Genomic DNA, 144,179 nt, shown 5'->3' with positions numbered 1-144,179 from the left:
AGGTCACGTGGCGACTTGCGGCGCCACTCTGTTCTCTGTGCTCTTGGCACAGTGATACAGCTTGTAACTCGCTTTAATGACTGCGTCTCCATCCGAGTTCAGCTCTTCATTCTTTGTATCCTTATTTGACCCATTCTAAGTTCTTGTTAGGTGTACTATTGCGTCTTCTTCTGTGTCTGTTGCATTTATAGTTGCTTTTGTTGGTGTATCAATAGCCTTTATACACCTTTTAATTACTTTGGGTGGATAGGATACTAAATGTAACGGTTATTTTAACATACATGATATTCTACATATACAGGTTGTGTACACGAATAACACGAAATCCGCGGCCTCTAGCGAAAACTTGTCGCAGTACTGAAGGACTTTTAGGTTACGTGAAGAGAACGAGGGAATGTGGAAATTCTTGCACATCGCCCATGCATTGAGGTGTAGGTAAGCCAGTTTGAGGTACTTTGGTTCAAATGGCTCTGAGCACTATGGGACTTAACATCTGAGGTCATAAGTCCCCTAGAACTTAGAACTACTTAGACCTAACTAACCTAAGGACATCACACACATCCATGCCCGAGGCAGGATTCGAACCTGCGACTGTAGCAGTCGCGCGGTTCCAGACTGAAGCACCTAGAACCGCTCGGCCACACCGGCCGGCTTGAGGTACTTTCTCGACTTAATAGACCACTTGTCCTATATCAAATTATTCGTCTCGAATTCGTCTACAGTACTATGGTACATTGTAAACAACGATAGTGTACTGAATAATAAAGAAAATAAGCAATGATGAACATTAAATATGTTCTATCTCGGAAACCATTCAGAAGAGTGCATATGTCCACATGAAGTTTTTTGCATCAAGTGATCGTTTCTGTCACATCCCTGCATATTGATTATTTGCCCTGGGAAAACCTGTGTATTATGTTTAATTTTTTATTTATTCATTTAACCTGAACATATGGATGCCCTCAGTACTCCTCTTACGTCAGAGCAGAGTTTTATATGTAATTACAAAACTTAAAAAATCATAATGTTTTTAATATGATATCTCTTCTCCTTCTCTCTCCATGTAGTAGGCATTTGCCAGTTACGCTCTCTTGGCTGAAATTGTTGATTTCCCTCGGGTTTCGTAAATATCTTCTGCCCACTGGGTAATAATTATCACCAGTTTTGGTAATCTGGCGTCTTCCATTCTTTTTATATAATCCTTCCAATTGTTTCTGTAATTTTTAATCTGCTCATTTACGTTTTTCACTCTCAGTTCTTTTCTGAAGTGTACATTCACTCTCCCCTCAGACAGAATCTACCCAGCTATCTTCTGAGCAATCGAATCTGTTGTGCTTGTATTCTGACGGGAACGAGTGTTTCTATTGTGATGTCCAAGAAAGAGCTTCAAGGTCTTGTGAACAGTAGTTAATATGAGTAGTAGTGGAGCAACAGTAAGCTTGAGTATTTGCACTGCAACGCCGTCTTGTACAGTAAATGCTGAACTGAAGGATTTTTCGACCACGTTGTCAGCTCAAGAAAGACTTTTTCGGAACTACCATCATTTACCTCTGCAGAATAATCAGTAAGTCTATGTTTTGTTTATGGTTCAATGAAGGTTATCGCTAAAGTCAAGGACTGGTTTAGTTCCTTGGTTGGGACAATTGGATCAGCTGCACCTTCTACTTTGCCTACGCTTCGCTAGGTCACACAAGTTTTTCCATAGGGCATCTGGTCCTTACCTGGTATGTTTTAGATTAATATATTGGGTTGTCTTAGTTATCGTTTCTCTCAGTTTGCTTGATTCTGTTTGCTTTCTGCATGTAATCTGTTTTATTTTCAAGGGTAGGAGGTCGTTTGTGAGTCCAATGTGCAGTGTCACGGACATTCATGGACTGTTTTAGCTCTTCCGTTAGCCGAGGTGTAGGTTTTCCCTCCAGGTTTTCAGTCTTTTGGGGAGAGTATTTATTACGTAACAGAGTTAATTTGGTAATGATGTTGTGAGCTGATTTTCCAGGTACCAATTTCTTTGCTTGTGTATTTCGTGCCTAACTATTGGCTGCATTACGGGTAGGTGCAAGCTGAAATACTGTTGCATCTGAAGAAGAACCTACACACTTGAATTTCACAGTGAAGGGGCAGAATATTTATGTTAGTGATCCTCGTATTTTTGTATGATCCTAAGTCGAATCGTATTTCGAAACGTCAGTTTTGAAACAGGCTATACCGCCTACTTTCGGAGGTCTGTAGACGACGTACATTAGGCAATTTTTTTAAAGGTATTTGATATTTACGAACATGTATTTGTCTTGTTTGTCTTCATTAGTATTGGATGTGGGTAACAAGGTCGTTAGTAAGTCAGTGTGTTTGTATGCCACTACTCCACCTCCTCATCTATTACTTCTGTGATGTCTTAGGACAGTGGAGTCTATATCTAGGGAAATGGAGAGCGCTTGGCTTAAGCGAGGTGTCCACGCTCGTCAGAAGAAAGACGTGGATGTCGATATTCCGAAATATGTGTCGGAGTTCGTCGAGATGAGTTGAAAGTGGTGGCCATCTATGTTCTACACTGACAATACAAACACGTTGGTAGAAATAGTGGCTGCATGGGTAGACAAGTCCGTAGCTCCTAAAGCACGGACTTTTAGAGTTCATTTGCACTGTTTTCTTCCAGTCTTTATCGGCACCATTATCCTGTCATCTCTTGTTCACATGCTACGTAGCCCAAATTCGGATATCACATTACTGAAAATTTTTATCTTTCAGCAGTGAAATCCTCGCATATTGTCATGCTTTTTTTCGCGAGTTCCTTAATCGCTATGACTGTTTCAGATCTTTCCGTATATGATACAGACTTCTCATTTGTGGCTCTAGGTTTCACAGATCACAAGTTCCTACATCCTATTCCATGACTTTTGATTATAGAATGTGCTGTCTGTATATCTGTTCTCATTTTAAGCTTGTACAATGAAAATGGCTGTGTTAATAGCAAATATTTTAACTTTACCAGTGTACTTTCATTGCTGGAAAACAGTATGTTATCCACACTGCCTTCGTCTAGAGGAATTACGAACGATGTACGGTACCATTTTACCAAAATGAAAGATAAAGAAAAATGCCGCTACCGTCAGCAGATGATTGTCATGGCTTCTAGCTCATCATCACACCTAGAGACATCTAAAATCGAAGCATCCTACGGTAAATCTGGAACAATGTGGGTCAGGAAGCCGATCAAGACTGCCATCAATCGATGCAGAAATTCGAGAAATCGTTTCTCGTCACCTGTCCTCACAGACGTCTGCTTCCACCCCGGGTGAAGGTGTCCTCCCAAAAAGGCAAACTGAGTCTCAAGCACTATGCAGTTCCTCAGTGTCGTCAGGCTCTGGACCAAGGCCTGATTTATCTCTTTTGAGGTGCCCTCACCCTCCACTGCTTTTCATTTACAGCAACCAATAAGTAATTTTTTAGTATTATAAAGCCCTTCACATTAAGTAAATGTATGACATTAGATGTAAATCTTTTAAAAAGTGATTTGCAGTAAAAATTAAAAAATTTTCGGCCACCGAAAAGGCAGTCTGCCATACGTCTGATGCGTGGACGAGTGTAAGTAACATTAGTCTGAGAAGAGTGAACCAAAGTCATGCCTCTTAGAGTGCGCACAATTCGAAGACAGACAGATTGCAGAAAACATCTCAAACTGGGTAAAGTCTGTTATCCCAAATACAACATCAATTTTAAAATCACTTCCATAATAACAGAAAATGCATCAAATACGAAATTAACTGCCATGCTTTTAAAACTTCCACATATCCCATGCTTTGCACATTATAAACCCCCCTGCGCAACAGACAGTTCAGAAGTCGATGCAGAAAACCGTCGATGAGTTCAACTGAGTTGTTGTGTTTCTTAAGGAGAAACCCTTTGCTTTCAGCAAACTTGCTGAAATGCAAGAAAATTTAAAAAAAGATTGCCTGAAATTGAAACAAGATGTCCCAAGCAGATGGAACTGCTTACGAAATGTTTAAAAGATTTACTTTAAATAAAGGACCCATAATTTCTTACTTCGCTATTTTAGCTGGAAAATCGTTCACCTTAAACTTGGAGGATACAGACTGGGACATAATGCAACAGGCTTTACATACTTTGAAAGCTTTTGATAACAGAAAAGGTGCCCTCACAGAAAACAGTCTGAATTTCGATAATGAAAAATCTTGCCAAGATTAATGGATTAGTTTCCTCAGAATTGATTGAGAAGTATTATATAGTTTAGAAAACAAATAAGAGGGAAGTGGTTTTTAATTTTTTAAAGCGAAAGGATAAGCTAGACCTAACAGTAAATTTAGGAACTGATGTGGCTTTGTTTCATTTACATACAGTATCGCTGCCGATCTGAAGATGGCATTGTAGCCGAAATGGATCCATCACAACAAATACATAATTAAACTCTATAGCAGCAATATGATTTTTTGTACATAAATAGGTTTATTATTCGGACTTGTATTTCCACTTGTAGTAGTAGTAGTAGCAGTAGAAAAAATTAAAATTTGAGTTCCATGTGGTACCAGATTACACGTAAATCGAAAAATCTGAAACTGTTGTTTTCCGTTATTGATCAAATATTTACATGTTTACTATTGCGACAAGTACAGCGTGTATCAGTTGATGTGTTAGAAATCCGTTTATGACGTAACTCTTAGAGGCGGCAACACTTCACTGATTGCTGAATTCTTATAAAATTCGTAAGACGTATCTCCAGGCCTGCACGCAGGGGGGAGGAGGACTGGGGAGTCCATACCCCCTCCTCCCCCCCACCCCCTCATGTTTGGGTGTATTCTACGTACAACGGAAATTTACTAGTACCAAAATGCTTACTCAATATTGTTCATTCTTGATTATAACTGAAAGTCAACTGAAAAGAGTTAGGGATGTAAAGAAGTTGATGAAAAACAGCAGAAAAAGATTTGAGAAACTATATGAAGCTTAATCTCTTGTAAAGCAGAGTAGATGGTGAACAGTTTCATAACATTACTAAATCTGTATTTGGGTAAAAATTTCCTTGTAGTTGAAAATGTCTTCACTATACTGGCTGGGAGAAAGCAAAATGCTATTGGTGAATTTCACCAGCTATTTCTACAACCTCTGTGAAGACCTTGATGTAGACGTCCGATTATCAATCTGGGTGGGAGACAACTATACCATGAGAACACTTTTCACTCAACACCTGAGGAATACTTCTGCATTCTTCTTTACATCCCTTACATTGAGATAAAGTATTCATTGCAGAAAAGCGTGTAATCAGAATAATAGCTGGAGCCCACCCAAGATTACCTTGCATACATTTATTTAAGGAACTCGGGATATTCACAGTACCTTCGCAATACATATATTCTCCCATGAAATTTGTCATTAACAATCCATCCCAGTTTGAAAATAAGAGCGAAGTGCCTAGCTACAACACTAGAAGAAAGGATGATCTCCACTATTCTGGAATAAATCTCAATGGGCACAGAAAGAGGTGAATTATGCTGCCACGAAAATCTTTGGTCATTTGCCAAATAGTATTAAAAGTCTGACAGATAGCCAACCAACATTTAAAAGCAAATTAAAAGAATTTCTGAGTGACAACTCCTTCTACTCAATAGATGAATTCTTAAATATGAAGCAACTGTAAAAAATTAATTAATTAATTAATTATTTTGTGTAAAGAAAACTTATCTTAAAGTGATAAGTCCACGTCATTACGAAATGTCGTATTCATGATCTATGTAACCAGGATTAATGTATGTATGTATGTATGTATGTACACATTGGATTGTCAGAACTTTCATCCAGACATCAGAACGAGTGTCTTCCTTGTCCCGAAATTCATTAGTAAGCCAACTTTCCAGATCTTCAATCCGCTATTCCCGCCTATAGTAGTGACCTGCCAAATTCAGAAAGTGTTCTAAAAATGAATTCGAGAGATGGAAGAAGAAATGGTAAAAGGTTGACTAGAGTGACAAATCTAAGAACGCAGTCGAGACATCAGGGAAGTGCTCGCAGATATTCTTTCCAAAGACTCGAACACTACTTCAAATATATGCTGTTCTTCCTGTATCAGCCCGCAGCTGCGAACAAAGTTTTAGCTGCCTGCGTCGACTGAAAAAGTACTTGCGCTCGACAATGAAAGAAGAGAGGACGAATGGGGTGCCACACCTGTCCGTTAACAGACATACTAATGTGAACCCCGACGTTGTAACTGACATTTTCAGCGATCCCCTCAAGGACTTTACTTTGTAACCTTCTGTCAGCTTCTTTGAATTTTCGAGTTATTTGTTTATCTACTGCATACTATGTGAGACTGATATTCCAATAACACTGCTGTAAATTAAATAAGTATTTATCTAGTAGTTTTGCAGAAATTTGAGCTTTTAACACGTTTGTGGATCATTTAAGGCGAATGAAAACAGCAAATCAACTCTTGTCCCCGTGTCTCATCTATTAAAAGGTTTAATCGAGTCTATGTTTATATTATAATATAAAAAGTCACACTAGCTAAAATTATCTTATAGATTTGCCGCCACACCCCACACTCGAAAAAATAATCGTTTGTGCTGGTCTGCGTGTTTTTATTGTCTTAGGTAAGTCAACAGAAAGCGAGAAATAATTTTTGAGTGGAGGCCAAGAAAAATTCAGTGTGACGGTGCAGAAAACTCATGTAATTTGCTGATTTAAAAATCGGAAGAGTAACTGAAACCAGGATATTATAAGAGAGCACCTATTTCAGTGTCTATTTCAGTGACACAATCACTCATAATGAGTAAGATAAGTCTAGCAGAACAGCTAGAAGCCAAAGAAAGGGAACTTCAGAGAACGATCTCGGATCTAGTTAAAGACAATGGAGAGAACAGACGAGGAGACAAGCGTGAGATACATCCAAACGTGAAGAAATTTCGGACGCAGCAAGGAGAACGGGGAATTCTATAGTCACCAGACAATAGTTTCAGTACGTATGTCCAATGGAATTATCAATTATCTTTTCTTCTTTAGTAAAAATAATGCAACATGGTTCAGAAAAGTTGAAAAACTGAAAGAGCTAGGGATTTCATTTGAGAGTATGAAGCGCGAGCCCTAAAGAAGAAAAGTGATACACAAAAAATTTCCTAACCAAAATATAAGAAGACATACACAATGCTAACGGAAAAAAGACACCCACGAAAAGAAAAAAATACAGGAATACTGGACTAACATTAAAGTTGAAAAAATTGGACTAATAACTGACAGAAATATAATAATAATGCGACCTCATTTCCTCTCCGATACAGAACTGAATATGTCTTCAATATTTCACAGTAAACTGCGGTAATCGTTCATAGATGTTGGCCACCAGTTTCTTCGATTGTTCCATTCAGATATCAGTTACATAAATATCACACAGCTAACTCTGAAGATTTATAGTTCTCCTTTCTTGGTCATCGGAGACATTTTTATGTGTAAACGCATGCTATAGAATGCGAGTATTACTCAACGACATGTTACCCGCGAACAAGCATTGTAAGGAATGATATACCGCGGAAGACCAGACGCCGAGTATTGGCTTCGATGCTGTTATTATGAAAGCTATTCAAAAACTTGATAATGCTATTCGTTACGATATTTTCTAGTAACGTGTCAAATTTTGATAGCTTGCGTAGTCAATAACAATTTAAAAGGAAACAGTTCTATGTAAGTAAATATATTTTTGTCTTATCTTTAATTTCAAGAATATATCATTTAGAAAAAAAGAGACTGAAAAGGGGTGTAGTTGTTAAGAAGTGAAGGTGAACAGAAATTGTGTATAGTACAAGAACAAAAGAATTTGGTGAGGAGGGTGAGCATTTCAACTAATTTGGAAGCAAAAAGAAAGAGTATTGAACAGTAATGGTGAAAAAAAAACTAAGACAGAACAAGGTGCGTTTCGTTCTAAGCAAGCAATAGAAACACTTTCTCAGAATCACTCATGAATTAAAAAGTTTGAAAAAATATTGCATTAGTTTGCCAGTATTTTGCGTTTAAAGTGTTTTATTGTATCTTTCAGTTTCGCTGTCTCAGGGTGTCATTGAAGAAACTGACTGGCTGATCAAGACGTTGTTACCGAACGAATTAGACAGTTTTTCCAAAAAACAAAACTGTTACAATTTCACCACTTTCCGTAATGCTCAGTGGACAGTGGGTGCCGAACAGCCAATCAGCTTCGCCATTCCTAGGTGCTCGCCTCCACCAGGTGCCGGGCCAGAACAGCCTGCCATGTATTAGTAGCTGTCTGTTCAGTTAATGAAAACAGCTCCAGTCGCTGTCGAGAACTTTATTAATTCCACTACCTGTTTTGGCCTTTACATTAAGCCATTTTCAAGTGGTCCTGAAAACTGTCAAGAACATTAAGGATGTATTGTATATAATGAAAAAAATAAGAATTATATATGTACATATAAGTACATTGTGCTTTAGAGAAACAATGTGGAATCATAGAGAAGTACTAGTCAGGTCGTTAAAAAAAGTTGTGTTCCAAATTACGTTGTGAGAAAATTTGCTATCAAGATTATAAAAACTGTACAGTAAAAGTATTGGCATGCTTTATGTTTAGGAGGATTTACATCCAGACATAATTTTCAATATCTGCATTCTGATGAAAAAGTACTGGAAGTGTTGTTAGAATCTAAAAAATCCATATGATAATAGTACTTCAAAGGAGAAGATTTGGGAACACCTAAGGAGAAGGAAAGTACCTGAAGGATTGGTAAGAATGTTGTACCATGGCTGCACTAGCTGTGTACAAGTTGGAGAGGGATGATTTCATGGTCTCATACCAAGAGAGAAGTTCAGCAAGGCAGTGCACGGGCACCTCTACAGTTATCACTGTTACTGATGATATGAGTAGCATAGTGAGGAGACCTGGAGTGCACTATGTGTCACCGATGACGTCATCGATAACGCAAGAGACTACCCACGCCACCCTCACACCCACCATTCTCCTCCTCCACCCAACGATTCTTCTAACAGAGACCTATTGCCCTATTTATAAAGTGGAGAGAAGTTCAAAGTTTGACAGGAAACTCAAAATTGGCGGGAATTTCAGAAAATAGCCCAATTGCACTAGTGTGGAAGTAGGGTTGCTGTTGTCCTAAGTATAAATTGGTGGGATATTCAAAATGGTGCATTGTCATGCTGGTTGACTTGGAATACGAGAGGGAATCTGAGACTTGGAATACTGGTGCAGGCTTGCTTTGACGTCAGAATAAAAGATGGCGCTGTAAGATGGTCGACCTATTTGACAACACAAGATTGTCGGCCTGGATTTGACATCACAACCCAAGGGATGGAATACTGCCGCAATCTTGCTATGACGTCAGAATACAAGACGACGATGCTAGATGGCGAATCTGAATAAAACATAGCCAACACAAGATGGCTGAGCTGGATAAAACAGGGCCGACCTAGAATTCTATTACAGCCTTAGTATTCCAACTGAACTTGGAATACTGACAGAGTCTTGTTAAGATATCAGAATACAAAATAGCGATGCAAGATGTCCAATGTGGAATACTGGGAGAGGAAATTCAGGACTGTGAATACTGCGACAGGATCTATTATGTCAGAGTTTTCTGTGGAGGTCCCAGCCCGTCTGCTGAAATGTTTTGCCTGGCTACTATTCACTCAGAGGTGTGTCATCACTGCTTCTTCTAACTCTAATTGTAAGTTACACACCAGGAGCGAACAGCTCTCACGCAGAGGGGTATGGCTTCTTATAGAATTCCTGCGTACTGATTCTCTTAACTCCAATTCCTCTAACTCGTCCTGGAGTCGCAACTGAGACAGTTCCATGCACAATGACATCACTGGATACTGATAATTCAGCTACTTCATGCGAGGTGAAAGATTTCGCGTCAGCCACCACCCTTGTCCTAAGTTTAACTCTGCATTTGCTCCACTTAAAAACAAGTGCAGGGAGTAGGTGAGCAACAATTCATCTTTGTTTAAACAAACAAATGCCAAGCCGGTGCCAGCCGGTGTGGTCGAGCGGTTCTAGGCGCTACAGTCTGGATCCGCGCGACCGCTACGGTCGCAGGTTCGAATCCTGCCTCGGGCATGGAAGTGTGTGATGTCCTTCGGTTAGTTAGGTTTAAGTAGTTCTCAGTTCTAGGGGACTGATGACCTCAGAAGTTAAGTCCCATAGCGCTCAGAGCCATTTCAACCATTTAAACCAAGCCGGTGAGAAGTCCCCTTTGAGCAGTCGGAAATTTGTGATCGAGAAGTCCGCTCATGGCTGCTGAGAGCATGTCACCACACACCACTGCCGAAATCGGAAGACAGGGCTGCAGGGCTCACCGTGCCGCATAAGCCATGAAACTCCCGAATTAAAATGATGAAAACATGAAAACATTTGTACTTTAACCCAGGTGACAGGTAAGGGACAACAGCAGTGGGGAAGAAAGGAATGCTGGTATTGAGAAGTACTAGCGTCTTGCTCTAGCTAATTTACTCTGTAGGTGATAAGAAAGGATAAGCACCAATAAGGAATGATGAGCACCAATAATCTATAAGCCACATACACATACATACAAACACTCTGGATGGCAATTAAAAGTCAAGAGATGCACATTCATCCTCCTGATGGCGGACAGTGGTCCATAGGCTGGGAAGTGAAGAGGAAATTCGGGTATTATACTTGTAAAATTCCCCAAAAAATATATTGTGTGTTGAATGGTCTGTGGCTATTTACCGATAATAACGTGAACACGATCACAGGACCATATTTTCCCCTTTATTATAATTTCATTTCCATACCCCATGGGGGCAGGGGTGGGTTGGCCATGGCACAATTCGCCGGTCTTCAGCCAAGAGATTGCATAAAATATCACAGGAGAGCAGTACATATATAAAATACAGGGATAAAAGTTGAAATTTACGCATTAGAAGGGGAATAAACTGGAGTTAAAATATACAAAAAAAAGGGGGCGGTTTGATGATGCACGTTCACATAAAATCCACATACAGTTAAAATGGCACTCGATGAAGACATAGCACATAAACACTAGCGGCACAAACCGCACAATTAAAAACGGTGTTTACTGTATGGGACGATGGCACTGAACATACACTGGACTTACGTTAAATACACGGCAAGCACCAAAACACGACGGAGTAACTGCATTAAAATTTAAAGGACCTGCCAAGGGAGAAGAGGTGAGGAGAGAGAGAGAGGAAAGAGAGATGGGGGGTTGATGGAAGAGTGGGAGCAAGATGGGGGTGAAGGGGTGGAGTCGGTAGCACACCAAGGGACAGAAGATGGGGAGGGAGTGCAAGGACTGGGAAAAAACAGGGGGGCGAGGGAGGAAACAGCAGAGGGAGGAGGAGAATGAGAGGGAGCCCAAGGTAGGAGGGGAGGGGAAGAGGAGAGTCAGAGTTGGAAGGAAGGATTAATATTGGGGTGAAGCACATCATCCATGATGGGGAGACATTGGAAGTTCGTTTAGGAGAGGAGGTGGAGTGTATGGAGATGGAGAGTGGCTGGGACACATCAGTAAAGGTGCGGCACCAGATGGGGAGTGAAGAGGAAGTCAAAGTGCCATCTTCTTTTTTCTTTTCTCCCCATATGGGCTGGGGAGGGCCGGCATTTGCACAATCCACCGATCTTCAACCGAGTGGCATTACGAAAAATAAAAAGAGGAAACCATACATAATAAAAATGGCGGAAAAGGGGGATATTAAAACATAAAAAATGGAGACAATGGTAGTTACAATATAAACTGACATGGGGACGGTCATTGCTGGACAGTTAAAAAAAGTCGACATAAAGTTAAAAGAACACAGTTGGCGATTTGTGGGGCACTTAAAATACACTGGAGTCACACACACAAGTTAAAAGTTGGCTACAGTATAAAAACACACAGAAGGAGTGACGCTTTAAAAACCACTATAAGCCACAGAGCACACATGAGGGATAAAAACTGTTGGGAGGGAGTTGTCAAGGGACGGGAGGCCTGAGAGGAGTGAAATGGGGGGAGAGGAAGGTGCAGTGGGGTGGGGGGGAGGGAGGCTGGAGGAGGTGGGCACACCAAGAGGCAGGAGGAAGGTGGGGCAGGAGTTGGAAAGCAAGTCAGGAGGGAGTGCATAGACACAGAAGGGAGAGGGTGCAGGAGGGAGGAAAACCGCTCTGGAGAAGGGAAGAGGAGGGGAGTAGGAGGGGAAGGTGGGATTAGAGTTGGTAAGAGGGGAAGGGATCAGGGTGAAGCTCACCATCTGGGAGGGGTAGGCGCTGGAAGTTGCGATAGGAGGTTGAGGGTGTGGATATGGAGGGAGGGCGGGATAGAACGGCAAAGGCACGGCAATGGACTGGGGGTAGAGAGGATAGAAGACAGCAGGGGGTGAGGGGCAGTGAGTCGGCAGATGATGTACAGGGTGCAGATGTGTTTGAGGAAAAGGAATAGATGTGGAAGTGGATGCGGTCATAGAGGATCTGCATGGGGGATAGAAGGTGGATACAGAATGTGAGGTGCAGGGCATGGTGTTCTAGGATATTTAATAGCAACCATACTCAACAGAAGTATAAAGAAAGTGATGAAAATGGTGAAGCCATTGGAAATCGAGCAGGAGACAATAACATATATTTGGTGTTTGATGCAAAGGATAAAGTAACATTCGTGTAAGCAGCTTCGAGACAGCAATATAATCCCGACTTACATTTTGTAACAACTAATGAAAACATATTACCTCTCCAAAGTTTGCAGTTCATAAATTAAGACTTCCAGCACAACCAACAACGTCCAATTTTGATTGAAATAGCGTCAAATATCCCAATCTTATCATCCTTTCCACAGCCTAGATAGAAATTTAGACAAGCAAAGTGGGATATATTTGCTAAATTCTGGACAGATGTCTTGGTTGGATCCCCCCCCCCCCCCACACACACACAAAAAAAAAACTATGGAAAGCTTGTTGTAGCTAAGATAAGTACAGCAAAGATGGTAATTCCTTGTGGCTACCGGAATCATTATATTCCAGGTTGGAGCAACACTAAGAAAAAACAATACTACGAATTTACAAAAAACGGGGACCCGGAAATGACGGGTAATCTACTTCGTAATTTCGATGCAACCAGGCAGATTCAGTGGACAGAGACTGTTGACTCAGTTTTCAAACATCAAGTAGAGAAGCGTGGTCATTACTAAGAAAGTTGGATGGAAAAAAAAATTAAAATAAGAGACAACACTTACTCAGCAGCTAATAGGATAGTCCAGTGATCTTCCTGAACTTTCCTATTGAACAAGCTGGATTCCGACCAGGACAGAGCTGTGCTGATGAAGCCTTATCTTTAACAACATTTACTGAAGCAGGATACCAAATGAAGCAGAAAACATCAGTTACTTTTGTTGATCTAACAGCAGCATATAGCTCCGTTCGGAGAGATGGACTGCTTTATCAATTACTGCAACCCATCCCATGCAAACGGAAAATAGAAGTAATTGACAACAAATTAACTGGAAGGACATTTACAGCAACTACAGGAAAAGACACTAGCCGCCCAAAAATATTGAATAATGGCTTCCAACAGGGATCCCTCCTTGCTCCTGTCCTGTTTAATTTATATGCATCTGATATTCCTCCAACACAATCCAGAAAGTTTGGCTATGAGCAAGACTGGGGAGTAGCTACCCTACACAAAACCTTTCAAACAACTGAAGAAATTCTACCTTCTTATCTAGACATCTTAAGCCAATATTTCCGTAAATAAAGGTTACAACCAAACTCAAATAAAACAGATGTTTCATGTTTTCATCTGTACAATAGACTGGCATACAGAGCCCTTGATGTCTACTTTGAGGGAGACAAACTTCGTCATAACAGAGATAGGAAACATTTTTAAGGATCACTTGACACGAGCATCTGCTAAGCTTAAAAGCAGAAACAGCGTTCTCCATAAACTCTGTGGCACTTGTTGGTGATCTTCCGCAGACACTCCTCGGGTATCACCACTTGGATTAGTCAACCCAGCAGCAGAATATTGTGTGTCTGTCTGGCTTAACAGACAGGTAGCGTAACTTAACAAGATCATGCGCATTGTTAGTGGGTCAATACGATCTATCTTGAGCCACATTTCACACCCTGATATCAGATGGAAAAGCGCACTACTACGTGAATACTAAAATAGTGGTGATGACACAGATTCCAATATTTAAAGGCGTATTCCCTGCAAAGAGACATCCAACTTTCATCACAACCAGTGTACTCCTTGTCTTCTGGAGCAGACACTCGTGCGATAAACGTTCGTGAAAGTGAACTTTATTCACCACGAAAACTTTGTTACGTGTTATTAAGTGCTAAAAACTTATAAAGACGTACTTTCTTTACAAAAATATTACGAAAAATATTAATTAAATGTGTCATCATCTACAAAGAACTGTTATACGGAACAATAATAACTATCATCATTGTCATTCTTAGGACAAACGCTCTGATGATTTTTTTGTTCTCACTTCTTCTACTTCCATTTCTGATGTTGTATTTGAGCCTCCGGGAGGGCAGACGTTATTGCAGTAAGTGTAATTTGGTAATTTCAAGCAATAGATGAAATTTTACTCAATTTTGTACTCCCTTATTGTAGTATTTGCTAACCCCACTAGCCTACATCTACATCTACATCCATACTCCGCAAGCCACCTGACTGTGTGTGGCGGAGGGTACCTTGAGTACCTTTATCGGTTCTCCCTTCTATTCCAGTCTCGTATTGTTCGTGGAAAGAAGGATTGTCGGTATGCCACTGTGTGGGCTCTAATCTCTCTGATTTTATCCTCACGGTCTCTTCGCGAGATATACGTAGGAGGGAGCAATATACTGCTTGACTCTTCGGTGAAGGTATGTTCTCGAAACTTCAACAAAAGCCCGTACCGAGCTACTGAGCGTCTCTCCTGCAGAGTCTTCCACTGGAGTTTGTCTATCATCTTCGTAACGCTTTCGCGATTACTAAATTATCCTGTAACGAAGCGCGCTGCTCTCCGTTGGATCTTCTCTATCTCTTCTATCAACCCTATCTGGTATGGATCCCACACTGCTGAGCACTATTCAAGCAGTGGGTGAACAAGCGTACTGTAACCTATTTTGTTTTCGGACTGCATTTCCTTAGGATTCTTTCAATGAATTTCAGTGTGGCATGTGCTTTACCGACGATCAACTTTATATGATCATTCCATTTTAAATCACTGCTAATGCGTACTCCCAGATAATTTATGGCATTAACTGCTTCCAGTTGCTGACCTGCTATATTGTAGCTAAATGATAAGGGAACTGTCTTTCTATGTATTCGCAGTACATTACACTTGTCTACATTGAGATTCAATTGCCGCCGGCCGCGGTGGCCGTGCGGTTCGAGGCGCTCCAGTCCGGATCCGCGCTGCTGCTACGGTCGCAGGTTCGAATCCTGTCTCGGGCGTGGATGTGTGTGATGTCTTTGGGTTAGTTAGGTTCTAGGGGACTGATGACCACAGCAGTTGAGTCCCATAAGTGCTCAGAGCCATTTGAACCATTTTGAGGTTCAATTGCCATTCCCTGTACCATGCGTCAATTCGCTGCAGATCCTCCTGCATTTCAGTACAGTTTTCCATTGTTACAACCTCTAGATGTACCACAGCATCATCAGCAAAAAGCCTCAGTGCACTTCCGATGTCATCCACAAGGTCATTTATGTATTTTGTGAATAGCAACCGTCCTACGACACTCCCCTGCGGCACACCTGAAATCACTCTTACTTCGGAAGACTTCTCTCCATTGAGAATGACATGCTGCGTTCTGTTATCTAGGAACTCTTCAATCCAATCACACAATTGGTCTGATAGTCCATATGCTCTTACTTTGTTCATTAAACGGTTGTGGGGAACTGTATCGAAAGCCTTACGGAAGTCAAGAAACACGACATCTACCTGTGAACCCGTGTCTATGGCCCTCTCAGTCTCGTGGACGAATAGCGCGAGCTGGGTTTCACACGATCGTCTTTTTCGAAACCCATGCTGATTCCTACAGAGTAGATTTCTAGTCTCCAGAAAAGTCATTATACTCGAACATAATACGTGTTCCAAAATTCTACAACTGATATACGTTAGAGATATAGGTCTATAGTTCTGCACACCTGTTCGACGTCCCTTCTTGAAAACTGGGATGACCTGTGCCATTTTCCAATCCTTTGGGACGCTACGCTCTTCTAGAGACCTACGGTACACCGCTACAAGAAGGGGGGCAAGTTCCTTCGCGTACTCTGTGTAAAATCGAACTGGTATCCCATCAGGTCCAGCGGCCTTTCCTCTTTTGAGCGATTTTAATTGTTTCTCTATCCCTCTGTCATCTATTTCGATATCTACCATTTTGTCATCTGTGCGAAAATCTAAAGAAGGAACTACAGTGCAGTCTTCCTCTGAGAAACAGCTTTGGAAAAAGACATTTAGTATTTCGGCCTTTAGTCTGTCATCCTCTGTTTCAGTACCATTTTGGTCACAGACTGTCTGGACATTTTGTTTTGATCCACCTACCGCTTTGACATAAGACCAAAATTTCTTAGGATTTTCTGCCAAGTCAGTACATAGAACTTTACTTTCGAATTCATTGAACGCCTCTCGCATAGCCCTCCTCACACTACATTTCGCTTCGCGTAATTTTTGTTTGTCTGCAAGGCTTTGGCTATGTTTATGTTTGCTGTGAAGTTCCCTTTGCTTCCGCAGCAGTTTTCTAACTCGGTTGTTGTACCACGGTGGCTCTTTTCCATCTCTTACGATCTTGCTTGGCACATACTCATCTAACGCATATTGTACGATGGTTTTGAACTTTATCCACTGATCCTCAACACTATCCGTACTTGAGACAAAACTTTTGTGTTGAGCCGTCAAGTACTCTGAAATCTGCTTTTTGTCACTTTTGCTAAACAGAAAAATCTTCCTACCTTTTTTAATATTTCTATTTACGGCTGAAATCATCAATGCAGTAACCGCTTTATGATCGCTGATTCCCTGTTCTGCGTTAACTGTTTCAAATAGTTCGGGTCTGTTTGTCACCAGAAGGTCTAATATGTTATCGCCACGAGTCGGTTCTCTGTTTAACTGCTCAAGGTAGTTTTCAGATAAAGCACTTCAGGAAGTTTCTGTGAATATTTTAAATAACACGCGAGAGGCGCAGATGCTATTCATATTGTCGTCGGCGGTCTTAAGACCGGTAACGTTATTTCACTATATTTCTGAACTGATTAATAATATACAACTCAGACTTGTAAAAAAAATACTAATAATACTCCTTCAGAGTGGATAGGTATTTTGCTTAATTTCAAGGAAGTTTACCTAAAAACATAGTGATTGTGTGTGCTGATAGAATCTGTATCAAAGACGATGTTTTATCAATAAAAAACAATTAAATATTTATCGAGAGAAGTTTCAAATATAACGAGATGGTACATACAGATGTTCATGATAGGACATAACTCGTGATAGCTAGATATTTTCTTAAAGAACTGTGTTTGGTATTTAATAAAAAGATAGCCCTGAGAGCTTACTAGCCGGAACTTGCAGCTCTACCCACCAAAGACAGTTTAATACGGTGTGTTTGTAATTTGTGTAGGTGAGATGTACTTTCTGATAAAGCGGATGAACAATTAATAGAAACTTGCACCAAAGAGAACTGCTATTACGTATGTGCATGCTGCTTGAATTTAAAGGATGTTTCAGAGGTGAAACTGGCTACGTGCATTTTAATACGTTCAAGATGCTTGCAGATTGTTTTCAGTGTATATTTTGGAAGGTTCACGTAACATATTACGCAAACAATGTTAAACTAGGCCCACACACAAAGCTTTACTGTATAGAAACAAGCTTTGTCAGATTCGTACGATACATTTCACAGCGTGTACATGTCTTTCTAGTACATTAATACACTAACTCGATCCATATAGCCAGACATTCTACACGCCACGACACGGTACACACCACATTTGGCGCCCCAATGTACGGTACACTTGTATGCACCACAATACAATATTTGTATTTACTACTAATGTATATTGTAATTTTCTTTCATGTATATAACAACCAATACGGTAACGACGAGCGAGCATACGTACATTGCTGCATAAAGGAGAGATGTACATAGAAGGAATCTGAGAATTGAACCTGACCTTTAAACTGCAAACCTGTCTGCTAACTGTCAAGGTAAGAACACGAGCGTGTGCTACTAAAATTCTGCTAGTGAAGCTTTAGTAAATTGGGGGCATGCATTTCAGTGTTTCAGCGTAGACAGCTTACCATATTTAAAGCATCTTACTGCACTTCATGCAGATTAGGCGTTGTATTTTCTGGGGAATTTTTTTTAAAGTGATTGTAATTCTTGGTTATTCAGTGAATTGAGATTTTATTATATAAAGGGCGAGTCAGAAGGAAAGGTACATGCTTTGAGGGGTGATAGTATTAGTGATTCTGAACAAAAAACTTCGTATTGACGTATGCCCTATTCCGAATGGTTTCCGAGGTAGAACACATTTAATACCACTTTTGTACGTTTTTCTTGAATAACACGAAAACCACAACCCGCAGAGAAAACGTGTCGCAGTACTAAATTAAATTTCCTACAGAAAAGGTCCTATTCATTTTATTTCTCTAGAACTAATGGTTTGTGGGAAGAGAGCGTATAAATGTTGAAAAAGTCACTCGACGCGCATGCGCTGTAGTTTACGTAGTTTTTGTAGGCCAATTTGAGGTAGTTTCCCTACTTGATAGGCCACAAGTGTCCCGTATCAGACTGTTCGTCTCAACTTGCTCTACACCACTGTGGTACATACTAAACCTCAAATTGGCCTACAAAAACTACGTAAGCTACAGTGCACGCGTGTCGAGCTAGTTTTTCAACATTCTCGCGCTCTCTTCCCACAATCCATTAGTTCTAGAGAAAAAAAATGATAGGACCACCTTTTTGCTGGAGGGTGCGCTTTTCGAGTTGTTCAAGAAAAACTTACAGAAGCGATATTAGAAGTGTGCTACCTCGGAAACCATTCGGAATGGGGCATACGTCAATATGAAGTATTTTGTTCAGAATCACTAATACTACCACCCCTCAAAGCATGTACCTTTCCTCCTGACTCACCCTATATATATATATATATATATATATATATATATATATATATATATATATATATATATACTCCTGGAAATTGAAATAAGAACACCGTGAATTCATTGTCCTAGGAAGGGGAAACTTTATTGACACATTCCTGGGGTCAGATACATCACATGATCACACTGACAGAACCACAGGCACATAGACACTGGCAACAGAGCATGCACAATGTCGGCACTAGTACAGTGTATATCCACCTTTCGCAGCAATGCAGGCTGCTATTCTCCCATGGAGACGATCGTAGAGATGCTGGATGTAGTCCTGTGGAACGGCTTGCCATGCCATTTCCACATGGCGCCTCAGTTGGACCAGCGTTCGTGCTGGACGTGCAGACCGCGTGAGACGACGCTTCATCCAGTCCCAAACATGCTCAATGGGGGACAGATCCGGAGATCTTGCTGGCCAGGGTAGTTGACTTACACCTTCTAGAGCACGTTGGGTGGCACGGGATACATGCGGACGTGCATTGTCCTGTTGGAACAGCAAGTTCCCTTGCCGGTCTAGGAATGGTAGAACGATGGGTTCGATGACGGTTTGGATGTACCGTGCACTATTCAGTGTCCCCTCGACGATCACCAGTGGTGTACGGCCAGTGTAGGAGATCGCTCCCCACACCATGATGCCGGGTGTTGGCCCTGTGTGCCTCGGTCGTATGCAGTCCTGATTGTGGCGCTCACCTGCACGGCGCCAAACACGCATACGACCATCATTGGCACCAAGGCAGAAGCGACTCTCATCGCTGAAGACGACACGTCTCCATTCGTCCCTCCATTCACGCCTGTCGCGACACCACTGGAGGCGGGCTGCACGATGTTGGGGCGTGAGCGGAAGACGGCCTAACGGTGTGCGGGACCGTAGCCCAGCTTCATGGAGACGGTTGCGAATGGTCCTCGCCGATACCCCAGGAGCAACAGTGTCCCTAATTTGCTGGGAAGTGGCGGTGCGGTCCCCTACGGCACTGCGTAGGATCCTACGGTCTTGGCGTGCATCCGTGCGTCGCTGCGGTCCGGTCCCAGGTCGACGGGCACGTGCACCTTCCGCCGACCACTGGCGACAACATCGATGTACTGTGGAGACCTCACGCCCCACGTGTTGAGCAATTCGGCGGTACGTCCACCCGGCCTCCCGCATGCCCACTATACGCCCTCGCTCAAAGTCCGTCAACTGCACATACGGTTCACGTCCACGCTGTCGCGGCATGCTACCAGTGTTAAAAGACTGCGATGGAGCTCCGTATGCCACGGCAAACTGGCTGACACTGACGGCGGCGGTGCACAAATGCTGCGCAGCTAGCGCCATTCGACGGCCAACACCGCGGTTCCTGGTGTGTCCGCTGTGCCGTGCGTGTGATCATTGCTTGTACAGCCCTCTCGCAGTGTCCGGAGCAAGTATGGTGGGTCTGACACACAGGTGTCAATGTGTTCTTTTTTCCATTTCCAGGAGTATATATACTCCAAATTGAAATAAGAACACCGTGAATTCATTGTCCCAGGAAGGGGAAACTTTATTGACACATTCCTGGGGTCAGATACATCACATGATCGCACTGACAGAACCACAGGCACATAGACACAGGCAACAGAGCATGCACAATGTCGGCACTAGTACAGTGTATATCCACCTTTCGCAGCAATGCAGGCTGCTATTCTCCCATGGAGACGATCGTAGAGATGCTGGATGTAGTCCTGTGGAACGGCTTGCCATGTCATTTCCACCTGGCGCCTCAGTTGGACCAGCGTTCGTGCTGGACGTGCAGACCGCGTGAGACGACGCTTCATCCAGTCCCAAACATGCTCAATGGGGGACAGATCCGGAGATCTTGCTGGCCAGGGTAGTTGACTTACACCTTCTAGAGCACGTTGGGTGGCACGGGATACATGCGGACGTGCATTGTCCTGTTGGAACAGCAAGTTCCCTTGCCGGTCTAGGAATGGTAGAACGATGGGTTCGATGACGGTTTGGATGTACCGTGCACTATTCAGTGTCCCCTCGACGATCACCAGTGGTGTACGGCCAGTGTAGGAGATCGCTCCCCACACCATGATGCCGGGTGTTGGCCCTGTGTGCCTCGGTCGTATGCAGTCCTGATTGTGGCGCTCACCTGCACGGCGCCAAACACGCATACGACCATCATTGGCACCAAGGCAGAAGCGACTCTCATCGCTGAAGACGACACGTCTCCATTCGTCCCTCCATTCACGCCTGTCGCGACACCACTGGAGGCGGGCTGCACGATGTTGGGGCGTGAGCGGAAGACGGCCTAACGGTGTGCGGGACCGTAGCCCAGCTTCATGGAGACGGTTGCGAATGGTCCTCGCCGATACCCCAGGAGCAACAGTGTCCCTAATTTGCTGGGAAGTGGCGGTGCGGTCCCCTACGGCACTGCGTAGGATCCTACGGTCTTGGCGTGCATCCGTGCGTCGCTGCGGTCCGGTCCCAGGTCGACGGGCACGTGCACCTTCCGCCGACCACTGGCGACAACATCGATGTACTGTGGAGACCTCACGCCCCACGTGTTGAGCAATTCGGCGGTACGTCCACCCGGCCTCCCGCATGCCCACTATACGCCCTCGCTCAAAGTCCGTCAATTGCACATACGGTTCACGTCCACGCTGTCGCGGCATGCTACCAGTGTTAAAGACTGCGATGGAGCTCCGTATGCCACGGCAAACTGGCTGACACTGACGGCGGCGGTGCACAAATGCTGCGCAGCTAGCGCCATTCGACGGCCAACACCGCGGTTCCTGGTGTGTCCGCTGTGCCGTGCGTGTGATCATTGCTTGTACAGCCCTCTCGCAGTGTCCGGAGCAAGTATGGTGGGTCTGACACACCGGTGTCAATGTGTTCTTTTTTCCATTTCCAGGAGTGTATATATATAATTTCAGTGAATTGAGATTCTATTTGTCAAACTGATTTATCGTGTGTAACGTGTAGATTTGGGACGCCCTAAGAAGGTCGTACGTGTGGAAGGAGGCGAAATAGGAAATGTTGAGGATACAAGTAATATCCGCGAGATACTATTTTACGAAAATGATGAAGTTGTTTCTCATGTCCATAATTTGGAGCCAGAACAGAGGTGTAGATCATTTTCTAACTTCCTCAGATATGAATTCTGCTCCGCTGTATTATTCAATATAGCTTGTACCCGCTGACCTAATACAGGAAAAACATTTTACAATTTGATGTTTAAATTATTGCACAAGATTGCTTGAGAGAATGTTTAATTTAGATACTTCAATGAATTCTACGACTGGGGTAATCCAGAACTCGATATTCGTCTGAAGTGATTTGGTTGTATCTGGGAACTAGGTGCACACACGTTCGTGATACTTTATCTGTTATGACCGAATCGCACTGGCAGCTACTTCAGACGTTATCTGGCCATTGATGAAACTTGCTATGAATGTATCTTATGACAAAACTTGGGTAGATTTCTTGAAGGTATCAGCTCGTCAATAATCATCTCAGATAACACTCACCCACGGACATGAGCGTGCACATGCAAAAAAAGAAAAAAAAAGAGAAATAATAATTACACCAGAGGAGCGCAAGCACACGTCTCTGGTGCGTTATGGCCGCAACATACCACTCATGTTATGCACTGAAATGTCTAATTTTGTGACTATGCATAGTCGTTCTTGGGTAATGTATTGTTAAGCCATAACGGAAATGAACTGTTGACTGGGAGACCACCTTGGGGTTTGTTCGGCCACGTGGTGCAAGTCTTTCTAATACACGTCGTTTCGGCGACTTCCACGTCTGATGGAGATGACGGGAGGTGATTAGGAAACACGAACACTCAGAACCGAGGGTAGAAAATCTCCGAGCCGACTGGGAATCGAACTCGGGACGCCGCGGCTTAGAGGCAGCAACACTAAACATTGGACGGCAGACTTGTGACATTAAGCCACAAACACGAGAGAAAGGTGGTACCTCTGCTAGTGCGACACAAGTTTTCAATCGTTTTAACGAAAGTTTTTCGATACGAGAAACAAGAAGGAAGCCTTGCTCGCAGAAGCTCCTTTGTGAAGTCAGCGAAAACTTTTCCAGAGACAAGACAAACTGTTTGGTTCAGCGTAAACATTTCTTCGTCCATTTCAGAAAAATTAATATCACGGGAAACTCTGCATCAATCGCCACCCTCGGATTTAGTGGTAAGGTGACCCAGTGGCCAGCCCGTCAAAATCTGAACACACGTCAAGCACAAAACCAGTAAGAAGTTGTACTGAACTGTGGAAAAAAAAGCAAAATGAAAACAGTGAACGGTCCAGGAACATGAAGTGCAATGTAGAGCAGCCTGACACAGCAATGGCGGGCGAGTCGTGTTCAGAATTCTCTCCAGCCATTTATTTTCATTTCATTTTTTCACAACATTGCCAACTGTCCTTCCGGCCATTGAAATGTCTGTTCTCTTTCTGTAGTCTTGCCAGTTCTCTTACTATTCACTGGTTACAGAATATGAGTCATGCGTTAAGTATACGTTACCGTCGCAGGTAAATGTGATGAATCGCGAGAGCAGGCGATATACCACACAGATGTCTCACAGAGATGAAAACAACAAATGAACGGGTGTGAACTACGTTACAACAAAGAAATTCAAGAGTAGAAACTTCCAAAAACGGAACGCGACTTCAAAAACGTTAAAAACATACGTTTTGACAGAGCACAGAGAAATTGTATGATTGTGAAACTATTGCCTTCATTTGTTGCAGTTATGTGATAAACTGTTATGTTTTCATCATATCCTTGGGAGTGATCATATTCACATTCACACGAACACCTAAATCGGGGAACTTGTCGTATGTCGCTAATGCCTTGTATGACACACCAGACGCGTTTTCCAATGGAGGATTCTGTTGACTTGTTGCCTTGTCATCAAACGTTTGCGGTTCTCATTCGAAAGCCACTTCGTTTCGGCTGCTAATAGAGTAGTTGCGCAGAATCAACTTTCCTAGTCATACGTTACACCTCGCCGTTGCACATGAGCGTTACACCACGAGACAGACAGAAATTTGAATACAGCGAAAAAAAAAATGGCGCTAGGGAGGTTTGAAAACGGCTTCCCGGCTTGGCAGTCCTACTCTGTGCCCACTTATTTTTGTGTTGTTTAAGCCTGAGAAGAGGGTCGGGACCAAAGAGGGCAGAGGTCTCTCAGCCACGACGCCTTGCTGTGTCAGGCTGCCCTATATTGGACCGTTCACTGATTCTCTTTTGCTGTTCAGTTCACCTTTTTTCTGTTTTCATGCTTGATCTGTGTCCAATTTTTGACGGGCTGCCCACTGGGCAGACTCTAAATCTGAGGGAAGGAGGGGGGGGGGGGGGGCTATGGGGAGTTTCCCTTGTAAGAGGTGTAAGTGACCTATATTTCGCAGAATAATCGCAGAGTATTTCTGGTTTAGATACAGAAGATATGTAAGGTACTTTTTTATCCTCGGAAAACTTTCTGGTGTTGAACAAATTATCCTCAAAGTCACTGAGTTACCTGTGGATGCTAGTCCCAGGGTTTTAGTAAACTTCTGCCACTTTTTAAAAGTTGGAAGAAGAGTCGCCTCCTAAAAGGGGAAAATAAATAAAAAGAGAGCTTTAGTGTGGCACAGCCAAGTTAAGGAGCTTCAAAGTGAGATTCAGTATTTTACCTCTAGCAACATTTAAGTAAACATTGCTGAGGAAGCCTTTATGTCTAGTTCTACATCCAGCAATTTCTCCATGTCTGAACTTCGTACTGTGCTGGGCTGGGTTGAGGTACCATAGAGTGACAAATCCCCCCACCCTTACCCCCTTTCCTTACTTTTCCGCTACATTCGTCATTTTTCTCAATATGTACGAATTTCTCTCATTTTATCTTCTTAGTCAATAAGAAAGATTTACGTTGGTGGTGGTAACATCACCCCAGATAAAGCATAGGGTCTCGTGAGTTCCGAGAACGTAATTCTCCGCATTTCGCAATGCCTACCATGCGGTGTCTCCCATCGGGATTTATTCGGCAGTTCTGTGGCGATGTCGCTGTGCATTAACGAACGCATCAAAAATCATGGAACACTTCTTTGAATCTTCTCTATGTTAACCTAAGTTAAATACGGTGTCATGACATCTTATATATATCGAGGCTCAGCTACCAATTTTTGCACCAACGTCTCATCTCTTGCATGCCTCTCTACATTTCGCAAAATTTTGTAATGGCGTGACCTCCCTGTATGCAGATACACCAGATGGTCAGAGGTATCCGAACACTCCTGTGCTACGCGGAGTTGGCTACTAGATGACACGAGATGCGCAGCCGCCAGTGTAAATGGGGCACGGAGTACTGTGTTGTCGGCAGAGAAACGATAACGGCAGAATGAGTCGATCAGCAAACCTCAGGGACTTCAAACGTGAACTAGTCATTGGACCTGAGCAACAAATCCATCAGGGACGTTTCAACCTTTGTGAAGTAACCCAAGTCGACTATTGGTGACGTGATTGCGAAATTGAAGTCGCGAAGGAACAATTACAGCTGGACCGAGACCAGGCAGTCTCATGTAGTTACGGGCACGGACCATCAAGCATTGCGGAGGGTGGCTGAAAAAAGTAGCATGTAATCAGAGGAAGGAATCACTTAAGAGTTCCAAAGTGCTACCAACAGTCGAAAAATCACATCACTTGGGCAGGGAGTTAAAAAGAATGTAGTACAATATACGTGCCACTCCTCATAAGCCACACGTTTCTGCACTTGGAGATAACCGCTGCTTGAAAAGCTCTAAGGAGCGACTCCACTCAATAGTGGGTAACTGGAAACGAGTGATTTGGAGAGATGAATCACACTACACCCTCCGGCAATCTGAAGGAAGGATTTGGCTTTTGGAGACAGTTACCTGCCGCCATGATTAATGGAGGATATGACGTTGCGGTATGTGGGTGTTTTTCGTGGTTACGGTGTGGTCCCCTTGTTGCTCTTAACAAAACGCTCTTTGGAGGAAGATATGAACATATTTTCCAGCATTTTGTGGTGCTTACAGTAGAGGAAGTGTTCAGAGGCGATTGTTTGTATCAACATGACAGTGCACTGTGTCCTAAAGCTGCTTGTTCAAATGGTTCAAATGGCTCTGAGTACTATGGGACTTAACTACTGTGGTCATCAGTCCCCTAGAACTTAGAACTACTTAAACCTAACTAACCTAAGGACATCACACACATCCATGCGCGAGGCAGGATTCGAACCTGCGACCGTAGCGGTCACGCGGTTCCAGACTGTAGCGCCTATAACCGAACGGCCACTCCGGCCGGCAAAGCTGCTTATGTAAGGCAATAGTTTGTGGGCAATAACGTTCTTGAAATGGACTGGTCTGCCCACAGTCCTCACTTGAACTCACTGGCACATCTTTGAGAAGAGCTATGACGTTTTCTTCACTCCAGGCACCAGCGTCCAACATTATTATGTTGACTGGTTTCGGCTCTTGAGAGAGAATGGGTTGCCATTCTTCCACAAACATTCAGATACATCATCGAAAGTGTCCCCAGTAGAATTCAAGCCACCATAAACCCGAAGTGTGGACACTCTCCATATTAATGTCCACTAATGGATGACCAGACAGTTGTGATCAGATAGTGCACAGTGTAGGTTAACAGATGCAGACATTGTATGCCGTCCGTTTATCCACGTTCTTATCATGTATTACGCAAGCATGTATTATACAGAGCGTTTCCAGGACGACTGCACAAACTTTCAAGGATGATGGAAACCGCCAGATGTATCAGTTTGAGATAAAAAATAATCTGGTCTGGAAACGAATGAATTGAAAGTTACTAAACCAAACATGTGGCATATTTCAGGCAGTGGATTCCGTGAAAATAATGCGGAATGTCAAAGAGTTACATAGGAGCATATTTCACCCCTTTCTGTGCCAAAGTTAGATTCATGAAAGGGAAATCTTTTTCCTCCTGATGTTGTACTTGTGATCATCTCTGTTACGCCCTAAGTCAGCTAGACTATGGATAACAGTCCGCAGCTCGTGGTCTTGCGGTAGCGTTCTCGCTTCCCGCGCACGGGGTCCCAGGTTTGATTCCCGGCGGGGTCAGGGATTTTCTCTGCCTTGTGATGACTGGGTGTTGTGTGTTCTTCATCATCATTGACGCACGCAAGTCGCCGAAGTGGCGTCAAATAAAAAGAATTTACAATACGGCGGCCGAATTTCCCCGCTTGGGTCCTCCCGGCCAACAATGCCATACGATCATTCATTTTGTGAATAACAAATTTCATGAGTAAATAAATTTACTCTTGTTAATATCCTTAGCTGCTTACAAAGGTGCCTGCAAGATGCACGTGTGGAAACCCTGCAGATAATCTAATTACTTTCTTTTTGTGAAATGAATACTTTTGTGAAATTTAGGATTTATCAGGGAATATTACACCAGATGGCATCAGTGAATGAAATTATTAAAAATATGTTAACTTACAGACTTTTATTATTCTTACAGAAAAAGCAGCCAACCTTACACGGTTTATCACGCCCGGTCTACGGTTATCTCAGTTCAAATTTTCATCGATTTGCACGCAGCATAGAAATTTCTATCCTCTTTATCATTTCCAGTCTGTATACTAGGTTAATAAGACATGCTATGTATCTCACAGTACAAAAACGGACGAGCAGTGTTTATTGAAATTTCAAAGGTAGCCCATTTGTGCAAAAGCAAAAAGTCACTTTCACAAAAAAAAAAAATCTTTTACTGCTTTTGGTGTTTATGTTTCTTTTGTCAGCTTTTCAACAGTGCTAGTTTTATCTGCTAATAGGAATAATTCGGCCTCCTGCCGCTTGCAGGCTGTAATGTAACAAACAGAGAAGCAGATAGTATAGGATGCGATACGTATGTTTAATGTATTACACGATACAAGGACGCAAGTATTTTAATGTCTTGTAACTACAGTTCCCATTTTGTCATTTGTGGTACACGTATAAGGGAAGTTCAAAAAGTTTCCGTTCGAAGGCCACACTCTCCTTGCCTTCATGTCGGTGCTTATACACCCGCAGGAGGGTCGCGCTAGGTTGCATATCCACTGCAGAAATGGTTCAAATGGCTCTGAGCACTATGGGACTTAACATCTGAGGTCATCAGTCCCCTAGAACTTAGAACTACTTAAACCTAACTGACCTAAGCACATTACAAACATCCATTCCCGAGGCAGGATTCGAACTTGCGGCCGTAGCGGTTGCGCGGTTACAGATTGAAGCGCCTAGAGCCGCTCGGCCACAGCGGCCGGCCATATCCACTGCAGCAACGCACTCAAACGAAAATTATTTGATTACTCTCAGTATATAAATGGCATCAGACTTAAAATTATATTGATACGTGGGTAGCGGCAAGTGGTTGCTTGAGGGCGTGGAAGAACCAGACTGTCGGGAGGCAAATCTGCAGAACCAAGGAGCGAGGCATGAGCTGTAGATCCTCACGGCACGGCTCAGTATTATTTCGGTGCTGCAGTGCCGCCAATTTTGTGTAAAATTACTGCTTAAAACTCTGTCAAACGACATAACATTATCTTTGATAATGAACAGAGGTCGAAGCAATGAATTGACATTTGCACCAAAGCCGGGATTCCACCCACGTCGCCTGCTAATTAGGCAATTGCCTTATCTAGTACGCTACCGTGCAGCTTACTCTGAGACAACAGTGGTTAGCACATCTGCTACAAGAAACTCCTTGAGTGTGCGGCCACAAGACCAGTCTTTAGTAAGGATAATTTGGGAAAAATATTAGCTGCTAATGACTCACCACATACCACAGTAGCGCTACAGAAAATCAGTGTCCGGAAGGTGCAGAGTTCCACGAACTGTGCACAAAGTACAGCTTCTATATACATATAAGAATGTATAATACTCCTTTCAGTACTGCCAGTATCCTCCTCCGTACTTGAGTTCACTAACACACGTCTGTGCGGTTGCGCTTGACTCGAAGCTGGTGATGCCTGAAATTTTCAATCATCGTATTTAGTCGGCAAGGGAAGGAGAGGCTGTGGCGTGAACTTCCTGATCACCAGACTGCGCGCCAGTGCCCTGGGTTAAATTAGAAACGTCTCCACATTGTCTCACGAGCTGAGAGCACATGACGCTGATGATGGCGATCTGCCCGAGTGACAGGAATGTTGAGCTCGACGGCCTCTTGGTGCTGTTCGAGAGGAGTAGACTATTTGCGGTCCCCGATTTGCACCCTCTCGCTTCTGTTATCACCATCGCTTCATCATCATCATCTTCATCATTATACAGCGCAAACACAACTGCACACCATTTACCCACGTCTACACTCCACAAATAAACACAAGACGCAACTCTCACATGTCCGCAAGGAAAGGATCCATTACGAGCGGCGGAATGGATGAATCTCTTCCCGACTTCATGGTTGGAACTACCCGTTGCGACCTCGCAGCCAACAGTGACACAAGACTTTATTTACTGTTAGTGCCGTCAGTTAACGCTAATGTTTATTCACCAGTTCAAGGCGAGACTTAAACTTCTTTCGATATCGCTGTTTGTCAAATATATGCATGCCCATGTCGCATGTGAATTTCACGATGCAGAAACATCCTAACCCATCTGCTGACACTGGCACACTTTAAAATAAAAGATATTGAAGCATTAAATCGTTGACTTTTTCGCGCACTATCTAATCAATCGTAGCCCGTGACATCCAGTCAGTTGTCAGGTCTGACAATGCGCCTGCAGTCGAAAACAATAATGAGAATAGCGTGTCTGGTAGTTGTGGTGGCTGGCCACTTCGGGTGTGGGTCGCTGCGGTGCGCCCTTCTGGGTGTGCAGTCATCAGGTGAGCGTACACACAGCTGTGGCAACTCGTCTTCGATTGGTTGGCGCGGTGAGGGGCGGCAACATGGCACAGCCCATCTCTGTGCGTCGGGAACCGCACAGACTCGTTACCGAACGGCTTACGGAAGTGCACGGATGCTCGGTTGGGGTATCCGTACCGCTCAGCGCCCTCGTCTACTACCGAACGATCGGCAGAGCGACCGAACGATACAGAAGAGAGCTGCAGAAGCAGGCAGAGCCATTTAAACCTGCTGGAATGTTCCGTATGAAGAAAGCCACAGACATTTGACCTCGCCGCCTGTGGCATTCTGCTCGTCGCTGCCAGCCCCTCTTCCTCCCACAGCTGCATGGACCTCCAACTCACCAGCGAAATGACAGAATGCAGGGCAATGGCACACTGTCTAACGTCATGTTCCCTGCACCCCTCCTTGGTGATTTTGTCTGCCTGTTCATTTCCACAAATTTCCACGTGGCCTAGTACCCAGCAAAAGGATACCTGTTTCATCCGCAACTTTAGGACTTAGAGCCATCGAGGCACTTCAAAAGCTAGGTTTATACCTGTGTGTGTGTGTGTGTGTTTGTGTGTGAATTCATGAGGGACCATGTAGTGTTGGCAGAAGAGCCAACACCGTGTTGCTAGAGGAGGCCGAAATGCACGCGTTTAAGCTCACGCAGACTGGCGTGAGGTCTGGAACAATTAAAGGAGTTGAGTCTAATAAATAAAGAACGTAGTGGCTTGAATACTTAACTTTAATCCATAATTGTAGAACATCGCTCTTGATGATACATGCTTCACAATATAAATATCAATTGAATACGGCGCCTTGCTAGGTCGTAGCAAATGAAGTAGCTGAAGGCTATGCTAACTATCGTCTCGGCAAATGAGAGCGTAATTTGTCAGTGAACCACTGCTATGAACGTCGGCTGTACAACTGGGGCGAGTGATAGTAAGTCTCTCTAGACCTGCCGTGTGGCGGCGCTCGGTCTGCGATCACTGACAGTAGCGACACGCGGGTCCGACGTATACTAATGGACCGCGGCCGATTTAAAGGCTACCACCTAGCAAGTGTGGTGTCTGGCGGTGACACCACAGACCAAACTGCGAGGTCATCAGTCCCTAGACTTACACACTACTTAGACTAACTTACATGAAGAACAACACACACACCCATGCCCAAGGGAGGACTCCAACCTCCAGTGGGAGGCGCCACACAATGAGTGACATGGCGCCTCTAACTGCGCGGCCACATTGCACGGCCTTATACCTGTCTTCCCACGCTAAAACCGTTGTGCAGCAATGGTGGTGCACGTCATATGTTTTTGAAGACAAAATTATGCTGCAGTACTGATAACACATGCATCACAGTGTGCGAGTGAAATGTCGCTGAAACTGGAAACGTACTCCAAAGCTGAAATACGTGGATCAGTGTGATTCTTGTCGAGAAAGATCTTAATTGCATGCAAATTTACCGTGAATTTCTGGCGGTCTATGGCGTAAACGTAATGTCACGTCAAGTTGTAGTGAAATGGTAACAACAATTTGGGCAAAGCGACACAGACATGGACGATGCTGATTGGGATGGAAGACCATTGACAGCAGTCACAGATGACAATGATGAGGAAACTGGCAAACTGAAGGAACATCTGAGGAAAAAGATTTTCCAACGATGAGGATGTAAACACATTGGTTCTGGAAGGGTACCATGACTAAGGAGTGGACTTCTATCGTTGACGAATTCAAGGAATAGTAGACTATTGTTTACAGAGACATGGTAACTATGTTGGCAAATGGTGTCGTGTGGCTCTGTCACTTTGAAATGTAGTGCAAGTTCAGTAAAAGTTACTTCACCTGCCATAGTAATGTGTAACTTACTTTTTGAAGTTCCCTCGTACATTCCGAATGAGAACATACTGACGGAAAGCAAACGATTGATATTAACAAGTATTTAACGATGCCTTAAGCCATTATTTTTCCACGATGACATGTACAGAGTGTTTCACAATTCATGTTACACACTTCTGGAGGTTGTGGAGGGGACCTGATCTACTAAGTTTTACATAGGAACCTATGTCCGGAAACGTCATTCAACGATGCTACATGTAGCAAAGTTATAGGCGCTGGCGTCTATATATATATATATATATATATATATATATATATATATATATATATATATATATAGGGTAATTCCGTGATGACGTTAAAACCTTTATAGGGTGATGGAGAGTGATATATGCGTGAATTTGAGGTAAGGGTCCCTCTACTGGAAACGAACGAGTCGAAAGTTTTAAGCGAAAATCGTTTTGATACCACTGACACTAAAATGCATGTACCGGTGCTGTTCTTGCTAAGATTATAGGGTACCCAACTTTCAGAGGTCTAGTATGAATCAAAACAAGAAAAAATGCATATTAAACATGGCTCTAAAATACATACCTTAAGAGCTATGAGCACTTGTTGAAAAGAGGGGATGTTTGCAGAGCAGCGAAGATGAGCAAGCGCTCACTGCTCCTGAGGTACGCTTTTTAAAGTCCATGTTTACCGGACTCGCTTCCTTGTTTTGTCGATACTGCCACCTCTTAAAGCTGCCTACGCTACAGTCTTAGCAACAACAATACCAGTACATGTACTCCACTGTCAGTGGTGTCAAAAGGATTTTCGTTTATAGCTTTCCATTCGTTCATTTCCGGTGAAGAGAGCCCTTACCTCAATTTCACACATTTATCCTAGTCTATCATCGCAGAAAGTCTGCAACATACTCACAGAATCATCCTCCATGTACATACATTTACAGAGGCTGGCGACTATAACTCTGTAGCGAAGTTGGATGACGTTTCCGGTCATGGGTTCCTACGTAAAACGTGATCTGCTGAGTCCCCTCTACAACCTCTAGAAGAGCGTAACATGAGCTGTACACAAAAAACTACGAAAAATCACAATGCTAATAAAGCAACGCAGAAATATTCAATAAACTATACAGTATGTTAATCTGTGCAACTAAAAGAATTTGTAGCAAAATTCGAACAGTATCAACACAGTCAAATCATCGCATTCTCAGACTGCAACGGGTAGATGCATTCAGTGTGCGAAGAGTGGTAACCGTTCCAGAGCCAGCGAGACCAAAAGTCTTGTACCGTGTGTTTCAGAAACACGAGCGAGGTGTCTCTGCGATGGCAGGAGGGGGAGGGGGGGGGGGGGGAGACGGCAGCACCTGCGGGAAAAGCGTGCTGTTTTACGTCAGGGATGAGACATCTGCCTGTGGTGAACAACTCGGAATGGACACCGCACGCACTCTTTGCTGTACTGCTGAAGCCTCCATTTTCCTGTTTTCAGTGCGACTGGGTCTCGTGGGTGTGCTTCTATGTCCCTCTAGCAGAGAGTCTGGGGCAGCAGCGCTCTTTTATGGACCACACCTTGTTCCGTAGGCAATGGCATTGCGATCCCTTCAGCATTTCCATTTTACAGCCCCCAGCTCGATTAGTTTTTAAATGCACCTGATACAATGGTTCTGAAGATGTTTAAAAATCGAATGAAACCGGTGTTCATTATAAACACAAATGCGATCGTACACTACCATAAAAGTATTGCAATAACAGTTTTCGCTGATGTATAGCTTCACTTGACATTATGTAATGCTTTTACGAATATAATTACATCATTTTCTTGCTTTGCTTTTCACAAAATTTTTAACCGTCTCATCACAGCTGATAACTTGAAGGAAACTGGACCTCCAAAGAGAACTTGTAAAGTCTGTGTTGGTGGAAGTCCCCAGGAGCCGCAGTCTGCCGCCAGATCCACCGCTGTGTGAATCCTTCTCTTTGGCATAATTCCTTGACACTGCATATTACGTAGAGAAAGGAAGTGCTACAGTTGTTAAATGACTTAGGTGTAATTACTTTTCTTTCATCTAATCTACTACGCACACCTTTCTTACTTATTATCTACACTTACACACAGTCGCGGCTCGTGAGTATACCTTCTGGGTGTTCACAATTTCAGATACATTTGAGAGTGTGAAATCTGCTGTATAATAGTTATGCTTATTAACAGGTTTATACACTACAGCCACTGCCAATAATAATAATAACAATAATAATGATAATATGTTACGTAACTTTTCTGACAAAAAAAAATGAATTTTTTGTTTTGTATGTAATTAAGTACAGCTTAGGGCAAGATCGAAATAATATGTAAGCTTTTGCAACTCTCCGTTTCGCATTTTTGTGTAAGTAAGAGTTTTCATGCTTTTCCTTTTCAGACAAATGTACAAGATCCGTAACAGATGCATTAAATGACGAATCTACTCCCGGGATGAAAATCAGATATTGTTACATTGCACCCAACAAAAACTTACGCTAATTGTAAACTTCCTTGTTAACTGTTCACTTGTAGTCACGCGTATTTAATTTCGTCTCTCTCTCAATCAATGGAGCTGGTTTTGCAGTCCATAGTTCAGCCGGCAGTAGTGGCCGAGCGGTTCTAGGCGCTACAGTCTGGAACCGCTACGGTCGCAAGTTCGAATCCTGCTTCGGGCATGGATGTGTGTGATGTCCTTAGGTTAGTTAAGTTTAAGTACTTCTAAGTTTTAGGGGACTTATGACCTCAGAAGTTGACTCTCATAGTACTTAGAGACATTTGAGCCAAGTCCATAGTTACTTTGCGGTTGACTTTTCCTGGTAATTTACTTTTCTGTTACCAGAATGAGATTTTCACTGCGCACCTGAGTACGCATTGATATGAAACTTTCTGGCAGATTAAAACTGTATGCCGAACTTAGACTCGAGCTTGGGACCCTTCGCGGAGAAGTACTCTACCGACTGAGCTACCCAAGCAAAACTGAAGACCGGCCCTCATATCTTTATTTTTCTGTTTGCATGTAATATAGAATCAACACAGTTCTTCTTTACGATGCACACGAAAGCCGATCCCTTCACAGTAAACAACCAGCTCCAAACACAAACTGCCATATACGGCAATTTCCAAAAATTTGGAAATTTGTGGTAAGGTCTTATGGGACCAAACTGCAGAGGTCATCGGCCCTAAGCCTACACACTACTTAATCTAACTTAAACTAACTTACGCCATGGACAACACACACACCCTTGTAGGAGGGAGGCCTCGAAACTCCGACGGGGGGCAGGGGGGTGGCCTCACGGACCGTGACAAGGCGCCCCAGACCGTGCGGCTACCGCGCGCGGCGCCATTTATGGAGATGATTCAACTCGAGTAGTAACGTCTACCAACATGGTCACTTGACTAGAATACAAACGAGGCGCTGACGGCCATAAGGGCCTAAAGCACACAAGCACATTTGAGTGAATATCAGGGAAACTAGTGATACAGCTTTTCGTGAATTTTCATACAAAAAATGTGGGTCTTTAGCACAGATTAACCTGACTCACTATAAGATCAGATTTCAGAAGCATGAATAAATGTTACAACCTCGCAATGGGTGTGCTTTAGGCCCTTATGACCCTCAGAGCTCAACTGGATTACTATACGATAAACTTCAAAACTTTATATACTATAACTCATTCAGAAACCCACAAAATAGGTTTTTCTGTCAGAATAACTATAACATATTCTGATATCAGATGTAATTTTACTATATAGTGAGTGAATTGGCATGTCTGAGGAGTACGCTATCATCTAGTGGGAATTATGCGGTGGAACTGACGTAAACCAGCAGTTGTGCACGTTGTTTATGATATCCGTGTCTATTCGGCCCGTACGCAGTTACGTCACCCCAATTGCGCAGGTGCAAAAGCTCCGTAAAATGTGCACAACTACAGGTATGCTCGCGACCCTGATGCCAAATTTCATGGAGTCTAGGGGAGCTGTAGTGCCGTAGATCAAGTGCTCCACTGTTCAGATTGCGGCATCTATGTTACATTTAACAGCATTAAAGAAAAATAACCATTAAATCCGAAAGATGTCGAAAGTTAGGGTGTTCACGTGCTCTTGTCTCTTACACATCAGCCGTCACTGCTTACACACTAGTCTATATTATTCTTGCTTTCTACATGTTTACACAACTGGTTGTGAGATATTATCTGTTTTCTTTTTCATTATACTCTTGTGCGACTGACTAGTAATTTTAAAGTAAAACTTTTATTCTCATCTAGCACCTAGGATCAACGCTTTATGTACGTGTAGGAATAACTTTTAACTTGGATGAAGGACCATTAATAGTATCTTTGCTTTAGTTTGTTCTTCATAGCAAACATCTATGATTGAATACTTAATGATACATCTGTAGTCAGCTGACGATAAATTCTAACTCTGATTCCAAATTGGACACACCACCTTTTGTACAAGGACATCTGTTTGGTTCTGGAGATGTTTAGCAGTTCAAATGGACCAGTAATTACTTAGATTGCCATATTGATGTGATATGCTGTGAAATTTGACTAATATATGATCTTTTATAAGTATTAAGGGGAGATGTAATGGATTTTGGTCCAAAAAAATCGATTTTTCAAAAATATTGTTATCTTTATCTACACAGTTTAATGTTGTGTGTGAATTTTGTTGTGATAACAGCGTTAGAAATGCGTTTAAATTGTTAAACTGATTAACTATGTACTGGCAGCCACTCCTACGTTTCCCGACATTTGAGAAACTGCTTGCTCCAGCGGATATCTTTCGATATCTTTGGCTGACATCTATATCTTTGCCTGAAAACTTTCTTGAATGTGGTTTATTTACGTTTTGAGAATACCAACACATATTAGTAGGTGGAAGGTTGAATTCGCAAACCTTTACGCGGAAGTCAAGATTTATGCATAATGGGTGGTGGAAAAACTGTATTTAGGAAACGGAGGTTTCATGAAAATCGGTTTACCAACAAAAAAAGAGGAAGCAGCTCGAAATGAAGAACATAAGCTCTCAGCTTCAGCACAGAAACTTAGGACACGAGAAATGTATAGGTGCGTGAATGATGTTGATGTGGATTCCACTGGATTCGGACTTATTGAATTAGAGCTCCTCTTCAAGGCTATAAAGTTTTACATGTTCATGTGTTACCTGTAAAAACATGGAATGCATGATTGTTGTTGAAGAAAGAAGAGTGGGAATAGCTTGTGATTTTAAATTAATTTGTAAATCGTATGGCTATGAATTTTCGTTTTTCTCCTCCAAAAAACTGACATTGGTACCTATGAAAGCAATTTTACGTTAACATATGCCCCGAGATGCCTTGGGCAGGGCAGGGAAGGAGGTAATTTATTGTCTGTTTTTTCTGAACATGCCTCTACCTTGTGAAAGGTTTGAAAAACTGTACGCGATACTGCCAAAGTTTCTATGAAGAAAACAGTGGAGGAATTGTGGAAATAGGCCAAAAAGAAATAGATCGTGAGGTAGATATTTATGACAGTGAATCTCCTACAAATGCTACTGACCTGTGTTTCTCTGTAGATGAGACCTAGATGAAAAGGGTTCACACATCTAATCCATTGACCAAACACCAGTGCGCAATCTTTTATTGGTATTGACTCAGGTAAAGTTTTAGATGTAGAAATTACGTCTAAATACTGCCACCAGCGTGCAACAAGGAAAATGTCCAACAATGAAGACAATGAGAAACTGTGGCATAAAAAGCATGCAATAGTATGCTCTAAAAATTATAGTAGCTCAGGTTGGGGCATGGAGGCTGCTGCAGTTGTGAGGATGTTCTCCAGACCTGAGGACCAGTATCGTGTTAGATATACTAAATACCTAGGTGGTTGAGACTCCTCTTCCTTCAAAGCTGTAACAGATAAAAATCAGTACAATACAACAATAGAAAAGTTGGAGTGTGTTGGCCACATCCAAAAGAGGCTTGGTGGTAGGCTTCGTCGCTTGTTGAAAGGGAAGATAGGTGAAGTACTTGATGATGGAAAACCACTGAAAGGAATTGATTCTCTTTAGTTATTTTATGGGATACTATCAGGAAAAACACACATAATTTAGAGGCAATGAGGCGTACTGTGTGGGCAATTTTTTCCCACAAATTATCCACTCATCAAACACCAATGAACAATCTGTGTCTGAAAGACGATTGGTGTAAGTTCAACAACAGAAATGAGACGTATTCACATAAACTCTAATTACCAGAACCTGTTATGAACGCTATTAAGCCAACGTTCAGGTCTCTTGCAAACACTGATTTATTAAGGAAGTGTCTTCACGGAAAGACACAAGGTGCAAATGAAAGCCTCAATAAATTAATTTGGATTAGATGCTCAAAAAGGACATTCTGTGGACTTGAAGTTTTCAAATTAGTTACAGAATGAGATTTTCACTCTGCAGCGGAGTGGCCGCTGATATGAAACTTCCTGGCAGATTAAAACTGTGTGCCGGACCGAGACTCGAACTCGGGACCTTTGCCTTTCGCGGGCAAGTGCTCTATCGACAATAGGTTCCGAGTTCGAGTCTCGGTCCGGCACACAGTTTTAATCTGCCAGGAAGACTCAAATTAGTTGTTTATGATGCAGTTTTATGTTACAATAACGGAAATAATGGCAGAATTGAAGTGCTGAAGAGAGTTGGTATACATCCTCGTGCGTTTACGACAAAAGCGTTTTACACCATCGACGAGAGCAGGGTCAAGAAAGCTAACAGATAAGTGTCATACCTGCAAATACAGTCCAGGCAGATTCGAAGAGGAGAGAAAAGAAACCTGGAGGATGAGGAGTATCAGTATGGAGGATTTTAAAATTGAGGTAAGCTTATTACATGTAGAAGTATGAGAAAACTATCTTTGACCTCATTTTCTCTGCTTTACATTTTTTACGTTATTAAAAGCCTTTTCTCAAAAAGTATATGCGCTAATGCTATGAAATTTTCAGGAACTCTTTGCAACGTTTTTCTGCCTACCTGGAACTAAATAAATACGAGATCCTGCAATTAAATTCTGATTTTTAAATGATTGTATGCATAAAAATGTTAATTTTGGATGTGCAAATTAAAAACTCTGTTAATGACACAGTTTGTACCATAAATTATTAACTGTAGTTCAGTGGTCTTATAAGCTTCTCAGGACACTACAATAAAATTTCATATTAATTACGTGATTAGAATTTCAGTTATGGCTTTTTGCTAAAAAGACAATAAAAAAATTAAAGGTTCTAATTTCTGGCAAAATATTAATCCTGCATATTTTATTATATTTTTCTGTTAAAACACAACTCTTTTGCTTTACACATGCAAAATTTTAGATTTTTACATTAATAAGTATGGCTGTAATGATTTTTTAAATAAATTTTCCGTTACTTCCCCCCTTAACTTATATAACACTATGTAACTGCTTGGATTTTGTGCATTTCCAGTTGTTTCATTCTTTGTTTTTATGTATGGAGATATAGTGATGATGGTGTAAGCCAAAACCGGTAGTTATAATAAATGACAAACGGCTGAGTGTCATGCATAAAAAAAATACGTTACGGCAAACGCCTTCAAATAATGTTCAGCCTTGAAATTCGTCGCCCAAGAGACTGTTTTCTTTTCTAGATGATGGTTGCTCAATTATTTTGTTATCATCTTATTTTCACACTTGTTAAGCATAACTATCTTCCTAAGTTAACAACTTGGTGTTCAACTTCAGTACCACCACTGCCTTGTGGTTGCTGATGGCTATTTGTACATTCACTGAATCGATAATTTCGAACATACTTGCTGCTATCAGATCTAACGTTCCCTTCGCTGCTAAGGTATCTAACCAACTGCTTGAGATAATTTTCGAAAGAGACATTACTTTCAATATAATAAGAAACTTTCCCCTGCCATCTGTTCTGAAGGCTCTGTCGATATTTCTGTACCGTTGCGCTTTACTGTACTCTCTTCGTTATCATTCTTATCTGGTAGATAGAGCGCTGTGCGGATGAGTTCTACTGTCTAGTGGTATGCCAAGTCCACGGGAAGCCCTGCATCGTTCCCATCGGCTGACTCCTCAAGTAATGGATGCGTTGTTGCGCAATGACAGCGTGGTCTCTTGCTTTTACCGTGTCAGCAATTCTTCATAAAGACTGGTTTTCCCTTATGACCACCCCCTAACAAAAGATGGCTATCTCTTAAGTACAGTGAATTACCAGGGTTATAAGAGGTGACAATGACAATCACTTTGCGTAGAGCTGTCGTCTGATAAAAAGGTAACCATAAAAGAAAGGTGCGATGCCCGTTTAGTGCAGTTTCTTCGTTTACCAAGATGCTGCTGCTCTCGTTAGTAATGGGTGCCCTAGCGCTGACGGCGCATGGGCAGAACGCCACCTTCCCAGACGACTTCCTCTTCGCCGTGTCGTCTGCAGCCTATGAAATAGAAGGAGGCTGGGACGCAGATGGTGAGCACTAGCCTAGTTCGTCTCATGCGCCCTGCTGTTTTGTTAGCTAATGAGAGACATATCGAGTAGGACTATTCATGAAAGGTGAACCAATAAACGGCGACTAAATAATTTAGTGTGGTTTCAGATTGAGATGGCTTGTTTCGAAATAGTGTTGAAACCCGTAGTCTGGGGTAAAGATCTGCCTCTGAAATTCCTTCCCCAATCAGAATTTGTAACCTGTCGTAGAAGGGATGTTAAGCACTGCTCCATTCCTTTTGTTCTAATTTCACAATGCTTTCTTAGGATATCTTTAGTTAGGATATTCAAAGCAAATAGATAATGAACAAGGAAACACCTTGAACGTGAGCTCATTGCATATGGACGCACAACTACACTGAAGCGCCAAAGAAACTGGTATAGGTATGCGTATTCAAATACAGAGGTATGTAAACATGCAGAATACGGTCCTGAGGACGGCAACGCATATATAAGAGAACAAGTGTCTGGCGCAGTTGTTAGATCGGTTACAGCTGCTACAGTGGCAGGTTACCAAGATTTAAGAGTGTTTGAACGTGGTGTTATAGTCGGCGCACGAGAGATGGGACACAGCATCTCCGAGGTAGCGATGTATTGGGGTTTTCCATAGGACCATTTCATGAATGTACCGCGAATATCAAGAATTTGGTTAAACATCAAATCTCCGACATCGCTGCGGCCGGAAAAAGATCCCGCAAGAACGGGACCAACGACGACTTAAGAGAATCGTTCAACGTGACAGAAGTGCCATCCTTCCACAAACAGCTGCAGATTTCAATGCTGGGCCATCAGCTGTTGTCAGCATTCGAACCATTCAACGAAACATAATCGATAAGGACTTTCGGAGCCGAAAGCCACTTGAGTACCCATTATGACTGCAGGATGCAAATTTTTATGCCTCGCCTGGGCCTGTCAACACCGACATTGGGCTTTTGATGGCTGGAAACATGTTGTCAGGTCGGATGAGTCTCGTTTCAAATTGTATCCAGCGGATGGACGTGTACGAGTATGGAGATATACACATGAACACATGGACCCTGCATGTCAGCAGGGGACTGTTCAAGCTGGTGTAGGCTCTGTAATGGTGTGGGGCGTGTGCAGTTGGAGTGATATGGGATCTCTGATACGTCTAGATACGACTCCGACAGATGACACGTACATAAGTATCCTGTCTGATCACCTGCATCCATTCGTGTCCATTGTGCATTTCGACGGACTTGGGCAATTGCAGCAGCACAATGCGACAGCCCGCACATCCAGAATTGCTACAGAGTGGCTCCAGGAACACTCTCGTGAGTTTAAACACTTCCGCTGACCACCAAACTCTTCAGACACGAACGTTATTGAGCATATCTATTCCTTCACGACATTAGGCGGGTGTACTAGTTTCTTTCGGTCTTCAGTGTATAAAGTAGTTGTCGAAAGGCAGGCCCTCTCAGACATAACAATGGTCTCCTTTTCAGACGTGCATTCCAGGAACTGTGCACAAGACGTTAATGGCTTTTCTTTTTCAGCACATTTATGTTTTGGTGTATTAAACAGAAACATAGACCGTCGCGTGGAAGATTTACAATTTACATCAGTATTAGCAGCGGTACAAAAACTGTTGTTGAAATGAGATACCTTCAATTTATTTTTTTTTTTCTTTTTTCAGTTGCTCGTAGAATACATCATACGAGGTGACTGGCTTAAGTCATCACCTTTTTTCTTTAGCACAAATTCGTAGAGATTTTGGTTAAAAAAATGGTTCAAATGGCTCTATGGGACTTAACATCTGAGGTCATCAGTCCCCTAGACTTAGAACTACTTAAACCTAACTAACCTAAGGACATCACACACAACCATGCCCGAGGCAGGATTCGAACCTGCGACCGTAGCAGCAGCGCGGTTCCGGACTGAAGCGCCTGGAACCGCTCGGCCACCGCGGCCGGCAGAGATTTTGGTATCTGAATTGTTACATATGTTCCAAAGCAGTGATACCGGTACACACGACATACAATTATATTATTTTCACTTCCTTAAGTTCGTTGTACTGTGGTTAATTTTTCATGTTGTGACTTACCATTCAATCCATTGTTTAGTAACAGTGTTCTCAATCCGTCAGTCAAAATCGGCGTTCATTGCACATTTGAAACATTCCTTCACACCACCGTCATTCGTTTGTGTAGACTGCAACATTTATTTCTGCCAAAAATATAACAAACGATTTGTTTTTGGCTGTCAGTTAAACGCATTTCAGTACTTGCTTCGAGAGTATTTTAATTGATAAAGTTCAATTGATTCCCGGGATTAGCGAAAAACTAGAAACTAACGATGAGAGTAGTGCGTCAAACAACGTAAACAGAAGCTGAACACACAGTCCCGGGCAGAGAAATTATTTTCGAACTAGCAACCGAGAAACGTGTGTTATTGTAGTGATCTTCAGTGTGAAGACTGCTTTGTTACAACTGTCTGCTGCACAAGTCCCTTCATCCATGCCTAGCTGCTGCATCTTACATCCATCTGAATCTGCTTATTTAATTTGAACATTGACCCCCACCCTCCCCCTTTCCTCCGTTATCTCATTCAGGATCCCTTGATGGTTCACAACGTGTTCCATCAACTGGTCTTTACCTTTAATAAGACTGTCCCATAAATTTCGTTTTATTCGATTTATGTATCTAATCTTCAGAATTCTTATGTAGCATCACGTTTCGAAATTTTCTGTTTTCTTCTTTCCGGTCCATATTTCATTTCCGTACAATGATACACCAGACACATACATTCAGAAGAGAATTTATTACCTTCAAACTTATATTCGAAGTTAACAGGTGTCTCTTTTTTACTTCCTTTGTGATGAAAGTGGCCATCCCAGATCCAATTGCCCGCGCTGCGTTATGGTTTTACAGTCGTCTTATGAAAAACGTCGTCCGTTGAGATTAGCAGGATTAGTGTTTGCAATTTGCTGTCAGTACTTCTCCACCTTTAGAGGACACAGTGTAGACACTGCCTCCCCCCTCCCCCCCCCCCCCCCCCAACCTTTCCACCCACCACTTCGCTCGATTCCGCTGATACTGGCAAGTTCAGATGCGGCACCAGTTGCCGTTAAGACGCCGGCACCTGTTGCGCAAGTTAAACGCCGGAGGACTCAAGTTGCCCCTTCCCCAGTCTCGCCTCTCCGAGAAGATGGTGGTGGAGAGGTTCTTCCAGTGGTGACGCTTTGAATACGGACGATAATAACTGTTCTTGTTTCGCCCGGGATGATGAGGCTTGTTCTGTCGATGTTGAAATGAGTGTTGCATCTGCGTCCTCTCCTCCACCCATAGGAACGTCCGTTCCGGTGGGTTCCGATGATTTAACCGAGACATCGTCTGCTGTTCTGCCTTCGCAGTGCTCTAGTGAAATGCGATCCCTTAGTCTGACACGACAGAGCAACAGCTTACTGCGGATTCTCGTCAAGGTAGCCAGATCATGCAGACATCTTCAGACGCAGCACTGCCTGTCTCTTCATCTGATGATGATGTTCTTCGCTACCGGTTGTGCTTCCCGCATTCCGTTGAGTGGAGTAGGGACGCCTCTCTCCCCGCAGCCAATGTTGGCGAGCCCCCTGCATTTCCGTGTTCCGCTGTCACGGAGTGGTGTGAGAAAACGTTTTCAGCCTGAGCGTGCTGCGTCACTACGAAATACGAGTAAAAAGAAAGCACGGTGTCCGCACCTTCTGCTGGAGAGGATTCAAATCCTGTACCTTCGCCGTCTATCGGTGTTGTCATGAGCGGGACGTGAGGCGTAAATTTTTTTCTTAGTTCTACTTTCGTGCCTCGCATGTGTTAACTAAGGCAGGTGTACACGTTTCTTACCAAAATGGTTCCAATGGCTCTAAGCACTACGGGACTTAACATCTGAGGTCATCAGTCCCCTAGACTTAGAACTACTTAAACCTAACTAACCTAAGGACATAACACACATCCATGCCCGAGGCAGGATTCGAACCTGCGACCGTAGCAGCAGGGCGGTTACGGACTGAAGCGCCTAGAACCGCTCGGTCACAGCGGCCGGCCGTTTCTTACCCTTAATATTAACAGAATAAGCTTTCCATCACAAGTTGCTGCGTCACGACAGTTTATGATTCCCGAGTGATGTGTGTTTGCAAGAAGTGTTATTTGATGTGTTTTGTCTGCCTGGGTATTCCATGTTTTACATCTACTTCTAGCAGTCGAATTGTTATTTGTTTGCTTCCCTGTGAAGCTACCAGCTTCACTGGCCACTATGCTGTTTCAATGACTCTTAACCATCTCCCGCAGCAAGTACACCTTCGCCCCCCCCCCCCTTTTGGAAGCTAAATGTTTTACATCCAGCGGACTTTATTGTTCCTAAAAGACTGACGTTGCACTTCTGTGCCCGTTCATTTCACAAAACGTGAGGTGAACGAGACGTTCCAGGCAGTAACATTCGCCTCAGTTAAAGTGAAGATACGTTAACCTCGAAATTAAGATTCTCCTAAGTGCGTTAAGTTAGACATTCATGTGATGGAGCCACAGATAAGTGAGAGGCTAAAAGGTCGGTAAGAATAACTTCGAAATTAACTGAAAATGTTGTACTACCTATTTTTCCTATTGCGCCTGCATCAGCATCGAAAATGAGACGTCTTGCTGATTTACAAGCAAAAAACTAATTGAAGCCAGCCAGAATTGAATGCAATAACGTAAATATTCAACAGGGTTCCTTAAGGTGTCTCACCAGCGTCAGTACATTTTTAGAAAAACTGGAAAATTAGTTTCAGAAGTCAGTCTATAATTGGAAAATGTTATCCCTCAAAGGAAAAAGTGACAAACAGTGCCAACTATTATTAACAACATAGGCAGTGCTTTCCTCAGTGTGTAGACGATACCAGTTTATGATGAAAGTAAACATTTCACATGGACTGTGGAGGAATTTCAGGTGTATGTATGGGAACAACATTATTATGTCAGCTTCTTGCTTGTGTGTATATTCCGCTTCTACGCACAATGCATGAAGCAAAATGTGGTTTACTATAGGAAAGCAAAAGACGAAGTGAATTCCACGCGAGAGAAGGACACGGATCGAATGATTACGGAAGTCGATAGCAGGTCCTGCAATCTTTGATACAGGATGTGATGTCAAAATGACATCACTTTTATCTCAAGTGTTGTGAATTGAGTGTGATATTACTGCACTTGGTGTGCCGTGACCGTTATTGGAAATAAGTGGTGACGTTAAACAAGTACATTTTTGACTAAGGAAAACAAATCGCGTTGTGAATGATTTCAAGAGAGCTGTGTATATATTAGCAAGTGTTTCAGCGTGTCCTCGTGAAATATCACGACAAAAACTCACGATAAGCCGACCGCAGCGCCCTCACTCTCAGGTTTAAAGATACTGATACACTCCCTGTAAACCGACATGAACATTGTAAATAAGATGCGTAGGGGACCCCTCTCAGTTGATCGAAAGCGTCGGGTGGAGCGCTCCACTAGTGGGAGACACATTCGAAGTCGAAGATACCACCCAGTGCGAAACAAGTTCAAGGCAAAGTTCTTCATACTCAAACAGGGGAAGTAGCTGCAAATGTCTACCACTTTACGAACAAAGAAACTGTGCTAGGTGCTCCATTGAAACTAAAATCCACATTGAAACGAGTGACCAAAGAAACTTGCGTACCTCGTAAAATTTTGTACATGCCTGGAGCAGCATCCGTAGAATGAAATCTCCTTGTAGAAATAGTAAACACCTAAACAGGCTGTGCATGTTGTAGTTTATTATGGAGGTGGAATTTGATATTTGACTGACGCCTCTCGGCTACATCGTAACGTACTTCTACCACAACATGTAATCCAGTTGTCTATATTTCCTTCTGAAGGAGATGTTTTTACTTTGCAACTGATTGGCCATTTAGTATGTCTGCAAGAAGAAAACTTGTGTATCATTCAGTTACGTTCGGCGAATGAAGAGAGAACTGCAGCTAGTTGAATCCCCAACATTTTCAGCACCTTATAAGGAAAGACCCAGAAGATCTTGGAAGGCAAGTTTAGAGAACTTTAATGAGCAAGTCATTCGCTGTGTTGTGAATAATTTCTACATTACAGATAAGAGAAGACCTACTTTAAAGGAAATCTATAAGAAGTCATACGATTTAATAAATTTCGAAAGATGTATAAAAACGGAACAAAGTAGTTTCAAGACAAAACGAACAACTTACTTAAAGAGTACCCGAAAGCACAGAAGTGAGTCTGGTCCAATTGTCGTTGTGGACGAGACGTAGGTTCATACTTGTCACACAGCATCGTATATTTAGAGTGACAACTCACTACAGATTCTGTTGAAACATGTTTCGAAAGCAAGGAGATCCTGCGTAAGGTTTAAATCTGGCCAAAAAACGGGGGATTTTCACAACTACATGAATTTCTCAAATTATAAAAGTGGATCAGGGAAATATCAAATCTATTGCCTGATGCTGTCGTCGTTTAGATAACGCCTCTTACCATAATAAGCAAGTGAGTCATGCTCCACCAACAGTCTCCACGAGGAGAGAAATGATGTCCTGGTTGAAGGAAAAGGACATGCTGAGACCCCAGTTGCACTCATTGATGAAAATGAATAATACGGGTCACATTACGTACATAATGTACAGTAGTTTAACCGAAGATTGTCATCCTTTGTCACGACTTCCTTCATACCATCCAGAATTGAATCCTACAGTGCTGATATGGGGAAGAGACAAGATCGGCGTTTCTGAACCATTATGACATTCAGAGTGGACCCTTCACCAACAATTATAGAGGGTGATTCAAAAGTCACATCCCGTAGGACAAGTAGGGCGAACGAGAACCAGCAAACATGGGCTTTAAAAATCCATACCTTAAGAGCTACAAGTACTTGTGCATCTCCGATACTATGAAATGTATCTCGTCAGCTGAACAAGTGCCACAGGTTGTAAGGTATGCATTTTAGATCCCATGTTTACTGGAATTTTCTCAAGGTTTTTATTCACACTCTTACCTCTCAAAATATGGTTAAGACCTCGCAGTAGAAGTGATTTGTTCACAGTATCGAAGATTAAGTGCACATAGCTCTTAAGTTATGCATTTCAAATCCCATGTTTATTGTAGACATTTTTTCTTTTTGTGGTCTATACTACCAGCTATGAAAGTTTGTCAGTGGATTTTTAGTTCACCCTATTTGTCCTATGAGACATGACTTTTGAATCACCTTGTGGATGAACAAACTGCTTGCACAAGGCTGGAAGAAACGCGTAAATAAAATTGATGAACAGTGTATTTCAAGCGAGGGTTTGCTGGACCAAGCTCTGGAGGTGAGCATAAATATTGGAAGACGTAAGTACTCGAATAGTGGTAATCATAATGATGGGAAGCAATACTGATTCCCCTAGTGAAGCTGAAAAACAATGAGCTTACACTGCCAGTGGAAATGAAACAGAGAAAGAAATGAAGAAACGTGGGATCGAGCATTTTCTGAGTGTGTTTTGTGAATGGCAATAGTGACAATGAAGATCCATAGTGTTAAAACGTCAGGCAATGGACTGTAACACTTGTAATGTGCTAGTTGTATGCAACTATTCTAAAGGTCTGTGAACGTCTTCTCAACAATGAAGCTACTGTTTGTTACCTAATTGTTTATTTAATTTCGCTACAGTCGTAAAATAAACGCTTCCCCCCCCCCCCCCCCCCCCCAACTATTTCGTTGCCTTCAGGGTCTGATAGTGGGTTTCTGTCGCTCTACATTGTCTTATACGTATATCCTCGTGCTACCTCTAACCCCCCCCCCCCCCCCCCAATGAACCATGGACCTTGACGTTGGTGGGGAGGCTTGCGTGCCTCAGCGATACAGATGGCCGTACCGTAGGTGCAACCACAACGGAGGGGTGTCTGTTGAGAGGCCAGACAAACGTGTGGTTCCTGAAGAGGGGCAGCAGCCTTTTCAGTAGTTGCAGGGGCAACAGTCTGGATGATTGACTGATCTGGCCTTGTAACACTAACCAAAACGGCCTTGCTGTGCTGGTACTGTGAACGGCTGAAAGCGAGGGGAAACTACAGCCGTAATTTTTCCCGAGGGCATGCAGCTTTACTGTATGGTTAAATGATGATGGCGTCCTCTTGGGTAAAACATTCCGGAGGTAAAATAGTCCCCCATTCAGATCTCCGAGCAGGGACTACTCAAGAGGACGTCGTTATCAGGAGAAAGAAAACTGGCGTTCTACGGATCGGAGCGTGGAATGTCAGATCCCTTAATCGGGCAGGTAGGTTAGAAAATTTAGAAGGGAAATGGATAGGTTAAAGTTGGATATAGTGGGAATTAGTGTGGCAGGAGGAACAAGACTTTTGGTCAGGTGAATACAGGGTTACAAATACAACATCAAATAGAGGTAATGCAGGAGTAGGTTTAATAATGAATAAAAAATAGGAGTGCGGGTAAGCTACTACAAATAGCACAGTGAACGTATTATTGTGACCAAGATAGACACGAAGCCCACGCCTACTACAGTAGAACAAGTTTATATGCCAACTAGCTCTGCAGATGATGAAGAAATTGATGAAATGTATGATGAGATAAAAGAAATTATTCAGGTAGTGAAGGGAGACGAAAATTTAATAGTCATGGGTGACTGGAATTTGAGAGTAAGGAAGAGAAGGAAAGGTAGTAGGTGAATAAGGGATGGGGATAAGAAATGAAAGAGGAAGCCGTCTGGTAGAATTTTTCACAGAGCATAAATTAATCATAGCTAATACTTAGTTCAAGAATCATGAAAGAAGGTTGTATACATGGAAGAACCCTGGAGATACTAAAAGGTATCAGACAGATTATGTCGTGGACTGGCAAGACAGCCAATCCACAATGACAGGAAGCCGAAAGGCACGCGTTCAAGCTCACGCAGGCTGGCGTGAGGTCTGGAACAGGACAAGGAATTTATAGTCGCAAAGAACGTACGTAACTACTGGAATACTTAACTTTAATTCATAATTGGTGAACATCGCTCTTGACGGTATATGTTTTACAGCATCAATAGTAACTAGTAATGGCGCCTTGCTAGGTCGTAGCAAATGACGTAGCTGAAGGCTATGCTAACTATCGTCTCGGCAAATGAGAGCGTAATTTGTCAGTGAACCATCGCTAGCAAAGTCGGCTGTCTAACTGGGGCGAGTACTAGGAAGTCTCTCCAGACCTGGCGTGTGGCGGCGCTCGGTCTGCAATCACTGGTAGTGGCGACACGCAGGTCCGACGTATACTAACGGACCGCGGCCGATTTAAAGGCTACCACCTAGCAAGAGTGGTGTCTGGCGGTGACACCACAGATTATATAATGGTAAGACAGAGATTTAGGAACCAGGTTTTAAATTGTAAGACATTTCCATGGGCAGATGTGGACTCTGACCACAATCTATTGGTTATGAACTGTAGATTAAAACTGAAGAAACAACAAAAAGGTGTGACTTTAAGGAGATGAGACCTTGATAAACCGACTAAACCAGAGGTTGTACAGAGTTTCAGGGAGAGCATAAGGGAACAATTGACAGGAATGGGGGAAAGAAATACAGTAGAAGAAGAGTGGGTAGCTGTGAGGGATGAAGTAGTGAAGGCAGTAGATGATCAAGTAGGTAAAAAGACGAGGGCTGGTAGAAATCCTTGAGTAACAGAAGAAATATTAAATTTAATTGATGAAAGGAGAAAATATAAAAATGCAGTAAATGAAGCAGGCAAAAAGTAATACAAACGTCTCACAAATGAGATCCACAGGAAGTGCAAAACTGCTAAGGAGGGATGGCTAGAGGACAAACGTAAGGATGTAGAGGCTTATCTCACTAGGGGTAAATAGATACTGCCTACAGGAAAATTAAACAGACCTTTGGAGAAAAGAGAACCACTTGTATGAACGTCAAGAGCCCAGTTCTAAGCAAAGAAGGGAAAGCAGAAAGATGGAAGGAGTATCTAAAGGGTCTATACAAGGGCGATGTACTTGAGGACAATATTATGGAAATGGAAGATGATGTAGATAAAGATGAAATGGGAGGTATGATATTGCGTGAAGAGTTTGACAAAGCGCTGAAAGACGTGAGTCGAAACAAGGCCCCGGGAGTAGACAACATTCCATTACGACTACTGACGGCCTTGGGAGAGCCAGTCATGACAAAACTCTACCATCTGGTGAGCAAGATGTATGAGACAGGCGAAATACCCTCAGACTTCAAGAAGAATATAATAATTCCAATCCCAAAGAAAGCAGGTGTTGACAGATGTGAAAATTATCGAACTATCAGTTTAATAAGTCACAGCTGCAAAATACTAACGCAAATTCTTTAGAGACGAATGGAAAAACTGGTAGAAGTCGACCTCGGGAAAGATCAGTTTGGATTCCGTAGAAATGTTGGAACATGTGAGGCAATACTAACCTTACGCCTTATCTTAGAAGAAAGATTAAGGAAAGGCAAACCTACGTTTCTAGCATTTGTAGACTTAGAGTAAGCTTTTGACAATGTTGACTGGAATACTCTCTTTCAAATTCTGAAGGTGGCAGTTGTAAAATACAGGGAGCGAAAGGCTATTTACAATTTGTACAGAAACCAGATGGCCGTTATAGGAGTTGAGGAGCATGAAAGGGAAGCAGATGTTGGGAAGGGAGTGAGACAGGGTTGTAGCCTCTCCCCGATGTTATTCAATCTATATCTTGAGCAAGCAGTAAAGGAAACAAAAGAAAAATTCGGAGTTGGTATTAAAATCCATGGAGAAGAAATGAAAACTTTGAGGTTCGCCGATGACTTTGTAATTCTGTCAGAGAGAGCAAATGACTTAGAAGAGCAGTTGAACGGAATGGAGAATGGACAGTGTCTTGAAAGGAGGGTATAAGATGAACATCAACAAAAGCAAAACGAGGATCATGGAATGTAGTCGATTGAAGTCGGGTGATGCTGAGGGAATTAGATTAGGAAATGAGACACTTAAAGTAGTAAAGGAGTTTTGCTATTTGGGGAGAAAAATAACTGATGATGGTCGAAGTAGAGAGGATATAAAATGTAGACTGGCAATGGCAAGGAAAGCGTTTCTGAAGAGGAGGAATTTGTTAACATCGAGTATAGATTTGAGTGTCAGGAAGTAGTTTCTGAAAGTATTTGTATGGAGTGTAATCATGTATGGAAGTGAAACACAGACGATAAATAGTTTGGACAGGAAGAGAATAGAAGCTTTCGAAATGTGGTGCAACAGAATGTAGTGGCGTAGCGAGACAGCCAAGCCACTCGGAGGTAGCCGAAATGCACGCGTTAAGCTCACGCAGATTGGCGTGAGGTCTGGAACAAGGTAAAGTAATTATCCTATAAAGAAAAGAACGTAGTTGTCGGAATACTTAACTTTAATCCACAATTGGAGAACATCGCTCTTGTTTAGACATTATTACACTGAATATAAACTGGTAATGGCGCCTTGCTAGGTCGTAGCAAATGACGTAGCTGAAGGCTAAGCTAACTATCGTCTCGGCAAATGAGAGCGTATTGGTCAGTGTAGCTTCGCTAGCAAAGTCGGCTGTACAACTGGGGCGAGTGCTAGAAAGTGTCTCTAGACCTGCCGTGTGACGGCGCTCGGTCTGCAATCACTGACAGTGGCGACACGCGGGTCCGACGTATACTAATGGACCGCGGCCGATTTAAAGGCTACCACCTAGCAAGTGTGGTGTCTGGCGGTGACACCACACAGAAGAATGCTGAAGATTAGATGGGTAGATCACATAACTAATGAGGAGGTATTATATAGAATAGGGGAGAAGAGAAGTTTGTGGCTCAACTTGACAAGAAGAAGGGACCGGTTGGTAGGGCATGTTCTGAGGCATCAAGGAATCACAAATTTAGTTTTGGAGGGCAGCGTGGAGGGCAAAAATCGTATAGGGAGACCAAGAGATGAATACATTAAGCAGATTCAAAAGGAAGTACGTTGCAGTAGGTACTGGGAGATGAAGAAGCTTGCACAGGATAGAGTAGCATGGAGAGCTGGATCAAACCAGTCTCAGGACTGAAGACCACAACAACAACAACAACCTCTAACCACTTGCTCGTCCGCTACACTGCAATTACTCTTCCCCTCCTTTGCATATCCCGACCCGCGCATACAAGTGTCCTTCCGTGATTACGAAAGTGTAAAGTGTCGTAGGTCCCACACTGGTAAATTCCACCATCTGCGACGCCGTGTCGACGAACAGACAGTTGTGAAGGCAACCACCAGATAGAAGCTGCTCCCGCATACCGGATAGTCGATGGAGACGGTATTTCGGCAGTTGCCACCAGGAACCGCTACTGTCTGAAGAGAGAGCCGTAATGTACTCCAATTAACGAAGGAAAGTTGGCGAAAAAACTCGAGTAGTTTCAAATTTGTTTGCTGTGGAAGGATTGATTGCTATGAACAACATACTAAAAGTCCTAAACGACGGGGTTTGATGGTTGAGGGAGGACTGTGATTTTTTTAATAACTCGAAGTTAAATTGGCTTAAATTTCCTACATAAAAGCTGATATTTATTTTTTCTCTAGGACTGATAATTTCCACGTGGAGGGGGACATTGTGTTCTGGGGCGAAACATAGTGAAAGGGGGGGGGATGTGTTGGGTAGAAGATGAAGAGATGGCATGTCGCTGAATCGTGTTGAGGCACTTTCCTCCTTCATAGGTCTGCAAACTGAAGACCGAGTAGGTGACTGTCTACTCGTTTTGAAACTGAAAGTCGAGCTATCCTACTATATTACGAGAAACAACTACGCGGCGTTTTACAAAGTTATACCGACCCTCGACAGCGCGGCTTGTGAATTACTGGCGACACAGTACGTAGACGTGTCAGGGGGGTTTGTTAATTTTCGGCAAAGAGCGTTAACATCACGTGGAATACAGATATGAGTTACTAATAATATTAACGCAAGTAACACATATGTGGAAAATCTACGTAACTCATTGCGAACTGATGTACACTACTGCTGAAGGGGAAACTGAGTCTTAGTCATCCTGAATGGCAGTTGTAATGACTTGCGGAAAAGGCGACTTCCTCCATCACGAGTACTGATCGATTGTTTGTTTTCAAAATTTCCTCTCCAGTTCTCTTTTGTGAATATATCAGGTAAATTCTCTGACCATTTGTTTACGTAGTGGTGTTATTTTCAGTTTATTAAATGCAGACTTATTTGCATCTGCTAAGGGAGCCTCTATGTAAAATACGATCCTGTAAACAATGGCTGATAACTGTTTAATTTGTAAGTAAATCGCTAACAGCATATTGTAAAGCTATGTAATTGCACTGTCGTCACCAGGTGTGAATAAACGAATGAAAAGAAAGTTATTATATTTCTCTCGCCATCAACTGTGTTAATGGTAGACTGTATAAATCTTTTCTATCAGGAATTGCTGGTACTTGTAGAGTGGTCTGTGCTGAGTGAAGCCACTTACAACGCATACAAAGTATGTCTTACAAGACGGGTGTGAATATGTCTGATGGAGTGCGACTGATCATGTAGAAGTCTAGAACAATAATCAGTTGGGAGGCATTATTCGACTTCCGTTGAAATATCTGAATTTATAAGGAGCGATGTTTCCCTTGCCTACTTGTACGTGCTTATATAACAGCATCGGAGTTGTGCTGGGTTGCATAAATGCTGCAACAACGCTCTCAAACGCAAACTTTTTGATCTCTCCTTATATGTAACACCTAGGCGACCGTTTCGGAGGGAGAACTTTTGGGCCGCTTTGTATGCTGGGAGAGCTGAGGTTGTGGTGATGCAGTATCCCTCACTCTGTAATAAATGTTCCAGACAGTGATGGGAGAGACCATGAAATCGGTATCGTTGAATACATATTGACAGCATGGTGCGCTTGGGACAGGCTCTTCGATGTGGAAGACAGATGACAGATCCGTCTTTTGAGCGTTTCTGCAGAAGAACTCGGTTAACAACTGCAAATGTATATTCACTTAACAAACGAAAATAACTCCACTGTATAAGGTGTTTCGAAACTCGATGCTAAAACTTCAAGAATGGATTCATCATATAATAAGAAGAGAAGAGGGCTATGCCAGTATAGGTCCTCAGATCCAGCGTTACAGATTTGTGCGACCTTCATTTCCTACAAACTACCCTGTACGTCTGTAACGCCAGCCGGTACACTCTGGTTACGTATCAGAGGAATGTTCAAAGTGACCTCCACTTGCGAGAATATAGGCCTCCATTCGCCGCCCCACTGAAAACCGCACGCGCTCTAAAACGCCTGCTGTAGTTCGTACTGTCTGAAAGACTGCCACAACGAGTGCATAGAGAGTAGCTTCATCCACAACAGCAGTCGAACAAACGAGAGGCTTTACGTGTCCCCACAGGTGACAGTCCACCTCTACCAACCGAGCCCTCAGGGAACTCTGCATTCAGGTTCCCCCACACGCAGACTGAAATGTACGGGAACACTTTAGAGCAGGCTGCGCAACTAAACCACGGTCCAAAAGCTACGCATTTAACTGGCGATGACTGTAATTCCTCTGTGCATGTTGAACGATATTCAGGATATATCACGCTGATTCCCTATTAGACAATTTGCGTAACGCTTGTAACCGGCGTTGCACATTTTTCTCCGGCAAACAGATCTTTTGTCAGTGTGCACTGCGTAACAGCAACATGCTCGAATAACTCGGTAACTATGCATTTCCGGATGCATATTGACATAGCCTTTTACGAGGGGCGTTCAGAAAGTAAGCTCCGATCAGTCGCGAAATGGAAACGACTATGAAAATCCGATAAAGCTTTGCACAGATGTGTTGGGTAGTGTCTCTAGTACAACCCCAGTTAGCATCACGTCGCTCTTCTCATTTCTGAGCTCGCAGTGAGTGCGTAAAGATGTCTAGAAAATAGTGTCTGCCGCCAAGTACGAGGGCCTGGTGAGAAATTTCGCCTGAAGCTATGCAGCTAACATTACATAACTGTCGTGCTGTTTCTTCTTCAAGACAATTCTCAGCCGCATTCTGCAGGGGCAATGAAGATGCTCCTGCATCGTTTTCAAATGGAAATGTGAGATTACCCACAATACAGTCCGCAATTGTCTCCCCCTGAGTTTCATCTCTGGTCACATGAGCCGCTGTCTTTGAAGACAACATTTTGACACAGACAACGAGGTGTAGGCCAGCGTGGAGAATTGGCGGAAAGCACTGGCGGCTGCCTTCTATGATGAGGCTATTGAAAAGTTGGTACAACGCTATGACAAAAGTCTAAGTCAGAACGGCGACTACGTAGAGAAGTAGCTGAAAGGTGTAGCTAATTGTTACAAGTAAAATATTTCTGATGTTCACTGTGGTTTCAATTTGGCAATCAATCGGAGCTTACTTTCTGAACAGGCCTCGTATTTTTCTTGTTATATGAGGGAGCCATTACTGATGTTTTGCCTTTGAGTTCTGAAACGCCTGTATAAAAATGAACTCCGTGACGTTATTTTGTCTTCTCACATACTAGAACTGCACCGGAAATGTTATGGAGTTACAGCTTACCTGCAACTGAAAAGCGTGTAGCTTTCATAGTGGGGAAGTTGCCTTACCCAAGAGAGCACCCTTACTTGCTTCTTGTGACGTTGCTGGGTAGACAGAATGGGGAATCACCTGCTCGATCTTCACTATACAGACCTTTGAAAGGGGGAAAGGCGTGTCCACAATCCAGTGACCTACCTTCTCACGTGCTTCTATCGCACACGCCCCCACCCCCTTAAAAACCCATCTCAACCGTGTTTCAAATGGTTCAAATGGCTCTGAGCACTATGGGACTTAACTTCTGAGGTCATCAGCCCCTAGAACTTAGAACTACTTAAACCTAACTAACCTAAGAACATCAGACACATCCATGCCCGAGGCAGGATACGAACCTGCGACCGCAGCGGTCGCGCTGTTTCAGACTGTAGTGCCTAGAACCGCTCGGCCACTCCGGCCGGCAACCGTGTTTCACCCTCGGAACACAGTTAATCGGTTAGTGCAGCTCTACTGTACTTACACGTGGACATACATTTACCAGCTGTTTTGAACCCACTTCATTTAAAGATAAACATTTGATTTATACGGTTAAAGCATTATATTTAATAATCTACGGTTTTTACATCCCCTGCAACACGGACACTACTAGTCATAGAAATAAAAATCAATAGGATCTTCTTTTGTAGGAAATATTAACGAAGTTCTATTTTGTATTGGGAAACAATTTCGTAAGAAGCAGCGCTTTTCGAATTAATCACGAAAACATAAAAAGTGACCTTTTAACCCGTTCCCTCCCACCCAACGCTCGAACCCCGTATGTCAGGGTTTTTAGTATGTTGTTCATGGCTGTGACCCCTACCCCTGGATAAAGATTTGTGACAGGCGACCTATTACGGTATTCGTTGAGTGGCCTAATAGAAGCTGTTGGTTTTCTAACTGGTGGTTGCGATCTGTTGACCTATGGTGAAGACATTGCGCGTTTGAGGAGCAGGTAGTATCAGTTTCAACGTGGTAGTTTTATGCCTTATGCATAGGGTGGAATCATACACTAAAGAGCCAAAGAATCTGGTGCACCTGATTAATATCGTGTATGGTCCCCGCGGGCAAGCACAAGTGTCGCACCATGACTAATGTCTGAATTAGTGCTGAAGGGAATTGACACCATGAATCCTGCAGGGCTGGCCATAAATCCGTAAGAGTACGAGGGGGTGGATATCTCTTCTGAATAGCATGTTGCAAGGTATCCCAGATGTGCTCAGTAATGTTCATGTCTGGGGAGTTTGGTGGCCAGTGGGATTGTTTAAACTCAGAAGAGTGTTCCTGGAGCTACTTTGTAGCAATTCTGGACGTATGGAATGTCGCATTGTCCTGCTGGAATTGGCCAAGTACGTCGGAAAGCACAATGGACATGAATGGATGCAGGTGATCAGCAGGTTGCTTACGTAGGTGTCACCCGTCAGAGTCGTTGTAGACCTATCAGGGATCCCATATCACTCCAACTGCACACATGCCACACCATTACAGAGCCTCCACCAGCTTGAATTTTGTCACCTGAATGCAACACTGATGGTTGTCCTAATTCATTTAATGTGAGTTTAATTTAGTTTCTTGTTAAAATATCCTTTTTACGTGTTTCTTGCTATATTTGTAATGCATTACTTTGCTTCCGAGATAGCAGAATTTCTTCATTTCGCCTAATACATGGTCCACACATTTGATGTAAAGACTTTCAGAAGTCTCATTTGTGCTGCTACTCAAAACTTTAATCTTTCGTTGGGGTGCCCTCAATTCGTCTTCTGTGTTCAGTTGATTGTTGATTAAATTCTACAAGTTCTGTGCTCTACCTCACTTTCACACGGTGGAAAACTGTCTTGGGCGAATTTTATCATTAAATCCGTCAACCCTCAATTATAATCCCACCTCTGAATCTTTCTTTCGTTACCTCTGCCACAAGTAGACTGAATACCACAGGAGTGAGACTGCATCCCTGCACTACCTCTCTTTTAATCCGACCACTTTGGCAGTCCGTTTCTGTGTTTCCCAATAGGATCTTTCACGTATTGAATTACCAGCGGAAAATACTCCTAGACCACAAAAAAGCAATACGCTGTTGTTTAAAAGGCTCTGACTGAAAAGTGGTGTACCGGCTGCCTCATTATCTTAATCGCCACTTAAAAAATTTTCCCATAAGTTTCGGTATGCGAACATATTCGCGCTCTTTTTAACATGCAGCTCACCTCTCATTCTCGCGAGCTCCCTTAAATGTGACTAGCTCGCGCCTATTAGTTCATAGCAGTAAGTCGCTCATATCCATCCACTTCCTTTCTTATCCATTCTCATTCACTCATTCAGCCTGACTCGTTGTCATAATTTCTTTGTGTCTCTCTGCCACTGTCTCCAGTCTCCTTAGTGCTGTCCTACTACTGCTGTCTCGCCCCACTGTCACTGTCTCCTCCCTGCTGTGTCTTATCGCTGCTGTCTCATTCATTCCTTCCCCGCTGCTGCTGTCTCTTCTCACACAATCTCACTCCTACTCATTATCATTGCCGTAGATTGTTGTCACTCTTTATCACTGGCTCTCTCTCCTTCCACTTTCTCTTTCTCTTTATTCTGCTCCCAATGGCACTGTGTCCTATACTCTTCTCCTAGCACTAGCACTGTTCTCTCACTGTCAACTATATTCTACTGCCACTGCATCTCTCTCTCTTTCTCTCACACTGCCATTGTCTCCTTCGCCGTTTCTGTACTACAATCACAGTATACTATCTTCCAGTATTTTTTACTTTTACGTCTACATCTACATCTACATCTACATCCATACCCCTCAAGCCACCTGACGGTGTGTGGCGGAGGGTACTTTGAGTACCTCTATCGTTTCTCCCTTCTATTCCAGTCTCGTATTGTTCGCGGAAAGAAAGATTGTCGGTATGCCTCTGTGTGGGCTCTAATCTCTCTGATTTCATCCTCATGGTCTCTTCGCGAGACACACGTAGGAGGGAGCGATACTGCATGACTCCTCGGTGTAGGTATGTTCTCGAAACTTCAACAAAAGCCCGTACCGAGCTACTGAGCGTCTTTCCTGCAGAGTCTTCCACTGGAGTTTATTTATCATCTCCGGACGCTTTCGCGATTACTAAATGATCCTGTAACGAACCGCACTGCTCTCCGTTGGATCTTCTCTATCTCTTCTATCAACCCTATCTGGTACGGATCCCACACAGGTGAGCAATATTCAATCAGTGGGCGAACAAGTGTACTGTAACCTACTTCCTTTGTTTTCGGATTACATTTCCTTAGGATTCTTCCAATGAATCTCAGTCTGGCATGTGCTTTACCGACGATCAACTTTATATGATCATTCCATTTTAAATCACTCCTAATGCCTACTCCAAGATAATTTATGGAATTAACTGCTATCAGTTGCTGACCTGCTATATTGTAGCTGAATGATAAGGGATCTTTCTTTCTATGTATTCGCAGCGCGTTAGACTTGTCTACATTCCCTGCACCATGCGTCAATTCGTTGCAGATCCTCCTGCATTTCAGTACAATTTTCCATTGTTACAACTTCTCGATACACCTCAGCATCATCTGCCAAAAGCCTCAGTGAACTTCCGATGTTATCCACAAGGTCATTTATGTATATTGTGCGGCACACCTGAAATCACTCTTACTTCGGAAGACTTCTCTCCATTGAGAATGACATGCTGCGTTCTGTTATCTAGGAACTCTTCAATCCAATCACACAATTGGTCTGGTAGTCCATATGCTCTTACTTTGTTCATCAAACGACTATGGGAAATTGTATCGAACGCCTTGCGGAGATTAAGAAACACGGCATCTACTTGGGAACCCGTGTCTATGGCCCTCTGAGTCTCGTGGACGTATTTCACACTGACACTGTCTGCTTCAAAAATGCAGGAATATGTTTGCATGCCATAATTTTTGCGAAAATTTTTAAAGGTACAGAGGACGGTAGAACCAGATAGATGGTATCCCACTTTTGAGTCAGAATCTTTTAAATAGGAGTATATTCGTTTTATTTGTTCCCAGATAGGAGCATTTTTGAGCTGGATGCCTTCTTTTTCTTTCTGCAGCAAGACATGTCTCTCATATGAAAATTAATTTACCGGTCAGTAAAATTTTGATAGTTTCCTTATGTGAAATTGAAATAATACAAAACTAATTTTACACCTCAGACCGGATTTTGCGTGCACAAAATTTTGCGTGTGCGTTGTGACTACAACTCATGGTTCCAAGAACATTTCTGATGATAACAGAGACGCTTTGCACCATATGTCTCCGTGTTAAGACGCTTTACAAACTACGTTTTCGCCTCACACCGGATTTAGCTGCGTATTTCACGCGTAGGTGAAATGTAACTTTGATTCTCAGTCTCTCGGAAACGGATGAAGATATCAAGAAAATTTTCAAGGCTGTTCTAGATCGAGATCCTAGGAATATATCGTAAAAATTAGAGTCATTTTCTACGCGTGACCGTCTTGGAAATCACTGCTCGGTTTTGATGCCCACAAACCATATTTTTGGGATATTTCTCGATAACAGATAAAATTTTGGAAAATGCTTAGAGAATATACCGTTAACATTTGAGTAATTTTTGCTGCTAGTTATTTCGATATTCGCTTCTGACGGTGAAAAACGCAATTTTTCGTGTTTTCTCAGAAACCGTAAATGACCTAAATGATTCTTCCATAAGCTCCTTAAGGCGCAACGTAGGCTTCATACATTGGAGAAAGAACCAACAGATTGTGTAATAATCAAACTTTGACCCACTACTGTAGGATAGGTACGATGAGACATCCTTCTGTTGGGTATGCAAATGATCCCTAGTCTAAAGGGCTATTCAAAACCACTTGATCATCCGTTTACATCACGAACAGAACACGAGGTCTGAGCCCCGGGAATATACCGTTTTTATGCGCGGCGTTTTGGAATACACTCCTGGAAATGGAAAAAAGAACACATTGACACCGGTGTGTCAGACCCACCATACTTGCTCCGGACACTGCGAGAGGGCTGTACAAGCAATGATCACACGCACGGCACAGCGGACACACCAGGAACCGCGGTGTTGGCCGTCGAATGGCGCTAGCTGCGCAGCATTTGTGCACCGCCGCCGTCAGTGTCAGCCAGTTTGCCGTGGCATACGGAGCTCCATCGCAGTCTTTAACACTGGTAGCATGCCGCGACAGCGTGGACGTGAACCGTATGTGCAGTTGACGGACTTTGAGCGAGGGCGTATAGTGGGCATGTGGGAGGCCGGGTGGACGTACCGCCGAATTGCTCAACACGTGGGGCGTGAGGTCTCCACAGTACATCGATGTTGTCGCCAGTGGTCGGCGGAAGGTGCACGTGCCCGTCGACCTGGGACCGGACCGCAGCGACACACGGATGCACGCCAAGACCGTAGGATCCTACGCAGTGCCGTAGGGGACCGCACCGCCACTTCCCAGCAAATTAGGGACACTGTTGCTCCTGGGGTATCGGCGAGGACCATTCGCAACCGTCTCCATGAAGCTGGGCTACGGTCCCGCACACCGTTAGGCCGTCTTCCGCTCACGCCCCAACATCGTGCAGCCCGCCTCCAGTGGTGTCGCGACAGGCGTGAATGGAGGGACGAATGGAGACGTGTCGTCTTCAGCGATGAGAGTCGCTTCTGCCTTGGTGCCAATGATGGTCGTATGCGTGTTTGGCGCCGTGCAGGTGAGCGCCACAAACAGGACTGCATACGACCGAGGCACACAGGGCCAACACCCGGCATCATGGTGTGGGGAGCGATCTCCTACACTGGCCGTACACCACTGGTGATCGTCGAGGGGACACTGAATAGTGCACCGTACATCCAAACCGTCATCGAACCCATCGTTCTACCATTCCTAGACCGGCAAGGGAACTTGCTGTTCCAACAGGACAATGCACGTCCGCATGTATCCCGTGCCACCCAACGTGCTCTAGAAGGTGTACGTCAACTACCCTGGCCAGCAAGATCTCCGGATCTGTCCCCCATTGAGCATGTTTGGGACTGGATGAAGCGTCGTCTCACGCGGTCTGCACGTCCAGCACGAACGCTGGTCCAACTGAGGCGCCATGTGGAAATGGCATGGCAAGCCGTTCCACAGGACTACATCCAGCATCTCTACGATCGTCTCCATGGGAGAATAGCAGCCTGCATTGCTGCGAAAGGTGGATATATACTGTACTAGTGCCGACATTGTGCATGCTCTGTTGCCTGTGTCTATGTGCCTGTGGTTCTGTCAGTGTGATCATGTGATGTATCTGACCCCAGGAATGTGTCAATAAAGTTTCCCCTTACTGGAACAATGAATTCACGGTGTTCTTATTTCCATTTCCAGGAGTGTATATTGGCAGCATATACTGTCTTCTATGTAGCATACACCTGTGTGTCTGAGGATTTGAAACATCTTGCGCCTCCTTATATTGCCGATCACTTTTCTACACTGATAAATCCTACGAAAGTGTTTAGTTTCTTTTGAGTCTTGCCACTATTATCCAATACGACCTCACGAGTTTCTCTCTCTGTTACCTCTACTTCCTCTAACTGATCGTCATCTAACATATCCTCAATTTTCATTTCATTTTTCTGTATATTCTCTGATCAGAAATGTGGCTGCATGGTCTATCAAACTTGCGCAATAGTTCTTACATTTATCTATCAGCCCTCGCTTTCTTCGAAATTGTTTAAAATTATTTCTGTTTCTTTGGGAGGCAATTTGTACTCCTACGTTCGCCCTCCATATTTCTGTACCTCTCTCGTTTCTAAACCGAAATTAGACTCAGCGAAGATTCTTTTTCAAGTTTTCTCTCTTGTAATACTTGTATCTAGTTATTCTAGCACGTCAAAGAGCCAGCCTTACCCGATTCATACTTTAGAAACTGAAATTTGGACCAACTCTTACAGCGTACTATTGCTGCAAACAGCATTCTGATATTTGTTTAGAATTGTACAAGTATGCAGCAGAAATATTTTACGATGATTGCTGCGACGTGTTGCAGGCAAAGGAGTGAGCATCTGGGACACCTTGACGCACGACAGCTCGCAGTACATTAACGACGGATCCAACGGCGACGTAGCGAGCGACTCCTACCACAAGTATGAGGAGGACGTGCAGCTGGTCAGAGCTTTAGGGGTGAGCTGAGCACACGTGCTGCAGTACATGTGTGCACAATATTTCTGGTGTTCCTCAATCGTTACAGCTTTTATTATTGTTGATAGTACTCTGAGGCACAATTTGGTCATCAATTACAAAACGAAAAGTTCTACAAAAACTTGTGAACACTAACTATTATACAAATACAGACATTAACTCTCTTGTTAAGCAAAGTATTATGTTATAGTAATAACATGCAGCCGAATGCCTGGATTTAACTAAGACAGGACAAAAGGAAAGTATAGAAAAAAAGGAGAGGAAGAGCCTGTGAAGAATATTAATGTCAATAAAATACATAGGCAAGGTTTATTTTTCGGAGGAGTGTGCGCTGATTTTAAACTTCCCGGCAGAGACTAAAACTGCGCGTGCGCGCCTGACTCACGTACCCTCTCAAACCGTGAAGTTCCCTTTAGTTTCCTCCTCTGCTGGGTGATTTACTTTTCTTTTCGGGCGGTGCGTAAGTTGAGCCATACAGGCCATTTCTTTACTTGTGCCGGAAGATGGACTCCAGGAACTGATCAGGTTCTCCACGATCTACACTGCGTTTCCAGGTATGTATACCATTCTGTTCCGATGAGCGTTTTTGTACCGCTCTAGCGATGATTTAACAAACTCGGTACGATGCGAACACATTTTCCTTGGGTCTTCCCCCCTCCCCACCCCTCTCTCTCTCTCTCTCTCTCTCTCTTCGACTCATTCAGCTTAATCATAGTAAGATTTATCCGGTGTTCATAAATACTGCGTTATTACCTATCCTAGTAACTGACAGCAGGCCTGTCCCTATAACATCATATTTGTTTCTGTTGAGGAAAGAGACCAGTCATTGCACCAAGTGCTGATCATATTTCAGTCTACTTGCATTCCGTAACAATAATTTTCTAACTCTGTGGCGTATAATATTGTCGTCTGCGAACAGAAGGAAATTAAGGGGCTGCTATGTCTTTTATATACATCGTCAACACTAGCGTTCGTATAGCAACCTCTTGCGGTAAGCGAGACAATGGTTTCGTTTGTGGCGTTGTCTAAGCATTAAGAATTACGTACTGTTTCCTTTTACTCGCGGCATTTCGATTACTTTTTACAATTATTCAAAAATGCGTTTCGTTGGAATCCGAAAGTGTCGTCTGTATGATCATCTCTGTGGTATTCTTCCGTACGGTACTGTAGTTAAGATGTCTTCAGTCCAGTCCATTTGTCTTCCGATGTTCCATAAGAACATATTTCGTTTTCTTGCCGAAGGTGCGGAAGTTATGAAGCCGGTCAATGGCAAACCTCTTCTAATATTGCATATTCACTGAATATTTTTACTAGGCGACAGTATACAAGATCTTCCAGAAACATTGCATCATCTCCGTGCACAGCCATTTCTCGGTGTTTATGTCTCCATCCGACGTCCGATCCACCCGTCGGTCGGCAGGACTGTGTGGAAGCAGGAGCAACTCTGAACACGTTCAGCGCAGCTCAGGACGAAACGTCATGCATGAGAAACTTTCGTTGGCCACAACTACACAACCTGGATGATCCAAGTTGAGCAAGCCTAAGAACAAACGGAAATCGTACCGATCTCTTTCCTAACCGTCAATGTCAGCTTTCGAAGCCAAAGACTTTGATTGTCTTGCAAGCAGTTCTTAAGATGTGCTCATGAACCGACTGTCTACGAAGAACCAGCAGTCTGAAAAGTTGAAATCAAATTCGAGTCATTCGTGCTACGAAATCAGACTACGAAACGAAGAACAATAACTAAATATAAATATTGGTTAGATGGACTCTCAGAAATTATAATCGCTACTCGTTGAAAGCTATACATTATGATACGTTAATAACCGTGACATATAAAGTACATCTTAGAAGCATTATCAACTAAACTCCACCCGACCAGGCCTCGGAAGGCCCAACGATACCGACCGACCGCCGTGTCATCCTTAGAAGACAGGCGTCACTGGATGCGGATGTAGAGCGGTAGGCTGTCAGCTTTTAGGACCGGAGGCGCCATGTCTCAATCAAGCACCTCCTTAATTTGCGTCACAAGGGATGAGTACACTCCGCTTGTCAACAGCGCTCCTCAGATCCGGACGGTGACCCATCCAAGTGATAGACAAGTCCGAAAGCGTTTAACTTCTGTGAACTGATGGAAACTGGTGTTACCACTGCGGCAAGGCCGTTGGCAGAGAGTATAATAACTGATTATCTTTTCAAGAGATTCGTGGAGATATTGCACTCTATTACCGCTGTTCTACACAGTAACATTGATGAACCAGACTTACGCTATTTTGTGTAACAATTAAGATGCCTGGAAAGAGATAAATGAGGGCCTTGCTTTAGTTTTCATTTTGAAATAGCAGCAAATACTATAATACAATTATACAGTACGTGAAAGACAAGCTCTCAAAAGTTCCATATCTTAGTCGGTAAGAACTGAACTCTCACTGGATCACTTTGTTTTCATTCTGTCTGTCTGTCTTTCTGTCTGTCAGGCTGTTAAAAACAGTTTTTCTCGCAAACGGGTAGGAGTATCAACTTGAACTTTATGCCAGATACTGGGGTCTATGATCGTTGGCGGTGTAAAACATTGAAACTCCTAAGTCGATGCAATAAAAAGATACGGCCATTTTTGATACAAAACCTATAGGGTACTTCCCGTTAGCCCAGAATCATGAAATTTGGCCAGAAACAAGATTTCACAGTATAAGCAAAGAAAAAAAAATCCGAAAATTGTTTATCTGCAACTACACCACACGAAAATAAATATTTCGTTTGTCATTTGTTATCCAACATCAAACGTGAAATTAAAACAGTGAGTATTTCCTGATTCAGGCTGACTGCGTCGCACTGGTAGAAGTCAAACATCAGGCAAGGAATGACTTTATTGCTCACATGACGAGTTCCGGAATTTATCCATTAACTGATAACCAGGAGCGATCACTGCGCGTAGATTTGGCATTTTAAGTTGTATGTGAAACTCACATTCACAGACTAGTCTGCAATGAGCGATAACATTTAATGTTTGACATTTAGCATTGCGACCCAGTAAGCCTAAATGGGCAACCAGTGATTATTATAATAATGGTCCCCTGCCTCCTGCATTTATATTATTGAAATTAAAACATTCTCGAAAACCTTGCAATTTCTAGGACGGACTCTCGCCCCCATGCGGGTCTGCGATGAACTAGTAGGCGTGAGCGAGTTACACTTACGTGAGCTCGCGAGAATGACAGGTGAGCTGCATGTTAAAAAGAGCGCGAATATGTTCGCATACCGAAATTTTTGGGAAAATTTTTAAAGTAGCGAGGAAGGTAATGAGGCAGCTGGCTTCAAATGGCTCTGAGCACTATGCGACTCAACTTCTGAGGTAATCAGTTGCCTAGAACTTAGAACTAATTAAACCTAACTAAACCTAAGGACATCACACACATCCATGCCCGAGGCAGGATTCGAACCTGAGACCGTAGCGGTCGCTGGGTTCCAGACTATAGCGCCTAGAACCACACTGCCACTCCTGCCGGCTAATGAGGTAGCTGTTACACCACTGTACAGTCAGAGCCTTTAAAACAACAGCATATTGCATTTTCTCTGCTCTAGGAGTATTTTCCGCTGGTAATTTAGTACCCGCAAGATCCTAATGGGAAACACAGGAACGGACTGCCAAAGTGGTCGGATTAAAAGAGAGGTAATGCAGGGATGCAATCTCACTCCTGTGGTATTCAGTCTATTTGTGGCAGAGGTAACGAAAGAAAGATTCAGAGGTGGGATTATAATTGAGGGTTAACGGATTTAATGATAAAATTCGCCCAAGACAGTTTTCCACCGTGTGAAAGTGAGGTAGAGTACAGAACTTGTAGAATTTAATCAACAATCTACTGAATACAGAAGACGAATTGAGGGCACACCAACGAAAGACCAAAGTTTTGAGTAGCAGCACAAATGAGACTTCTGACAGTCTTAACATCAAATGTGTGGACCATGTATTAGGCGAAATGAAGAAATTCTGCTATCTCGGAAGCAAAGTAATGCATTACAAATATAGTAAGAAACACGTAAAAAGGATATTTTAACAAGAAACTAAATTAAACTCACATTAAATGAATTTGCAATTGCGAATTAGGAACCGAAATAGAGAAGGAAAATTGTTGCTGGAATTCTGCAAGAGGAATGGGCTGGCGATCGCAAATTCCTGGTACAAGAAGAGAAGTAGCCACAAAATAACTTGGTACAGTGGAGACTGGTCCCAAACTTCAGTAGTAGACTATGTACTAGTGGACAGGGAGATGATGAGCAGCCTCACAGATGTTAAGGTCATTCCATCTGAGGCCTTAGACAGTGACCATCGGCTGTTGGTAGCCACCCTGTGAGAGAAAAAAGATAGGAGGGCAACAGATATACAGGAGAAAAGGTTGAAGACATGGATGCTGAAAGAGGATGAACGGAGGACCCAGTACCAGACACTGATCAGGAAGAAGCTGCCAAAGGAAGATCAGAGAACAGTGGAAGAAGAATGGGGAGATTTTAAGAGGGCTCTAGTTGAGGCAGCTGAGACTGTGTGCGGAAGAACTAGCACAAAGAGGAGAAGTAAGGAAACCCCATGGTGGAACAACATATGTAAAGAGGCAGTACTTCGAAAGAACAAAGCCTTCAGAGAATGGTTCCAGACCCGAACAGAGGAAGCTAGGGTAAAATATAAGGAAAGCAAGAAAGCGGCACAGACCATAGTAAGGGCGGAGAAGAAGAAGTGGATGGAAAAATGGACAAGAATGTTAGAAGAGGACAGTGAAGGGAACAAAAAAGTACTTTACACCATGGTAAGAAATAAGAGGAACGTCAGAAGCGAGTGCCTGAGGATCATGGATAATAATGGAAGAGTTGTGGAGGAAATGCATGAGCTCAAAAAGATTTGGAAGGAGTACTTTGAAGATCTGTTGAATGCCGCCAAGCGGGTAACTAACAGCGATGGAGAGCCTAAGGCAGCATACGATTATAATAGTGGGGAAATTGATGATCTAACTTGGAATGAAGTGGAAGAAGCCATAAAGAGGATGAAAGGGGGCAAGGCACCGGGTTGGGACGAAGTAACAGTGGATATGATACGAGCAGCAGGAGAAGTAGGAACCCAGTGGCTATACAGAGTGCTGAGGGTGGTGTGGAAGGAGAACAGAAGTCCTGAGGATTGGAAGAAAGGAATTATAGTCCCGATCTTCAAGAAAGGGGATAAAAGGAGATGTGAGAACTACAGAGGAATCACCCTGCTATGCCACTGTGGAAAAATCTGTGAAAAGATCCTGGAGAAGAGAATAAGAAGCAGTATTGAAAGTAGACTGCAAGAGGAGCAGTACGGTTTCAGACCGGGAAGATCAACAACGGACCTCATATTTGCGGTAAGGCAACTGGAGGAAAGGCACTATGAGTACGGGAAGGACTTAATCATGGCCTTTTTAGATATTGAGAAGGCGTATGACAGTATCTATAGGGACAAGCTCTGGGATGTGCTGAACGCAAAATGGATAGATGAAGAGATAACACGAAAAGTCAGAAAAATGTATGAGGGAAGCGAGAGTTGTGTGAAAGTGGGGAGGGAACGTACTGCATGGTTCAGGCTGGAAAATGGTCTGCGACAGGGAAGTGCACTTTCGCCTTTATTGTTTATTATTGTTATGGATGAAATCCTACAGCAAGTATCAGATGCAATTGGAGATCATAAAATGAAAGCAGTGCTTTTTGCCGATGACCTGATGTTATGGGGAAATTGCGAGAAGGAGGTGCAAGAGCAGTTAGATGCATGGGAGGCAACGGCAGCACATTATGGAATGCATTTCTCTGCAAAGAAAAGTGAAATAATTGTCACATCAAGGAAGAAGAATAGGCCAAATGTGGATATAACTTGTGGAGGGGAAAAACTACAAGTGGTAGAGAACTTCAAGTACCTGGGAAGCATGATTGAAAGTAAGAGGGGAAACGCAATGGAAATAAATGAAAGGTGCAGAAATGCAGGGCAGTTGTACAAATGCATTAGGGGGCTTATTTGGAGCAAGGAGGTGCCACAGAAAGCCAAGGGAATTATATACCGAACCTACTTTGTCCCCATATTGGCATACGGAAGTGAGACATGGGTAATGCACAAAAGCGACAAAATTAGAATACAGGCTAGTGAAATGAAGTTCCAGAGGAGCAGGTTGAGTGTAACATGACGAGACAGATTGCGAAATGTGTATGTGAGGGAAAGACTAAAGGAGGAACCAGTACAGGACAGGATAGAAAAATGAAGACTGCAGTGGTATGGACACATGAAGAGAATGGATGAGGGAAGAATTGCAAAGAGGCTGTTTGATCTGCAACTGGAGGGGAAGAGGCCCAGAGGAAGACCAAGAGATAGATGGGTGAAGGGAGTGAAGGAATGTGTGACGAGAAGAGGAGAGAACTGGACGAAGGTGGAAGAGGGGGAATGGTGGAAAGACAGAACACGATGGAGAGGCTTGTGTTCCCGACAGACCCAGCCAGTGGCTGGAAACTGTCCAAGATGAAGAAGAAGAATTAGGACAACCATCAGTGTTACAGTCAGGTGACAAAATTCGTGGGGTAGCGATTGCACGTATACAGATGGTGGTCGTATTGTGTGAAAAAGGTATAAAAGGGCCGTCCATTGGCGGAGCTGTCATTTCTACTCAGATAACTCACGTGAAAAGGTTTCCGACGTGATTATGGCGCACCACTGGAATTGACAGACTTTGAATGCGGAATGGTAGTTGGAGCTAGACGCATGGGAGATTCCATTTCGGAAATCGTTTGGGAATTCAGTTTTCTGAGATTCACCGTGTTAAGAGTGTGCAGAGAATAACAAATTTCAGGCATTACCTCTAACCACGCACAATTCAGGGGCCGGCGGCCTTCACTTAACTACGGAGAGTACATAGCAGCGTTTGCTTAGAGTAGTCAGTGCTAACAGACAAGCAACACTGTGTGAAACAACAGGAGAAATCATCGTCAGACGTTCGATGAATGTATCCGTTATGACAGTGTAGCGAAATTTGGCGTTATTGGGCTATGGCAACAGACGAACGACGTGACTGCCTTTGGTAACAGCACAACATCGCCTGCAACGGTTCTCCTGGACTCGTGATCATATCAGTTGGCCCCTGGGCGACTGGAAAACCGTGGCCTCCTCAGATGAGTCCCGATTTCAGTTGCTAAGAGATAATGGTAGGGTTCGAGTGTGGCACAGAGCCCACGAAGCCATGGACCCATTATGTCAACAAGGCACTGTGCAAGCTGACGATGAATCCAGAATTGCGTGAGCTCTGTTTACATGCAATGGACTCAGTCCTTTGGTACAGCTGAACCGATAATTGATTGGAAATGGTAATGTTCGGCTACCTGGGGACCACTTGCAACCACTGATTGACTTCATATTCGCAGACAACGATGCAGTTTTCACACATGCCAGTAAGTCATGTCACCGGGCCACAAATGTTCGCGATTGGTTTAAAGAACATTCTGGACAGTTCGAGCGAATGATCTGGCCACGCAGATCGCCCAACACGAATCTCATCGAATATTTATGGGACGTAATCAGGAGGTCACAAAATACTGCTCCGGCAACACTTCCGCAATTAGGAACTGTTAGCATGGCTCAATATCTCTGCAGGTGACTTCCAACGACTTGTTGAGTCCATGCCACGTCGACTTGCTGCCCTATGCCGGGCAAAAGGAGATCCAGCACGATATTAGGAGTATGTCATGGCTTTTGTCACCTCATTGTATTCTTCGTCAAAAGAATTCTGCTAGTATCGGTGACTGAGATTAATTCGATAAAGACGTTTGTGATCATGCAAGTCGAGACCACAAATTTATCAATACGAATCTTGAACTGTCAGAAACACAGGATGTTTCAGGAGTACGGTCGACTGAGAAAATAAGGAATATGGAGGTTCTCCGCAGAATCGCTGAGGGAAGAAATGTGTCGACAAAAAGAAGCAGAAGAAATGACAGGATGAGACTGCATGTTTTGAGTAATTACGGAATAATTTATACTGTACTGGAGGGAACAACAGAGCGTTAAATTTAGGGGAAGACAAATAACAACAAGCAACCGAGAATGTTGGTAAGTGTTACTCCAAGACGAAGAAAAGCAACCACCACTAACGAGTCCCTGACCGGAAGCAAAGAGGATAATGTTGTAGCATCCTTGCCGCTGACAACGACTTCACGGAGGAAATTAATTGTTTCCTATCTCCTTGTCTTTCCTTTTGACACTGAAATACATTTGTTGATGCTCCCATCCAGATAAATATTGCAAAGATACTGGAACGTATCTAAACATGCCAGCCCTTTGATGCAGAGCGTGACCACACTACCGTTTGTCATATACCAATAATGTCGAATATATCTCTACGACTAACTCTCGGCATGATGAGAGACTATTCGTTGTATCACTATGAAGTAATTCCTTCCGGATTAGGCGACCGAACTTACACTCAAGAAGAGTGAAGGGACGTCAAATGATGTGGAAACCTGATGTTAAGCGCCAGTGTGTCGCTTCGGTGTCAAACGGTGGAAGGTTAGCACGTGAGTGAGTTCACAGGGCGCGCCATGATTGGTCTGCCGGATACTTATTCGAACACGATATTCTACATAAGTACATTATTTTTGATTTAGATGCTTTTGTATTATTTGTCCATGATTGACTGTTTAGGATAAAAGAAAACCACGAATGCATGACAGGTATCTAACTATACCTGTCCACAGATGTATATTGAAGCTCCAGAGAAACTGGTATAGGCATGCGTATTCAAATACCCCGATAAGTAAACAGCAAGAATACGGCGCTGCGGTCGACAACGCCTATATAAGGCAACAAGTGTCTGGCGCAGTTGTCAGATCGGTTACTGCAGCTGAAATGGCATGTTACCAAGACTTGAGTGAGTTTGAACGTCGTGTTATAGTCGTCGCAAGAGCGATGGGACGCAGCATCTCCGATGTAGCGATTAGCGATGAAGTGGAGATTTACCCGTACGGCCATTTCACGGATGTACCGTGAATATCACGAATCCGGTAAAACATCAAATCTCCGACACAGCTGCGACCGGAAAAAGATCCTGCAAGAACGGGACCAACGACGACTGAAGAGAATCCGTGCCCACACATTGGTGCTGAACCGATGCTGATGAGACGCCTTTCCTCGAGAACTGTCTGTAACCCACACATGCCGGCTATCCAGATTGATAATGCTAGTTCTGGTAAAGGTTGCTTCGTCGGTGAAGCCGACTGATGACCGAAATCCCTTAATTGTGATTGTCTGCTGCAAAAACTATCAACAAAATCGCTCCCGTAGAGGGAAATCTCCTGCTGGTAATCCTTGCACTCATTGCAAGTGGCAAGTGATAGGGATGATAGCGGTTGTCATTCACGATACGTATCACTGTACTTTGACTTACACCATGTTGGTGGGCCAATCGCCTGGGACTTTTGTGGGTTCGTCTCAATATCCTGTAGAACCCGGTCCTCTAAATCTGGTGTACGCACCGTCTGCCGCCTCCCTGCACGTTCGTCTCTTTGAAAGTACCCATTATCACACAAACGCCCAAAAATGGCTATAAATGTTGTGGGATATGGTTGGTGTTTGTGAGGGTGCTTGTTTTTGTACAGCCCTGCTGCCTCTCGACTGTTTCCATCTTCTTGACCATACACGAGCACCGTCTCAGAGGGTTCCCGACATGAATACCGGACTATTCTGCGTTTACAGTAGGTAGCATCAATTACACAGCTGCAACACGTAAGGAACACACGGTACATAGTCAGAGGAGCTTTCATTCGTCAGCGCCACCCATCGGGGCAACGATGCATTTCCAGACACATGTTCATAGGACATTTTCCCCCATTTCCAGTCAAAATCTATCTGTACAGTTTGTTGGTTTTATTAATGTGTGACCTATACATACGAGGGGACTAAAAAAATGAGTTGCACATATCGGCCCAAGCTAAGACCTTTCCACAACAAGAGTGCCACATTGTCAGAAGAGAGTACACGTTCTGGCTACCCTGCAGACACAGTGCTGCCACAGTGCTATAATATTACTGATGTCTAAAAAAAATGTAATATTATATTTATGACTTTTGCTGATGGCAATGCTCCCGAAATGTTAAAATGGTGGATAGAAAATTTTTACTTGTTGATGATGAAATTATATTCCACCAACCAGCATCAGATTCCCATCACATCGACGAGAATGTTGACCGATGGTGCTGTTTAGAGGCCAGTGACCGATGTCAAAATTACGCAGTTTGCGTAATTACCTTGCCCAGGTACTGACAGAAAAGATCGGCAAAGGAGGTCTCAGGGACGCTGAAATAAACGTTTGATAAAGTAAAAGCTGATTGAACACTAGTAGCTTTCTGTTGTGGCCACCAAACATTTCGTCGGCAACTCTCCTTCGCTGCAGCCCGAAAAAGTTCTAAAATGCGACATAATAAATTGAGATGTGGCATTAGTGGAAGAGGAAAGTAGGTTCTTAATTCAGACACAGCTGTTGTGATTAAAGTAGCCTAACTATTTAGCCAAAGCTTACAGATACGAGAGCGTCGCTTAGATTTTGTGTAACAGCCATCGAAAACAAATGAGAGAGAGGGAGAGCTCACATCTCCTACTTTTATATAATCCAAAAACAAATTACGGCGAATGTCTTCAACTTGCTTTACAGTTTCGATATGTAAACATTTCTCTGGAACATTCTCTATCGGAACAGCAAAAAAATACATTCCTTACATTAAATCGTGATCTTTTCTCCTTACTTTACACATTTATTTACACAAAGAATATGTATTCTTAATGTATTGTAGCCGTAATTAAACGATTGGGGCATTTCTATTAATTATTCAAAAAGCAACATTTTAATGTGGTTAACGGGTGCATCACGTTGGACAGTCCGATACTTGCAGGCAAAACGTCTAAATTTCACACAGATCCACCGTGAAATTTAGACGGTTATGGACCAAATCAAATGCCACTTTTAGCCGAATGATATCAACGGTCAGTTTAAAGTGTTGTGCAGCATTCAATAAAAGTTACTTGCTCTGCCATACTAATGTCTAGCTTACTTTTTGAGACCCCTTAAATATACTGAATGTGACGGGTATAAGTGCAAATATTTTTATACGTGATACCTTAATATGTATACACATGAGTGTGGTGGTTGTTTCTTCTGTTCCCACAAACGCATTCCAAATTTTACTACCTGATGTTTTCTACATGGTTGTAACTGCACCACTGAGCGGACTTTGCCTGTCAGTTTAGACTAACCATTTTGTGTCCATGCATCCACACTTCAACACTTGACCTGCTGGGCAGGGGAAAATAAGAATTAATGACCGGCTGTTGCCAAATGTACCTGGAGGTACTACTCAACCTTAAAACATACGACTTGTAACAACTAGAATTATTAGTCTGCAAATGACGTAAATGCTTATGTAATGTAGTTCAGTACACTGTCCTCAGTCATCAGTATAAATATCTGCACTTATATCCGTTGCACCCTGTATAGCGGATGCCGTCCTGAGAGTCCTCACACTCATTTTGTCTGATGTTTGCAATTGTGTTTCCGCAGTGTGTAACAGGAGCTAGCCCAAATAAATCATCTTGTCTTGTATAGGAGTTTTAAAGCGGAATTTTACATGCCTATCGGATGGAGCGGTGCAACAATAATCTATTACATTCGCTTTATATGTAAGTATTGAAAAAGGGACAGTAAAACAAAAAGAACAGCCAGTACTGCAGTTGCGATTGAGCAGCGCTTCTGCATGGCAGCAGCAGTCACTGTGGGCCAGAGCGGTGCTGTGGCTACTGGGATACTGGTTATTCTTCGTGTTTTACTGTCCATGTCAATTCATTTCGAATTTCACACCCAACTAATTTTGGGTCAATGTTTCGAATGGCCACAGAAAATTCCACTTTACATTGTTTTTTGTTTCTAGCGTTTCCATCGACAGTGGACGTCGTGTGTAACATATGGTGAACAATATTTATTTGGGATTACTCCACAGCAAAAACGAAAGCAAGAAAATTTTCCGAAAAAACAGAAAATACGCGTGGCGACTCTTAGTTATGTGTTTTTGTGAGAGTGTGCATATACAAATGTGACTAGTACACTACTGGCCATTAAAATTGCTACACCACGAAGATGTGCTACAGACGCGAAATTTAACCGACAGGAAGAAGATGCTGTTATATGCAAATGATTAGCTTTTCAGAGCATTCACACAAGATTGGCGCCGGTGGCGACACCTACAACGTGCTGACATGAGGAAAGTTTCCAACCGATTTCTCATACACAAACAGCAGTTGACCGGCGTTGCCTGGTGAAACGTTGTTGTGCTGCCTCGTGTAAGGAGGAGAAATGTGTACCGTTTTCGACTTTGATAAAGGTCGGATTGTAGCCTATCGCGATTGCGGTTTACCGTATCGCGACATTGCTGCTCGCGCTGATCGAGATCCAATCACTGTTCGCGGAATATGGAATCGGTGGGTTCAGCAGGGTAATACGGAACGCCGTGCTGGATCCCAACGGCCTCGTATCACTAGCAGTCGAGATGACAGGCATCTTATCCTCATGGCTCTAACGGATCGTGCAGCCACGTCTCGATCCCTGAGTCAACAGATGGGGACGTATGCAAGACAACAACCATCTGCACCAACAGTTCGACGACGTTTGCAGCAGCATGGACTAACAGCTCGGAGAACAATGGCTGCGGTTACCCTTGACACTGCATCACAGACAGGAGCGCCTGCGATGGTGTACTCAACGACGAACCTGGGTGCTCGAATGGCAAAACGTCATATTTTCGGATGAATCCAGGTTCTGTTTACAGCATCATGACGGTCTCATCCGTGTTTGGCGACATCGCGGTGAACGCACATTGGAAGCGTGTATTCGTCATCGCCATACTGGCGTATCACCCGGCGTGATGGTATGGGGTGCCATTGGTTACACGTCTCGGTCACCTCATGTTCGCATTAACGGCACTTTCAATAGTGGACGTTACATTTCAGATGTGTTACGACCAATGGCTCTACCCTTCATTCGATCCCTTCGAAACCCTACATTTCAGCTGGATAATGCACGACCACATATTGCAGGTCCTGTACGAGCCTTTCTGGATACAGAAAATGTTCGACTGCTGCCCTAGCCAGCACATTCTCCAGATCTCTCACCAATTGAAAACATCTGGTCAATGGTGGCCGAGCAACTGGCTCGTCACAATACGCCAGTCACTACTCTTGATGAACTGTGGTATCGTGTTGAAGCTGCATGGGCAGCTGTAACTGTACACGCCATCCGAGCTCTGTTTGACTCAATGCCCAGGCGTATCAAGGTCGCTTTTACGGCCAGAGGTGGTTGTTCTGGGTACTCATTTCTCAGGATCTATGCACCCAAATTGCTTGAAAATGTAATAACATGTCAGTTCTAGAATAATATATTTGTCCAATGAATACCCGTTTATCATCTGTATTTCTTCTTGGTGTAGCAATTTTAATGGCCAGTTGTGTATTTCTTCAAATCTTTTCTCAACACAAACACAACACAGACACCCCCCCGCCCCCCCCCCCCCCCCCCCACACACACACATTCACAAACAAACATGCTGAAAAAGGGTTTACAGAGCTTCATTCTACAATACACCAACAAAAGCTTCTAAGACTGTTGTGCAGTGAGTCTCAGACTTTCAACACCAAAGAAAGAAGGTAAGGGTTTAGCGTCCCGTCGACGCGGAGACGGAAGGCAAATTTGGATTGGATCAAAAGGCCCCATCTTGGCATTTGCCTTGAGCGATTTGAGGAAACTACGGGAGGTCTAAATGAGGATGTCAGGACGAGTCCAAGGCCTTAGCAGCTGCGCAACGTCGCTCCGATTTAGCACCACACAGTACCAAGACTAGTAGACCACTTTCGTATAACATACTGTTCCTCACTCAGGGATACTTCGTACTTCCCTATTACTAAATGGAAGCTCTTTTATGGAGAAGGAAGGGCGGCGGCTGTCCAACGACGAGTGAGTAATTTAGACGAAAACATTCTAGTAATCACTGAATATTGACTTCGCTACGTGTTTCAGGTGGACATATATAGATTCTCCATCTCTTGGGCCAGAGTTCTTCCTGTGGGTGATGTCAGCCAAATCAATCAAGCAGGAGTGGATTACTACGACAACCTTATCGATCTGTTGATTGCAAATGGCATTCAGCCTATGGTAAGTGAAGCTATACACAGTTTTACAATTATGAATGTTACAGTTTTTTTGGCTGATTGTAACGTATGGTTTCATCTATCAGGTAGCTCTGCAAACAACTACGAATCAAATTTCCTTTCACTGCCGCAGCTGCATTCATGACTGCCTCTGCTCATTTTTTTTTTTTTTTGGTCATCAGTCTACTGACTGGTTTGATGCGGCCCGCCACGAATTCCTTTCCTGTGCTAACCTCTTCATCTTAGAGTAGCACTTGCAACCTACGTCCTCAATTATTTGCTTGACGTATTTCAATCTCTGTCTTCCTCTACAGTTTTTGCCCTCTACAGCTCCCTCTAGTACCATGGAAGTCATTCCCTCATGTCTTAGCAGGTCCTATCATCCTGTCCCTTCTCCTTATCAGTGTTTTCCACATATTCCTTTCCTCTCCTATTCTGCGTAGAACCTCCTAATTCCTTACCTTATCAGTCCACCTAATTTTCAACATTCGTCTATAGCACCACATCTCAAATGCTTCGATTCTCTTCTGTTCCGGTTTTCCCACACTCCATGTTTCACTACCATACAATGCTGTACTCCAGACGTACATCCTCAGAAATTTCTTCCTCAAATTAAGGCCGGTATTTGATATTAGTAGACTTCTCTTGGCCAGAAATGCCTTTTTTCCATAGCGAGTCTGCTTTTGATGTCCTCCTTGCTCCGTCCGTCATTGGTTATTTTACTGCCTAGGTAGCAGAATTCCTTAACTTCATTGACTTCGTGACCATCAATCCTGATGTTAAGTTTCTCGCTGTTCTCATTTCTGCTACTTCTCATTACCTTCGTCTTTCTCCGATTTACTCTCAAACCATACTGTGTACTAATTAGACTGTTCATTCCATTCAGCAGATCATTTAACTCTTCTTCACTTTCACTCAGGATAGCAATGTCATCAGCGAATCGTATCATTGATATCCTTTCGCCTTGTATTTTAATTCCACTCCTGAACCTTTCTTTTATTTCCATCATTGCTTCCTCGATGTACAGATTGAAGAGTAGGGACGAAAGGCTACAGCCTTGTCTTACATCCTTCTTAATACGAGCACTTCGTTCTTGATCGTCCACTCTTATTATTCCCTCTTGGTTGTTGTACATATTGTATATGACCCGTCTCTCCATATAGCTTACCCCTACTTTTTTCAGAATCTCGAACAGCTTGCACCATTTTATATTGTCGAACGCTTTTTCCAGGTCGACAAATCCTATGGAAGTGTCTTGATTTTTCTTTAGCCTTGCTTCCATTATTAGCCGTAACGTCAGAATTGCCTCTCTCGTCCCTTTACTTTTCCTGAAGCCAAATTGATCGTCACCTAGCGCATTCTCAATTTTCTTTTCCATTCTTCTGTATATTATTCTTGTAAGCAGCTTCGATGCATGAGCTGTTAAACTGATTGTGCGATAATTCTCGCACTTGTCAGCTCTTGCCGCCTTCGGAATTGTGTGGATGATGCTTTTCCGACAGTCAGTTGGTATGTCGCGAGACTCATATATTCTACACACCAACGTGAATAGTCGTTTTGTTGCCACTTCCCCCAATGATTTTAGAAATTCTGATGGAATGTTATCTATCCCTTCTGCCTTATTTGACCGTAAGTCCTCCAAAGCTCTTTTAAATTCCGATTCTAATACTGGATCCCCTATCTCTTCTAAATCGACTCCTGTTTCTTCTTCTATCACATCAGACAAATCTTCACCCTCATAGAGGCTTTCAATGTATTCTTTCCACCTATCCGCTCTCTCCCCTACATTTAACAGTGGAATTCCCGTTGAACTCTTAATGTTACCACCGTTGCTTTTAATGTCACCAAAGGTTGTTTTGACTTTCCTGTATGCTGAGTCTGTCCTTCCGACAATCATCTCTTTTGCGATGTCTTCACATTTTTCCTACAGCCATTTCGTCTTAGCTTCCCTGCAATTCCTATTTATTTCATTCCTCAGCGACTTGTATTTCTGTATTCCTGATTTTCCCGGAACATGTTTGTACTCCCTCCTTTCATCAATCAACTGAAGTATTTCTTCTGTTACCCATGGTTTCTTCGCAGCTACCTTCTTTGTACCTATGTTTTCCTTTCCAACTTCTGTGATGGCCCTTTTTAGAGATGTCCATTCCTCTTCAACTGTACTGCCTACTGCGCTATTCCTTATTGCTGTATCTATAGCGTTAGAGAACTTCAAACGTATCTCGTCATTCCTTAGTACTTCCGTATCCCACTTCTTTGAGTATTGATTCTTCCTGACTAATGTCTTCAGCCTACTCTTCATCATTACTATATTGTGATCTGAGTCTATATCTGCTCCTGGGTACGCCTTACAATCCAGTATCTGATTTCGGAATCTCTGTCTAACCATGATGTAATCTAATTGAAATCTTCCCGTATCTCCCGGCCTTTTCCAAGTATACCTCCTCCTCTTGCGATTCTTGAACAGGGTATTCGCTATTACTAGCTGAAACTTGTTACAGAACTCAATTAGTCTCTCTCCTCTTTCATTCCTTGTCCCAAGCCCATATTCTCCTGTAACCTTTTCTTCTACTTCTTACCCTACAACTGCATTCCAGTCGCTCATGACTATTAGATTTTCGTCCCCCTTTACATACTGCATTACCCTTTCAATATCCTCATAGACTTTCTCTATCTGTTCATCTTCAGCTTGCGACGTCGGCATGTATACCTGAACTATCGTTGTCGGTGTTGGTCTGCTGTCGATTCTGATTAGAACAACCCGGTCACTGGACTGTTCACAGTAACACACCCTCTGCCCTACCTTCCTATTCATAACGAATCCTACACCTGTTATACCATTTTCTGCTGTTGTTATTACCCGATACTCATCTGACCAGAAATCCTTGTCTTCCTTCCACTTCACTTCACTGACCCCTACTATATCTAGATTGAGTCTTTGCATTACCCTTTTCAGATTTTCTAGTTTCCCTACCACGTCCAAGCTTCTGACATTCCATGCCCCGACTCGTGGGACGTTATCCTTTCGTTGATTATTCAATCTTTTTCTCATGGTAACTTCCCCCTTGGCAGTCCCTTCCCGGATATCCGAATGGGGGACTATTCCGGAATCTTTTGCCAATGGAGAGATCATCATGACCCTTCATCAATTACAGGCCACATGTCCTGTGGATACACGTTATGTGTCTTTAATGCAGTGGTTTCCATTGCCTTCTGCATCCTCATGTCTTTGATCATTGCTGATCCTTCCGCCTTTAGGGGGCAATTTCCTACCCCAAGGACAAGAGAGTGCCCTGAACCTCTATCCGCTCCTCCGCCATCTTTGACAAGGCCGTTGGCAGAAAGAGGCTGACTTCTTATGCCGGAAGTCTTCGGCCGTCAATGCTGATTATTTATCAAAGTTTAGGCAGTGGCGGGGATCGAACCCGGGACCGAAGACGTTATGATTATGAATCAAAGACGCTACCCCTAGACCACGGGTACCACTCTGCTCATATTCCTCGAATACTCTAACTTATCCATAAATTAAAATTTCGGGAGTGAATTCTCTGTTGCGTAAAGTATAAAGAATTTCATGGTTGGACCCCGTGTTGGTAAGGGGTACGTCTCAACGACAACGTTCTGTTCTAGACTATCGTGTATTAGCTGGACTGTTTTATACTCGTCAGCGTGTGATTATTCCAAGCCTATATTTAAAATCGATAGTTTTTTTAAGAAATAATTATTTTCATAGCATCAATAAAATATCTCACTCGTACATAAACATATATATTTGCACTGTAGATTAAAATGTAGACCCGATGAAAATAATTCTGTGAATTGGGTACTGTACACAATTTCATGAAAGACATAATCTAGAACGTTATGGACGTTCTGAACGACTCGTCGCCCTCTCGCAGGTGACAATGTACCACTACGACCTGCCGCAGCCGCTGCAGCTCCTGGGCGGCTGGACGAACCCCGTGGTAGCACAGTACTTCCGGGAGTACGCTCGCTTCCTCTTCCAGACGTTTGGAGACAGGGTGAGTTAAAGTAATTTAGACGTGGATTTAAGAGTTTGGTTTCCAGCAAATAACAGTGGCCTCGACAAAAACTACTGTAGCCAACAAGCCAACACTAACTACAGCCTTAACTGTTTGTCTGTGACAGTATTTGAATGAGTTGTCCTCGATGATGAGTGTTCATCGGAGGTGAGGGTATCATCTGGAGAGCCCCAGGGAAGTGTGGTAGGTCCGCTGTTGATTTCTATCCACATAAATGATCTTTTGGATAGGGTGGATAGCAATGTGCGGCTGTTTGCTGATGATGCTGTGGTGTACGGAAAGGTGTCGTCGTTGAGTGACTGTAGGAGGATACAAGATGACTTGGACAGGATTTGTGATTGGTGTAAAGAATGGCAGCTAACTCTAAATATAGATAAATGTAAATTAATGCAGATGAATAGGAAAAAGAATCCCGTAATGTTTGAATACTCCATTAGTAGTGTAACGCTTGACACAGTCGCGTAGATTAAATATTTGGGCGTAAATTGCAGAGCGATATGAAGTGGGACAAGCATGTAATGGCAGTTGTGGGGAAGGCGGATAGTCGTCTTCGGTTAATTGGTAGAATTGTGGTGAAGATGTGGTTCACCTGTAAAGGAGACCGCTTATAAAACACTAATACGACCTATTCTTGAGTACTGCTCGAGCGTTTGGGATCCCTATCAGGTCGGATTGAGGGAGGACATAGAAGCAATTCAGATGCGGGCTGCTAGATTTGTTACTGGTAGGTTTGATCATCACGCGAGTGTTACGGAAATGCTTCAGGAACTCGGGTGGGAGTCTCTGGAGGAAAGGAGGCGTTCTTTTCGAGAATCGCTACTGAGGAAATTTAGACAACCAGCATTTGAGGCTGACTGCAGTACAATTTTACTGCCGCCAACTTATATTTCGCGGAAAGACCACAAAGATAAGATAAGAGAGATTAGGGCTCGCACAGAGGCATATAGGCAGTCATTTTTCCCTCGTTCTGTTTGGGAGTGGAACAGGGAGAGAAGATGCTAGTTGTGGCACGAGGTACTCTCCGCCACGGACCGTATGGTGGATTGTGGAGTATGTATGTAGATGTAGAGTTTCTGTCTGTGGTTGGGGAGATCATATTCGGTTACTCATAAATACTTACGGGGTTTCAGTGGACGACTGAGGGAAAACTATATGACATACAGAAAAATGACACTTAACAGAGGATAGAGCACCTCTCCAAGTTTTTATCTCAGCTTACGGCTGCTCAGTATCGGCACAATTTGTGACACAGCAAACGGCAATGCGTGCGTGCAAGTTATTCAGGTCATTTGCATGATTTGCTTTGGAAGGCGGGACAGCAGCTCACGGTGAAAATCTGTTCACTGAATTGCCTGTCCGCAGGCCCGAACAAATTTACTGGGCAATATGGACTGGATTACTTGCCGACATCTTCTTAAATGCCGGTCTCTAGTGCAAATATGCGACGGGGCGTATTACGAATCGAAGCTTAGAAAGATGCTCTAGCCACTAAAATGCATCACTTTTTAATAGACCTTGTAGTTTTCACACAGTTGTCTTGTGTAACCCCAGGGTTACTTACGAATAATCCTGAACTTCCTCAGGTTGCCCTCCATGTGGTGGGCGCACGCAACGACTGTGGTTATATTGGGTTAGATAGAGCAGCAATCAGTCGTGTAGTCAAGTTGCTTTACTATGACATTTATAGTCACAAAGCAGATCAGATTTCGACCTGACACAGGTCGAAATCTGATCTGCGTTGTGACTATAAATGTCATATTAAAGCAACTTGATTCCACGACTGATTGCTGCTCTATCTAACCCAATCCTGAACTTTCCTGGTGTTGTTACCTAACTCGTATAGAGGGTCTGTATCTTTAATCTTAGAATGACATTCATCTAGACAGGGTCTTTTAGGAAAAATTTTAAATGTTTTAGGAGATGGTAGCGTAGACTAAATCGAATGAAAGCTTCCGCACAACACGTGGGTCCAGTTTTTATTGGTACACAGATACATCTGTTAGAATGAACCCACGGAAGGTACTACGCAAAGGCCAATGATTAAGTTCAAATATAACAGTCATAAATTCTACTCAGTATTTTACTCTCCAGTCTCGTTTTTCAACTCGTTCTTGAGCCACGTCACATTCTTGGAAATAGGCGAATCAAAAAACATATAAGCAAGCGGTGTGCAGCGTGCGGCTAGCAGGACACATGCGGCTCGAACAGGATGAGTATCTACCACACATCTACCACACGATCGGAAAAAAGTCCGTAAAATTCCGTTTATGACAAATTGAATATTTTCAATGTGAAACCCCCGTCACATGATGCTATTCCCTCTTCTCTCATTGGTCCACCCAATATTCTTCCTGCGCCAGTAGACAAATGGAAGAACAGTATTGAAAACAGAACATTATCTGTTCATCTATCCACTATAGTTCACCACATAGAAGTAGAGTGGAGTAAATTGTAAATTCTGTTATTGACAGTATAGACAGCATTCCACAGTGACAAACACAAAAACATTGTGTGGTTATAAATCATAGTTTCCAGACTGGTAATTACATGTTCTTTAGCTAACGAAGACATAAGAGTTCCTTGTGGACACATATGAGGGACACTTTATAAAATCGTGAATATGGTTACCAAAAACATTGTTGACACCTGGAATTGCCTTTTGACATATAAATTTGTTATATATCTTTATTCTAGTATTGGAGCTCATACAAATAATCTAAATCAAATTTATTATCACTGTTCACCATCACATTGCTATTCCCTTGCTGGCCTTGTTGCACACAGAAGTCATAGTTTGATATTAGGTAATCACACATACTCGTATGTATTTTAATAGAAATCCCAACAAAATCTGGCGTTATATACAGATCCATAAGGCAACAGTGCAACTCTGCCTCTTGCTTGATTATTTGGTTGGGCTGTGATGTATCAACAGGTACAATTAGTTCTGCTTCAAATTTCTGATTATTGTTAAATTCTACTATTTAAGATATCCCTTACTGTTTGATGGGGCTCGGATATTTTGTTAAAACTGGCCTAATTTGAATGAATTCATTGTTGATACAAAATGAGTTTCATAATCTTAATAAATTAAATACACAACAAATAATACTCCCTGAATTTATCATGAACCAGCGAATCAGTACGGAGGCAGTAGGGGTTTGTTCATATCCACAAGCTAACCACCTAACCACTACTACTCTGAATTGTTGTTGTTGTTGTGGTCCTCAGTCCTGAGACTGGTTTGATGCAGCTCTCCATGCTACTCTATCCTGTGCAAGCTTCTTCATCTCCCAGTACCTACTGCAACTTACATCCTTCTGAATCTGCTTAGTGTATTGATCTCTTGGTCTCCCTCTACGATTTTTACCTTCCACGCTGCCCTCCAATGCTAAATTTGTGATCCCTTGATGCCTCAAAACATATCCTACCAACCGATCCCTTCTTCTAGTCAAGTTGTGCCACAAACTTCTCTTCTCCCCAATCCTATTCAATACCTCCTCATTAGTTACGTGATCTACCCACCTTATCTTCAGCATTCTTCTGTAGCACCACATTTCGAAAGCTTCTATTCTCTTCTTGTCCAAACTGGTTATCGTCCATGTTTCACTTCCATACATGGCTACACTCCATACAAATACTTTCAGAAACGACTTCCTGACACTTAAATCTACACTCGATGTTAACAAATTTCTCTTCTTCAGAAAAGATTTTCTTGCCATTGCCAGTCTACATTTTATATCCTCTCTACTTCGACCATCATCAGTTATTTTACTCCCTAAATAGCAAAACTCCTTTACTACTTTAAGTGTCTCATTTCCTAATCTAATCCCCTCAGCATCACCCGATTTAATTTGACTACATTCCATTATCCTCGTTTTGCTTTTGTTGATGTTCATCTTATATCCTCCTTTCAAGACACTGTCCATTCCGTTCAACTGCTCTTCCAAGTCCTTTGCTGTCTCTGACAGAATTACAATGTCATCGGCGAACCTCAAAGTTTTTACTTCTTCTCCATGAATTTTAGTACCTACTCCGAATTTTTCTTTTGTTTCCTTTACTGCTTGCTCAATATACAGATTGAATAACATCGGGGAGAGGCTACAACCCTGTTCACTCCTTTCTCAACCACTGCTTCCCTTTCATGCCCCTCGACTCTTACAACTGCCATCTGGTTTCTGTACAAATTGTAAATACCCTTTCGCTCCTTGTATTTTACCCCTGCCACCTTCAGAATTTGAAGGAGAGTATTCCAGTTAACGTTGTCAAAAGCTTTCTCTAAGTCTACAAATGCTAGAAACGTAGATTTGCCTTTTCTTAATCTTTCTTCTAAGATAAGTCGTAAGGCTAGTATTGCCTCACGTGTTCCAACATTTCTACAGAATCCAAACTGATCTTCCCCGAGGTCCGCTTCTACCAGTTTTAGTTCGGTAATTTTCACATCTGTCAACACCTGCTTTCTTTGGGATTGGAATTATTATATTCTTCTTGAAGTCTGTGGGTATTTCGCCTGTCTCATACATCTTGCTCTCCAGATGGTAGAGTTTTGTCATGACTGGCTCTCCAAAGGCCATCAGTAGTTCTAATGGAATGTTGTCTACTCCCGGGGCCTTGTTTCGACTCAGGTCCTTCAGTGCCCTGTCAAACTCTTCACGCAGTATCTTATCTCCCATTTGATCTTCATCTACATCTTCTTCCATTTCCATAATATTGTCCTCAAGTACATCGCCCTTGTATAAACCCTCTATATACTCCTTCCACCTTTCTGCCTTCCCTTCTTTGCTTAGAACTGGGTTGCCATCTGAGCTCTTGATATTCATACAAGTGGTTCTCTTCTCTCCAAAGGTCTCTTTAATTTTCCTGTAGGCAGTATCTATCTTACCCCTAGTGAGGTAAGCCTCTACATCATTACATTTGTCCTCTAGCCATCCCTGCTTAGCCATTTTGCACTTCCTGTCGATCTCATTTTTGAGACGTTTTTATTCCTTTTTGCCTGCTTCATTTACTGCATTTTTGTATTTTCTCCTTTCATCAATTAAATTCAATATTTCTTCTGTTACCCAAGGATTTCTATTAGCCCTCGTCTTTTTACCTACTTGATCCTCTGCTGCCTTCACTACTTCATCCCTCAGAGCTACACATTCTTCTTCTACTGTATTTCTTTCCCCCATTCCTGTCAATTGTTCCCGTATGTTCTCCCTGAAACTCTCTACAACCTCTGGTTCTTTCAGTTTATCCAGGTCCCATCTCCTTAAATTCCCACCTTTTTGCAGTTTCTTCCGTTTCAATCTGCAGTTCATAACCAATAGATTGTGGTCAGAGCCCACATCTGCCCCTGGAAATGTCTTACAATTTAAAACTTGGTTTCTAAATCTCTGTCTTACCATTATATAATCTATCTGATACCTTTTAGTATCTCCAGGATTCTTCCAGGTATACAACCTTCTTTTATGATTCTTGAACCAAGTGTTAGCTATGATTAAGTTATGCTCTGTGCAAAATTCTACAAGGCGGCTTCCTCTTTCATTTCTTCCACCCAATCCATATTCACCTACTATGTTTCCTTCTCTCCCTTTTCCTACTGACGAATTCCAGTCACCCATGACTATTAAATTTTCGTCTCCCTTCACTACCTGAATAATTTCTTTTATCTCGTCATACATTTCATCAATTTCTTCATCATCTGCAGAGCTAGTTGGCATATAAACTTGTACTACTGTAGTAGGCATGGGCTTTGTGTCTATCTTGGCCACAATAATGCGTTCACTATGCTGTTTGTAGTAGCTATCCCGTACTCCTAATTTTTTTTTTATTCATTATTAAACCTACTCCTGCATTACCCCTATTTGATTTTGTATTTATAACCCTGTAACCACCTGACCAAAAGTCTTGTTCCTCCTGCCACCAAACTTCACTAATTCCCACTATATCTAACTTTAACCTATCCATTTCCCTTTTTAAATTTTCTAACCTACCTGCCCGATTAAGGGATCTGACATTCCACACTCCGATCCGTAGAATGCCAGTTTTCTTTCTCCTGATAACGACGTCCTCCTGAGTAGTCCCCGCCCGGAGATCCGAAAGGGGGACTATTTTACCTCCGGAATATTTTACCCAAGAGGACAAATCATCATTTAATCATACAGTAAAGCTGCATGTCCTCGGGAAAAATTACGGCTGTAGTTTCCCCTCGCTTTCAGCCGTTCGCAGTACCAGCACAGCAAGGCCGTTTTGGTTAATGTTACAAGGCCAGATCAGTCAATCATCCAGACTGTTGCCCCTGCAACTACTGAAAAGGCTGCTGCCCCCTTCAGGAACCACATGTTTGTCTGGCCTCTCAACAGATACCCCTCCGTTGTGGTTGCACCTACGGTACGGCCATCTGTATCGCTGAGGCACGCAAGCCTCCCCACCAACGGCAAGGTCCATGGTTCATGGGGGAAGTACTCTGAATTAGATTTCTTTAAACTTCTCTCAAATATTATTAATTATTGAAAATTTGTGCATTGACTGGGTAGAGGGGGAGATTATTCTGCCATTGCAATAGCGGCACTTGATGCTTTAGCTGCACAAAATTTTATCACACCATCAGCAAATTTCGCTATCAAGTTCATTTACAATTTCTGATGATTCACATAAATCTCCATAACAACTAACGCTGATTTCCAATCGTGATTGCTCTGGGTTTCCTACGGATATAATAAAATTGTGTCACACTACAAGGTTATGAGAAGGTTTATTTGCATATGATTTCATATTAGCAAAAAGCGTGCCATTCACAGTGGCATGCCAATGATCACACTGATCATTGTAATTACTGCTTCTATGAGTGTACTATTGCATGTGGTAGTGAAGCGAAGCAAAAGAGATAAACAGGGAGTTACATAAAAGCAGTGATTAATATCTAACAAAACCTATATCACACTCAACACTACTGCATCAGTTATCATTCAAATAAACAAAGAATGGCAGGCATCAGTCAATAGAAAACTGTACACACTAGGATTAAGGGACATCGCAATGAATTTAGCCTCCAGCAAACACGTGAACCAAGTCATTTAAATATGGATGATGGCTGTAAGATCAGTCTCATGAAGTGCGTTAATTTGCTAACTTTCGTTAGTTGAAATAACGAAAATTATTACATCAACTGTGGCTGATGGCCATTAAGAATTTACTGTGGCGCTCTGCAAAATTAATTAGCACAAAGCTGTCTTTCAGTTCGAAAGAGATAAAGTACCACTGCATCATCAAGACTTCGCTGACGTCCAGACCGATTAAAATGAAGGAATTTTCCTCACACAAAAATGATTTCATAGCCAATTATAGCAGTTCATAAGTTAGTTCAGTCAATTTATCATATTGTAAGCCCTCTCCGGGACGTACATGTGGCCCCAACATCGGTCACAAAGAAACCAACTAAAATATTCATTATAAATCAATAAAGCCGCGCTAACTGAGCTTGTTCTTCCCTGGGTAATTGTTTAACTAATCTCTAGGAGCTGTTTCCAAAAAATATCGCGAAACACGTGGCCAAAAATAAAGCATAAACAAAATGACACTAAAATTTCGAGGAAAAGTACTTTAAGCCTACAGCAAGTATTCAAGAATGATAAACCAACTGAATACCACGAATTTCTCAAGATTAAACTTCACTTACACAATTGACGCGAATTTGTTCATCACCAAATTACAAAAGAAAACCAAAAAATTCCAAAAATGACCCAATAAAAAAATCCTGTCTGAATTTCTGTTATTTACAGCAATCACTAAATATCGATAAAAACTCCCAAACTTCGAATTTCATTTGCTTAAGGGTCACTTACACCTTTGGCACGAACATGTACTCAGTACCAAGACACAAAGAAATGACCATTAAAACTATACTACACATAGAAATATATTACGTCGTCCGTTCTCTCAACTGAGCAGATTTCAACTACTGATATTCACAAATAGAGGTGTTAAGGTGATAGCCACCAGCCCCAAGTTGTCTTGGTTGTGACCATATTTACTTAATATATACTTAATATGTCAAAATTTACGAGAACTACCACTTCTTCGAACATTTACACATGAATACTAACTTTAAACAATACATTCTTGAGTATTGCTCTAGTATTTTGAATTAAAGAAGGACATCGAAGTAATTGAGAGAAGCACTGCTAGACATATTAGCTGTTGATCTGACCAAACAGCGAGTATCATGGAAATGAATTTGAGTGGGAATCGCTGGCTGGAAGAAGATGTTCTTTTTGTGAAACATTATTGGGAAATTTTAGAGAACTGGCATTTGAGACTAACTGCAGAACGGTTCTACTGCCACCAATGTACACCTCGCGTAAGGACCGTGAACCCAAAAGGAGAAATCAGGACTTGTACTAAGGCGTATAGGTATTCGTCTTTCTCTCACTTGGCGTTTGCGAGTGGAATAGGAAAGAGAATGAGTAGTTGAGGTACAAGATATCCTCTGCCTTTTACCGCTTGGTGGCTTGCGGAGATGCATGTGTAGATAGAGACGTCTGTAATACTTTCGTCAACCGGATGAGTTCCCGCTTCTCTTTGTGGCAGGTGAAGTGGTGGGTGACGTTCAACGAGCCGACGACGATCGCATTCGGCTACAGCTCCACGGACACTAACGCACCGGCCATCGGCGCCCACGGCTTCGGCGACTACACGGCGGCCCACTGCATTCTGCGTGCGCATGCCATGGCCTACAGGCTCTACGAACAGGAGTTCAGGGCCGCCCAAGGAGGTGAGCCACCGCTACAGGGAGTTTAAGTCGGCCGTTCAGCTCCCCGGGCTCGATTCAGTACAAGTCGGAAGGCGTCGGCTGGTGGTCACTTGTTTTTATCTGCAGCCAATGCCACCCATCTGACAGTAGCGTGTGAGGTAGCTCTGTTGTCTTCTATTTTACGATGTTGTACTTCATTATGCTTCAAACTGTTTCCTTTCCCTGTAATAAGTGTACCTAATTGCCGCATTTAGTATCTTTAGTGAACGTGGCAGTACATGAAACGATGTCAGTTTTGATTAGCAAAAACACTGAAGCTATTTTTACATCCGAGAGTGGCTTTTGCCTCTGTGGAAGCACGTAACGAAGCTTGAGATGCCTACTTTGCGTGCCTCGTTTTCCCCTACACAGCTGCTCTTGTGGGGGTCAACCTTGCTAACTCTGCTGCCCGCAACACCCATTGGCAGTTGGCCAACTTGACACATTGTAGTATTGCAGATCCAGATTGCAGAAAATCATGACTGAAGGGCTGGTGGTTTAAAATATTTGTGGAGTAAGGACTTAAAAATTCGGGACACAAAATTAAGACGTAAATTTCCAATCATTTCTTACTTTTCTTTCGCTTTCGCCATAGTCCCCCAACAATGGCAGGGTCGGCGTGGTTAGAACGGAATTGGCAAGGTTAGTTTTAGGGGTGGCCGGATGGCCTTCCTGCCGCCACCCCATACCCCCAGGGATGGGATCAGTGTACCCCAGCTGTCTGCACCTAGTGTAAATCGTGAAATAGTGTGAACGTGTTTCAAATGTCTGCGACACGTGTAACTCAGGCGGAACGTGGGGACCAGCCAGGTATTCACCTAGCGGGATGTGGATAACCGCCTAAAAACCACATCCAGGCTGACTGGCACACCGGCCCTCGTCGTTAATCCGCCAGGCGGATTCGATACGGGGCCGGCGCGCCTACCTGAGTCCAGGAAGCAGCACATTAGCTTCAATCAAAAAATTAATATTTTCTTACAATACATTATCAGCAGAATTAGTATACTGTTGCACTCAAGCATACTGATCTGTTCATCAAAATTACAAATTTAGGCTTGTAGTAAAAAATAATTGTACTTATTAGTATTCCATTAGTCTTCCTGAGATATCATATGAGTCTTAAGCTCATATGCATAAAAATCTTTAGACAGTAAAACCGCACATTGAAGGATTAAATATGAAGAAAAGCAAGCATAATAAAGTATTGCATGCTTTGCATATAATAGGAATTCTAATTAAACTTTGAACTTTAATATGGATCAATGTTTAGGTTCCTTAGTGTAGTTTACCTAACACACTTAAGTAACACAACGCTGCTTCATTCATATTCTTTGCATTTACCCTTACTGTCTTTCGGAACAAGAGTATATTCTATCAGTTACTTAGTTTTTCTACTTGGGAATGTCGATGAGCATTGTGCACACATTTTAAAGTCGCCTATCTCCTGCGTTTTTTTATTATTATTTAAATTTTGTACATCTCATTACACATGAAAACATAACACGAACAAGTGGGCGGACACAAGGGGCAGTTCCCACTATGGAACGCAACTAACTGGCCTGCCAAAAGAACTCGCTGTCGCTTAATTGGCGAGAGGGAAGCAGAGAGACTTTCAACCACTGTGCAGATATCAACGGTGGGGTGTTAATTAAACAACAACTTAAGTCTCGCGGTTTGGCGTCCGGGCATGTGCCGAGGACTCCCTGTTGTACATTGGCTGATTGCAACCTCTCGTCGAACATTTCTTTCTCGTTCAGTGGCATCTACGCATTCAGAAACTCATTTCGGAACTTTCATGACTCGATCATTTCTGAACACGTGCTATACTAGTATTTGGTATTGTTAGCCATAAAGTCGGGATATTTGGTGCCCCGGGAAAGCCTTACATGGGATGGTACAGACACCCCTTAATACGGGGACATTCCGTGAAAATCGGGACATCTGGAAGCCCTTGTCACCAGCTGCAGATGCACCCATCTGTGGGCCTGTGAAAGTAACAAATTTTAACCGTTTGAATTAGGTACTGTCGAGCACTCTACACTTTACAAAATGTTCTGTAATCGTTCATTTGTTACTAACCATGTCTGCCCAAAGACACACCGTCCGCTGTGGTGTGACTGTGGTGTGACTGTGGTGTGGCTGGTGCAGAACAGATGGGAACTCGCCATACTTGATTTCATACTTCTTAAGACAAAGTGCGTCATTTTGAGGCTTTTGAATTAAATTTTGTGTACAGAAAAAACTGTTTGTAGCCACTGACGCATTAAATATCCATTGAAAACTCGATATCTAGAACATTCCATTGTGGAATCTTCTGTATTGCACTACAAATACGTAATATGTTTCAAAGTTTATTGGTTTTAATTTTGTTTTTTCTTCAGAGCGAAGATCCGTCTTCATATTATTTGTTAAACAGATTGGTACATTAATACTTGTAATTTAATAAAACTTTACTAAGATTCTAAGAAATGGACACACTTTAACTGCTGGGAAACTACATTGTTTACAGGATACGTCAGTATTGCTCTTAACTCAAACTTCTATGTGCCAGCCACCAATTCCACTGAAGACTCAGAAGCGGCGGAAAGGGCCTTACAATTTTTCGTAAGTCAAATGTCATTATACTACATTTTGCCAGAGTTATTAGACAGAGTAGTTCAGCAACTTGTGTATAACAATGGCAAGACACTAATTCTGTATAATTCATCTTTTGCAACAGAATTTTATTTTTATCTGCTAACCATATATTCTCTACTTCTTGAACTAAACATATTTAACAGACTATACAGATATGATTCATATTTTTTAGGTGATTTCGAATATTATGTTTTGATTCGTTGAGGCGTTTGAATTAAAGTTTGTGTGCAGAAAAAAACTGTTTGTAGCCACTGACGCATTGAATATCCATAAAGAACGCGATATCTAAAACATTTCATTGTGGAATCTTCTGTATTGCACTGCAAATACGATTATTATATGTTTCAAAGTTTATTGATTTCACAACAGTTTTATGATTTCTCATTATTACATCAGTTTTAGATAAGCTACGTGCAATAAACATTTTCTCTTACATTCAACGTTTGTCCTGCAGCTCTTCTATCAGCAGTTTTGAAATTATACTTCCCTGTGTAAAACTTTCCCTTAATCTGTGTTTTTTACTATACAGTGCTTATTGCACTTGACCCTGCTGCCAACATAAATAATACAGTAAATTTATTGCTTTGAAAAATAAGAAATGCTACTTCTTTGTCAGTGAAACTGATTAAAAAATGCACATTTAATTTAAGTGTAATCCAATATAATGACTTAAATCTATTAAGTATTATAATCTTAAAGTGCTAATAGGGCTTAATATTAGCTAATATAATAGTTATGTAAATCCGTGCAGATGCTCTTTGACGTAACAATAAGAACTTCTAAATGTAATGTTGTCCATTCACTCTTTAACTCCACTTATTAAGATGACAAATAATTTACTGTGTCAGGTTGTTGAACATGCCAGACTGCTTTCTGTATTAACTTAAACTGTTGATTATGTAGAGATTGTTATTGGTGCTACTAATACACTATCACTTTGTAGTTTTCTTATGAGGAAACTGATGTGCCAGTAGTGGTAAAGATAAAAGACATTTCAAAATCTATTCCAATTTCTTTTAATAATCAAGGGTTTCAATGGGGCATTCAGTTACTGACAGTAGCTATCATTTATTCTTAAAATGTTATCTCTTTAAACATAACTTGCTCCCCTCACCTCTTCCCAAAAATTATGCTCTAACATCAGTTAATGAAAATATGCAAAATAAACTAATTTCTTCCAATTACGACCACCTGTAGCTGCAATAACATGTATTGAGAACGTAGCTGAATCAAGGTACTTCAATAAGTCTAGGGCTTGTGTGTCTCAATACATATTGTTGCAGTCTTCAGTCAGAAGACGGTTTGATGCAGATCTCCACATTTGTCTATCATGTGCAAATTCCTTCATCTCTGCACACCTGCTGCAGTGGTACAACCTACATCTTTGAATCTACTTTCGGTACTCATGCCTTGGTCTCCCTCCACAATATTAATTTTACACAGCTCTACAGATTACATAGGTGATGATTTCTTGATGCCTCACAATGTATCCTTTGAACTGATCCCTTCTTGAAGTCAGGTTGAGTCATAAATTTCGGTTTTCCTTAATTAAATTCAGTACTTCTTCATTAGTTACTCAGTTCACCCATCCAATCTTCATCATTTTTCTGTAACATTTCAAAAGCTTCTATTCTTTTCTTGTCTGAACAGTTAAATGTCGAAGTTTTACTTCCATATGATGCCACACCACTCCAGACAAATGCATTCATAAAATACTTCCTACTATTTAAATTTATATTCAGCATTGGCAAATTTCCTTTTTCCAAAAAAGGCTTTTCTTGCTATTGTAAGTTGGTATTTTATGTCACCTGTAGTTCAGCTCTTTACTTCCTGCCAATATAGAAAGCCATTTATTATTTTTAGTGCCTCATTTTCTAATCTATCAGAATCAGGTGATTTAACTCGATTACATTCCATCATCGTTGTTTTACTTTCATTGACGTTCATCTTTTCAAGATGCTATCCGTTCCACTCAATTTTTTTAAGTAATTTACCGTCTCTGATAGAATTACAGTATCATCATCGAGTTTGTGATTTTATTTCTTCTTCTTAAATTTCAGTTCCCTTTCCAAATTTCTCCTTGGTACTCTTTAGCAGTTTTGATGTGCACAGGATAACATTGGGATTAGGTTAAAACCCTGTCTTACTCCATTTTTAACTACTGCTTTGTACAAATTTCATTCCACTCTTATAACTACAGCCTGGTTTCTGTGTGAATTGTAGGTAGTTTTTATCCCTAGTAATTTCAGAATTTCAAAGAATCTGCTGTAGTCAACACTGACAAAATCTTTTTCTAAATCTACAAATGTTGTAAATGTAGGTCTGTCTTTCCTTAGTGTACCTTCTGTGACAAATTATAGGCTGTGTATTACTTAACGTGTTCCTTTATTTCTCTGGAGCCTAAACTGATCACATGTTGTGATCTATTTACAGCCTCAAGATCTAAAGACCATCTGATTCTAAAATTTGAGAGAGTTGTAATAGATTTTGATAATAGGGTTCAGAGTTTTGTGGAAAGTGCTGAACTGCATGTACTAAGCATTATAAAAATTTGATGACAGTCCATTTGCAGTGAACCATTTGTTGGTATTTTCAAATACTGTAGCAGTTGGATTTTTGGTTAGGGGATCAGTATCGCCTTTTATTTTCATATATGCATCATGCTCAAAAAGGAAAGAAAAAACTAAAAACATCTCATCCTAGAGTAACTTGGAAGTGATTACTGTATATTACAGACAATGGAAGATGGAAGTTAAAACATTACACCAAGCCCATTTTCATAAGTTTCTGAATACCTGTCACTGCGGAGTAAAGTTATAATTGATGCACAACGAATTCTTTTATGATGTTAAGACCAATATTGTGGATTACGCTCTACTCTTTTTAGCTTTTGTTGGGGACATCGTGGCTCACACAAGCAAAACCCTTCGCTAAATCACAAATATTCTCAATTGTAAAAATCTCCGATTGGCTGACAATAATGTATCATGTCAAGTCGAATTTAGTCATGTTCTGGAAATCCAGATTGTCAGTGTAATTTCTTTTCCTGTTCTAAGTGTTTATGAATTGTGTTGTACATGATATTGTAAGTTTTTATTTCAGTCTGGTGATAATTATGTTGTGGACCAATCAGTATTTGGATATTGTTGCTCTTCACTTCTTTACTACGTTCTTTGTGAACTGGTTTGACACCACCCTTACGTCTCTCTGTGGAAATACAGTATTCCTATTGAGGGGCTAATTAATGACATAAATTGTTATGTCACAAAGATCAGTTGACAAATATTTGATTATTTTACTACTGAATTCATCACTATCAGTATAATGTTTATTTTTCAGATAACTGGTGATATAAAAAATTCTTTGATATGTAGGCTATAGCTGAATTTTATCAAGCTCATTTTTGTATGCTCTTAGGACAGTAGATCAATTGCTAAGGAGATTTTGTAATCAAACTTATCGCTAGCCAACATGAAAAGTGTCTGATATTTGTTTACGATGTGTCATCAGTAAATTACTTTCCATTCAAGAAATTTGTTCTGTTCTCTGATTTATGTTTTCTGTTATATTTATATTAAAACAGTTCTTATCTTTGTTTGTGAAGCGTATTTTGCCTTAAAAATACAGACATTTTGATAGTTGTTTAAAAGTTTGAAATTTAATTTTTAATGTGATTTAATCCTGTAATTTTCTGTGTCCCTTAATTTTAAGTATAGTCTCCTCTATCTTTGTTTGTTATTCTGAACCCAGTGACAAACCAGTGCTCAGAAACATTTAATTTAGTAAAACAAATGCGTTAATCAAGGCTAGTGGAGATGTAGGTCTAAGGATAAGTGAAGAAAAAACTAAATACCAGGTTACTACTAGAATGCCAACAGCAGTAGATCAGGAAATGTTAAGAGTTGGAGACATGCAGTTTGAAAAAGTGAACACATTTAAGTATCTAGGCGTGGACATCACTTCGAGAAATGAGATTGAATCCGAACTGAAGAAGAGAATAGGGGGCGGGGAATGCGTGCTACTTCTCACTGAATAGATTACTTTCATCACGGATATTGTCTAGGAATTTGAAGATTATAATGTACAAAACTATTATTCTACCAGTTATGCTGTATGGGTGTGGGACTTGGTCTCTCGCTGTGCAAAATGAAAAGCCGTTTCGAGTAGTTGAAAACAAAATTTTGAGGAAAATTTTTGGAGCAAAAAGGGATGACATTAGCGGAGAGTGGCGAAAACTGCATAACGAAGAGGATCACGAACTCTATTCCAGCCCTGACATAATCAGTATTATTATATCACGTAGGAAGGGCAGGGCAGCGCGCAGAGTACTGGTAGGGCACTTAGAGGGAAAACTTCCTCTGAGGAGACCGAGGCGTTGATGTGAGGACAATGTGAAGGCTGATTTGAGGAGCCTAGGTATTGAAGGTGAATGGAAGGAAAAAGCCCAAGGCAGGGACAGATGGCGAAAATACGTTGCTGCGGTAATGAACTCTCGAGTCCGGTATGACCAGTGAGTGAGTGAAAACAAATGTTTTACAAGTAGACTGTGACCTTATTAGAGCACATATTGTATTTTAAATTGTTGTTGAGTGTACTGAATTCTTTTGCAGTATGTGTTTTACAAATAGTTCTTAGATCATCAGCTCCACTCTTCATTTACTTTTTTTTGGTCATCAGTCTACTGACTGGTTTGATGCGGCCCGCCACGAATTCCTTTCTACATCTACATCTACATCTATACTCCGCGAGCCACCTTACGGAGTGTGGCGGAGGGTACTTATTGTACCACTATCTGATCCCCCCTTCCCTGTTCCATTCACGAATTGTGCGTGGGAAGAACGACTGCTTGTAAGTCTCCGTATTTGCTCTAATTTCTCGGATCTTTTCGTTGTGATCATTACGCGAGATATATGTGGGCGGTAGTAATATGTTGCCCATCTCTTCCCGGAATGTGCTCTCTCGTAATTTCGATAATAAACCTCTCCGTATTGGGTAACGCCTTTCTTGAAGTGTCCGCCACTGGAGCTTGTTCAGCATCTCCGTAACGCTCTCGCGCTGACTAAATGTCCCCATGACGAATCGCGCTGCTTTTCGCTGGATCATGTCTATCTCTTCTATTAATCCAACCTGGTAAGGGTCCCATACTGATGAGCAATACTCAAGAATCGGACGAACAAGCGTTTTGTAAGCTACTTCTTTCGTCGATGAGTCACATTTTCTTAGAATTCTTCCTATGAATCTCAACTTGGCGCCTGCTTTTCCCACTATTTGTTTTATGTGATCATTCCACTTCAGATCGCTCCGGATAGTAACTCCTAAGTATTTTACGGTCGTTACCGCTTCCAATGATTTACCACCTATGGCATAATCGTACTGGAATGGATTTCTGCCCCTATGTATGCGCATTATATTACATTTATCTACGTTTAGGGAAAGCTGCCAGCTGTCGCACCATTCATTAATCCTCTGCAGGTCTTCCTGGAGTACGTACGAGTCTTCTGATGTTGCTACTTTCTTGTAGACAACCGTGTCATCTGCAAATAGCCTCACGGAGCTACCGATGTTGTCAACTAAGTCATTTATGTATATTGTAAACAATAAAGGTCCTATCACGCTTCCTTGCGGTACTCCCGAAATTACCTCTACATCTGCAGATTTTGAACCGTTAAGAATGACATGTTGTGTTCTTTCTTCTAGGAAATCCTGAATCCAATCACAAACCTGGTCCGATATTCCGTAAGCTCGTATTTTTTTTCACTAAACGTAAGTGCGGAACCGTATCAAATGCCTTCCTGAAGTCCAGGAATACGGCATCAATCTGCTCGCCAGTGTCTACGGCACTGTGAATTTCTTGGGCAAATAGGGCGAGCTGAGTTTCACATGATCTCTGTTTGCGGAATCCATGTTGGTTATGATGAAGGAGATTTGTATTATCTAAGAACGTCATAATACGAGAACACAAAACATGTTCCATTATTCTACAACAGATTGACGTAAGCGAAATAGGCCTATAATTATTCGCATCTGATTTATGACCCTTCTTGAAAATGGGAACGACCTGCGCTTTCTTCCAGTCGCTAGGTACTTTACGTTCTTCCAGAGATCTACGATAAATTGCTGATAGAAAGGGGGCAAGTTCTTTAGCATAATCACTGTAGAATCTTAAGGGTATCTCGTCTGGTCCGGATGCTTTTCCGCTACTAAGTGATAGCAGTTGTTTTTCAATTCCGATATCGTTTATTTCAATATTTTCCATTTTGGCGTCCGTGCGACGGCTGAAGTCAGGGACCGTGTTACGATTTTCCGCAGTGAAACAGTTTCGGAACACTGAATTCAGTATTTCTGCCTTTCTTCGGTCGTCCTCTGTTTCGGTGCCATCGTGGTCAACGAGTGACTGAATAGGGGATTTAGATCCGCTTACCGATTTTACATATGACCAAAACTTTTTAGGGTTCTTGTTTAGATTGTTTGCCAATGTTTTATGTTCGAATTCGTTGAATGCTTCTCTCATTGCTCTCTTTACGCTCTTTTTCGCTTCGTTCAGCTTTTCCTTATCAGCTATGATTCGACTACTCTTAAACCTATGATGAAGCTTTCTTTGTTTCCGTAGTACCTTTCGTACATGATTGTTATACCACGGTGGATCTTTCCCCTCGCTTTGGACCTTAGTCGGTACGAACTTATCTAAGGCGTACTGGACGATGTTTCTGAATTTTTTCCATTTTTGTTCCACATCCTCTTCCTCAGAAATGAACGTTTGATGGTGGTCACTCAGATATTCTGCGATTTGTGCCCTATCACTCTTGTTAAGCAAATATATTTTCCTTCCTTTCTTGGCATTTCTTATTACACTTGTAGTCATTGATGCAACCACTGACTTATGATCACTGATACCCTCTTCTACATTCACGGAGTCGAAAAGTTCCGGTCTATTTGTTGCTATGAGGTCTAAAACGTTAGCTTCACGAGTTGGTTCTCTAACTATCTGCTCGAAGTAATTCTCGGACAAGGCAGTCAGGATAATGTCACAAGAGTCTCTGTCCCTGGCTCCAGTTCTGATTGTGTGACTATCCCATTCTATACCTGGTAGATTGAAGTCTCCCCCTATTACAATAGTATGATCACGAAACTTCTTCACGACGTTCTGCAGATTCTCTCTGAGGCGCTCAACTACTACGGTTGCTGATGCAGGTGGTCTATAGAAGCATCCGACTATCATATCTGATACTTAACTTAACCCAGATTATTTCACATTCGCATTCGCTAATAACTTCACTGGATATTATTGAATTCTTTACTGCTATAAATACTCCTCCACCATTGGCGTTTATCCTATCCTTGCGGTATATATTCCATTCTGTGTCTAGGATTTCGTTACTGTTCACTTCCGGTTTTAACCAACTTTCCGTTCCTAATACTATATGCGCACTATTTCCTTCAATAAGAGATACTAATTCAGGAACCTTGCCCTGGATACTCCTGCAGTTTACCAATATTACGTTAACTTTTCCTGTTTTTGGTCTCTGAGGACGGACGTTCTTTATCAACGATGATAATGTTCTCTCTGGTAAGCCGTCAGGTATTTTATCGTTTCGCCCAAGGGGGGGGGGGTCCCTCTAACCTAAAAAAACCCCCTGTGCTGACCTCTTCATCTCAGAGTAGCACTTGCTTGACGTATTCCAATCTCTGTCTTCCTCTACAGTTTTTGCCGTCTACAGCTCCCTCTAGTACCATGGAAGTCATTCCCTCATGTCTTAGCAGATGTCCTATCATCCTGTCCCTTCTCCTTATCAGTGTTTTCCACATATTCCTTTCCTCTCCGATTCTGCGTAGAACCTCCTCATTCCTTACCTTATCAGTCCACCTAATTTTCAACATTCGTCTATAGCACCACATCTCAAATGCTTCGATTCTCTTCTGTTCCGGTTTTCATTTACTACCCTTGCAAATTCGCATGTCCTGATATTATTTTAATGATGTCCCATGTATTTACATATCAGCAGTCAAACATCGTGAGGCCACAGAGACAGTTGAGCAAGGGGATTATATTTCTGTTTCCAGTTTGGATTTGACTGCACGTTGTTGTCAATAGGAATATTACTATTCCCGAAACTCTGGTTGCAAGTTGTATAAAGAAATTAAATTACGTGAACTGTCAGTGTATTTTATTTTGAAACTAAAGTCGTTATATTCCACGAAATTCCAGTCTCTCACTACTATTCTCTTAAGTGATGAAAACGTGAACGATGCATCAAATTATTTCGTGAATAGTTAGATTCATCTTTTAAAAAGCTTTCTACTGTGACTGTTGCTATTAACCTTCCATGCATTTACATTGACGTACACGAAGTTTAGTAAGTCAACCATTAGTAATCTCTAGAATATCCTTGCTATGCTGGACCAAGTAAATTACTTTAGCACCTCCAAACTTCTCCCATTGTTACTATCTTGTTGAAAACATGAGTGGCTTTTGTGTTAAGCGGTGATATTTTTTACTGTTTCAAGATCCAGTTTCCCATTTTTTGAAAACAATATTTTATATAGGTTGATAATGAGAAAGTAGTGTAAACTGACTATTCGTCACGCAGTAGTAATTCTGTCGAATAATAAACCAGTCAGGAAAAATGGTTTCATCTGAAAAACTATGAGCAAGAATAAAAAATTTAATCTACAACATATTTAAAAAATAAAACTGTGGATTGACTTGCAATTATTTATCAGCGTATTCTGTTTCCTCTTCAATGCACTTGGTCCAGCAGTTGACAAGCTTAAGTATTCCTGCTATAGTAGAGGTCAGTCAGTCTTCTGAATGGTTTGATGCGGTCCCTACGAATTCATCTCGTGCCCCAAGCTCTTCATCTCAGAGTTGCGTGTGTATCCTATGTCAAGAGACTCTCCAAATGAACCAACCACCCTATGTCCTCAATTGTTTGTTGGTTGTATTCAGATCCCTGTCTTCTCCTATAGTTTTTATCTTCTACACCTCTCTCTAGTGCCATGGAGGTTATTTCCTGATGTAACACACATACTATCATCCTGTCCCTTCTTCTTGATACTATTTTCCGTTTGTCCTTTTCTTTGTCGATTCTGTGGAGAACCACCTCATTCTTTATCTTGTCAGTCCAACTCATTTTCTACATTCCCCTGTACAAGGGTAAGTTAATTTTTATCCGCTTTTTACTTACATTTTCGTTTATTTTGGTAGTACTGTCGTTTTACGTTCATGATGCATGCTTTGTTTATTTATTGTTATATCTTTGCAATTTTCAAGCTTCTCGGTTAGTTTCGTTATCGCTGCCGTGTTGTTAATCATGGCTGCTCCGCTTTCTATTTGCACCAAAGAAGAGCAACGTTCAGTGATCCGTTTTATGTGATCGGAAGACGTATCATGGGCCCAAATTCATCGAAAACTTTCGGTACATTACGGGAACAGTGATTTGCCACAACGGAGTGTCTACAAATGGATTGAATAATTCTGAAATGGTCGCACAAGTGTTACGCACGATGAAAGAGCCCGATGACCGTTTACCGCCACAAATGAAGAAACTATTGAGCGTTCACATGAAATAACTCTCTTAGACAGACGATTAACTATTGACAAAGTGGCACATCGTCTGCAAGTTAGTCACTGTTCTGCCTACGAAGTCATCCACAACAGATTTGTGTTTCATATAGTTTGTGCAAGATAGGTCCCAAAACAACACACACACTTGCATAAACAAACGTGCTTGAACTTCTGCAAAAAACATTTGGATCGCTATGGTAATGAAGGGGACAATTTCTTAGACAGGATAATTACTGGTGACGAAACATGGATCCATCATTACGAACTGGAGAGTAAACGGCAAAATATGGAATGGAAACATCCAAATTGACAGTGCAAGGAAAAGTTTAAAACCTAACAGTCCACAGGAAAACTGATGCTTACGGTTTTTTTTGGCACGCACAAGGTCCAGCACTGGAACATTATGGGGAAAAGGGACACAACAATAAACAGTGTAAGTTACAGTGAGATGCTTACTGTCAGGCTAAAGCCTGCAGTTCGAAACAACCACCGAGGATTGCTGTCAAAAGGTGTGTTGTTGCACGACAATGCCCGTCCGCATACTGCTGCCCACACTGCTGAAACGCTCCAGAAACTCAAATTTGATGTACTGGATCATCCTCCATTTAGTCCCGATCTTGCCCCTTGTTACTGTCACTTGTTTGGTTCACTCAAACGGTCATAAAGGGGCCGTCGATTTGCCTCGGATGAAGCAGTGAAAAAAGCGGCATATTCTTTCTCGCAGCTCAACCGAGAACCTACTTTTATGAGGGCATCAGGAAGCTTGTACAACGATGGACCAAGTGTGTTGAAACGCAAGGGGACAATGTCGAAAAATGATGTCCTTGTAAGTTTCCTATTTGATCATAATAAAATTTTAGAACTCCTTTGCGGATAATAATTGACTTACCCTCATACCATCACACCTCAAACTCTTCGAATTTTCTTCTGTTTCGCTTTCCCCACTCTCCATGGTTCCTACCATAGAATGCTAAGCACGGAACGTATATTCTCAGAAATTTCTTCTACAAATTAAGGCCCATGTTTGATAGTAGTACACTTCTCTTGACCATGAATGCTCTCTTGCGTATGCCAGTCTGCTTTTTATGTCCTCCTTTCATCGCAGGCTATTTTGTTTAAAAGGGGACAGTGTCGTAGCGGCCCCTTATCAGTTAGAGGTTCCGCACAACATACAAGGAAGATGAGCTGCCGACCTCCCTCCAAGAGCTCAGATTAAAACATCGCCAGTCGATGTAAACATCAAAAGACTTCCCGGGGAAACACGGAACTACTTCGTGAAAAACCATATGTCAGAGATCCACCAATTGGAACTCTGCCAAATCGGTGTTATAAGTACGCCAGCAGAGTCAGACTGGCGGTGTGTACCTACAGCTAGGACAGCTCCGGCCAATACCTACGCCGGCTCTAGCCTAGTAGACACTTACCGTAGCCTTCAGTAGAAATTTGTATCTTGATGGACGTAACGCCACTTTGTAATTGTGCAACTTAGTATTTTGGTTATTTCTTTTCATTGTCTTGTCCTCTTATCTTTTGTATCCTTTAGCACAGTATCCACATATTTAGCGAACTTCAAACGCATCTCATCATTCCTGTGAACTTCAGTGTCTTACTCCTTCCACACTGATTCTCCCAGACGATTTACATTAAACTTCGTGTGGTCTTCATCATTACTAAATTGTGATCTGGGTTTACATCTCTTTATGGGTACGCCTTACAATCCATATCTGATTTTGTAATCTCTATCTGACCATGACGTGTGTCGTGAACTGATTATTCGCTATTATCATCTGAAATTTATCGCACAACTTAATCTTTCTGCTCTTTCATTTCTGCTCTCAAGCCCATATCCTCCCATAACCATTTATTCTATCCGTTCCTCTACACCCGCGATCCATTTCCCGATGATTATTAGATTACAGTCTCCCTTTACATACTGAATTACTTGTTCAATATCCTCATACATTTTCTCTATCTTTTCATCTTCTGCTTCCGAGTTGACACACGTACCTGAAATATCGCTGTCGGTGTTGGTTTGCTGTCGAATCCGACGAGAACAACCCTACCACGGAACTGTCCACAGTAGCTCACTCTCTGCCCTGCTGTCCTATTCATAGCGAATTCACGCTCTTTATATCAATTTCTGCCGCTGTTGATATTACGCTATATTCGTCTGACCATAAATCCTTATCTTCTTTCCCTTTCAATTCACTGACGCCTACTGTATCTAGAGTGATACTTTGCAGTCCACTGTCCAGATTTTCTAGCTTTCCTATTACGTTAAAACTCCTGCCATTCCATGCTCCGATTCGTAGAATGTTATCCCGTCGTTGGTTATTTCATATTTCTCTCATGGTCACCTCCCCATTGGCAGTCACCTCCTACGTACCCCAGTGGGGGACTAGTTCGGAATCTTTTGCCAATGGAGTGATCATAGTGAAACTTCTTGGATTACAGATCACATGTCTTCTGCATACATATTATCTGTCTTTCAGGATACAGGTCTGCAGCTCGTGGTCTCGCGGTAGCGTTCTCACTTCCCGAGCACGGGGTCCCGGGTTCGATTCACGGCGGGGTCAGGGATTTTTACCAGCCTCGAGATGACTGGGTGTTGTTGTGTCGTCTTCATCATCATCATTCATCCCCATTACGGTCGGAGGAAGGCAATGGCAAACCACCTCCACTAGGAACTTGCCTAGTACGACGATGCGGGTCTCCCACATCGCTCCCCTACGCTCTGTCAAACAGTATGGGACTTCATCATCATCATCATCAGGATACTTTCCTGGTTCAATATTATGTAGAAATCAACACCTATTTCTTTCGTTTATAATGTACATGTTATACAGATTTTTTGTTGATATCAGGTAATTCAGCACACTTTCTAAACAAATTAGAAGTATTTTGAATATTTTTAACCTGCTTAGGATTATTAAATTACAAAGAAATTGATGAATTTTTTTCCAAAATGCTTCCTCAAATTGAGGTACAGTTTAATTCAATGTTACATATTTGAAGGAGACCAAATTTTTACCAGATATGTATGACATGATGGCTGAGGTACTAGACCTATTTAATTCCACCTGTCATGTATATTACAAGGATAAAAAATATCACATCTTACGTTTTAATTTTTATAATTTCTTTCCTAATAAAAATGTTATTTTTCTATAATTTAGCTGATTCTGCAATAAAGCTTAGGTCTACTGCATAAGTATTGACTATTGCAAGTTAGAGAAAAAAATTAGAGCAATGCTTTATGAACTTTATGAAATATTTGTACCTGAATTCTGAAAAATACACTTGTGGGAAATTGTGAATGAAGATATGAGTCCAATTAAACTTTGCCCCACAACATTCCTGAAGCATAGTCTTCATCCTGCAGCATTTTTTCATCTTCAAGCTTCCTCTTGGCATTCCTTTTAGTGCTTCTTGCTTCTTTGGTAATTTTAAGAGCGAATCTTTCAGCTTCATGCACCCATTGTCTGTCACATGCATGCATTTAAACTTCCATATCAGAGCCATATTTTATGCCTAAATTTCTCAGTACTTCCAATCTTTCTATCAGTAGATCATTGAAACATATCAGTGGATCTAGTACACCAACTTTTAATGTATTTAGTCCTACAAAAACATTCTTAGGTAATCTTTCCCATATGCAATCGTTGAAACTTACATTTATATTATGAGTGCCCCCATGAAGACGTTTACTAAGCAAAACAGAGTCACTCAGGTCTCTAAAAATTAGTTTTATTTCATTCATAACAGGCTCAGGAAGAGAATGCTTGTGGTGGTATATTTGATCACTTTCTATTACTTTTTGGTAACCACACCAAGAATCTGTTACTTTAGGACAAAGTCTGTGAACAGGGTGGTCATCTGTGGACAACTTATGAAAGTAGGCGGCCCATACAGGTTTTCCCATTGCTGTAACATCATTCAGAGGCGCAGTTCGTCTAATGGCCAGTCGATAATAACTCTGAAGAAGGTCTATTTCAGTTTCTGTCAATCTGCCTCGGTCAGACAGACAGCTTTCCTTTCATTTCTGTTCGTAGCTCCATCAATCTAACACCAATCCTCTTTTTCACATGTCCACAACACTCCTGTTTTGTTATCTGCAATGGCAGAACATTGCCTGGACGTTGAGCACACCATGGATTATGACAAAACCAAGTCCCTGGCTCAGACCCCCTCCCATTCTTGGATAGTATCATTAATGAATCGATTGTAATCAAGATGGCGGAGAACTTCATCAAGCTTAGTACTGCGTGGAACCCAGCTTTGGAACTACTACAGAAACAACGGAAGAAAGTTCTCTCCTCCAGGAATGAACTACAGACGTAACGGAACAGAACGGTATACAGGATACCAGGCGACAGCAAGCTCCTTGGAGGATGGCCATCATAATAAGCAGCTCCAACAGCAGCCGGATGACGCAAGAAGCGCACCTCACAGGCGCATACTGGGTTCAGAAGGCCAGGAGAATGGCTCGGCCACGAGAGAAACTCGCCGCCGTCGCGGACAGCATGAGGAACTTCAACAGAGCCATGATAGTGCTAGGATCGCGCCTATCGGGCGTGGACGCAATACGGAACGCCTTGGGATGTCCGCCACCTTAGAAGAGAGCCGCAACGGGCGCGGACCGATGATGGAGCGCCTAGAGACTGATACCACCGCCAGAAGTGGCCAAAGTGGGCGCGGACGGCATAGGGAGCGCCACACGCCGCCCAAGTATAAATATGGGACAAGCTCAGCTCGTCAACCAGTCTCAGGGAACACCTGATGAAGACGCCTAATTACGACGTCGAAATATCGTGTTGGGAAGACACGGACCACTGCCAGTACACCCGATTCTACGAGATGACAACAAATCGCCGGGAAAGTCTTAGAAATTATAAAAGCACACTTGTTTCCCTGACGTGCATGTTCCGCCTGTGTTGCAGCTGGGTTGGTTTGCTCACCCGATCTACACGGAGGAGGGCGGATACCCCCTGGTGATGCAGGAACGCATCTGGGAGGACTGCATCAACGACAACATCTGGATCTCGCGGCTACCCGAGTTCAGCGCCCAGGAACTAGGCGACCTCAGAGGTAAGTTCTCTGTCCTAACATATGTTCTCTCTCAGGCGTAAAAACAATAATCTATTGAAGCGATGAATGTTTTTATCTGCCGTTCCTGCAGCCAGATCCTGAATACGCACCTTTGTTTACGTGTCCTGTTCTTGGAGAGGCGCAGTACGAACATTGTATTCTAATGAATCTTTGAATTCAGAATGACAAATACACTGAGGCGCCAGAGAAACTGGTATAGGCATGCATATTTAAATAAAAAGATATGTAAAAAGGGAGAATACGGCGGTGCTGTCGGGAAAGCCTATATGAGAAAACTGTCTCGCGCAGTTGTTAGATCGGTTATTGTTGCTACAATGGAAGGTCAACAAGATATAACTGAGTTTGAACGTGCTATTATAGTCGGCGCACGAGCGATGGGACACAGCATCGCCGAGGTAGTGATGAATTTGGGATTTTCCATACGACCATTTCACGAGTGTACCGTGGATATCAAGACTCCGGTGAACCATCAAATCCCCGACGTCGCTGCGGCTGAAAAAAGATCCTGCAAGAACGGGACCAACAATGACTGAAGGGATTCATTCAGAGTGACAGAAGTGCAACCCTTCCGCAAATTGCTGCAGATATCAATTCTGGGCCATCACCAAGTGTCTGTGTGCCCACCATTCAAAGAAACATAATCGATATGGGATTTTGGAGTCAAAGGCCCACTCGTGTCCACTTGATGACTGACATTAGAATGCTGATGACTGGAAACATGTTTCCTGGTCGGACAAGTCTCGTTTCAAATTGTATCGAGCAGATGGACGTGTACGGGTATGGACACAAACCTCATGAATCAATAGACCCTGCATGTCAGCGGGAGACTGTTGAAGTTGGTGGAGGCTCTGTAACGGTGTGTTGCGCCTGCCGTTGGAATGATGTGGGACCCCTGACATGTCTAGATACGACTCCGACAGGTGACACTTTGTAACCTCACCACAGTAAAAAATAATATTTTTATAATTCATTCACATTCATTATAACCTACCAACAGATAAAAATATATATATTGCATTCACATTGAGCGTAACCTACCAACAGATAAATTCCGTAACCTACCAATAATAAAATGTGACTAACCTCTCAATAAAATTGTGGCTCACTTATAACCTCTCAATAACTGACTGTGAATTTAAACTGGTACATTTTGGACATCAGCAGTGCTGCGTCATGGCCCTGATAGATCATACTGAATAAATTGAAATTTTTTACCTTAATAAGGTCGCCGGATAACGCATATATATCTGCTCCTATAAGAAATTTTTCTGGAACAGCCCAGTGCAATGCTGGCCGATAGATTATTATTAAGAGATTTTTTTAAAAACATTTACATGGGACATGATATAACAATACTACATATGCGCGAGGCTGCTTTTACCTTATACTACATCGCTCAGGCACCGCCATCGCTCCCCACGACCGGCCCAGCCAACTCGATACACCAGACTGCTAGCTACTACTTACTTCTACTGCTACACAGCTCTTACTGCAGTCAACACTGCTCTCTGGTCTGAGATTCTCTTATAGCTTACATATCGCAGGCAGCACGTGAGCAATCCATCGAAATTACATCTGCTCGAGTGCGCTACCAATAAATCCCTTAGTCATGGACCTCTTACATCATACATAAGCATCCTATTTGATCACCTGTATCCATTGATGTCCATTGCGCATTCCGACGGACTTCGGGAATTCCAGCAGGACAATGCGACACCCCACACGTCCAGAATTGCTACAGAGTGGCTCCAGGAACTCTCTTCTCAGTTTAAACATCTCCGCTGGCCACCAAACTCTTCAGACATGAACGTTATTGAGCATATCTGTGATGCCTGGCAACTTGCTGTTCTCCACCCCCTCTTACGTATTTATGGATAGCCCTTCAGGATTCATGGTGTCAGTTCCCTACAGCACTACTTCAGATATTGGTCGAGTCCATGCCACGTCGTACTGCGGCGCTTCTGCGTGCTCGCGGGGGCCCTATATGATATTAACGAGGTGTACCAGTTTCTTTGGGTCTTCAGTGTAAACCTTCTAACATTTTTGTTGTGCCAAATAGTACTACAGTATAGTTATCGCCTGTAGTAATACAAACCTGAAAATTACTGAGTAAGGATACTTTTGTTGATGACTGAATGATGGTTACGTGAATAGCTGGAAGAAAGAAACCTTCTTTTCCTGTAAGGCTGTTGGATGCGAGTAGAGACTGACTTCCTGCAATATTCCCACAATAATGAGATAAAGAGCGTCAACACGCTTATGGAAGTATACGGATGACTATTTTTCCTTCTGTGTCCTAAAATGGATCAGCGAACGATGAGAAGCGACATCTGTTATGAAATACAATGTCTAAGAATACAGGATGTTTCTGTAATGATAAACTTTCATGGGTCGGCCGTTGTGGCCGAGCGGTTCTAGGCGCTTCAGTCCGGAACCACGCGGCTGCTGCGGTCACAGGTTCGAATCTTACCTCGAGCATGGATGTGTGTGATGTCTTTAGGTTAGTTATGTTTAAGTAGTTCTAAGTCTAGGGGACGTATGACCTCAGATGTTAAGTCCCACAGTGCTTAGAGCCATTTTTTGTAACTTTCATGGGTGATGGATGAGCAAATTATTGTAAAATGTAAAGGTTCACGGCTGTAAATGTGATAGTTAATAACATATTCCGGGCTATTACGTCGTGGTCGGATGGATTTCACGCTAAAACCCAACGTTTCGTTCCCATCTGCAGAGGAAATTTTTATGGGGGATCTCATCTTCTTTGAGCGTCCAGTTCACAGCCTGGCTGACTACTAGACTTCAGCGCAAAATTTCGTTTCCGCGAGCTCCCTCGCAGTGACTTGATATCACATGCTTTGAAAACCCGGGGGCAGTTGGCCGTTCATGGTTACCGTCGTCCGCTGTTCCTATCACCCCATGGTGGAAGACTCGTATACATGTTCTTTGGTATCGGGATCCAGATATAATTCAGTTTCACACTTTCCTCCTTCCTAATGAAATTCCTGCGGTGTTTAACAATCTCTGTGACCCCTCTTTATAACCTTTCACAGTGTCCGCTTGTGGCTGCGAGTACTTGAGTCCTATAAAAATGAATGTAGTACTCTCCTGGCTCCATATCACGTTCCACAACAGCTGATCTCTTAATCTCTCCCCTTCAAGAGTCGCAGTTGTGCTCTTCTAGTCCTTTTCTTACGGTTCTTCCTGTAGTCCCTACAACTACCCTGAAATCCGCAGCTGTGGACGAAACGTTGGGTTCTAATGTGAAATCCATCCGACCACGATATAAAAGTCGGGAATATTCCATTACTTGTGAGACAAAATGATTTAATTTAGGGTAGGAAAAAAAACCGATCAACATATGAGTGCTCATGACATGAAGGGGAGACGAAACCCCTGTAATCCACTGCACAACATTCAAGTGTGTACACTGCACTCTGAATGGAAATGTTGAAGTGTAAGAACCATCAGTCTAACAAGGGGAGGCCGCCAATTGTGAAATTCAGATTCGATTCATACTGCGCATAATAAATGCTCATGGCCAGAGGTGTAATGTGGCAAAGCACCAAGACGCACTTCTCAGCCATTGTCGAGAAAATCGACAGTTAAAAGAAACCGCTGCCGTGAAATACTCTCTACGATTAATGATTTTCTACAGCATCGTGGCGCAGCGGTAAGCGCTCGGGATCGTAATCCGAAGGTCACCGGATCGAGTCTCGCGCCAAGCAATTTTTTTTTAGTATTCGTTTTTTGTAATTCAAATGTGTGTAAAATATATATATATATATATATATATATATATATATATATATATATATATATATATATTCCCGGCAATCTGTTGCAACAATTATGCATATAATAAGTTGTCGAAAGTCGTTTGTCGTGGAAAAACTGGCGACTTCGAACATCATGATGTTTTCCGCAAACAAAGTTGTATTTCATAAATGTTATTAATTGTCCTCATAATGTTAACCACGTATAGTTAACGGAAGACGTAGAAACGATATTCCGAAACGAATACATATAGCGTAAGTCAAACATTCGAATTAGAATAGAGACCCCATGAACACAAATTTGCTGTGGCAGGTATGCAATATAAACTCCGTTACTCGCTCGTTACACTTGAAGGACAGGTGTTGAATGGGCCGAAACGAGCCGCCGCATAACAGCGTAGTTGCCTGCTAACTTCGAAAGAAGGTAGATGCGGTCCCTAGCGCAACTTATAACATCGTCGAAAATTGGTGCGGACGTGAGAGCTTTGGTACACCCTGTTAAACAAACGGAAAAATGGAGGCGGTACAATTGGAGAGCGATCTGCCTTCACCAACATGCATAAGCAATTCACTAATAGTTTATATATATATATATATATATATATATATATATATATATAAATTACAAAAAACTAATAATAAAAAAAATTGCATGGGGCGAGAATCGACCCCACGACCTTTTTTTTTTTTTAATCTCGTTTTTGTTCGTGTTTGTTCGTTGTATCTGCTCGGGGCGGACGTCACAAGACACCCGTTTCAGTTCGTCATTGATCCATTAACTCAGTTTTTTTTATTACAGAGGTCAGCTAACCATCTGACCGAACACGCTGAGCTACCGTGCCGGCAACGTTTGGATTACGAACCCGAGCGCTTACCGCTGCGCCCAACACGCTGTAGATAACTATTAATCGTAGAGAGTATTTCAACGCAGCGGTTTCTTTTAACCGTCGATTTTCTCGACAACGGTTGAGAAGTGCATCTTGGTGCTTTGCCACATTACACCTCTGGCCATGAGCTTTTATTATGCGCAGTATGATCGAATCTGAATTTCACAAATGGCGGCCTCCCCTTGTAAGTGAAGTGGCGTTGAGGACAGTTTCGGAATTAGCAGGAATGATTTTCGTGTACAGATGAGCAAATGTAAAATGCAAGGAAGCTGTAAGATTGTGTCACGCCAAGTATCCCCATAGGAGACGCCTGATGCACACTGAGTTCCCAAAACTTTTTTTGCAGGTAATGGAAACAGGAAAAATGGTATGGTATTTATTGACCTGAGATGTGTTCACCTCTATGGTAAGCGGTAGAGAAGCAATTCTTGCGGTGTAGGAAGATGGCGTTTGGCTTTCCTACCTGAGCATTGAGCCGGCCGCGGTGGCCGAGCGGTTCTAGGCGCTTCAGTCCGGAACCGTGCAATTGCTACTGTCGCAAGTTCGAATCCTACCTCGAGCATGGATATGTGTGATGTCTTTAGGTTAGTTAGGTTTAAGTAATTCTACGTTCCAGGGGACTGATGACCTCCGATGTTAAGTCCCATAGTGCTCAGAGCCATTTGAACCATTTTTGAACCTGAGTTGTGTAGATCAATGGGCTGATGGGGACTGCAGGAATCCGTTGGTAATGGTGGATGTGTTGGTTAGGATCCTTCGTCTGTAATTCAAATACGGAATACATAGTCAGGAGTGGAATACTGAATGCTATGCACTACCTCAATGAGCCCAAGCAACTAATGCCAGAGGGGACAAACTTAACAGGATTATTAATATATAGCTCTATTATTTCAGAAGATGACTGTGTGAAAACTACATATGTGAGTGAATAGAGCGTCTCTCCGAGCTCTTAATTCACATTACAGGTGCTGAGTGTGGGCACCGTTTGCGACGCGGAAGAGTACGAGGTTGCAACTCATTGGAGTGGCTGCTGCCTGGGATTGGCAATGGCAGCAGCCCGTTTTGCAAGTTTGTTCATTGGATTGCCTATCTACAGGCGCGAACTAATTTAACGCGACATTGCAGAGTGGATAACCTGTTTACAGGATCCCACAAGGTGCGTTCTGCAGCTACATCATTACAGTTGTTACGAACAGGAATTTAGACAGCTGCAGTATCTACTGATTCGTGCCTTTTTTTAAAAAATGTCTTGTAGTTTTCAGTGTCAGTGTATTAATTCAAAACCGCTTTCAAGCCTTTCGAATGAACAACATTCTGGCTTTGCTACACATTACTACAGAATAAAACTATTGTAGCTTGCCTTGTCAGATGGAATGCTAAAGACGACGTGATGTTAAAGTACTCCAGAATACTCTTCATATCTCTGATACGCTCAATAAACAGAAGTACCATGATGTCTACCTTTTAGCAGCACACTTGAAGTAATGTAGTGTAGTATCAAAAACGTCATAGGTCTGTAAAAAACTCTCATCCATGGCGGTGATACAATAGAGACGACTTTCATTAGTAGAAATGCTAGTTATTACTTTTTGGAATCACTTGATGCAAAGACAGCACAAACACTCAATTTATTGCAGAGCGCCACACAAAATGACCTCCCACTTTCTCTTCCAGCAGGCTACTCTTCACAGTATTTTCTGTCTGCGATATACCTTTTCTGAAACCCTGGAGATACCTATTGAGCCGTGCGTGGTTTGAGTTCCCTCTGTCAAGTATTTTACACCCTGTTTTTAATGTACTTCCACCTCACTACGTTAATTTAAATTACTGGTGTCACTGAGTCACTGCTTTGCCTGACCGTGACCGGCGCTAGCAGCGCGTATCGACATATCCGCTCTCGTAGTATCTTTGCTCGACTGCTATTACTTCCCGGTCGTTGTCTGTCGTAAGCAGTTGGGATAGGGAGTTCGCGTCGCGAGTTCGGGCTGCCAGTCAGTTGGAGCGTGTCTGGAGCGCAGTCCGGGCCTGCCAGACGGGCAGTTGCAATGCGGCACTAGTGCGGTCGGGCTGGAGCCGCAGTGAGGTCTGCATCGACATGGCTCGCCCGACCATTGCCGCCACGCATCACTTGAGCCGCGCCACGGTCTTGGTGGATCGCCGATCGGTCGTCCTACCGGACGACGAGTTTTGGCTCGCCGATCGTTCATCAGTCGTGTGTGTGTGTGTGTGTGTGTGTGTGTGTGTGTGTGTGTGTGTGTGTGCGTGTGCATCGACTACCAATCTGTCTTCGTGCGTGCTTAGTTGCTGTTGTATCGTTCATGTCTTCGTGCAAGTGTTCGTCAGGTTGTGTCTGATGTTGGCGTTAGTCCAACTGACAACTATTTTAAATGTCGGCGTAGTGGCTCTGAGAGGTCGGTCGTCTCATCGGGCGACTTGTAACTGGTTCTCTAAGCGCTTCTGCGTCCCTTCAGTTACCATCTTGTGGAACTTGGCTCAGTCCTGTCGTGGTGCAGGGATGTCGTTTAGCCAATGGGCGTGTTTCCTCTGCATGGTTGGGTCCGAGTCAGTATTTCCGCCGTCGTGTGTCTGGAAGTGAGTGGGAGACACACCAGCAGTGGAGTCGCGACGGAGCAGCAGTCGCGGACGGACCAGCAGGCAGTGGTCGGTTGCTGCGGACCAGTGAAGTTATCTCAGCGCGGTGCAGTCGTTGGGTTCGCTGGCGGTCCCTGCTCAGTGTCGGAGCGTGTGTAGAGCTGTCCGATCTCTACGAGCTTCTTGGTTCACCGACCCAGTACGTCAACGTTGCGTGGTGTTTTAAGTGCCCAAGACTCGTCCATTCATGTTGTGGTTCGTTTCGGTGGTTCACTGTTTGGGAGGTTTTCCTGTGAGCAACACCGAGTGTTTGTACATATTTGATTGTGGATAATTACGTCCGTAACATTTTGTATTTGAGTTCTTATGTACCGATTGATGGGAAGCAAGTCGTTGTGTCGGTCGGTCCGTGGCTGTCCCCTGGTTGGGTTCCGACGGATCAAGTGTAGTTAGGCTCACCACCTGTCTCGCCTAAGTGAACGAGGGCAGACCGACCTCCCTGGAGGCTTCTGAGTGCCACCGGTGTTTAATTATCTGTTTTCAGCTACTTAAAATTTAAGGCTTATGGTAATTTTTCTTTTTCTTAAAAAATTTGGAAAATTAACTCTTAAATTTAGCTTTCAAGCTTAAACATTGCGACCTTCTGCCTTTAAAAGATTATGGTAATATATTTTAAAATTTTGAAACTTAATTGTGGCCTTCAGCCATTGATATGCACCTTCCGTAAGTTTGTTCTATCTGCTTTGCTGTGATGTTTGTTTTTTAATTATTTTATTGCTATCTTAATTGAATTTTGTCTTGTTGATGTGTTAAGATTTCTTGTTTGGAGGTTTTCAGCCGTGAAAGAGTTGCTTTCGGTAAAAGTGCAGCTATGTGCCACTTTGGTTGTAAAAGTGTTATTAGATTACAATAAATTACAATAAGAAGGTGAAACTGATCCCACCCTATTTGGCCCTTTCCACAATCCTAATCACCTGTTATGCCCTGCTGGTCTAGCGAGCGTTTCACCTATTAATAGCTCTGTATTGTTTACCGGGCCACGAGAGATTGTAAAAAAGCGTCAAGTACGTTGATTCAGGAAATGGGCTTGTATGAAGGTAGCCAGGTATGAAGGCAGACTCTGCGGCGACGGCCGGTGCACCATAGTTGCGGCATAGAGCAGGAGAGACGTGCCGGAAGTAGCCGCCTACCGCCAACACTGCACACAGGAGTGCGGCAACGCTCCGTCCCAATTCTGGGCACAGCGTCACGCTAGATGTGTCCGTGTATGGGCGCTCTGAGGAGAGCGAACGTTGCCATAGTGCATTCGTCATTGTCATATAAGCGCAGCACCTGGTGTGATGTTACTGGGTGACATTAGGTACAAAATACTATCACCTAGTGCCTTGGACAGCAGCCGTTACTTTTCTGGAATGTTGATGGAGGCTGACTGATGTCTATGTTCGATATCTTCGTCAATTTATATTTCAGCAAGATAACGCTAAACCGCGTGTTGCTTGTGTTCGTTCTGACTCACCTGACAATAGACGTTGTTTGCTTGTTGTCCCGGCCAACACGTTTTCCAGATCTCTCGGCCATGGAAGAGTGTGGACATGGGTTGCAGAGAGACTGGCGCAACACCACGTGCAAGCACCAGTCTGGCACTGAGTCGAAGAAGCGTGGAACGTCGTTCCTCTGCCTGCTATCGAAGATCGATCCCAGCCTCGCTAGAGCTAAAGCTGGGAGCCACGTATACAGTTGTATATTCTTTGAACTACACTGAATATATATCACAAGTAATATTTCTTGAATCCTTCCTGGTGTTGCAATGGTAAGGGCAAGCAGGTTACTCCTCTCACACGAAGCCAGTCGTAAAAGTGATTAAATGATCAAAGGTCGCAATAGTCACATCTGGGCCATTGAAAATGCATAGGATACTGTTGTGAGGAGCCACCAAAAGAGATAGGCTGTGAATTGGTGGGCGGGCATAGTAAGCGACTGGTTAATTGGTCCGTAGCTGCTTCCTCTCCATTTGATTCGATCAGTGCCTTGTGTTTTTAGAGATGCATTTCTCACACCGCCTTAAGATATACCATGTCAGTTTCGAGCATATCTCATACCGACGTAATGGATCTACAGCTGACTATGCACTTCGACCTCATGAAGGCGTGCTTCAGTCGTTCACTAAAACGTGGATGCAAAGGGGCCAAGTAGGTCGCCCCATCTCCCTCTAGTTGACTTCGTCCTCTGGGGACACATGGAAAATCTGGCGTACGAGACTCTTGGAAAGTGAAGAGGATCTCCTCGTAAGAAATGCGGCTGTCTGTGACATTGCAGAGAGACTGGCGCAACACCACGTGCAAGCACCAGTCTGGCACTGAGTCGAAGAAGCGTAGCTGCTTCCTCTCCATTTGATTCGATCAGTGCCTTGTGTTTTTAGAGATGCATTTCTCACACCGCCTTAAGATATACCATGTCAGTTTCGAGCATATCTCATACCGACGTAATGGATCTACAGCTGACTATGCACTTCGACCTCATGAAGGCGTGCTTCAGTCGTTCACTAAAACGTGGATGCAAAGGGGCCAAGTAGGTCGCCCCATCTCGCTCTAGTTGACTTCGTCCTCTGGGGTCACATGGAAAATCTGGCGTACGAGACTCTTGGAAAGTGAAGAGGATCTCCTCGTAAGAAATGCGGCTGTCTGTGACATTGCCCGAACTATACCAGAAGTGATGGGGCAGGTACGGCTGAACGTCGTGCGCCAGTGTGATGACGCTGGTGGGCGCCTCTTTGAACATTCATTGTAAATGTAGCCTTTGTGTAGGTAAAAACAAGTCATTACAAAAGTATTTCCGCTTGGATGCTGATAGTCGTAAAAAAAGCCTCAACTTTTATATTTTCAATTTTCGCATGTATCTTCCGTATCAGTACTTTCTAGACCAACGTTCCCTGTCTCCGAGTGACACATCGTCCTCTAGTATCATCGCTAACATTTTTATCATAATCACGCTAACTATTCGTTTATGATAAATAGCTATTAAGATGTTTTGTGGAGCTAAAGACAGTCATGAAGTTCCAAGTGACTCAAACGTTTATCATCTGTTATTCTTGTATGTCTAGGAGCTGCAGACTTCTTTGCCCTGAACCATTTCACGACGCAACTGGCATCGAACGGTCAGCAAGCTGACTTCCACCCGTCACACGACTGGGACACGGGCGCCATCTTGTCTTTTGACGACAGTTGGGCGGCCACCGCCGACGACAAAATAAAGGTTTGTCTTCGCAATATGTTTACTGATTTTGGTTTACAGATCCATAGCGAAAAGCATTTTTTGTTTACCGGTATCCAATGCGTAAAGTATAGGAAACTTTGTTCACGTAGCAGTTGAACTCAGCCGTCAGCTGGTGGATACCGCAGAAGCAGCCTCTGCGGTGATTCTACGATCACGCCGAGTCAGTGGACTCACCACGCGGTGCTTTCATCCCAGTTCCGATAGTTTCTTTTGAGTGAAAAACAGGATGATCTTAAAGAAGTTGATCACCTTTGCTTCTAAATTTTATGTTTCGTGGTTTGAAAAGTTGAAGAAAACTCCACAAACACCGATGTACCGACCCTCCATCAGTTTCTCTCTTTAACATTTGTCTCTATACGTAAAACGAAGTGTCTTGAGTGACTGACTGACTCATCAAATGGTTGAAAAGGCTCTGAGCACTATGGGACTTAACATCTGAGGTCATCAGTCCCCTAGAATGGTTCAAATGGCTCTGAGCACTTTGGACTAAACATCTGAGGTCATCAGTCCCCTAGAACTTAGAAATACTTAAATCTAACTAACCTAAGGACATCACACATATCCATGCCCGAGGCAGGATTCGAACATGCGACCGTAGCAGTCGCGCGGTTCCGGACTGAAGCGCCTAGAACCGAGTCCCCTAGAACTTAGAATTACTTAAACTTAACTAACCCAAGGCCATCACACACATCCATGCCCGAGGCAGGATTCGAACGTGCGAACGTAGTGGTCGCGCGGTTCCAGACTGAAGCGCGTAGAACCCCTCGGAGGCACCACCCGGCGACTCGTAATCGTCTATCCCAAACTGCTAAGGATGTTGTTGTTGTTGTTGTTGTTGTGGTCTTCAGTCCTGAGACTGGTTTGATGCAGCTCTCCATGCTACTCTATCCTGTGCAAGCTTCTTCATCTCCCAGTACCTACTGCAACCTACATCCTTCTGAATCTGCTTAGTGTATTGATCTCTTGGTCTCCCTCTACGATTTTTACCCTCCACGCTGCCCTCCAATGCTAAATTTGTGATCCCTTGATGCCTCAAAACATGTCCTACCAACCGATCCCTTCTTCTAGTCAAGTTGTGCCACAAACTTCTCTTCTCCCCAATCCTATTCAATACCTCCTCATTAGTTACGTGATCTACCCACCTTATCTTCAGCATTCTTCTGTAGCACCACATTTCGAAAGCTTCTATTCTCTTCTTGTCCAAACTGGTTATCGTCCATGTTTCACTTCCATACATGGCTACACTCCATACAAATACTTTCAGAAACGACTTCCTGACACTTAAATCTATACTCGATGTTAACAAATTTCTCTTCTTCAGAAACGATTTCCTTGCCATTGCCAGTCTACATTTTATATCCTCTCTACTTCGACCATCATCAGTTATTTTACTCCCTAAATAGCAAAACTCCTTTACTACTTTAAGTGTCTCATTTCCTAATCTAATCCCCTCAGCATCACCCGATTCAATTTGACTACATTCCATTCTCCTCGTTTTGCTTTTATTGATGTTCATCTTATATCCTCCTTTCAAGACACTGTCCATTCCGTTCAACTGCTCTTCCAAGTCCTTTGCAGTCTCTGACAGAATTACAATGCCATCGGCGAACCTCAAAGTTTTTACTTCTTCTCCATGAATTTTAATACCTACTCGGAATTTTTCTTTTGTTTCCTTTACTGCTTGCTCAATATACAGATTGAATAACATCGGGGAGAGGCTACAACCCTGTCTCACTCCTTTCCCAACCACTGCTTCCCTTTCATGCCCCTCGACTCTTATAACTGCCATCTGGTTTCTGTACAAATTGTAAATAGCCTTTCGCTCCCTGTATTTTACCCCTGCCACCTTCAGAATTTGAAGGAGAGTATTCCAGTTAACGTTGTCAAAAGCTTTCTCTAAGTCTACAAATGCTAGAAACGTAGGTTTGCCTTCTTAATCTTTCTTCTAAGATAAGTCGTAAGGTTAGTATTGCCTCACGTGTTCCAACATTTCTACGGAATCTAAACTGATCTTCCCCGAGGTCCGCTTCTACCAGTTTTTCCATTCGTCTGTAAAGAATTCGCGTTAGTATTTTGCAGCTGTGGCTTATTAAACTGATAGTTCGGTAATTTTCACATCTGTCAAAACCTGCTTTCTTTGGTATTGGAATTATTATATTCTTCTTGAAGTCTGTGGGTATTTCGCCTGTCTCATACATCTTGCTCACCAGATGGTAGAGTTTTGTCATGACTGGCTCTCCCAAGGCCATCAGTAGTTCTAATGGAATGTTGTCTACTCCCGGAGCCTTGTTTCGACTCAGGTCTTTCAGTGCTCTGCCAAACTCTTCATGCAGTATCTTATCTCCCATTTGATCTTCATCTACATCCTCTTCCATTTCCATAAAATTGTCCTCAAGTACATCGCCCTTGTATAGACCCTCTATATACTCCCTCCACCTTTCTGCCTTCCCTTCTTTGCTTAGAACTGGGTTGCCATCTGTGCTCTTGATATTCATACAAGTGGTTTTCTTCTCTCCAAAGGTCTCTTTAATTTTCCTGTAGGCAGTATCTATCTTACCCCTAGTGAGACAAGCCTCTACATCCTTACATTTGTCCTCTAGCCATCCCTGCTTAGCCATTTTGCACTTTCTGTTGATCTCATTTTTGAGACGTTTGTATTCCCTTTTGCCTGCTTCATTTACTGCATTTTTATATTTTATCCTTTCATCAATTAAATTCAATATTTCTTCTGTTAGCCAAGGATTTCTACTAGCCCTTGTCTTTTACCTACTTGATCCTCTGCCGCCTTCACTACTTCATCCCTCAGAGCTACCCATTCTTCTTCTACTGTATTTCTTTCCCCCATTCCTGTCAATTGTTCCCTTATGCTCTCCCTGAAACTCTCTACAACCTCTGGTTCTTTCAGTTTATCCAGGTCCCATCTCCTTAAATTCCCACCTTTTTGCAGTTTCTTCAGTTTCAATCTGCAGTTCATAACCAATAGATTGTGGTCAGAATCCACACCTGCCCCTGGAAATGTCTTACAATTTAAAACCTGGTTCCTAAATCTCTGTCTTACCATTATATAATCTATCTGATACCTTTTATTATCTCCAGGATTCTTCCAGGTATACAACCTTCTTTTATGATTCTTGAACCAGGTGTTAGTTATGATTAAGTTATGCTCTGTGCAAAATTCTACAAGGCGGCTTCCTCTTTCATTTCTTCCCCCCAATCCATATTCACCTACTATGTTTCCTTCTCTCCCTTTTCCTACTGACGAATTCCAGTCACCCATGACTATTAAATTTTCGTCTCCCTTCACTACCTGAATAATTTCTTTTATCTCGTCATACATTTCATCAATTTCTTCATCATCTGCAGAGCTAGTTGGCATATAAACTTGTACTACTGTAGTAGGCATGGGCTTTGTGTCTATCTTGGCCACAATAATGCGTTCACTATGCTGTTTGTAGTAGCTAATCCGCACTCCTATTTTTTTATTCATTATTAAACCTACTCCTGCATTACCCCTATTTGATTTTGTATTTATAACCCTGTAATCACCTGACCAAAAGTCTTGTTCCTCCTGCCACCGAACTTCACTAATTCCCACTATATCTAACTTTAACCTATCCATTTCCCTTTTTAAATTTTCTAACCTACCTGCCCGATTAAGGGATCTGACATTCCACACTCCGATCCGTAGAATGCCAGTTTTATTTCTCCTGATAACGACGTCCTCTTGAGTAGTCCCCGCCCGGAGATCCGAATGGGGGACTATTTTACCTCCGGAATATTTTACCCAAGAGGACAAATCATCATTTAATCATACAGTAAAGCTGCATGTCCTCGGGAAAAATTACGGCTGTAATTTCCCCTTGCTTTCAGCCGTTCGCAGTACCAGCACAGCAAGGCCGTTTTGGTTAATGTTACAAGGCCAGATCAGTCAATCATCCAGACTGTTGCCCCTGCAACTACTGAAAAGGCTGCTGCCCCTCTTCAGGAACCACATGTTTGTCTGGCCTCTCAACAGATACCCCTCCGTTGTGGTTGCACCTACGGTACGGCCATCTGTATCGCTGAGGCACGCAAGCCTCCCCACCAACGGCAAGGTCCATGGTTCATGGGGGAAGCTGCTAAGGATAGCAACTTGAAATTTGTAAAGGATATTTTCCTTATACTGTAGACATCGTCTAAGCAGGGGATTTTCGAAATTCCACGTCTAAGAGGGTGAAACAGGGGATGAAACGTTTATGGAAATATGTTGTTATTAAGGCAGTTTTGAAGCTAGAACTATGATAATTGCTATTTGGCTTCTCGGTCGGGAATAAAGAAATACATATTTAGCACTTTCATGGCAGTTCGTACATTTTTTAACAATAATTCAATCAACATTTCCTGAGCCTCTTTCAACTTTTCTATTTCCCCAGGAAGTGCCGATAACTCCTGATAGTTTTGCTTCAAATCGAATACCTCATTCCTTAATTCTTCATGCCCATCTTTAATTTACTTTTTGAACTCCGCTAAACTTTTATTTGTACTATCCTTAAGCTCCTTCAAGTCATTGTTTGTACTTCCCTGACCATTCTTAGGCCCTTTCAGATCTTCCTCAAACTTTCTTTGTCTAGCTAAAAGTTGCTCCAAATAGCCCTTTCATTTTTCATCCATTTTGCTGTTACTTTAAAAACAACACACGACAACAATTATCCTTCAAAGAAACTCCACACTTCCTACACCACAGCTGTCCCTGCTAACAACAGGTCCAACGAGCCCTTCTAGTTCATACAGACACACAACACACGAACCAAGTGCAATAAAAATAAACGTTCAATAAAAAAATACTCAAATTTTAAGATTTATTGCCTTCTCCAGCTTGAAGCTGCGCTTGTATCGACGTCTCGGCTGAAGCAAAGGCTGGGCAGCAGTGTCGGCTTGGCTGCAGTGACGATACTGCCACCACGATGTCTCGGCTGAAGCGGTCTCAGCTGAAACAGTGACTCAGCTGATGTCTCGGCTGAAGAGCTGTCTTGACTGAAGACCTGGTTCAGCTGAAGTGATGTCTCAAGTGAGCTGAAGAGAGGTCTGGGCTGTGGCTGTGGCGATGGTTTAGCAGCAGTGACGACGGGGTTAGATTCTCACTCAGCATAGCTTCATCTGGTCAGCAAACCTGTACAGAATCCGTCTCGTAGCAATGGAATCCCCTCAAAGTATCCTCTAACAATGTCACGACGTGCGACAGACTTCCGTCTACCAGCACACTTCTTGCCATTCAGAATGATCTCAGATTAGGCAAATCCTGAACCAAGGGTCACCACAGACTGTAACGCGCCGACTGGCGGGACTCAAGACCCAACTCAAAACGACAAGGGATCGTACTGTACCAGCATCGCGATGCCGTTTCCTGCCACACAAAATCGCTTGAGCGAACCAATCGACCACTACAGCAAGAATCAGGCACAGTTTTTGTATTGACAGTCGATATTATGACTGTGGATCGCTATCCGATCACAGAAGATTCTAGTAGTGGCCGAGCGCCTGGCAAACACTTGAAGCCTAGCTTGAACAGTAGTTGCACTCTTAGACAACAATTTGAGGACAAATCAACGATTTGGTGATTAGCAACTGCAACCATAATAAACACTGACGAGACAGCAGACTCAAATGCTAGATAATAACAAACAGCAGTTTCAATACACGCAAAATTCGAGGTCGTACAGCAATGCTACAACATCACAAATAGATACACCGAAATATCCAAATGATGCCGACATGCGCTATCTATCAGCAATGACTAGACTAGCAGAATACAGCGACAACACATGTTATCTCCCTATCGTCCAAAACAAGGCACCAAAATTATTTCAATACGACACCTGTTCATATAATGCCAAGCTAAATCGTAAATCCAGCTCACAATTGTCCTCATAAGCAACGACTTCCTTCCAACGCAGAACAATCTCTTTGGGACCGCCTCGTTTTAACAACTTTTAACATTCATCTCAAATATGAAGTGAGTGCAAAGACCGATCATATTAAACTCGTATTTGGACAACTTTTATACCGGGATGAAGATAACTGAAGCGATAATTCTCTTTCTTTATGTGTAGTCTAACGTTATTACGTAAATAATGATACGTAATATATTCCACAGATTAACAACTACACCTTTGTGACTATGATCGCAAACTTCTCGTAACTACTTCAAATAATTTCAGTTCTGATTATCAGTCACTTGGAATGTTTCTTATGTAAATGTAGTCTTGTTAGCTTTTATTAGTATCGGACGTGAAACCAAACTTCCTAATACCAACTCTTTGCTTTCGTCGTTTTGTAAGAGTTTCTACAGATTCACCTTTACGTAATAATACTGTTTTCAGAGATTATTCATCACTCTGTTTCAATCAAAATAAGTTTTCCTTGTACTCTGGAATTAAATATCCTTCAAACACGTCACTTTTTGGGTGACACTTGAATTTGCAATTACAACACAATGAATTACATGCAACAGCTACCAAGTAACCACACGCAAAGGTTTGCTTTGACCCAAGAAAACTCGTCTTTCTTTGGGCTAGGATCTCAATACAAGTTCAGATCTCGTAAGTGATAGAGTGCCAGCAAAGACTACACCCACCCACACACACACACACAGAAACGGAAATTCAAGAACAAATAAAAATATAAACAAAGAACATAGACGCTACCGCCTCTTTTGTGTTATGCTTAATTAACAATTCAAACAAAACTGAGCCTCTTCAGGCGTTAGCACAACGCAACCCGATAAAGTTCCCTAAATTAAATATGTCCACTCATCACTTCTACTAACCAAGTTTTTGTATAGTTACGTGTTTCTTGTAAATGGTTCCTTTCTATTCCCGTCGGTTACCAACACAACCTAATGGTGCGATCTCTCATGTCCAGGTGAAACTGTTCGAATATACACGAGTCAATTATGGATCCGCTGTACGATCGTGGCATCCAAATAACAACAGGGAAAAATGTGTTCGAGGCTTTCCCTTCTCGATACACATCAGTTACTACCAAACCACTCCCAAAAGCAGCTAGCAACCTAGTTACCTCCGGGCAACGGACAGGATATCGGGTTCTACCGATTCAATAAAAATCATCAAATGCAAATCTCTCTCTCTCTAACACGGCTCACGCTGTAACTATCACAGCAAAATAACCACTCTTTCCTTCTGAATTGTCCACAGGACGACAACCAATCGACCGCGCAAAAACACAATTTCGGAAACCAGTGTCTAATCTGCGACTACTTCAAAATTCCGGAACCTACATATGTTCTGTAGCTCGGCCTTGGGAGGAAAACTACAGTCGCAGCTACGTCTATCAATAGGGGCCTACATGACAAAGTTGCCACACTGTCTCCGTAAACTGCAGAAAATTCTACACTGACTTCACCAGCCAAACTCCTTCACCTCTCCCAAGCCTTAAACAGCAATTGCGGTGCCTCTATACAGCACTCAGTGGGCAGGTACTATATCCGATCTTGACCTGCCCCGAGATTAACTTTATCGGTAAGAGGTCTAACGAGGAACTAACTATTTTATGATGTCATACAATGGGAACCATTTACATGAACAAGCACGCAACGCTACATCAATTTTTGACAGTTAAATTATCCCTTTTGGCCGTCGGGTAACGTAGTTAGCGGCCGGCTGCGTCGCGTCACTGACGCAGCTTCTCTGGAATCAGCGATGGCGAGTTGTTTTCTCTGCGGCACGCTCGGGTCATCTAGAACATGTTTTATCGCCTTTTAATAGTCATATACATATGATTATTGCATTCATCAGGTGTTTTTGGCCATTTACCGGATCGGATGCTCGGCAATTGCAATGGCGTACGAAATCCGTGCTTTTGACACAGCACAATGTATTTTAGAATTATTAATTTTCGGCAGGTGACAGACAATTGATATTTTTGTAAGTGAAATACAAGGGTAACGGAGTAGATAGACACAGATCACTTTCGTTTTCATGAAAAGTCCTGAAATCCATCACCATGAATGTCTCTAATTTTTTTCTCACGCTGGTGCCCTACATCGAATTAGTCACAGAGGTGAGTTAAACTAAACCCCGTCCGAACAGGCCTTGGAAGGCCCAACGACCGACCGGCCGCCATGTCATCCTCAGCCCATAATCGACACTGGATGCTCATATGGAGGAGCATGTGGTCAGCACACCGCTCTCCCGGCCGTATGTCAGTTTTCGTGACCGGAGCCGCTACTTCTCAATCAAGTAGCTCCTCAGCTTGCGTCACAAGGGCTGAGTGCGCCCTGCCTGCCATCAGTGCTCGGCAGACCGGATGGTCACCCATCCAAGTGCTAGCCCAGCCCAACAATGCTTAACTTCGGTGATGCGACGGGAACCGATGTTACCACTGCGGTAAGGCGTTGGCACAGAGGTGACTTGCCCAATTGAAAATCGATTTACCCTTTTTAAGCCATCCATACAATTCCTTGTTGCATCATACATAGCTAGTCGTCGTGTAAACAAAAGGTATCTTGAAAAAAGAGACAGCATTGGTCGTATATTTTTTACTATTGCAAAATCGATTTTCTGTCACTGAGTGACCATCTTCAGTGCTAGAAGTTAAAATTTCACATTACGATCAGAGAGTACAACATAGAAAATCACAATTACATCTGCATATGAATATAACACTTGTTAGAAACAAACCTATATTGTATAACTTAAATTGGGATGCACTGTTGTCACTAAGCTTACGGCCATCACATAGACTGAGGCCGCTGTTTACCTACACTTGTTCAGCAGCCCTCGGTGTGACGGGGCTTGACACGCCCTCTATGTGACATGTGTCACGTGAAGACATAGTACTATTGGTTTTGCGAATTATTAACACTAAATAACTCTTGTACTTTTGTGAATGGTGTAGTAATTCAAATTTAAAATGTACGTACAACACATAGCAGACGCAGGAGAATATCTAAAATACATTGGCATATTGTTTTTTATAAACTATAAAACATAAAATAGATCGATGATAAGTTGTTAGAGTGCAGAACATATAAAAAGCAAAAGATAATGCCAAAGAATAATAAATGAACAACATAAAAAGAGGCGCAACAGAGGTCTTCCTTAAAAACGTAACACCCACCATCTGGCGTGGGAAGTCAAAAGTACAACGTTCGTAATTTATGCAACAAACGTTAATACCAAGGAGTCAATATATAAAAAATAATAACGTTAATACCAAGGAGTCAAATATATAAAAAATAATCACAGTACGAAACTGCCGTTACTTAATAATTAAAATGCCGTACAAATGTAAGGTGCGAACAAGTAGTATACATCAATCATCGAGAAACCATCATGAGGAAGGACAAGTAATAGTATCACTTATACCAAAATGTACATCGTACTTTAGAGAAATAAAACATAGACTATGCACGATATCCAGCACTTATTCAAATAGTAAAAGAATTGTTAACATACATTAAAAATAATCACATAAAGTGATAACCGGATTTGTATTACTTTGTGTCAACGCCTACGAGATGTCGACTGTCGTAAAATTATGTTCAGTAGGCGTCCATAAGTTCTGTAAATTACAGAACAAAAAGAAAGAAGCATCTTTAAAAAACCGAAATAAGTAATGTTATTAAAACAAACTGAAAACATGTGTGTCAATGTGTTGAGATAGTTGAAATAGCGGCCATTATACGTGTTCTCGTAGCGACTATGACTGAGGCGTTGTATATAAGGGATAACAAGCAGTTGACTATGAATTGCAAATTGTGATAAATGACGACAAGTTGACTTTATTTCATAGTAAATCGGAGAAGCATTCCCAAAAATGTGTGCTTCTCGATATCATTTGCTCGTTAAGCAGCATGGTATCTGGAGCTTTATTATGTCACTCAGTGACAGAAAATCGATTTTGCAATAGTAAAATATATACGACCAATGCTGTCTCTTTTTTCAAGTATACCTGTTATCTGGTCGTAGTGCACAAGACAACATGGAGTCGCCAATCAATAAAAGGTATCTTGCAGTAATATTGACTTCTCTAATATCCTCACCGACCTCTCTTCCATGGAACAAAATATTCCCATCGATATCGGTTACATCCGATTCCCACACCACCACGCACACATGTTTCTGATTCGAATAATTGAAATAATTTAAAAATACTTCTGTCCCTCCATTCTGATCAAGGTTTTCGGGAATTTTCTCTGAGTCGTCAAGTAAATACGGGAACTGGAAATCCTTTCCTAAATATTCCGAATTGCGATTCTGTCTGCCCCACATCCAACCTGCTGGTATATTTGACTGAAAAGAAATAAGTTTTCTCTCCAATAGAGAGCTCAGCTTTCAAGAGTAGCAGTAGCAGATTTACTGAGCCAATAAAATCTTCTCGGCTTACAACCCGCGTCACTTTGAGTGAAACACTCGAGTTTTGACAGCTGTCTCCGCCATCGTCATGAGGAGTAAAACAGACACTGGTGACGATGGCTCAGACACCCGAATGAAGCTCGTGACTTTTAATCGAAGTGACGCTGGTTGTGAGCCGAGAAGACGTTTCGATCAGGTACACCACTGCGGAACGCTCCGAGGATACAGGTTTTCTGGACATTGACATTTGGATTATGCTTTTCGTATTTATTATGTTTCAGGTCGTTCCGTGGGGCTTGCGCAGCCTGCTGAACTGGATCAACAACGAATACGACGTCAGAGGAGGGATCTTTGTAACAGGGAACGGTTTTCCAGACGCAGGAGAGCTAGAGGACAGTGGTCGGCAGGAGTACTACAGGGTAAGCGTGAAGGAGAAAAATACCATTGTCAGTGCCGCGGGTGAGTAGAGAGCTTGTGCACTGAGACACTTCATTCGTTGTGACAACGCAGTGTTCACTGGTAAAGAGGAAACGTAGTGATTTCTATATTGTACATACAGATTTAATGTTAACATGTGGAATGACATTCACTGTGAACAGGTAGGTGCTTAAGAGCTCATCAGTCTCGTATATTAAACATAACGATAAGGGTTGTTTTCTGTTTTCTCATTATTTAGGAAAGTTTACGGATATCTCAATATAGGGAGTGAAAAGAAGGATGGGTAGACACAGATGTCATTAGACGGACGGCCAATTCCACAGGAGAAATATGTGTTTTTGGAACTATGGAGATATACAGCAGAAATTATTTAATGAAGTGACATTAATCGTAAATCAAGAGCAACAGATATGAGACTAAATCTAGCTCCTTCAGTATAACAGTATATTAAATTAACATGCCCGCCATATAATTTAGTATGTGTCCATGTACGTACGTCATTTAACAATGTTACAGCGATTTAAGCTGGTGTAGCTGTGGGTGTTCTAAAACTATTTATAATATATATATATATATATATATATATATATATATATATATATATATATATATATATATATATATAGGGTGAGTCACCTAACGTTACCGCTGGATATATTTCGTAAACCACATCAAATACTGACGAACCGATTCCACAGACCGAACGTGAGGAGAGGGGCTAGTGTAATAGTTTAATACAAACCATACAAAAATGCACGGAAGTATGTTTTTTAACACAAACCTACGTTTTTTTAAATGGAACCACGTTAGTTTTGTTAGCACATCTGAACATATAAACAAATATGTAATCAGTGCTGTTTGTTGCATTGCAAAATGTTAATTACATCCGAAGATATTGTAACCTAAAGTTGACGCTTGAAACCTCCGACGTTCAGTTGCGTGTTGTAACAAACACGGGCCACGGTCGGCGAGCAGCATCTGCAGGGACATGTTTACGATGACGACCGTGTTTACGAGTGTGGCTGTAGTGCACTGTTGTGGTTTGGTCTAGTTGTCGCAGTGTCAGCATGTAGCGCTTGCTGCTATTGTTATTCTGCATTCGTCTCCGCACGCAGACCAACTGTAGTACACCGTGTTACCACTCGTCTGTGATAGTGTAGTGTTGTAGGAACTGTGACCATGGTGTATTCGAACTCTGAAAAGGCGGAGATGATACTCATCTATGGCGAGTGTCGACGAAATACAGCTGAAGCCTGCAGGGTGTATGCAGAACGGTACCCGGACAGAGAGCATCCAACGTGCCGCATATTGCAAAACATCTACCGCCAACTGTATGCAACAGGTATGGTAGTAGTACGTAAACGGGTCCGTAACAGGTCCGTCACAGGAGAAGCGGGTGCAGTTGGTGTGTTAGCTGCTGTTGCCATGAACCCACACATGAGTACACGGGACATTGCGAGAGCCGGTGGACTGAGTCAAAGTAGTGTCATGCGCATACTGCATCGTCATCGCTTTCACCCGTTTCATGTGTCGCTACATCAGCAGCTACATGGTGATGACTTTAATCATCGAGTGCAATTCTGTCAATGGGCATTAACAGAGAATGCGTTGCAGTTCTACCTGTTTACCGATGAAGCGGGTTTCACAAACCACGGGGCAGTGAATCTACGGAACATGCATTACCGGTCCGTGGACAATCCTCGCTGACTGAGACAGGTAGAGCGACAGCGACCGTGGACTGTAAATGTATGGTGCGGAATCATTGGCGACCACCTCATTGGTCCTCACTTCATTGCAGGGGCCCAAACAGCTGCAACATACATCGCGTTTCTACAGAATGATCTGCCAACGTTGCTCGAAAATGTCCCACTGGAAACGCGTCAGCGTATGTGGTATCAGCATGATGGTGCACCTGCACATTCCGCAATTAACACTAGGCTGACCCTTGACAGGATGTTCGACGGGCGTTTCATAGGACGTGGAGGACGCATAAATTGGCCAGCCCGTTCTCCTGATCTTACACCTCTGGACTTCTTTCTGTGGGGTACGTTAAAGGAGAATGTGTACCGTGATGTGCCTACAACCCCAGAGAATATGAAACAACGTATTGTGGCAGCCTGCGGCGACGTTACACCAAATGTACTGCGGCGTGTACGACATTCATTACGCCAGAGATAGCAATTGTGTGCAGAAAATGATGGCCACCACATTGAACATCTATTGGCCTGACATGTCGGGACGCACTCTATTCCACTCCGTAATTGAAAACGGAAACCACGTGTGTACGTGTACGTCACCCCTCATGGTAATGTACATATGCGTCAGTGAAAAAGACCAATAAAAAGGTGTTAGCATGTGGACGTAATGTGCTGTTCCAGTCTCTTCTGTACCTAAGGTCCATCACCGTTCCCTTTGGATCCCTACGTAATTCGGTGCTCTCCGATACACACGATCGAACAGCGGAGGAGTGGTACTCAAGCGTCAACTTTAGGTTACAATATCTCCGGATGTAATTAATATTTTACAATGCAACAAACGGCACTGATTACGTATTTGTTTACATGTTCAGATGTGCTAACAAAACTAACGGGGTTCCATTTAAAAAAACGTAGGTTTGTGTTAAAAAACATACTTTCGTGCATTTTTGTATGGTTTATATTAAACAATTACACTAGCCCCTCTCCTCACGTTCGATCTGTGAAATCGGTTCGTCAGTATTTGATGTGGTTTACGAAATATATCCAGCGGTAATGTTAGGTGACTCACCCTGTATATAGTGTAGCAACGGGCTATCAACAGTATTCGCCGTGTCAGTTCATGAATTTAGACTCTGCCAAACAGTCTATGGATCATGAATCTAGCATCCTAGGACGTACTTGTGCCTTCGTTAATGAAATGTTTCATTTCCAGAACGAATTTCTCCAGGAGAACTTCTGTGAAGGTTAGATATGAGATACTGCGCAAATAAAGCTGTGACGACGGGTCGTGAGTCGTGCTAGGGTAGCTCAGTCAGTGCCCGCAGAAGGCAGAAGTGTCGGATTCGATTCACAGTTCGACATATAGTTTTAATCTGCCAGAAGCTTCGAAATTGTCGTTATTTATACGGACTCATTCGAAAAGAACTACGACACTGACTCGTTGATAAGACACAAAATATGACTTTCACTCTTTTGGGACGAATCAGTCATAATCTTACAAACTTTCAGGGATGATGGGTAAAATTTGCAATTTGAAGTAAGGGACCCTGGTCCGGAAATCATCGAGTGGAAATTTACTACCGAAAATCATTGGTACCGGCAATGTTGTTATGATTGTAATGTAGGCAACTGTCAGAAGTGGTGGTATGGACCAAAACAAGAAAAAAAAGTCCAATAAACATGGGGTCTAAAATCCATACTTCAAGAGCTATGGGCACTTATTCAGTAGAAGAGAAGCGCTGTATATCTGATGCTCATGGCTCTTATGGTATGCTCTTTAGACCCCATATTTACTGGACTTTTTTTCGTTTCTGTGGTCCATACTGTTGAACTGTAAAATTACTACTGGTTCACCAAAGGTTATTAATCTCAATCAATACACAAAATGTAAAGTGGAAGTAGGTTCCAAGGAATAACTGGTGAAATTACACATAATTTTCAGTAACACTCTTTATTCAAATTTGGTACAAGACTTTACGATATTTTTTTAAAAAAACCAACAATCATTTAACAAATAAGTCACAATTTACGATAGGGAAGGACTTTTAAATTATTATAAAATATTTCACGCCAGTAAAAGGCAAGTACAGGCAAACAATTTAACGTGTACAACGCGACGCTGTATAATATTTCAAACTCAGCTAAATTACAGGTAAATTTCACTCCATTCATTAAATGGCGCAGAATCAAACTTGTTTCCAACATATAAAGACAATCCTGTTTACAAAAGTTCTCAAAATAGAAAAACCAGAACGCATGAGTCATGCACAGGAGGAGGGGGGGGGGAGAGGGGGCACTCACAGTTAATAACATTAACATTTCCAAAATGTATAAAAAAAACAAATTTTAAAAATTTCTGCCAGTTAACTTACGGCAAACAGACACGCTCGCAAGGTAGGACTTGTGAACCTTTACAACATCCTCCTTTCAAGCCAACAATTTCTACCCGTAATGAAATGGCAAACTTTTGCATGGCAAGAAAATACACTAATAACCAACTACCTGTATGAAACACATAAGTGCGTTGAGTAAAAGCCTTAAAAGGTATTGAAATGGAAAAACACACAACAGTTTTTTGCTGACTAGAAACAATAAAAAAATCCACTACGGCGTACACTTACAAAAAAAAAAAATGGTTCAAATGGCTCTGAGCACTATGGTGTAGTCATAAGTCCCATAGAACTTAGAACTACTTAAACCTAACTAACCTAAGGACAGCACACAACACCCAGCCATCACGAGGCAGAGAAAATCCCTGACACCGCCGGGAATCGAACCCGGGAACCCGGGCGTGGGAAGCGAGAACGCTACCGCACGACCACGAGATGCGGGCTACACTTACAACCTTGCTTGATTATAGCCAAATATACATAAACACAAATTTACGTAAGTTACAGCTTCCAGATGATCAGGAATTCGTTATACAATTCACTAGTTCTTTCTTAGAGTACCTTTTACACATGAGTGTAGTAATAGTAGTTATGGCAGGCGAGAGAATGGCTCAGGTCTTAGTGCCTTGCATTTTAAACAGTATAACCATTGGTGCCTTAGACTTTCACGGACATGTCAAAGGCTAACAGTCGAATAAACCCGTAGGTAAGCTGGGAGGGGAAAGAAGCAGTCCGAACAACCACAGATTTACTCTGACTCCCCCCTTTCGTCCTCAAAAGGGGACAAACGGACCACCCTTTCTAATATTACCACCTTCCCGCGGTTGGGCAGACGAGAATGAATGGCGGGAAACCCCCAAAAAATGCGGCTGGTATAATTAACAAGAATAATTAAATTGAATTCAATTAAAGTTCATAAAATCTGTTAAAAATCAATACTCAACGTCTGGTGCGTTACGACTCCCAGGACTGAATCAACGCAGCACCTCCAAATGCTCTGCCGAGCCGCCCGCTGCGAGCCGTTTCAACGGACGCAGGAAGGAGCGCCGATTTTCAGAACAGTTAGTCTATATCGGCAGGCGTATTCCACTTAGTAGTGCAGTTACGACCGTGCAGAAAATAGCAGGTCTTAAAGTCTGTGATGTGTTTGTGGGAAGACTGTTCGATGCAGAGAAAAAGCAACCGACACAATGATTCATATTAATGTACCACGTATAACAATATCTGCACTTACAACGTCGATGCACCGCTGTGTTCGATTTATCGAACTATGTGACATGCCTAACAGCTCTGTGGAACAGCAGCAGTAGCGTTTCTAGTGTTCTGCCGCAGCTCTTACAGTGTCTGACTACTGAACGCGATCCTTCAGTTTGTCTCACATGTAAAAATCACAAGAAGAGAAATCAGGCGACCTGGGTGGCCAGAAGACTTCGCTGCCCCAGACTGACCTCACGCATTCGTGAAAAGGCTGTCAAGGGGGTGTGTGTCGTTAAGTATTGCTTTAAATATCCAAACAGCCGCTCATCTTTTGTCAGTTAATTCACTTATGGATTAAGCAGTTCCGGGACATACCTCTTAGCTCTAAGAATTCGGTCAAAGTATCTTCTTACGTTACGAACACCAGACACGGCGCATCAAACAACAGTGTTGAGATTGTGCATCAGCTCTTCAAAATGTGTTGGGAGTTTCTGACAGATAATGCCGCATGTCACTCGTATGTAATGGAGTGAAATACGTGGCACAGAGGAATCGGGTGATGCGCATGCGGTGAGAGGTAGCAGAAACCTACTGGTGCATCGAAATCACAGTTTCCAGTATTTTAGGTGATGGGTAGTTCTCCTTTTCTTTCGTTACAAGTCAGTCTTATTAATATTTTCCTAGCCGGTTTAATTTTGCCAAGCCTGTATAACACAAACAACAAAGATCCTGTGACTCTCCTCAGGCCCACACCTAATATTACGCCAATGCCCGTAGGCAACTCACCATCTGGCATAGAGATGTGAGTTGTGCCCAGCACGATATTTCCGAACCAGTCGCAAACCTGGTTAAAAAATGGGAATTCTAGTGTTTAATGTCCCGTCGACGGCAAAGTCAATGCAGACGATACAGAAGCTGAGGCAAACGTAGTTAGCTGTCTCAATGCCTTAAGACGTCTCGATGCACCACTGAGTGAAAATCTTATAGGAATCCTAGAAACAGCGATTCATCCTGGTTTCCTTTCATACGCGAGACGGCGCAGTGGTTCTCACACTGCGCTCGCATTCAGGAGGAAGACGGTTTAGACTTTTACCTGCATCGCTTATGAACTGTCTTTGAAAGTGCTTGGACTTTTCTTGCCGACCCTGTCTCATGTCACTGAGGACATCACCTGTGATTAGCTATGAGTACTTGACACATTCGATACATTGAAACACGTCTCTTCTACTACACTCATTTTAGTCTTCATATTTTGCTTCGAATAGTCGTTCCTGACATATCCCCGAATATTTACCGTTCCTTCTGGGTAGATAATTTTCAGAGGTTGAGCCGTAGTAAAGTTAGATTTGAAAAGCGCTCCGCAGCGCGTAGCGTGAAGCAGTCGCCCTCCGTTTTCTAGCCGTGGCGCCGTTGTCGCAATTGAGGGCTTCGGTGTCTCCCTCTAGCGGGAAAGGGGAAAAGTGGGCTGTTCGCGTGGGTTTAAGAAGAGGCTGTATGGGCTCTCGCGGAGAGTTGGCAATCGGGGCATCAAGAAGCGACTTATCTAGTGCTAGAGGGACAGCACGCAGACCGCGGCATCAGCGTAAGCGACGCGAGCAGCGGCTCCGTGGTATGGGGCGTTAACTGCTCGTCGCGAAAGGAGTCTTCCTGGGCGTGGGTCCGCGAGGGACCTAATCTGCAGTTCGGCCGTATGCTGTCGATACAGGTGTAGATACGTAGTTTGCTGATTTGAGCGAGCGAGCAAGCACAAGACTACCTTCGTGACGTACGCACCGCGGCCTGTCTTTCTCGTAGGCCTCGCTACCACTTGCTGCATGAGGGAAAACAACCATTAATTGCTTGCTCTGCCACACGTACTTAGAGATACTAATAAATCTAAAAACATAAGACTTGTTATAGTTATGATCATTAGTCTCCAAAAATACCGCAAATACTGATTTAATGTTATTCAGTGCACCGTCCTCAGTATGAAAATGTCTTCACTTGTACCGATTACACCCTGTATTTGGGGCATTTTGTTTTGGCCGCCCTGTAGATGACTGAGTTAATAGATTTTTGTTAATTGCAATTCAGGTCATTCGCAGATGATGAATTTATATATGAAGGCATTCTATCCCATAGTAATTGAAGCAATGTCCCTCTAGATCAATCTGGTGACAAAGCTACCAACTTTATCGCAATGTAGAGAAATGCAAAATTGTGCACTTCGCAGAACGTAAAAAAGGAGTGGTATCCTTTGACTGTCGGGTTAATGAGTTACAATTGTATAAAATCACATCGTACACGTGGGGTACACCGGTCAAGGCAGGAGGTGACTGAGTGTGTTGAATCATGTTCAGGCATCTCACAGAAGAACAGACTGAGATTTGACGGGCACGTTGGCTGTCGGACGATAACACGTAGTCCATGAATGTATGGAATGCAACGTGCTTAACGGGGAACAGATTGATGACAGAAGTCAGGCGGGAGTGGAAGGCAGATGGAATAAGCAATAAAAGTGCAAGACTGATTCAGCTATAAGAGTAAAGTGGAAGATCATGCTGCACTGAACCAGAATCAAAATCAAGATCATGGAAGCAGAACGAGGAGGAATGGGCGACTGAAGAGATATTAGGAGGGAAGAAAATGTAGTGAACAAAGCCAAATAAATATTATACATGAGGTGGAACGCCAAATAAAGGCTCAGTTGTCTTATGCAAAGCACATGGTAGGAATCGATTCTTTAGTGGGATACTGGGAAACTGCAATTTGTCTCTAACGGAGACTGCACACTGAACACTTGTATGGAATACACTAGACTAATGCTCAAGTACGTGGATCACATGTCAGCTCGAACTATTAGGGGTCATGGGGCCTATACAAAAGACCGTCATACGGACAGTTACAAGCTTGTTTGACTGGCGAGAGAGTGGAACAGAAGTGCTGAAATATTTCAAGTTGCTGGCAGTCGAAGAGAGACGCGATACACACTTTAAGGACTTGCATCTATAATATCAAACGATTGAAAGCAAATCTGTCTTTTCAACTAACTTTTTGTGTCGATTTCAAAACTGTTTTTAGTTTTCTTCTATGTCGTACAGTTTTTTTCATAATGAAATGAAGTTTATCTTATTTTTAACTACAGGAATTTTATTAGAGCAGCAAGCTGAACAGAAGAAAGTACCCTGCTTTTTATATGAATGTGATAACTGGGAAAATGAAAAGTATTGGTCTGCAAAGGATTGGCCAAATCGGAAACATTTTGTTCCTGGTGCTACAAACACGAACCGCTAACAGGCCACAAAAAAAAAAAAAGAAAAAAAAAGCTTCTAGAAGTACATGTGAAACTGGATCTGATGAAGCAGTTCGCAGGGGTTCTTCCATATGATAGATCCTGCTTTAAATAGCTTTCTATGAAATTTCCCCTCCTCAGTCAAGAAAACCCGAAAGCTGTCCTTTGGGGGTTAGTCCTCAAAGCACAGATTGATTAAAGGCCTCAAATTTGAGAACAATATGAATATTACAGAAGAAGGTGCAAGGACGTCCATCAAGCCTGTTACAGAAAAATTTCTAGGGAATACAACATCCAGATCATAAGAAGAATGCAAAAAAATATTTGTTGGAAAATTTCATGTATTTGGATTGTAACATAAGCGTAAAGGTCGACTTCTTGCACACACATATCGACTATTCTCCCTAAAATCTGGGAAATTATAGTGACAAGCTTGGAGACCGCTTCCGCCAGGGCGTTAAGAAGATGGAGAAGAGACACCAGGGGAGACGGTATAAAAGTATGGTGGCCAGTTATTGTTGGATGTTGCAAAGGGACAGTAAAGATGAAGGTTATGTGTGAAGATAAAATAAAATTGAGAAAGTTTGAAGATTAAATGTAACAATTCTGTTACATTGTTAAGAGAATTGTTAATGTAGTATTTTTAATATGAGCCTTCTAACAACCCTAGCACACCAAAGGTCAAAATTTAATAACGATTGTGGTGTTGCTCACGCTGCTAAATACTGCATTTTCGGGCAACAACAAAGTTATTATGTGGCAGGTGTCATTAGAGCACAGTTACTAAAGTCATTTCATGTATTGAAGTCATTAAACCTTTCAAAGTCAGCACAATGGTGATGTAAAAAATAATCAGCACTCCGAATTTAAGTTACACTTCCTTTTTAATGCTTTTGTTGCAATATCACGTAACACACAAAACATCACTTCACAATACAAAACATACTTCAAAACATCTTCCTCACTGTTAAAGTTCACATTTTATAAGCTGACGACAATATGCGTCTTTCCAACATGACGTCCAAGACTTGACTTTTTCAAGGTCCGACTCTCTAACAATGTCAAACTAATAATCGCTTACACGCCCAAAAATCAGAGTTACAAGTACGTCAAAGATCATAGTGACAAAAGAAAGAATACACATAAGAATAATATCATTGCAATACAAACATATCGATGTATCAAAGCACCTCTACATTAATGAAATCAAATCTGAATATTGTCTCAGAAATATGTCAACTACTTTACAGAAACCCAGTAGAATATTGCTGGTATCGAGAGGTTGAGGTGAGCTGACGTAATGGTTATGTAATGCAAATACCATTATAGCCTATAGACAGAAAACAATAATTGTAAAAATGCGGAATTGATTGACATTTTAATATTTGTGTTTCTGCTACTTAAATCTTTAAAATATGAGACCTTATTTTGCGAAAGATCCTTACGTGACAGAACAAAATGAAAACTATTTTCTGAATTAGGACCAATTCTAGAATACCTATTTTTTAGAAATAATCTTAATAAATGTTAAAATTGCAGGACTGTATATTTATTGTGTGCAGAAATATTGCAACCTAAACATTGGAGTGATAATGTGTATCTGCTTGCTCGTTATCTTGGTAATAAATGAGCCCTGTAAATTGTCGATGGTCAGATAGAAAACAATGCCTTACACAAACAGTGACTGAACTGATTGTGGAAAATATCAATTTCTTTTGGGATACAGGTCACACTCACATTCATCGCAGTTTGTATTTTGATAGTAGTAACGGCATTTTAAAGTTATTTAACTCTAGAATTCACTCACCGGCTATTACACGCCATGCTAACTTGGAACATTTGGCGCAGGCTTACCTGACGGAGATACTGAATGCCATTCATGAGGATGGCATCAACGTGATTGGTTACACGGGATGGAGCCTGCTTGACGGTTTCGAATGGATTAGGGGATACACGTAAGTACCATAAATTATTACATTCCCTTCGTGTTGCAGTCACTTCCTGAGTGGTGCTGTGACAGAAATGGAAACTACACTTACTATCGGATCGAGGACACTGAAAAGGTGTTAGTTATGACCAAATTTTACCTGTGAATTACTACTTAGGACATATGTATGACTGGAATAGAAACGAAACAATGTTAATTACAATAACATATCTGAAAAGCTAGAATAAACATCAGAGTAAATTAAGGTAAACGACATAATCAGATAATTTATAATGATAATTAGGTGGTGATAAGTAAATTAGCGAAAATAAGGGCCTTCTCGGTGAATTTCACTGACGATAATTTCACAAACTGATGATAGTTGCTCGCTCTGACGATAATTTTACTGCTTATCAGCTGACTCTTAAAGCAACAGTCCGATAAATTCCTGAATCGTTATCTTCCAGCGAAATTATTCATATCAACGCTGTTGGTCGCCTTATTGGTCCATTTAGTTTTACCGGTAAATGTGTGTGAAACACGAAGCGTTCCTTATGTCTCAAGTCTGTATTCTGTACTGGAATAAATTAGAAAGAAAAAAAGCATTAAAGACAGAAAAATGTCTCAAATGAAAACATCAGGCATTAACAACATGCTAGAAATCGAATGACGCAATGTGGTTCGATGACTGTAGCCATTCGCCAGGGCGTTTAAAATCTCCTGAATAAACATGAGCTTTTTGATTCTGTTGACAATGAACTATGAATTTCGAAGCGGTTAAGTGCAACTGTAGTGAAAGACTATATCTCCTTTTCGCGCTGATGGTTACTCATATGGACAACCATAACTGAAACAGACCTTATTGAGTAGTGTCTTAGCAATCTACTGTGGCCTATACCACAACGCTATGCCTACGACGTGATCAACTAAAACTGAAACAGCTTTGTCGTCTGTGAAACTTTGACAGTCTTTTGAAAGTGTTTCTTGTAGATATTTTGAACATAAATATGTTACGCAGTTTTCTATTTTTTTATTTTTTTTCCAGGGTGAAATATGGCTTTTATCAAGTGGACTTCAGCGATCAGAATAGGACCCGAACACCGAAGCCGTCAGCAACCATGTTTCAAGAGATCGTAGCGACACGACAGCTTCCTAACCGCGCTGCAAAGCCAGACTTCACGTAGCTTCCTTTGTGGAAGACTTAGACCGTGGAGAATTTCTCACTGTGTCAACTGTGGATACTTCTGACGATATAGAGCAGCAGAAACTTAGAAGTCTGTATGCTCTTTTATTTTTGTGTAATATATGCATTCCAAGAATGACTGTCCACTAATGCAAATAAAAATACAATGTTATAAGTTCTCTGTTCTACTCCCCACACCTTTGAAATTTAATTACGATACTGTGTTTTAGTATGAAACTGGTTTCTGGTAAGGAAATAGAATCACGACAAAAACTCTAATTTTGTGTCTGCTGTGTTGAACAGTTACAAGTTACTTCAACACATACGTGGTGTGTAATTAAACAGCCGTGCATAGCTCTTTAATAAAATTACAATTATTGGGTACTGTAGCTTCAGGTATTAAACGGAACTTGAGACACTTGTTACATGATAGGTCATGAAATAAAAAAGAAAGTGAGTGAGGCTAATATAACGTTAACCAGTTTCCAATTAATATTGCACCAACCAGAATGTACCACCACCGTGAGTACTACTCTTGGACGTGGAATGGCTTAGCTGCTGTTCTTAAACAGCTGGAAAGCTCTGTGACAGCTTTCTAACAAATGGAAGCTGCTTCGTCGAATGAGTGTGCTAGGTAAATGACGTGTTACAGAGGTAGGAGAGATATCTGAAATACTATCCTCTCAAATGGATGCTCTCTGCCATGCAGGTAGTACAGAATTTATCACCGCTCATCCACTTTACTGATGGTCGGTCTGGGCGTCCTGTACAGGGAAGATGGGGACCAGGAACAGTTCAGGGTCTTACATACACTCCTGGAAATTGAAATAAGAACACCGTGAATTCATTGTCCCAGGAAGGGGAAACTTTATTGACACATTCCTGGGGTCAGATACATCACATGATCACACTGACAGAACCACAGGCACATAGACACAGGCAACAGAGCATGCACAATGTCGGCACTAGTACAGTGTATATCCACATTTCGCAGCAATGCAGGCTGCTATTCTCCCATGGAGACGATCGTAGAGATGCTGGATGTAGTCCTGTGGAACGGCTTGCCATGCCATTTCCACCTGGCGCCTCAGTTGGACCAGCGTTCGTGCTGGACGTGCAGACCGCGTAAGACGACGCTTCATCCAGTCCCAAACATGCTCAATGTGGGACAGATCCGGAGATCTTGCTGGCCAGGGTAGTTGACTTACACCTTCTAGAGCACGTTGGGTGGCACGGGATACATGCGGACGTGCATTGTCCTGTTGGAACAGCAAGTTCCCTTGCCGGTCTAGGAATGGTAGAACGATGGGTTCGATGACGGTTTGGATGTACCGTGCACTATTCAGTGTCCCCTCGACGATCACCAGTGGTGTACGGCCAGTGTAGGAGATCGCTCCCCACACCATGATGCCGGGTGTTGGCCCTGTGTGCCTCGGTCGTATGCAGTCCTGATTGTGGCGCTCACCTGCACGGCGCCAAACACGCATACGACCATCATTGGCACCAAGGCAGAAGCGACTCTCATCGCTGAAGACGACACGTCTCCATTCGTCCCTCCATTCACGCCTGTCGCGACACCACTGGAGGCGGGCTGCACGATGTTGGCGCGTGAGCGGAAGACGGCCTAACGGTGTGCGGGACCGTAGCCCAGCTTCATGGAGACGGTTGCGAATGGTCCTCGCCGATACCCCAGGAGCAACAGTGTCCCTAATTTGCTGGGAAGTGGCGGTGCGGTCCCCTACGGCACTGCGTAGGATCCTACGGTCTTGGCGTGCATCCGTGCGTCGCTGCGGTCCGGTCCCAGGTCGACGGGCACGTGCACCTTCCGCCGACCACCGGCGACAACATCGATGTACTGTGGAGACCTCACGCCCCACGTGTTGAGCAATTCGGCGGTACGTCCACCCGGCCTCCCGCATGCCCACTATACGCCCTCGCTCAAAGTCCGTCAACTGCACATACGGTTCACGTCCACGCTGTCGCGGCATGCTACCAGTGTTAAAGACTGCGATGGAGCTCCGTATGCCACGGCAAACTGGCTGACACTGACGGCGGCGGTGCACAAATGCTGCGCAGCTAGCGCCATTCGACGGCCAACACCGCGGTTCCTGGTGTGTCCGCTGTGCCGTGCGTGTGATCATTGCTTGTACAGCCCTCTCGCAGTGTCCGGAGCAAGTATGGTGGGTCTGACACACCGGTGTCAATGTGTTCTTTTTTCCATTTCCAGGAGTGTATATCCTCGTAATCAACAGGTTTGAGGCGCTGTATTCCACTGCCACAGACTTCACGTGTTGTGAAGTTTGGTGTGGCAAGTGTTAGGGGGAATGAAGAACAAAATGACAGTGGTATCTTCATCGTCAGCAATTGAGACTTATGGCGAATAAAGATACCCCTTACGGAAACGGCAGCAAGGAGTGGGAAGAATCCCTCTGTGTGTATGATTAGCTAGCTCATTACACATGTCCAAGAGGCTGTTACGTCAACCATTTAGGGAACAACTGCAGATTGTAGCACATGCAGAAATAAACGATGCCTGTCGTCTGGAATCCAAGATCGTATTTGATCAATTTCAACGACTGGCAGAGGTAGTTGAGAAGACCAAACCTGATCATGGGTTTTCAACGAAGTTCACAGTTTACAGCATTGTCCCAAGAAGTGATCGAGGACCTCTGGTTTCTAGCCGGGCAGAAGGCTTAACCAAACATCGACAAGCTATGCTGTTACTTACTGGACGTGCGCCATGGAATTGAGAACTGTAGCATCCTACTAAATGTTTGAGGTGTGCTACACGTCAGACGCTGCCACCTACGTGGTGATCTTTGTGTGGGGTTTACACAAGGTTTTTCACCCAATCCAGATAATGGTAAGTCGTCACTGGAAAACTAATCATCCAACAGTCAGTTTCGATATGCAGTTTTGTAAGTGGTGAGTGTTACAAAATATTCCCAAAACATTAATAAATGCCTTCTCTTAAAGCTGTACAATAGAACAAATATTTCGGAAGTCCATTCGTGATTGAAATGTATTAAATTTATTTATTTATTTATTTATTGATTTATTTAACCTGGCAAGATTAGGGCCATCAGGCCCTCTCTTACATCTAACCAGGCATTCTACTTATTTTACATTCATATGTTTTAGTAGGCATGTTAAACTACATCTAGTACAAAAAGTGAAATAAACAATTTGAAAGATACACCTGGAAAAATACATACATATAGAGTTTATATTCTTAGATCACAAGTACTGTTATAATTAGACATTATTGAACAGACAGATTTGAGATAGGAGTGCTGGCAGCAGGGAGTATGAGGGAGACTCATGGTCAAGGGAGGAGAAGAATAGAGAGACATGATGAAACATAATTAAGGAAATATAAAGGAAAAGAATATTGCGTGGCTAATAGAGATAGATGAAGAGGAAGGCATCTCAGGAGCAACATAGGAGACGCTAGCTTTGCTATTTGACATATGAGGGGATTGTCCTTGTACAGTAATTTTGTGGAGAACTTATTGAGGATGATAGTAGGAAATGCTTCAACTTCTTCTTAAAAGCAGCAGGAGATTGAATTTTGCGCAAGGTAAGGGGCAGTTTGTTCCAGAGGCGGACAGCGGCAACTGAGAAGGAGTTTGCAAAAGTTTTTGTTTTGTGAGTGGGCACAGTTAGGATACCAAATAAGAGTGAACTCGTGTTTCGATTGTGATGACATGACAGGTTTTTAATCTCTGAAGCAAGGTACTGGGGTGTTTGCGCCTCGAGGAGTCGGTGGAGTAGACATAGAGTGTGGTAGTCGCGCAATTTGTCCGGCCGCAGCCACCCTAGCTGGGAGTATGAAGCACTAACATGATCGTATCGGCGAATGTTGCAGGTGTAACGCACACAGGCATTCATGGTTAGCTCTAGCCGTCTTTTG

The 144,179-nt window shown here is 42.6% G+C and overlaps 1 protein-coding gene across 1 annotated transcript; it reads left to right on the top strand.

Moving 5' to 3' along the window:
* Window positions 1–40,117: 40,117 nt before the first annotated feature.
* LOC126199419 (myrosinase 1-like) lies at window positions 40,118–140,267 on the top strand. Its single transcript, XM_049936337.1, has 11 exons — window positions 40,118–40,250; window positions 62,778–62,911; window positions 77,026–77,160; window positions 81,056–81,178; window positions 89,771–89,954; window positions 92,482–92,576; window positions 107,115–107,262; window positions 117,636–117,787; window positions 128,445–128,582; window positions 139,005–139,111; window positions 140,129–140,267. The coding sequence occupies exons 1-11, from the start codon at window positions 40,118–40,120 to the stop codon at window positions 140,265–140,267; spliced, it is 1,488 nt and encodes a 495-aa protein (XP_049792294.1).
* Window positions 140,268–144,179: the final 3,912 nt, after the last annotated feature.

The sequence above is a fragment of the Schistocerca nitens genome, chromosome 8 (assembly GCF_023898315.1).
Source record: "Schistocerca nitens isolate TAMUIC-IGC-003100 chromosome 8, iqSchNite1.1, whole genome shotgun sequence".
Lineage (NCBI taxonomy): Eukaryota > Metazoa > Arthropoda > Insecta > Orthoptera > Acrididae > Schistocerca > Schistocerca nitens.
The sequence above is the reverse complement of the archived record's forward strand: the minus strand, read 5'-3'. Positions and strand labels throughout refer to the sequence as shown.

Excerpts from the sequence above, each read along its gene's own strand:
- LOC126199419 (XM_049936337.1), top strand. The coding sequence starts at position 40,118 with ATGCTGCTGCTCTCGTTAGTAATGGGTGCCCTAGCGCTGACGGCGCAT. Across the intron at positions 89,955-92,481 it reads GTTCAGGGCCGCCCAAGGAG|GATACGTCAGTATTGCTCTT; the intron begins GTGAGCCACCGC and ends CATTGTTTACAG. Across the intron at positions 107,263-117,635 it reads GGAACTAGGCGACCTCAGAG|GAGCTGCAGACTTCTTTGCC; the intron begins GTAAGTTCTCTG and ends TTGTATGTCTAG.